Source organism: Budorcas taxicolor, chromosome 11 (assembly GCF_023091745.1).
Source record: "Budorcas taxicolor isolate Tak-1 chromosome 11, Takin1.1, whole genome shotgun sequence".
NCBI lineage: Eukaryota > Metazoa > Chordata > Mammalia > Artiodactyla > Bovidae > Budorcas > Budorcas taxicolor.
This window is the reverse complement of record NC_068920.1, coordinates 22847606-22991784: the sequence shown is the minus strand read 5'-3', so window position 1 is coordinate 22991784 and position 144179 is coordinate 22847606. Positions and strand designations below refer to the sequence as shown.

Below are 144179 nucleotides of genomic sequence, written 5' to 3'. Positions count from 1 at the left end.
CACTGTTTCCCCATCTGTTTCCCATGAAGTGATGAGACCAGATGCCATGATCTTCGTTTTCTGAATGTTGAGCTTTAAGCCAACTTTTTCACTCTCCTCTTTCACTTTCATCAAGAGGATCTTTAGTTCTTCACTTTCTGCCATAAGGGTGGTGTCATCTGCATATCTGAGGTTATTGATATTTCTCCCAGCAATCTTGATTCCAGCTTGTGCTTCTTCCAGCCCAGCATTTCTCATGATGTGCTCTGCATATAAGTTAAATAAGCAGGGTGACAATATACAGCCTTGACGTACTCCTTTTCCTATTTGGAACCAGTCTGTTCCATGTCTGGTTCTAACTGTTGCTTCCTGACCTGCATACAGATTTCTCAAGAGGCAGGTCAGGTGGTCTGGTATTCCCATCTCTTTCAGAATTTTCCACAGTTTATTGTGATCCACATAGTCAAAGGCTTTGGCATAGTCAATAAAGCAGAAATAGATGTTTTTCTGGAACTCTCTTGCTTTTTCGATCATCTAGCAGATGTTGGCAATTTGATCTCTGGTTCCTCTGCCTTTTCTAAAACCAGCTTGAACATCTGGAAGTTCATGGTTCACATATGGAGAATTTTGAGCGTTACTTTGCTAGTGTGTGAGATGAGTGTAATTGTGTGATAGTTTGAGCATTCTTTGGCATTGCCTTTCCTAGGGATTGGAATGAAAACTGACCTTTTCCAGTCCTGTGGCCACTGCTGAGTTTTCCAAATTTGCTGACATTTTGAGTGCAGCACTTTCACAGCATCATCTTTTAGGATTTGAAATAGCTCAACTGGAATCCCATCACCTCCACTAGCTTTGTTCATAGTGATTTTTCCTAAGGCCCCCTCGACTTCACATTCTAGGATGTCTGGCTCTAGGTGAGTGATCACACCATTGTGATTACCTGGATCCTGAAGATCTTTTTTTTTGGTACAGTTCTTCAAGAACTTGTCTATTCTTAGCATCACCAATGGAGAAGGCAATGGCAACCCACTCCAGTGTTCTTGCCTGGAGAATCCCAGGGTCAGAGGAGCCTGTTGGGTGCCATCTATGAGGTCACACAGGGTTGGACACGACTGATGCAACTTAGCAGCCTCACCAAAGCTTGTTGATATCGTTGTGCACGGTGCGGGCGGGGCAGGGAGGAATCTGCAGGGAGGAGTTCTTCTCTGTGAGTCTCCTTCCCTTGGCAGTAGGCATTGGTAGGTTCCTTCTGAGACTATCTGGCTAGTGGAGGACTAAAGAATGTCTTTTCAAGAGTCTAGGAAAGGTTTTCTGCCCACAAAACTGGAGGAAACCTCTCAAGTATTTTGTGAAATGTCGTGTTACATTTAGGTTGTCAGAGATCCAGGAAAGAAGGGCCAAGTGTATGATATCCAACTAGGTATCACCAAGGTATCAATGAGGTCATCTTTTACTACTAGCTGTCTTCCTCTGTCTCATAGTATGCTTTGAATGAGAGGGCAGGAGGTTTAGCTGCAGAAGGCCTCACGGAAAAGGATGATGTTTATGGGAAAGTACTTTAGAAAATGTCCAGGTTTCTCACTACTCTTCTTTGATTTGCCGTCAGCCATTTAGCCCTGGGGCTCCCCACAGCTATCAGATACAGTCTCAGGCAGAAATAGGTGAAAGGTTTTCTTACTGCCTGATGTGAAGGATTCAGTGCTTCTAATGAGGTGGCTACTACACGAAACATTTCTTTGTGTGCATTACCTTGTTTGATTCTCACACCATTCTTGAAGACAGGAAGTGTCCCTATCTTAATTATAAGAAAACAGGCGCAGCACTATGGAGAAGAGTATGGAAGTTTCTGAAAAAACTAAGACTAGAGCTACCATATGATCCAGCAATCTCACTCCTGGGCATATATCAAAAAGATGAGAACTCTAATTTGAAAAGATGCATCCTAGTGTTCATAGCAGCACTATTTATAATAGTCAAGACATGGAGACAACCCGAACTCAAATCAACAGTTGACTGATTTAAGATGTAGATGTGTATATATACACACACACAGTGGAATACTATTCAACCATAAAAGAATGAAATATTGCCATTTGCAGCAACATGGATACACCTAGAGAATATAATACTAAGTGAAATAAGTCAGAGATAAAGCAAACATTATATGATATTACTTAAATGTGGAATCTAAAAAATAATGCAAATGAATCTATATACAAAACAGAAACAGACTCACAGATATAGAAAACAAACTTATGGTTATCAAAGGGGAATATTTGAGGGAGGGATAGATTAGGACTTTGGAATGAACAGACACACACTACTGTATTTAAAATCGATAAGCAGCAAGGATTTATATGTAACACAGGGAATGATGTTCAACATCTTGTAATAACCTGTAATGGAATACAATCTGACAACTATATATATAACTGAATCACTTTGCTGTACCCCTAAAACTAATAAAATATTGTAAATCAACTATACTTCAATTTAAAAAAAAAGAAGAAAACTGTCTCAGAAGTTTAAATGACTTGATAAAAGTCACTTAGTAAATGATAGAGCCAGGATTTGAACCCAGGTCTATTTGATGCCACAGATTACATTCTTTTTAAAACCCCTTCCTTTAGAACCATCTTCAGAGGCTCTCAGCTTCCTTTATGCACTTGGAGGAGTAGGGATGGGGTACACGGAGATGGAGGGTAAGGGTCTAGAAGTAGTTTCAGAGCTGGAGTAATATGTTCCTCCTCTTCAAGTCTGGTTTCTCTGGATCCTATGTCCTCATATCTCCTTGGGGACCTCGTCCACCACTGTGAGGTACCCACTCTCCCTCTCCAATCAGCAGCATCCCTTCCATGTCCAACCTGTGCAAGCCTCTCTTGTCTTTTGAGACGCTCTCCCATGACCCTGCATTTCCTTTCACTATTGCCAATATGGTAACTATTAGTCACATGTGGCGGGTGAGGACTTGAAATATGGCCAGAGTAACTGAGGAACTGTATTTTACATTTTATTTCATTTTAAGTAATTTTCATTTTAACTTAGAAACCTAAAGCAGTGTGAAACACTTTCCCATTAAACACAACTCTACCATTCTGGTAGAGCTGTATTTCACTTCAGCCACTGCATCACATAGCAATGTAGTACACGTGTAAAGTGTGTGTCATCTAGTGTTACTCATAAACACATCACCGATCTTATTGGTCAATACTCAGTGTGAATTCTTTTTCTTTTTATGCATACCAGTGTGACATTGTAAAGCATTTATTTGAATATTTTTGGCAGAGAGCACAAATTAAACTCATACCTATTGAATCATAATTGAGAAATACATTTAAATATGATCATTTTAATTTTTACTATAATATCTCTAAGTCATTTTCTAGTTATCGGTCATAGTTATTTGCAAGTCTTATATCTTCTATTAAACACTGAAACTCTGAAGAGGTAATCTATAAGTGCAGAAACATTTGAAATTTAAAATGAAGGTACACTCCTGATGCAGAGTAGAGATGTAGCGGCTGGTACTACAAATGGGCCCGTGATGAGAAAGATTGAAAAGAGATACAGATTTTGCAAGAAATGGTAATTGCAATTTGCTTCAGCAGAGCAAAATGCAGAAGCTGTTCTGCGAAACAAAAATCCGCTTGTGCTGTTTTCATCATATAACTATGGAACGCCATGTCCTAAAGTGAGTTCCGCAAAACATTAATCGGGAGAGCTGTTCACGAAAGAAAAGCAAGGGGGTCTGTGATCAAAAAAGTTTTGGACATGGTGACTATCTTAGTTCTTTACTGGAGATTCACAGTGTAACTTACCACATTAAAAGCATTGCGACATCTGGCTTAAAAAAGAGAGAGATTTTAAAAACCTGATTTAATCCAGTGTTCCCTAAAGCTATTTTCACTCTAAAGCTTATGTTTTACTTTGATTGCTCTATTCAGATCATGTATTAGAGCATGGCACTACTACTGCCAGAAAACTGACTCTTGTTCTCACACAGTAGATAAACCCTTGGGCAGGAAGTTCTCGGCTAGTGGGTGGGCCCCTTCCACATCATGCAGGCAGAATTCTCTGGCCTGTGATGTGATGTGCACAGAAGAATAAATATAATTCAAACTGATTAAATAAGACTCCAGGAAGGGGACTTCCCTGGTGGTCCCGTGGCTAAGACACTGTGTTCCCAATGCAGGGGACCCCGGTTCCATCCCTGGTCAGGGAACTAGATCCCACATGCTGCGGCTAAGACTCAGTGCAGTCAAATAAATTAAAAAATCCAGGAAGTGTGGTCAGGAGCTTGGAAGGGAGGGGACTGGAAGTTTGGTGACAAACAGGTCTGGATCAGAGGCTTATGGTTGGGCGTATGAAAATGGGTACAAAATGGGAAGATATTTGTACCACTATACCCATCAGAAAGTATGGGTCATGGGAGATGCATCTAGCCAGTTGACATGAGCAAGGCCCCTGTCATTGGCCATTCAGGAACTGGGCAGAGATATAGATTGATTTGGGAAGAAGTGTCATGCTAGCAAATATTGAGTTTTCTAATCCAAAGTATAATCTTGGATGCATGAGGTATAATCTCCATTTTGTTGTTGCTGTTCAGTTGCTAAGTCATCTTGGACTCTTTGTGACCCCATGGACAGCAGCACGCCAGGCTCCCCTGTCCTTCACTATCTCCTGGAGTTTGCTCAGATTCATGTCTGTTGAAGTGGTGATGCTGTCTAACAATCTCATCCTCTACTGCCCTCCTCACCTTTGCTTTAATCTTTCTCAGCATCAGGCTCTTTTCCAATGAGTTGGCTCTTTGCATCAGGTGGCCAAAGTATTGGAGCTTTAGCATCAATCCTTCCAATGAATATTCAGGGTTGATTTCCTTTAAGATCAATTAGTTTGATCTCTTTGCTATCCAAGGGACTCTCAAGAGTCTTCTCCAGCACCACCAATTCCTTTTGTTTTGACCTCCTTTAATTTTTCTCTGTTTTTATGTGTTTTGTGATTTTCAGCATAATGATCTCAATTTTAATTATATATATATTATTTCTCTTCAGTTTTTCCTTGTAGATACCTGAAAAAAATTCTCAGAAAAATAATTGAGCATATCTGTAGCCCACAAAGTATTTTTCCCACAAGTAAAATGCTGTGAGCAGAGCAAAGCCAGAAAGAACTTCACTAGAAAACAAGAATATAACAATATTTTTTAATTTAAGAAATTTATTAATCAAAAGTTTCATACAAAAATTTGAACAAAATTAAAAAAAATTAACTCGGATGGTACCATTATTCACTCATTTATTTTACAAATGTTTCTTTTTTTAAAATTTAGCATTTTTTTTATTGAGGTATAGATAAGGTAAGCAATTCTTAATAGAGGTAGGCAGAGTAATGTATTTTCCTAGCCACTACAGGAAAAAGGATTTGTTTTGAATTTGGCCATGGTTTCTTACTGAGTTCTCACTGGAAGTCTTCCCAACGTCTGACTGCTCAATACCTTTGCAAAACATATAGCAATCTACCGGGTTAGAGACAAATTAGGTAGATAATTCTTCCTGCAAAAAATAACCTCTTGCCTATGTTTTCAGAAGTTACTGGTAGAGAGAGAAAAACATTAAAATAAGGATAGCTAGAGTTGCATTTTCTGATGCCTGTAAAAACCACAACCCAGAGATAAAGAACTGACATTTTATTGTAAAAAGATACAGTGTTGGCTAAAAGGTAGACACAAGTACTTCAGTTAGAAGCAGGGGTTAGAGAGGAAAAAGGGGAACCAGAACTATCACTGTCTCCTGCTGGCTCTGCAGCTCCCGCGTGCTTCATTAGCCATGGGAGAGATGATTCTTTGAATTAAGAAATCATTGAAAATAATTTGCAGAGAGCAAGGATATGTCAAGTGTGAGAAGTTCCTCGTAGAGGAACACTTCAGAACTAAAGATGAGGAGGATGACAGCAGTTTGGGATCTCAGGATCTTATTCTGGCAGCTTGAAAGAGCACCCAATTAGCATCAGTGGTTACGGTAAAAATAAAATGAGGGCATCAGGATACTGTATGGTCTTGGGCCAGGGCATTTTCAGTGGCAAGAAACCTTTATGTACTCAAGGAATTCGGCCAGTCCTGTTTGTTTGTTTTCTTTGGGGAGTGGTCTAACAGCATCACAGGTTTTTTCCTCCCAGTTTTATTGAGAAAAAAAAAAAATTTTTTTTTCTCCTTGTGATATGAACTCTTAGGATTTCCTCTCTTAACGATTTTCTTATGCAGCAAAAGGCTGTGTTAACTGTAGTCTTCATGTTGCACTTTACATCCCTGAAAGTGAAAGTGTTAGTCGCTCTGTCGTGTCCGACTCCTTGGGACACAATGGACTGTAGATTGCCAGCCTCCTCTGCCCATGGAATTCTCCAGGCCAGAATACTGGAGTGGATTGCCTTTTCCTTCTCCAGGGAATCTTCCCGACTCAGGGATCGAACCTGGGGTCTCCTGCATTGCAGGCAGATTCTTTACTTACTGAGTCACCAGGGAAGCCCCTGTTACATCCCTAATACTTGTTTATCTTAAAACTTTGTGCTTTTTGACCACCTTCTTCCAATTCTCTCTCCCATAAATCTGATCTCTTTTTCTACGAGGTGTTGTGGGACGTGACTTCAAGGTCCATCCTGTTGTCATAAATGGTAGAATTTCCTTGTTTTTTTAAATGGCTATATTGTATTCCATTGTGTGTGTGTGTGTCCAAAAAAGGATTAGTAGATAAAGAAGTTGTGGTATATACAATATATATATATATATTTGAGTAAACATTATATATGTATATATACACACACACACACACACACACACACACACACACACACACAGTGGAATACAATACATGGGGGTACATATATCTTTTCAAGTCAGTGTTTTTGTTCTCTTTGGATACATTCCCCAAAGTGGAATTTCTGGTAAGGTAGCTCTACTTTCAGCTTTTTGAGGAACTTCCATACTGTTTTGCATAGTGGCTGCACGAATTTACAATTTCTCCACCAGTGGACAAGGGTTCCCTTTTCTTCACATCCATGCCAGCATTTGTTGTCTCTTGTCTCTTGGGCCATTTAAATAGGTGTGAGGTGATATCTCTTTTTAACTTGCACGCTCCTAAAGACTAGTGATGCTGACATTTGTGTATCTTCTTTGAAGAAATGTCTATTCAGGACCTTCGCCTATTTTTCTGTTGAGTTATTTGGCTTTTGCTATTGAGTTGATGAATTCTTTATACATTTTGGATATTAAGCTCTTATTAGATACATGATTTGCAAACATCCTTCCCTTTCTGTAGATGTTCTTTTCACTATGCTAAATGGTTAGAATATACAATTTTTAGGTATATATATTTTGACCGTAATTATGTGAAATAGTGTTTAGCAAAAAATGATAGACAGAATGCAGAAGGGAGGATGGCAGCAGTGGTGAAGTGTTTCAGTCTTTCTGAATCCACAGCCTGGTGGTCCAGTCGTTTAGACTCCACGCTCCCAATTCAGAGGGCATTAGGTTTGATCCCTGGTGGGGGAGCTAAGATCCCATAATGTGGTGTAGCCCAAAAAACCCCACCCCCAAACAAACGTAAAACAGAACTAAAAACAAACAAAAGACCAGACAGGGAACATAAGAGCTTTCTGAGCCTCACCTGGGTTTTGCCAGGTGCTCCTGAGCTTTCAATATATGATTTAAAAATGACATGACATGGAACAAATAAATCCGTGTTTTGATTTGGTAGTGCTTTACCATGAGAATCTACACAGATATTCCAGGGATGTTGCCACTGTTCTAACTGTTCTGGATTCCTCTTTTGAGTCTCTGGCATATCCTTTGGAGATCTTCAGAAGATAAAAGACCATCGTTTGTGGACAGGCATAATATTTAGAGCAAAAGTTACCTTGATCCCAGAATGGTAAATGAAGTTGGTTATCAAGTAGGTCACATGCACAACTGAGATACAAACAATCAAATGAGACATTTTATGTGATGTGCGCCAAACTGACCTTAGTTTGGGTAAGAGGAGCCCAGATATCAGGCCCATGATTGAGAGGGCCCTGTGTATGTCACAAATGTACTAACAAGTAAAAATCCATGGGGTCTCTATACTCAGGGTCTAGTGCTGGTCCAGTAAAACTCATATCCTTAAGACATCTGCCCTCTATGAACACTGTCGAGGCCCCAGGAGCTGCTTCTTAATATCTGTTGAGATTCTCGAAACATAAGACAAATGTCTGACTATTGCGAAGTGAGACTTGGTTGACACTGCTTTGGAAAGCCTGGTGGTTACAAGCAGTAGACATTAAGATTTAAACACATGTTCTCAGAGAGTTGAAGGCAATGGATTTTTAAAAATATTGAACTACAGTTGACTTACAATGTTGTGTTAATTTCAGGTGTACCACCCTGCAAAACCTAGAGGAGGCTCAGAAAACTCCTGTGTTTCCTGGGTTTTGTTTGTTTTTGGTTCTGTTTTTTGTTTGTTTATTTGTTTTTGGCTACACAGCACAGCATGTGGACTTTTTCTGATTCTTTTCCATTATAGATTATTATAGGATATTGAATATAGTTCCCTATGCTATATAGTGGGTCCTTCTTTGTTATTTATTTTTTGCATAGTAGTAGTGTTTGTATGTTAATCCCAACCTCATAATCTATCCTTTTCCCCCTTTCCCTCTTGGTAACCCTAAGTTTGTTTTCTATGTCTGCAGGTCTATTTCTATTTTGTGTATAAGTTGGTTTGCACAATTTTTTTTTAGACTGCACATATAAGTGATGTCACATGATATTTGTCTGTCTGACTTACTTCATGTAGTATGATAATCCCTAGGTCTACCCATGTTGTTGCAAATGGAGTAATACTCCATTGCTTAAATACCACATCTTCTGTCTTCATTCATTCTTAATTCGTTTGTCCATGAATATCTAGGTTGCTTCCATGTCTTGGCTGTTGTAAATAGTGCTGCTATGAACAGAGGGGTGCATGTGTCTTTTCAATTTATGGTTTTTCTCTCTGTAGCAATAGCCCCTATGACTGCCCACATGTTTCAGCATGAACATTACATATATGTGTTCCTAAAAGGTAACATGTAAATTAGATTTCTTAAGTGATTTAGAGGGCTCACTTCTTGAAATATTGCTGATGATCAATTTAGTATTGTAGAGCAAAGATTTTTAACAAAGCAAGTTATCATTTTTGTAATTTGCATATTTTTGGAAATCCATATTTGGCTAAAGCAGTGATTCAACCCTGAATGCACCTTGGAATAATCTGGAGAAAGTTTAAAAAGTATTAATGGTCTGTCTTACCCCAGGAAATTTTCACCTAATTTGTCTGGAATAGGGCCCAAACATCAGCATTTTGTTAATGTATTTTTTTGGCTTAAAAGTTTTACTTTGAAATAATTTAAATTCACAGGAAATTGGAAGAAATGTACAGGGAGATTCTATGTGCTCTTCATTCCATTCCCCCCAGTGATAACCTTGCATTAAGTATAGTGGAATATCAACTCCAGGAAAACAATATTGGTACAGTCTTGTTTGTGTGCATGGGTGTGTGTTTCTATGCAATTTTAGCACACATGTAGAATTGTGTAACCACCACCACAGTCAACATAGAGAACTGTGCCATCACCACGTTTCCCTCATGCTTTCCCACCTCTCACCCCTGGCAACTTATCTCATCTCCATCCTGACAGTTTAATTTGGTATTTCAAGAGTGCTATGTTGATGGGATCATGGAGCATGTGATGTTTTGGGGTGGACTTTTTTTCACTCAGCATAATTCCCTTGAGATCCTTCTAAGTTGTTGATGTATCAACAGATGGTTGCCTTTTATTGTTGTGTAGTATCCATGGAGGGCTTCCCTGGAGGCTCAGATAGTAAAGAATCTACCTGCAAAGCAGGAGACCCAGGTTCAATCCCTGGATTGGGAAGATCCCCTGGAGAAGAAAGTGGCTACCCACTCCAGTATTCTTGGCTGGAGAATTCCACAGACAGGGCTACAGTCCATGGGATTGCAAAGAGTTGGACATGAGTGAGTGACTAACACTTCATCCGATATGGAATGGGTGTTTCAGCCTATTTTACTGTTCACCCACTGAAGGATGTTTGAGTTGTTTTCAGTTTGGGACTGTTATGAATAAAGCTGCTATAAACAATCATGTAGAGGTTTTTTGTGTGAACTCAAGTTTTTACTTCTCTGAATAAATGACTAAGTGTGGAATTGATGGGTCATATGGTCTGCATATTCAAAGCTATGGTTTTTCCAGTAGTCATGTATGGATGTGAGAGTTGGACCATAAAGATGGCTGAGTCCCAAAGAACTGATGAGTTTGAATTGTGCTGCTGGAGAAGACTCTTGAGAGTCTTGTGGACTACAAGGAGATCGAACCAGTCAATCCTAAAGGAAATCAACCCTGAATATTTATTGGAAGGACTGATGCTGAAGCTCCAATATTTTGGTCACCTGATGCAAAGAGCTGACTCACTAGAAAAGACCCTGATGCCAGGAAAGACTGACGGCAGGAGGAGAAGGGGGTGACAGAGGATGAGAAGTTTTGATAATGTCGCTAACTCAATGGACATGAGTTTGAACAAGCTCCAGGAGATAGTGAAGGACAGGGAAGGCTGGCGTGCTGCAGTCCATGGGGTTGCAAAGATTTGGACATGACTTAGCAACTGAACAACAATGGAACTACATGCTTACTTTTATAAGAAACTGTCAAACTGTTTTCCAGAGTAGCTGTACCATTTTGCATACCTACCACCAGTATATGAGTGGTCCAGTTTCTCTCCATTCTTAGCAGTATTTGATGGTGATATTTTTTTTTTTTAAGTAGCCATTCTTAATAGTGATATTTCATGATTTTGATTTACTGTTCCCCAATTGCTAATGATGTTGAACATCTTTTCATGTGTTCTGTTCACTGTCTGTACATCCTCTTAGGTGAAATGCCCCTTCATGACTTTTGCCCATTTAAAAATTGGCTTGTTGGCTTTTAACCATGAGTCTTGAGTTCTTTATATTTTTCTAGAAACAACTCTTTTGTAGGATATAGGGTTTATATGTATGTTCTCTCACTCTGTAGTGTCTTTTTATTTTCTTAGAAGGGTCTTTCACAAAGCAAAGAAATTTAATTTCAATGAGATCCATTTTTTTTCATTGGATCATGCTCTTGGCCTCAAGCCTAAGATTTCTTCATCTAACCCTTGGTCCTGAAGATTTTCTCTTATGTCTTTTCTAAAAGGCTTTTAGTTTTATAGCTTACATTTAAGTCTGTGACCCATTTTGAGTTAATTTTTGTAGAAGACATGAAGTTTACTCTGAAAGTCATTTTTTGCCTATGCATATCCAATTGTTTCAGCATCATCTCTCGAAAAGGTTATTCTTCCTCACTAGAATCATTCTTCCATCTTTGTCCAAAAGTAAGCTGGGCATATTTATGGGGATCTATCTTCTTTTCTGCTCCATTGATCTATGTATCAATATCTATCTTTCCATTGTACCACACTATGCTAATCACTGTAGTTATGTAAATTTTAATATATGTAGTGATTCTTTCCATTTTATATCTCTTTTTCAAAATGGTCTTAGTTATTCTAAGCCCTTTGCCTTTCCATATCAATTTTAGAACACGTTTGCCTATGTCTTACTGGGAATCACTTCACCTTAATTGTCCTGGAATAGAGCCCTGGCATCAGTAATTTATATTCCCACCCCCAGGGGATTCTGATGTATAGCCAAGGTTGTGAACTTTGGCTTAAAGCTAAACACATCTAAAGAAAAATTGCCCTTAGAGAGCAGATGATTCAAGTCTTGGCTTAAAAGTTTGAAGAGCAGGTGGGATCTTCTGAGAAAGAGACTATGAAGTGAAATTTAAAGAAGTGAAAGGAGGAGAAAGAAATAGAAATTTCTTTACAGCCCTGCAAGTTGTCTCCATTATATGCCCATCTGAATAGGAGGAAGCCTAGGTTTGAAAGAGTAGCTCAACTAATCTTGACAAAGCTCCAGAAATGGAAATGGCTGGTCTCCAGCCACACTATTCTCACTTGGCTTGAACACAAAAAAGACTGTGGCCAAGACCACAGCTGTTAGAGGCAAAATACTCTACAGATAGGTGTGGTACAAGTTAGTAATGTGAAAGCATTTTTCTTCTGTGTGGATGGTGCTACAAAGAAGTGTTGAAACTTTAAAGGATTCAGAGGTCTTTTGAATCCTGCTTGTGCACATGCTCAGTAACTAACTTGTGTCTGACTCTTTGCAACCCCATGGACTGTAGCCCACCAGGCTCCTCTGTCCATGGGATTTCCCAGGCAAGAATACTGGAGTGGATTGCCATTTCCTTCTCCAGGGGATCTTCCCAACCCAGGGATAGAACCTGTGTCTCCTGCACTGCAGTCGGATTCTTGGGCCACATCCAAAAGCTCATCTGGACTGAAATTTTAAAAATGGCAGACATAGTCATACATTTGTTGTCCTTCTTCTTTTCTTTTAACTGAAAGCCTTCTTAGTTGTATCCAGTGAGCATCAATGTTATTACTTTTCTGACAATGTGCCTGTGATTTATAGTTGCTGTTGGTGAATAAATGATGCTATGCTTGAGGGGATCTCCCTCCTTTTAAATACTATTGACAGATAGTCTTCCCCTAACTGCAATTAATACAGATTTCCCCCGTAGTTATAGAAAAGACAGAATGATTGAAGTAAAACCGTTCCAGAGCAAAATACAGTTCTTTTTCTACTTTTAAAATTACCAAGTAGTTGGCACCACAGAAATTTGTATCTGAGGAGAGATACCTAAGGAGGTTGAATGTCTCTTAGCCATCCCATTTGTGTTTCTCAAGGCTGCTTTCTGCAGTGACCACAGTACCAGGAAACAGAAAGCTTTTCTCTCAGTCGTCTTCCTGTTGGCCCAGTTCACTGACCTTCACCTGAGGGTGAGGCGTTTGTCTGCTTTCAGTGATCTCACTAGCAGGGAAGGAGCTGGGTCACCTGCCTCGCTGGCTTTCAACTTCATCTCCTTGGGGAATTTTGTTCAAAAGGAAGATTCCTGGTTCCTTGTCCCCCAGCGTTAGCCATTCTGCTCTGGAAGGTCTGTCATGAAGCCCTCAAGTCAGCACTTTTGACAAATACCTTTGAAGGTGCTGAAACTGGCAGGGTCTGAGTCTGCTTTGGGGTTTGGAGTCGCAGAGGGCTGGTTGTGATAAAGATGCTTTTCAAGCACACCTGGCTCGGGGATGAAGGTGGCGGCCTTCATCATGAAGGTGGCTCCTTCATGGCTGGAGGAGCCCTCTGTGAGAGGCTCTCCTGAGTGCCCACCTGCCTCTCCAGACCCTTTTCTCTGAAGTTGCTTCTGCCCTGAATTGCTCCCTCTCAGCGACCACAATAACAATCCTCTGTTTCAGTTCTCACCACTTCACTGAGAATTTGACTATTTCGGTCCCTGTGGCTCTCCACCTTCTCTAGACTTGCTGTCATCACAATGAATGAAGCAGAGGCATTCTGAGGGGCTGCTTCTAGTGCGAAGGCTCATGAGGTAGCGTCCAGGCTCTGGCCAACTCATGAGACACCTGTCCTTACAGCAGTTTCTCGTGACCCAGCCCCTCCTGCTGCCTCCTGCACTCCGTCCACAGGGCCTCTCCTTCAATCAACCTGCCCTCCCTGGGTCTTCACTGCCATTGTGACTTCACCCCAGCACATGCTGCTGCTTTCTCTGGTTCGGAGACATCACTTTTTCCATGGTGTCCAGCACTCCAAACAGTTCCATGCCCGTGCCTCTTATGTGCAGGAAATTAGAAAGTTATTCTCATGACTAAATGTTAGCAGTAGGTTTCCACAGCCAGAGAATTTGTAAACTGAAGTATAACCACGGTGTCTATAATGGGCTTTGTTACTTCCAAACCCAAATTGAGTGCAACAATTGACATTTCTTCTTTCACCCCAACTCCCCTGGAAGCTCCTTAACTGCAGCGACCATGTCTTATTTGTCCCCCATGTTTTCCATAAGCTTCACTGAGAACTGGAAAGGATGTTGGACAGAAAGAGAGAAGGGAGTATGATGTAAGAAAAGAGAATGGGCTTTGGAATCTGTGTGGGAAGAATCACGATCCCCCAAAGACGTAACCTGTAAAATTGGTAGAGATAATTCTCTTAATTGTATAGATGAAGCAGCTGAAGTTCTAATTGTTCAATACATGCCAAAGGTCACATTTACAAAGAACACAAAGCCGACAAAGGTCCATCTAGTCAAAGCTATGGTTTTTCCAGTAGTCATGTATGGATGTGAGAGTTGGACTATAAAGAAAGCTGAGTGCCAAAGAATTGATGCTTTTGAACTGCGGTGTTGGAGAAGACTCTTGAGAGTCCCCTGGACTGCAAAGAGATCCAACCAGTCCATCCTAAAGGAAATCAGTCCTGAATATTCTTTGAAAGGACTGATGCTGAAGCTGAAGCTCCAATACTTTGGCCACCAGATGTGAAGAACTGACTCATTGGAAAAGACCCTGATGCTGGGAAAGACTGAAGGCAGGAGGAGAAGGGGACAGCAGAGGAGGAGATGTTTGGATGGCATCACTGACTTGATGGACATGAGTTTGAGCAGGCTCTGGGAGCTGGTGATGGACAGGGAAGCCTGGCGTGTTGCAGTCCATGGGGTCGCAAAGAATCAGACAGGACTGAGCAACTGAACTGACTAACTGAAAGATCACATAGCAAGGTAGCATGAAATCTTTTTGAATCTTGATTTTCATTTAATATAATTTCTGTGTCTCCCAGGTGGCACTAGCAGTAAGGAACCTGCCTGCAGGGCAGGAGATGTATGAGACATGGGTTGGGTTCCTGGGTTGGGAAGATCCCCTCGAAGAGGACATGGCAACCCACTCCAGTATTCTTGCCTGGAGAATCCCATGGACAGAGGAGCCTGGTGGGCTACAGTCCACTGGGTTGCAAAGAGTTGGACACAACTGAAGAGTATGTTTTAAATGACTCCTTGGTGACTGAAATTTATTTGCATAATCTCATTCTTCTGAGCTCAGTTGCTTCTGTTGTGTCCAACTCTTTGCATCCCCACAGACTATAGCCAGTCAGGTTCCTCTGACCATGGGATTTTCCAGGTAGGGATACTGGAGTGAGCTGCCATGCCCTCCTCCAGAGGATCTTCCCTACCCAAGAAGTCTCCATTTTACAGATAAGGAAATAGATGGGATAGTAAATTGCTCAAATTCCCAAAGGCAGTAAATAGTAAGTACAGAAGTGGCCTTTATTTTCAGTTCTGTCTGAGTTCAAGGTCCCTGGATTCTTTCCTTACAGCATGCCATATCTCAGAAGGCAAGGCTCAGATAGTTCTGGATTTTGGACTTCCTGTTATTTCTTATAGGTCAATATCATAATTTGCTTGTGTTTGGTTGTCTCCCTCTGACCACTCTTCCCAAATAATCTGACTTAAATAGAGCCTGCGATTGTAACTATTTTTAAAGATACCCACCTCCCCTACCCACTTTGGTGAACATTTGCAATTATGAAATCAGAATTCCTCTCTTGAATACTTCCCAAGAGTCTTTTTCCATTTAGAGGAGTACTTGCTGATTAATTGATGGTAGGCACTCAATGAAGGTTTTTAGAATTTAATTTAAGGATTCCCATGGAGCTTGCATACTTGATAAACCTTACAGCCACAGGAATTTTAATTTTATCATTGCTTACATTTGAGAGGACATTTTTTAATTTTTAATTTTTAGTCATCTTTTTATTGAGGTATACTTGACTTACAATATTATTATATATTCATTTCAGATGTACAGCATAGTGATTCAGTATTTTTATAGATTATACTCCATTAAAAATTATTACAAGATAGTGGCTATAATTCCTTGCCCTGTAAATGGTATCTCTGCTGCTTATCTGTTTTATACATAGTAGTTTGTATAAAACCCATACCCCTAACTTGCCCCACCCCCTTCCCTCTCCCCACTGGTAACCACTAGTTTTTCTTTTATATCTGTGAGTCTCTTTCTGTTTTGCTATATGCAATCATTTGTACGTGAATCTGAGTGAACTGCGGGAGTTGGTGATGGACAGGGAGGCCTGGCGTGCTGCGATTCATGGGGTCGCAAAGAGTCGGACACGACTGAGCGACTGAACTGAACTGAACTGAAATAACATATAGTATTTGTTTTTCTCTGTCTGACTTTTTCCACTGAGCATTAATATTCTCTAGACCCATCTGCTGCTGCTGCTGCTGCTGCTAAGTCGCTTCAGTAGTGTCCGACTCTGTGTGACCCTATAGACGGCAGCCCACCAGACTCCCCCGTCCCCATCTACAATGCTACAAATAGCAGACTCTCACATTTGAGAATACTTTTTAAAGTCCTGTTTCCTGCACTCAACATACATATCATGGAAGGAGGGGATTAGAGTGGAAATAGCTTTAGCAATTATTTCACCACCTTTCCTTTTCCATTTTACAATGAGTACTGCAAGGGGTTAAGTGATTAAACCAAAACAATGCAGCTAGTTAGTGAAGGCACCCACATCAGAATATAGAAATATAGGTTCAGTTTAATAGAGATAAATATATGTGAGCTTTAGAGCTAAAGTGGACATTTGGTTTTTTTGAAAACCTAAAATCCATTTTTCCTTGTTTTGATAACAGAACCCTATTTTTTTTCTTAGAAAATTACTCCTCCTCCACTTTCAGTTAAGAGGTTGTGTTATGCAAATTCAGCCTCCAGTTCCATAGATGCGCATATGATAATGATCTGGCCAATCAGAATGGTACATTCTTTATTTGGTTCAGAGATGGGCACGTGACACATTTAGGGCCAATAAGATTCAATCCTGAGATTCCTGCTGGGAGGACTGCATGCTCTGGTTACTGAGAGGACAGGAAACTAGCCTGGAGCTGCAGGCAGCCATCTTGCCATCCTAGGGGGATGGAACATCATAGAGGAAAACAAAAACCAGAGATACTAGAAGGCCAATCCTGAAAACCTTGAGATCCTGGACCTAGGTGTATCTGAAGTGCAAATACTCTTGGACTTTTCAATTATTTGACTAATTAATTTGATAACCAATAAATCACCACCTTGTTTTTTTAATTGCCTAAGGATGCTTGAAATGACATGTCTATCATTTGCAACTAAAAAAAAAAAAAACTAAAATAATGAAAATATGATCAAAAAGTTAATTGACAAGGATAGGATTGGGGAGGCATGGCCTGACAATTATTTGTGTGAAAGAGGCTCTGGAGAATTTTTTTTAGTTGAAGTATGGTTGGTTCGCAATGTTGGGTTAGTTTTCGGTGTACAGCAAAGTGATTCAGTTTCACATACATATATGTCTATGTTTTTCAGATTCTTTTCCTTTATAGGTTATTATAGACTAATGAGTATAGTTCCTTGTTGGTTATCTAGAGAAATTCTTATTCATATTAATTTGAAATCTGATTTCTTGAAATGTATGACAATAAGTCTGGGTACTATACTGAAAAATGAAAACAAATAATGTAAATTTACTTAAGTATGGCAGAGATTTTTCTTTGTCCGGCTGCACTGGGTTTTCATTTCTATGTGTGTCCTTTCTCGAACTGCAGAGAGTGGGGACTATTCTCCAGTTGTGTGGGCTTCTCATTGCTGTGGCTTCTCTTGTTGCAGAGTACAGGCTCTAGAGTGCTCCTTCAGTACTTGTGGCTCACGGGCTTGAGTGCAGGCTCACTAACTGTGGCGAATGGGCTTAGTTGCACCATGGCATGTGGGGTCTTCCTGAACTAAGGATCAAACCGGTGTCCCTTGCATTGCAAGGTAGATTTTCAACCACTGAACCATTGGGGAAGCCATGGGCAGGGATATTTTTAACTTCTAGAAACAGCTGATAATATTTTCCATCTGTACTGCACTGGTCATCTCTTGCTTGGAAGACTGTTTTCAGTTTTGTGTAATGGTTTTTAAGAGAGACAGGGACAAACAACAGAATCTCAGGAACAGGGTAATTAGAATAGTATGAGATCTTAAAATTACAACATTATTGAAGGAATAGTTTAGCTATGGAAATGAAGGCTTATAAGAGGGGAGGAAAAGAGACTCTTTTCAGTCTTTAACTGCTGTCAAATGGAAGAAAATATTTTTTTTATTTTATTTGGCAGAACTAGGAAGAGTGGTTAAGAGTTTCAGGACAGCAGGTTTTAATGCAATATGATTGAAAATTTTAACCAATATGCTGTTTCCACAGTGTCTGTCATGGGTTACATATGAGCCCCATATGTTTGTTATTTTCTTGGAAGAACCAATTGACACAAAAATGTTTCACTGTTTAAATAGAGTCCCTCCCCTTATCCCAATTAATAACTAAGAGCAGACTGTGTTTGTCTGTACATCAGTATGCTGAATGGTCTGGGACAATGTTGGGTAAAAGCATTATAAATATATATTCAATATATGTATGAGCAAAGTTATTATTTTTTAAAATATATATTCTCACTTCAAAAACAATGTTCTACCTGTCTGAAGTCTTTGTGAATGATTATATATTTGATTTCAGTTAGCAAAACATTAATGTATATGTTTAAGCCACAGTGATTAGTGTAGGATTGGTCTCTGTCTTCTATGAAGGAATTAAATGTAGCCTTACTCAATTTCCATATACTCTATACAACCTATTCCTATGTCCTGTCATGATGTATCATATTGATTACTTCCCTGAATAAAGCACTTCAAGGAGAAGGACTGTGTCTTATCAAATTCCATATGAAAGTCCTGGAGGTTTTAGCCAGCTCAATAGAATAAGAAAAAGAAATAGAAATACAAGGATTAGAGAGAAGGGAATAAACTGTAACTTTGTAAAGAAGATGATATGATTTTCTACTTAGAAAATTTGAATCTATATACAAATAAGTAAAATTCATAAATATTTTAAAGGGTGCTATGTATGTATAAGATGATAAATCAATTTCAAAAGTAAATTGAAACAAACAGAATATGTAATGTATAAAACAAAAGAGAGAACATTTACTAGTGCAAAAGAAAATATAAAGTACCTGAAATAAATCTAATCAAAATGATCGAGGCATTTATATAGATAGTAATAAAAACTTAATCAGAAACTTCAAGGTCTGAGTAAGCAGAGAGAAATACTGTACTCATGGAACAAAAACGCTACATATCATAAAGATTTCAGTTCTCTGCAGACTGAAAATTTCTCTACAACTTGAGAAAGTGACTCAACACAATTCTAATCAAAACCCAATGGGGTTTTTCATGAAACTAACAAACTGGCTCTAAAATTTACATGGAAGAAGGCCCCAGATTGTCCAGATACTCCTGAAGAATAATATGATAGAACATCTCATTCCAGGTTCCAAGACTTTAACACATCGATTGTAATTATGACATTGTGGTATTGGTCCACAGTAGACACACAGAACAGTGGAATGAAATAGTGAGCTTGAAACAGATCAACACAAAAATGATAACTTGATATATGACAGAGCTTGATCAGCAGAAAAAGGGGAACAGGTTGATAAAAGGTTCTGAAACATCTAATAATCCATATGGAAAAAAAATGAAACCTCACATTCTATCTCACATCATATCCAGGAATTAATTCTAGATGAGACAGAGTTAAGTATAAAGTAAAATTTTTTAAAAATCAACCAAGATAACCTTCAGTAATTGAATAGACAAACAATTGTGAGGGTGGCTTCCCTGGTGGCTCAGTGGTAAACTCTTTGAAAAATATTTCTATTCTACTCCCTCCACAAGTTTTTGTCCTAACATGATTGAAAGTCTTCTATTAATTATCCTATCATACTTATTCAAAACAAAATATGCATATAAATGTAATCTTAACATTTATCTCATTTTCTGGTATAAGGCTCTAAGATTAATCCTTCTAAAAAATAATTCTTCTAGATTGAGTTACCTTTGTAATTATTGTGCTCAGTTGCTTCAGTCCTGTTCAACTCTTTGTGATCCATGGAACGTAGCCAGTCAGGCTCCTCTGTCCATGGGATTTTCCTGGCAAGAATACTGGAGTGGGTTGCCATTTCCTTCTCCAGGGGATCTTCCCAACCCAGGGATTGAATCCCCATCTCCTGCATTGCAAGTGGATTCTTTACCACTGAGTCACCAGGGAAGCCCTTCTTAAATATATTTATAAATGTTGATATTGTTAAATATAAAAAGTAAAATTTATTGGAAATAAATCCTTTTTGCTTTTTATTTAAATTTGAAGTATAGCTGATTTTAGAAATAAATAATTTTATAAGAAGAATCATGCTCTTTTTCTATGCTTTTAGTAAAGAGAACAATTTATACTGGTGAGAACTGGTGGGACTAGAAGTTATTTTCTATATTGTTTTTATTGATAGGAGATAGAAAATAATAAACATTTCAAGAGATAAAGTAATAAGAATCACTATAATTACAAACAATTAAGAATATAATTGATAAAATAGGTTTTAATTACCACACTGAGTACTACATACAAAAATGGGAAAAAAAAGTTTTCTTTTTGGATCTTACCCAAAGTTATCCTGAAAATTTTGGCAGTCCCAGGAAACATTCCAGTAACATTGAAAAGAATCACAGTCATTCTGCTTCTTCAGCTGATCAACATGTTTTTATTTCCAGCAAATGACACACCCTAGGAAAGAGTATCGAAAAGAGCTGAAAAGAAATTCTTGTTTTTAAACACATGAAAAAAAGCCTCAAGTTTTCACTGTTGAGTCTTTCTTTTTCTCTCTCTCCCTCCCTTCCCTCCCTCCCTCCTTTCTTTCCTTCTTTCTTTGGGCATCCCATGCACCATGTGGGGTCTTAGTTCCCCAACCAGGAATCAAATCCATGCCCCCACACAGTGGAAGCACAGAGTCTTAACCACTGGATCTGCAGGGAAGCCCTAGTGTTGAGTGTTTCTTACCCATCCTTTCTTTATTTTTCTCTCCCAGGACTCTTCCTCATTCTTGGAAAATGAGCTGGGGAAGAGGTGGAAAATTATCATTGCCACCTTCATTCTCATCACTACCATAGATCTGATGTCAGAACATCTTGACATAGTTAACTCTAAAATTCATGCTCTGCCATTAACAGAAATATGCATAAAATGGGAACCAAGAAAGCCCTGTGGGTTAATGGAGCCTTGCTTAATCCTCAGGAGACCTGGCCCATTTGGAGATGAGAAGGGTTCACACCCGGGACCCTGGTACACTGTGAGATTTGCAGTAGATGCTTTGATCAGGTGGGAGAAGGACTGTTGTGAACTTGAGACTTCTCGGGTAAATTTGGTTTAGCAAGAGTATATATGAAATTTGGGTATCTAGAAATAATTTACGTTAACTGGTAGATGGTTGCTGCTACTGCTGCTAAGTCGCTTCAGTCGTGTCTGACTCTGTGCAACCCCATAGATGGCAGCCCACCAGGCTCCCCCATCCCTGGGATTCTCCAGGCAAGAACACTGGAGTGGGTTGCCATTTCCTTCTCCAGTGCATGAGAGTGAAAAGTGAAAGTGAAGTCGCTCAGTCGTGACTGACTCTTAGCGACCCCATGGACTGTAGCCCACCAGGCTCCTCCATCCATGGGATTTTCCAGGCAAGAGTACTGGAGTGGGGTGCAATTGCCTTCTCCATGGTAGATGGTTAGGTACTCGCAAAAGTCCTTATGTACCTGAGTAGGGGTGGGAAGGTGAGAGGCATGCAAGCCTTGGTTTGGAGAGCACTGCTGATGATGTTTCTATGTTCTATTTCTTATAAGAGTTGTGATAACATGCATTTATCTTTTATTGGTCTCTTTTTAGTTTATATTTGTATAGATATATATTGGGTTGGCCAAAAAGTTCATTTGGTGCTTCCTATAAGATCTTATGCAAAAACCCAAACTTCTTGGCCAACCCAATATATATACATACATATACATAATAATAACAATATATTATTATACTTACCCATATGATGTATCCCTCAATAAATAGAGTTTTAAAAAATCTATAATGTTTGCAGGGCAGTTTTATTTCTCAAACATATACGTGGAAACTGTAGCCGAGGAAGACTGGGTTTGTAGGTGTGACAGTTGAAGGAAAATCTAAAATTTTCAACAACTGGTAGGAGAATCTCTTTCAGGGGAAAAATGTCTTTATAGGGTGTATTTTAAAGAGGGTGGTAAATAAAGATATAGTTCCATTGTTTTACATTAAAAATGAGGGAACTCGGGTAAACTCTCACAGATACAGTCAAATGATCTTTGACATGGATGATAAGACCATTCAGCGGGAAAAGGACAATATAAGACTGTTGACAAGCTGGAAATCCATATGCCAAAAAACTGAAGTTAGACTTTTATCTTATATTGTATTCACAAAGTAACTCAAAGTGAATTAAAACATAAGCAGAAGACCTAAAACTATTATAGAGAACTAGAGGAAAATAGAGGGGGAAAACTTTATGACATCGGATGTGGCAGTGATTTTTTAGACACAACAAAAAAGCGCAAGCAATGAAATTAAAAAGGGAAAAATGGGACTACATCAGGCTTCAAAACTTTCATGAGTCAGAGGAAACAATCAACAGAATGAAAAGACAACGGACTGGATGGGAGAAAATACTTGCAAGTCATATATCTGATAAGAGGGTTAATATCCAGAATAAATGAAGAACTCTTACATCTCAACAATGAAAAAAATCAATAACCTCACCAAAAAATGAGTAAAGGACTTGGGCAGACATCTCTCTAAAGATGATGTAAAATGGCTAACAAGCATATGAAAAGATGCTCAACGTTACTGTCAGAGAAATGTGAGTCCAAACCACAATGAGATTATTTCACACCCATTTGGATGGCTACTATTGAATAAAAACAAAATAGAAGATAAAAAGAGTTGGCAAGAATGGAGAAAAATTGGAAGCCTTGTGCAGTATGGGTGGGCTTGTAAAGTGGCAGAGCTGCTATGGAAAATAGTATGATGGTTTCTCAAAAAATTAAAAATAGAATTGCCATATGATCCATCAACCATGGAGGAGGCAATGGCAACCCATTCCAGTATTCTTGCCTAGTGAATCCCATGGACAGAGGAACCTGGTAGGCTGCACTGCATGGAATTGCAAAGAGTCAGGCACGACTGAGTGACTAACGTACACACACATATATGATCCAGCAATCCCATTTCTGAGTACATATCTAACAGATTGAAAGTGGGGTCTCGAATGCTTTTGTTATGTCTTCACCTTCTAGAGTATAAGCTCCATTAGGGGAGGGATTTTTGTCTGTTTATAGTTGATGTGTATCCCAAGCACCTAGAATGGTGCTTTATTAAGTAATAGTAGTTTATTACAAACAATAAACATGTGCTGAGTCTGACTATGCCAAAGCCTTTGACTGTGTGGATTACAATAAACTGTGGAAAATTCTGAAAGAGATGGGAATACCAGACCACCTGACCTGCCTCTTGAGAAACCTATATGCTGGTCAGGAAGCAACAGTTAGAACTGGACATGGAACAACAGATTGGTTCCAAATAGGAAAAGGAGTACGTCAAGGCTGTATATTGTCACCCTGCTTATTTAACTTCTATGCAGAGTACATCATGAGAAACACTGGGCTGGAAGAAACACAAGCTGGAATCAAGACTGCTGGGAGAAATATCAATAACCTCAGATATGCAGATGACACCACCCTTATGCCAGAAAGTGAAGAGGAGCTAAAAAGCCTCTTGATGAAAGTAAAAGAGGGGAGTGAAAAAGTTGGCTTAAAGCTCAACATTCAGAAAACGAAGATCATGGCATCCGGTCCCATCACTTCATGGGAAATAGATGGGGAAACAATGGAAACAGTGTCAGACTTTATTTTTGGGGGGTCCAAAATCACTGCAGATGGTGACTGCAGCCAGGAAATTAAAAGACGCTTACTCCTTGGAAGAAAAGTTATGACCAACCTAGATAGCATATTCAAAAGCAGAGACATTACTTTGCCAAAAAGGTCCGTCTAGTCAAGGCTATGGTTTTTCCTGTGGTCATGTATGGATGTGAGAGCTGGACTGTGAAGAAGGCTGAGTGCTGAAGAATTGATGCTATTGAACTGTGGTGTTGGAGAAGACTCTTGAGAGTCCCTTGGACTGCAAGGAGATCCAACCAGTCCATTCTGAAGGAGATCAGCCCTGGGTGTTCCTTGGAAGGAATGATGCTAAAGCTGAAACTCCAGTTCTTTGGCCACCTCATGCAAAGAGTTGACTCATTGGAAAAGACTCTGATGCTGGGAGCGATTGGGGGCAGGAGGAGAAGGGGACGACGGAGGATGAGATGGCTGGATGGCATCACGGACTCGATGGACGTGAGTTTGAGTGAACTCTGGGATATGGTGATGGACAGGGAGGCCTGGCGTGCTGTGATTCATGGAGTCGCAGAGTCGAACATGACTGAGCAAATAAACTGAACTGAACTGAACTGAATGTCAACTCAGTCTTCACAAGCAAAAGCACTGTTTCCCCAAGTGAGTCTTGGGAAAGCTAGTTCTGAAGGATGCACTGTGAACACAGAAAATGTCCTATGGTGAGTGGAGCCTGATGTTCCTTTCTTGGAGATCACCGACATGGGCACCTGTGAGTATGTGATGGGGATAGATACTCTGAAGTAATTGACCAGTAGTGATGGAAATTGTTTTGAAGAGAACGGAAGTTGCAGAAATGGCACAATCGGAGTGTAGGGAAGGCTTAGGTAATAGAGACAAATACCTACTTTAGTTCTATAAAGAAGAGACTACACTGTGCAGTCAGCATTTAGGGCTGGCCAGCCTGATGTGCTGACGCTGATGGCCACACAGGCTCTGAACAAGCTGGGTCATGGAGATTTAAGTGAGAAGTCATGAGTACCATTGGCTGCACAGATGGCCAGGAAACCAGCCATCTCATCATTTGAAAGCACTGTTGTGCTTGGTATTATCACGGGGCCCAGGAATCAGGCAGTAGAACGAGGAGTGAAGTGCCTAGTCACTCAGTCGTGTCCAGCTCTTTGCAACCCCGTGGATTGTAGCCCACCAGGCTCCTCTGTTCATAGGATTCTCCAGGCAAGAATACTGCAGTGGGTTGCCCTTTCCTTCTCCAGCTCCTAACTCACAGTAGAACCAAAACAGACGTCAAGGGAGCAACAACTGAACTACGAGAGGAGGTTGAAAAACTAGGAAGTATACACAGTAACTGAAAAAGTTTCTCTCTTTGGGTGAAATTTAGTGCCTGGACAAACTTTGGACAAGTCAGTGGACTCTAAGATGTCATCACTATATTGCAGGAAGGGGTTTTTGATTCATCAGTAAACATTCAGTTATGATCACTAACTCCATTCAAGTAAGCAGGAACACATGCAATCCATTTTAGAAACCTCTTCTTCCCAAAAGACTAGGGTTAAAACTAAAATGTTAGCTTGTAGAGGGTATGCTTCTACGGAGCAATTTTAGCATTTTTTTTTTAAACAATTACTCGGTAACAGTTTAGTTTACATATAATATTTCCTTCAGTCCTTATACCAGTGACAAGAGACGGTAATTCTTATTTTCATGTTGTAGAGCAGGAAGCTGAGACATGATGATAGTTAACCTGCTCAGTCACAAAACCAATAAAAAGCATTTCTGGTTTTCATGTCCAGTTTTGTTTTGCTCTAAAGGCTGGGTTCTTTCGACTTTCATTCCTTGTTCCTTTTCTGTGTTTTAGGCTCCAGTCCTGCCTACTCAGGAATTGTACAAAATCATATTTATTGCTCTGTGTACTTTTAGTTAATGACATTTTGTAGCAGGTTTTATTTCTGCATTTGCTTATCAGTGACTAACTTCTGCTTTGTATTTCTCATAACTGGTTTCTCTCAGAGGCTGGCATATTATTTTGGATTCTTTTGTCTTTACAGCATCTCCCTGATGTAAGTACAGAGATTAGCAGGCTGAGAGGATTTGTGTTGATTTATTTTGAATGACTAAATGATACCACTATTCTCAGAGGAAAATGCTATGTTATGAAATAGTAAGAGAAAAATCTGGCATGTGTTCAGTTATATTAACTTCTTAATTTTCTGAACATGTACAAATATGAAAATAATGTTTAACTGTGATTGCAACTCAGAAAATAAGTTAGGCAGGTAGGTGGCAATAGATGCTCCAAGCCAATGTAGAATGGTGGAGCTAAAAACATGAAGAAGTGAAGCACTGATTGCAAAATATAAATTCCCTACAATTTCGTGTGGATGATGCTTAAGGAAACAGCTTAAAAAGCAAGAGTGGTACCCATCGTGGGTCACTTTAGACCATTCTCCTGATCCGATCTCAAATATTAAGGCATGGAGTTTAATGCCCTTGGCAGGCAACAATTTCTGCTGTTTTCCTGAAGGTGGACTCCTAGTATAATAAAAGATTTCTGTGTGATTAAAAAAGAACAGTGGAATAGCTAAGTTTGAATCCTACTTTTGCAGGTTACTAGGTGGATAAGCTAGCTGCAAGTTACCAGAAACTTCATATTTTCATGAACAAAAATGGAGATGATGATGACATAATAAGAGTGGTAACACCTGCCTTTTCAACCTCCTAGAGTTGGTGGGAGGATCAAAGGGGATGATATAAATGAATGTTCTCTGTGAATACAGAATATACACAAATATGTGGTATTATTAGCATGACAATTTATTTTTATGTGGGTTATGTCATTTTAGATGGTTTAATTAGTTTTTGTGATAATTATTTTTTATGGAATCATAACAGTCTATCTTCTTGGGGGAGTTATACCTTCATAAACTTTGAGGGTGATTTTAATTTTGTTGTTTATGTTTGGCTGGGTCTGTGTTGGCATGAGACTGGTGTTGGATTTTTATCAGTCAATAGCATCAAGCTGCCTTCCTGAAACATGCCAGATTCTTTTTCAGATCTTTTTTGTCTGGCCTTTAATTTTAGACCAGTCATCAGGATAAGTGCTGGGTCTTCTGGATGACTTCACATTCTGAGCATAGCTTCATAAAGGAGATTAAAAACTTGACCTTGATATAAAGCCTCATTTTACTGCAGATAGAAGACAGGTGAGACAAAGTGCCTGTAGCATCACCCCAGCCACCTCATTTTTGAACAGTAAATGCAGTGTTTTGTCCATAGGAATGACAAGCCTGCGGGTATGTGAGTAGGCCTCCTGATAGAGAAATGTTTTAAGAGGCAAACAGCAAATGACTGAGAGCCCAGGCTCTGAAATCAGACAGACATGTTTTATTCAACCTCCCTTAACACAATCAAGACACTTAAGCTCCCCCAACTTCAGTTTTCTCATTTGTAAAATAGAGATTATAATAACTACCACATGGGCTATTGTCACTGGTAAATGAGAGAGCTTTTGTAGAGATATAACTAACATATAATAATTATTATGATGAATGTATGATTCACAGAGGATGGAAACAAAGGGGAAGGAAAAAACAGTGATAAGTCCATGGTGCGTCTTAGAATCATAGCCCATCCTCCAGAACCCAACTGAATTAACTTGTAGTATAACTGGGGCTTCCCCGGTGCCTCAGAAGGTAAAGAATCTGCCTGCAATGCAGGAGACGCGGGTTCAATCCCTGGGTCAGGAAGATCCCTTGGAGAAGGGCATGGCAACCCACTCTAGTATTCTGGCCTGGAGAATCCCACAGACAGAGGAGCCTGGTGAGCTACAGTCCATGGGGTCGCAAAGAGTTGGACACGGCTGAGCGACCACCACCACCAACAGTGTAACTGATACCTTCTCTTGATGCTGCATTTCTTACAAGTTATTTGAGGATTAATTGTACTACAGTTATCAGTGAGTGAGTGAGTGAAGTTGCTCAGTTGTGTCCGACTCTTTGAGACCCCATGGACTGTAGCCTACCAGGCTCCTCAGTCCATGGGATTTTCCAGGCAAGAGTACCGGAGTGGGTTGCCATTTTCTTCTCCAGGGGATCTTCCTGACCCAGGGATCGAACCTGGGTCTCCCACATTGTAGGCAGACGCTTTACCATCTGAGCTACCAGGGAAGCCTTACAGTTATCAGTAGGACAGGATTATTAAGATTTAAGTTCTGTGATGTTTTATTTTCAAGATCTAAGCATAGTTCCTGCCTTTTTAAGGGTAAATTTTAGACTAGAGGATAATCTGTATTTTGTTGAGAAGAAAATCCAGGTAGGGCTAATCTCTGTTTTTAAACCTATGCCAATGTGAGGACTATTTTTTGAAGTCTGAAGAATATAGCTTTGTGGAGAACTATGAGTGGTCTGAGGGTTTTCTTCATAAACACCACCTAAACTGGCCTATGTTTGCTTTCTAGCAGTTCACATTTAAGATATTTTTTTTTTTTGAGGTTTCAAACTCTTTCTGCCCTCAAATACCTCATGTAAGCTGTCACCTTGCTGAAGATAAAAGGAACATTGTTTCAATTCTGGTCAGTTTCTAAAACTGTGTGATATTTAATAAGCCTGTCTAGCCTCATTGGGGCTTCCCAGGTGGCATTAATAGTAAAGAATCCGCCTGCAATGCAGGAGGCTCGGGGTCAATTCCTGGGCTGGGAAGATCCCCTGGAGGAGGGCATGGCAACCCACTCCAGTATTCTTCACCTGGAGAATCCCAAGGACAAAGGAGCCTGGTGGGCTACAGTCTGTAGGGCTGCAAAGAGTTGGACACAACTGAAGCGACTTTAACACGCATATACACAGCCTCACTGATCCTCAAGCATATGCCTGCGTATGTGAGTGTGTCCACTGTGTGAGTAAAGGAGAGTGGTGATGATAGTGGCCTCCTATAAAATCCTCATGAGACCAGGAGTGGTGGTCGGGACATTTTTTTTGCTCCTCAGTAGAGGACAAAAGTTGAGAAACTCTGGCCTGACCATCTAAAATTCTGTGCAGCTTTTTGGTGATGAAACTCTTCCAGAAGGCCAGGGTGAGGCTGAGCCTTGGAGGGAAAGGTGGTAGGAGTGTCTGACAGGCCTTCAGTTGGATTTGAAGCTGAAGGTCACGTTGAGGACAATTAGTTCTGTTCTAGAGGGACTGCCCCCCTGTTTGGTTGGTTTCTCCACCAACTAATCCTTGGCTGGGTTGCTCAGTGTCCGTTCCCAGGTAAACTTCCAATGCAAAGTATTGAGCTTGGTTACCTGGTGAAGCCTGGGGATTGACACCAACTCATTTTTTTTTTCTACCCATTTGATTTCAACACTGCTTTCCTGAAAGTCTTCTTCATCAGCAAGCATTACAGCAGTTCCTGGAAAGAGCAAGACTTTTATGATTCTCAAACTCTCTGTATCAACTGGAAAAGTTTCCCAAGAACCAGTGAAACACTTCTGGGGACAAAGAAGTGAAGGGGCCAGGTAACCCGTTTTTAGAACCGGTGCTGGCAAGAAAGTGATCAGAAAGCACACAGTACCGCAGTAGCATCGTTTCTTACAGGAGTGAAAAGAATTTACAGTCCTCGGGGGGCCGGACATCCGAGGTCAGAAGCGAGCAGTTCTAGTGTCTGAGCTTCTGCGACACGAACCGAGGGTGTAGGAAGCTATGCGTGTCCGCAGGAATGTAAGGAGAGAGAGAGAGAAGGGGGTGAGTGATGGGGCGCTGGCTGGGAGCATCGGGGTGTCCTTGGGTTTCCAGCCCCCGAGCAGATGAACTCTTGGCCGCAGGGAAAGCGCAGGAAACCTTCACCCGAGCGGGAACCGGGAGGGTGGGGGTGCTGAGACTGCGGCGGAACCAAAACAGGGTGTGGCCAGGGTGCTCCCGAGTGCTAGGCGCCCGCCTTGGTGACCCGGGAGGAGGTCGTTTTCGGGTGGCGGGGAGAGAGGACGGGGAGCTCCGGAGAAGGAAGAGCATTGGCTCCTCCCGCCCCACCCCCGCCCGGGGCTGCGCAACGCCGGGCGCAGGGTAAGGCGGCGGCGCCCGTGGCGGCGCTGTCCCCCCCGCGCGGCCGGGGCAGGGCGGGCCGGGTGGCGCCCGGGGGGCCGGGCTCTGGTCCCCACTCAACCCTCCCTCCCTCCGCCTCCCGGGCCGGGCGGCCGGGCCAATGAGCGGCGAGAGGAGGGGAGCGGGAAGCCGAGCGCGCTGGGCCGCGGCCCTCCTACCGCGCCCGTAGCCGCAGCGCCGAACGCCAAGTTTTGCGCCCCGAGACTTTGCGCCGCGTCTCGTCCTCTGGCTTGCAGCTCGGTCCGCGGGAGCCCGGCGGCCGCGCGCTGCCCTCGGGACGGCCGCCCGCGCGCACTCGGGCGGGAGGACGCCGAGCCGGGGGCCGGGGCTGGGGGCGGCTCCTCCCGAAGATGCAGGATGGCTGCGGAGCCGCGGTCCAGCCTGTCCTACCGCACCACGGGCTCCACCTGTCTGCACCCGCTCAGCGAGCTCCTGGGCATCCCGCTGGACCAGGTAACTGCGGGCGGGCGGCCAGGCCGCGGCTGGGGCGTGAGCGCAGGCACCCTCCCCGAGCCGGAGCGGGAGGGAAGCCGGGGGAGGCGAGGAGGGGGATGTTATCTACCTCCGTCCCCGCCCCCATGCAGATTTCCCTGCTTCAGACTGGACAGGTGGAGTTTTGCTTGTTTGAGTTGATGTTTTTCTCCTGTAGGAATGGGGGGCGGGGAGGGAAGGGTATACCCTGCACAGCAGATTCGAATAAACTTTGTTTTGGTCTTGTTTGAACTTTGGGGTTGCCTCCTTTCCTGTAAGCCAGTTCTAAAGCCTTCTGATAAATGAAATCGTGTTCCGTCAGTGCACTGAAGTCTTCATTATTTTTAAGTTAGTTGAGCCTACTTAGAAAGTAAGCCTGAGTGATGTCTAAGCAGTAGCCTACCGTTTGGGGATAAGAGACCGGGGTGTTTCGGGCAGCGAGGCTTGGAAAATCGGGTTGACAGTTATTTTGTGCCCTGTGCGATCTCCATCCGCAAGGGAGGAGGGACACAGGATGCTGTGGTTTTCCGAGGGCCGTGGTTTATTCAGTCAGTCCGTCCTCGAGGGTCCAGGCTCCCTAGCAGGACAGGTTATTGGAAGAAGAGAGAGGCTGCTGCAGGTGTTTGGACTGAAACTGAAAATAGCAACAGACAGTAATTCCAGGTAAGAAATCTTTCTAAGCGTTGAGGCTCTTAACCCATTTTTCTGGTCTCTCTAGATGCTACAGGCTAGATCTGCCCTGTGTTTAGTAGTAAGCCAGTAAATACACAGTTGACCCTTGAATAAGACAAGTTTAAATTGCATGGATTCACTTATGTGTGGATATTTTTCAATAGTAAGTACTACAGCGCGGTACCAGTACTGAAGCTGCTTAAATCTGCAGAGTCTAGGAACGGAGGATACAAGGGGCTGTCTGTAAATTACAGGCAGATGAACACCTATGTGGTTGAAGGGACAGCTGTATGTTATTTAAATGGAATTGGGTAAGGCGTTCTGGAGGAGGGCCCGCATACTCCTGTTTCCTGCTGAGTTTTCATCCAGTTTTCTTCCTCTGCCTGTTCCCTAGTGAACTTTAAAAATTCTTTCCTTCACACAAGAGCATACCTGCTGCACTGTCCACTCCCATTCCTTCAGCAATGAGGAAGTGAGAGCTGGATGTTTGGTTTACTCAGATGCTGTTTTCTGAGCCGCCCTCTACCTGGCCCCCTTTGAGGCTTTGATTCAGAACTCCACCTGATCCGACAGTTGCCTTCTCATCAGCTGTGAAATCCCGAAGGTCAGGAGGGGTTTTTTTCAGCTGCCAGTGCCTGTTCTTGTAGTGAGGATGTAGTGACTGCCAGGGACCTGCAAAGGCAGCAATAATAGCAAATTCTCTAGCCCTGAAATGAAATCTAACTCAGAGCCGAATTTCCTTTCTGGGGAGTTTGTTTCATACTTAACCCCTTACCCTCCATCACAATTTATTTTAATTGCACTTTCCATTTGCAGCAGTACAGCACAATCCAGGGTTTTTTTGTTTTTTGTTTTTTGTATGGAAAGAGATAGATTGTTAATAGATCCTGGAGATTGGTGGCTAAGAAGCACCTAGGATGGATGTTATTAAGTGCCCTGTAACTGCCTCCACCATCATCTTGAGTCTCCTGGATTTCTGGCAAAGGAATCCTGGTTTTAATTTATAAGAAAGAACGAAAGACAGAGAGGGGAGGGATTTGGGGGTACACGGAAGGAAAAATGTGGGCTCTAGACAAGAAAGGCACACCTGTGATCTTAGATCTTAGGGAGCCCTGCTGCCCTTCAGCTGGGTCCAATCACAGTGATTCTTGGTGGAAGACACCCGTAAAGGGCAATACCCCAGCTGGCTTATTTAGGCCGAGGGAGAATCCCAAACCATAAACAATGTGGTTTGAGGCGAAACTGTGGCTTGAGGGTTTGGAAGCTTGATGTGTTTTTTCTCCCTCACACTTTCAAGGGCCTTTTAGATGTTAGACTGACGTGCGGGTAATTCCTGGTCTGCTAGGAAACTTCCTTTGTGACCGTCAGTTGGTATTCTACCAACCTGGAGCCTCAGGGTCCTCACGTGTAATGTGGGAGATGGCAAAAGACCTACCTTTGGGAGTTGAGACATTTTACATAGATGTGAAGTGCCGTACGGTCCTTGTATCAGACAGGGGCCTGGCAGGAAACAATTCAACTCAATGGCTTATAATGAAGAAACTTCTCTGAATTACTTAAGAGTTGTGGGTGGCACTATAGGAGCCAATAAAGGATGTTCAGGTACCAAGACTGGGTGCTGAAGGGGAATAGGGAGAAAGTCCTGTTGCCTGGATGCAGGGGCAAAGCAGAGAACTTGGCCCTTCTGCTCCCCATCCCCTGACCTTTGCATCTCTTGCCGTGGCCCCTGGTGGGTGGCTGGCCTAGAGCGCCTGGGTGAAGTGGTCTGAGGGACTTCTGGGCCACAGAAGGGGGACGAGAAATGTGGAGCCAGCTCTGGAGGACAGACCTAGGCTAAGAGCCCAGCCCTTGATACACATTTGCTCCTGGCCCATTAAAGAGTGCCTTCTTATTGGCCTGCAATTTGCCAAGAATGATAAAACATATCTCAAGTTGCCCAAGTAGTGCCTCATATACCACTTACAGACGACAGTGAATCCTCTCCTTAATGTTTTAGGATTTCACATGTGTGTTTGTAATTTCTGAATTGATTGCGCTTGTGGGAATGTCTTTGGCTTCTAGGTCTCCCTGGGTCAAGTCGTTTATTATTTGCAACACCTGAAATATCTGCTGAGCATTCTGCTATGTGAGTGAAGAGCTCTGTTTTTCATCCAGTTCTTCCATTTATCTGTTCTCTTAGCTCTTCGGGGGAGCCCATGTGCATTGTGACTATACTCAGGAGAAGTCTCTGGTTTTAGTTTCCAGGGGCTTTGACTAGCCTGGACTCCCCTGAAAGAGGTTAAATGCAAAATCATCTTATTTAATTAGAGACTTGGAGCCCAGCAGTTCAGGTCCAGAGTATAGGAAACGGAGGATGTATGGGCCTTCACAGGTGCCTCACAGATGAGTTTGTTGAAAACTGTGTTTCTAGAATGAGTTCCTTTCTGTTGAGCAGATGTGGAGCTTGGGCAGGGAGAGGAGGATAACTGATCTGCTTTTCTGTTTAAATCATCTGTTCATACCCTCTCCACCCTGTTTAGGTTGTGGGCTATGACAAGATCCATCTTTAAACTGTCCCAGCCTTCGAATGGACTAGGACTCAACTAGTCCTAAATGGACTCAGCTGCCAGAATGCTGACATTCCTAATGTGTGTGTCACTTGATCATATCCGAGGAGCTTTGCAAGAGGAGGAATTCCTGGCTTTAAGGACTTTGCACTTTGGCGAACTGAGTGCCAAGACTTTTTTTTTTAACCAACTGAACCCCCCCCCCCCAAATTTGTCTGTATTTGCATAAAGTATCAATTCAGTATTAAATTAGGATTCTTTGTCTGGATTTCAGTTTTTCCCCCTAATGTGGCATCAGCAGAAAAACGGGACAAAGGAAAAATAGACCAGGAGATAAGAATCTAGGAAGTGATTGCCGAGGTTAAAGCAGTCAAGGTTTAGGTCTCTTCCTGTAGGCTTGTATTACAGTTTAAAAGGCTGGATGAGTGAAGACTAGCTCTCAAGGCCTGGCCTTCTCAACTCATGGGCTTCCCAACTACCCCCGCCTCTGGTGGCTCAGATGGTAAAGAATCTGCCTGCAGGGCTGGAGACTCAGGTTCAATCCCTGGGTTGGGAAGATCCCCTGGAGAAGGGAATGACTACCCACTCAGTATTCTTGCCTGGGAAATTCCACGGACGGAGGAGCCTGGTGGGTTACAGTCGCGGGGTCGCAAAGAGTCTGACACTACTGAAGCCTCTGACCAGAAACTTTCTCTACCTGCCTGGAGTTTTCAGTCACCTGGTTGGTTCCCTTGCCTGTCTGTGGAAAGCCCAACCCTCAATTCTTGTCTTATCTAAGCCTTGCCCTTGGTTAAAAGCTTAACTCACATTCCAAAGTCATTATTAAATATTTATTTCATACTTCTAATGCCAAGGACTTGGTCAGATCGTAGAAATATAAGGATTAAAAAAAAAAATCAAGGTTTCTGTCCTAGAAGAGTTTATACACCTATAAAGGAGACAAAAGACCCACATAAATATTAATATACAAGTACTATGTCCTGATGAACTGGTGTAGGTGCTAATAGAAGTATGCTGTTGTTCAGTACTCAGTTGTCTGACTCTTTGTGATCCCATGGACTGCACACGCCAGGCTTCCCTGGCCTTCGCTATCTCCTAGAGTTTGCTCAAACTCATGTCCATTGAGTTGGTGAGATCCAACAATCTCATCGTCTGTTGCCCTTCTCCTCCTGCCCTCAGTCTTTCCAGCATCAGGATCTTTTCCAGTGAGTCAGCTCTTTGCATCAGGTGGCCAAAGTATTGGAGCTTCAGCATCAGTCCTTTCAATGCATATTCAAGGTTGCCTTCCTTTAGGATTGAGGTTTACACATGGTAGCTTAGTGGAATGGAGATGGGAAAGCCACAGGACACCTTGGACTCCTGTAGAATTTACTGTTTACCTTTGACACCATTCGTATTTGACATTTAATAAATGTTACCTTATTTTGTTAGCTGTCCTTCTACATTTGTATGCTGAGTTTCAAACTAAAGTTTTCTTGAGGGTCAGGTTTTATTTCCCTTTGTATTCTAAACAAGTAGTAAGTACTCAACAAATGTTTATCATTAGTAACAGTATGCTGCTGCTGCTGCTAAGTCGCTTCAGTCATGTCCGACTCTGTGCGACCCCATACACGGCAGCCCACCAGGCTCTGCCATCCCTGGGATTCTCCAGGCAAGAACACTGTGTATAGGCCCATGCTAATGGTGTATGTGATCAGATGTTGATATAGATAATCTTGTTTTTCAAGTGGACAGTGGATGGGTCTTTGTGGGGAAAGGGCCCGCCACTGAATATCCCCCCTGTTGGTGCTGCCTCCAGGGTATACCCTCGGGTTTCTGATTTGAACCATCTGCTCTCCACCCTAGGGCTTTCCAGTTGACCCCAGCTCAGGATGCATTTGGCAGGCCAGAAAACGTCAGTCCTGCAAAGAGCCACTTCCATTTATTTCTTTGGCCTCACTGGTTCCTTCAAGGCCAAATCTTCTCTCCCCACTCAATTTCCCTTTCATCGTCCGAGAGTGAAAATCATTGACTCCCAGGAGGAAGCTCGTGCGGTTAGACCACAGATTGCAAATCCTGAGTTTCTGCCGTATTCCAGGAATTCTTGGAACCAAATGAGGCTGGGATGATTCAAACATGAATAAATTGGGCCCTTCCTCAAAAACCCTGGAGAAGGAAATGGCAACCCACTCCAGTATTCTTGCCTGGAGAATCCCATGGATGGAGGAGCTTGGTGGGCTACAGTCCATGGGTCGCAAAGAGTCAGACACGACTGAGCGACTTCACACTCAAAAAATTCACTGGCGATTGGGGCGAGGGACACAGAAGTCAACCGGTGTTGCTTCTGTGCAGTGCCTGGGCCAGCAGCGTCAGCCTTGAAGCTTGTTAGAAATGTCCATTCTCTCTGCTTGGCACCCCATCCGCCACTCTGCAGGGCAGACCCAGCCAGAGGGTGGTCTCATGAGCCCTCCTGGTGGTGCTGGGAGCGAGAACTTTGAGAATCACTGCTGTATACAGATAATTGGGATACAAATGAGTTTAGTGCAGTGGGGGGTCAGGTGAGGTTTGGTTGTCAGAGAGCATCTCACGGGTGGGGCGGAACATGAATTGGGTCTTGGAAGAACGAAGAAGTGTTTGTGTGGCAAGGTGGGTAGAAACAACAGCACGTACAGAAAGTGGGGAAGTGTGAAACTGCGCTTCGTTTGAGGTGCTGAGCCCACTGAAGTGGCCGGTGGGGCTGCGCTTGTGAAGACTGTGGGACCGTAGGTTGGGGAGGGAGGCGGGGGTTACGTCACAGAGAAGCTGGAAGGCTCTAGTGAGGTGTCTGCACTTCATCCTGCGGACCAGGGGGCAGCAAGCTTTTTATATAAAGGACCGGACAGCAAATATTTTCAGCTTTGCAGGCAGTCTTCGTTGCATCCATGTCACTGTGCCTTTGACACTTCAGAGCAGCCCCAGACGGTATGTAAATCATTGGGCCTGGCTGTGTTCTCCTGAAGCTTTATTTACGGACACTGGAATTTGAATTTTGTGTAATTTACATGGGTTGTGGCATTCCCTTCTTTTTTTTTTAAAAAAAAAACACCTTATTTTTGGCCGTGCTGGGTGTTCGTTGCTTCGTGTACGCTTTTCTCTAATTGGGGGCTTCTCACTGGCGTGACTTCTCTTGTGGAGCCGGGCTCGAGGGCATGTGGGCTTCAGTAGTTGCAGCCCACAGGCTCAGTAGTTGTCCTGAGCACAGGTTCAGTAGTTTAATTGCACGGGCATAGTTGTTACGTGGCAGAAGGCAATGGCACCCCACTCCAGTACTCTTGCCTGGACAATCCCATGGACGGAGGAGCCTGGTAGGCTGCAGTCCATGGGGTTGCTGAGGGTCGGACATGACTGCGTGACTTCACTTTCACTTTTCACTTTCATGCATTGGAGAAGGAAATGGCAACCCACTCCAGTGTTCTTGCCTGGAGAATCCCAGGGATGGGGGAGCCTGGTGGGCTGCCGACTATGGGGTCTCACAGAGTCGGACACGACTGAAGCGACTTAGTAGCAGTAGCAGCAGTTGTTCCGTGGGACATGGAATCTTCCTGGACCAGGGAATCAAACCTGTGTCCCCTGCATTGGCAGGTGGATTCTTGTCTGCTGTGCCACAAGGGAAAGTCCAAAATTCTCTTGATTTTTTTTTTTTTCCCCAACCCTTTAAAAAAAGTAAAAACACATAATTAACATGCAGGCCACACAAAAACAGGCAGGGGCTGGATTTGGCCTGAGGGCTGGAGTTTGAGATCCATATCCTAGACTGATTTTCCTCCAATCTGGTGGATGGACCAGCATCAGAATCTACTGTGTGCTTCTGGGATTCGATTCAGGCCTAGTGAGTCCAAATACCTGTCCGAGTGAAGGGGCTGCCCAGGTGATTCTCCTGACAACAGAAGTTTAGAGGCACTGCTCACATCAAAGGGAAAGCGTTGAAGGGTTTACTGTGAAAGGATTTTCATCTTGTGAAGTGGGGTGGGAGGTCATGGCTGAGGGATGAAGGGATGGAAGTGAAGCCGGAGTTTTGAGGATGAGCGGATGTTTTGGGTGGTCTTTATGGGGGAGCAGAGAAGGAGCTGCCTGGGGTCAGTTGAATGGGTTGCTGGGTATAATCAACCCACTGAAAATCAAAAGCGTCAGGATTTGTGCCAGTCTGTGATTTTTCTCTTTCAGCAGCGCCTTCTCGGAGCGAAAGTGAAATAGACAGTTGGAAGGGAAAGTTGTTGAGACGTTAAGAAGTAAGGGTGTTGAGAGATGCTGACAAGTAGTTAGAGGTGGTGACAGTGAGAAGGGAAACATTAGGAGATTGGAGGGACTTTGAAGAGCAGGTGCTGGGGAAGTGAGAGAGCCAGGCGCCAGGGTATTCTAGTTGAAGTTCCCTAGCAAAGCTTCCCTGGGAGAAGGGATGGAAGTTGATTCAGTTTAGCAAGCCCAGGAACCTAGGGGGGTTTGAGGGATTGTCCTCTTAAACACTGAAGCTCCCCAGGTTCCCCGGGGATGTGAGGTGTGGTACCTAAGCTCTCCAGGAATGTGGAGGTTGGTGGATGCTGACAACTAGGAGGGACCAGAGAGGGCATGACCGGCTCTGCTCTCAGGCCCTCGGCCAGCTGCTCTGCAGGGCGCATCCTATCCAGGGTTAGGAGGAGCCAGACTTTGGTCTGGAGGGGAGGTACTTCTTGGCTGGAAGGATGGTGCCTCTCTTGAAGGGTGTTCGGAGCTCTTCTACCCCCTTTATAGAAGGAGGCAGCAGCTGAGCCTGATGAGGGGAGCAGAACACGCCTGCTGTGTTCTTTGGTGCCTGCCACCCCCGTTCCCTCCAACAGCCCTGTGTTAGGGGCCCAGTTCATAATTAGTGCTAATTAAACACTTTAAGAATTGATGCTTTCAAACTGTGGTGCTGGAGAACACTCTTCAGAGTCCCTTGGACAGCAAGGAGATCAAACCAGTCAATCCTAAGAAAAATCAACCCTGAATACTCATTGGATGGACTGATGCTGTAGCTCTAATACTTTGGCCCCCTGATGTGAAGAGCTGACTCACTGGAAAAAACCCTGATTCTGGGAAAGATTGGGCAGGAGGAGAAGGGGATGACAGAGGATGAGATGGTTGGATGGCATCACTGATTCAACGGACATGAACTTGGGCAAACTCTGGGAGATAGCGAGGGACAGGGAAGCCTGGCGTGCTGCAGTCCGTGGGGTCAGGAAGAGTCGGACACGACTTAGTGACTGAACGACAACAGAACACTTCATGAATACAAAATCAGACAAAATGCATTCGAGTGCTTTCTTAAAAAAGTCCATTTTAGAGGTCTTTCTATTCAGGCTAACAAATAAGGGCAGAGATGCTACTTTCACATGATTGGCTGATTTTACACACACTTAGAGCTTTTAGTCCGCAAGTGTATTACTAAATGGCAGGGGATGGTGGAAGAAAAATCGTCCAGAGCAGCACTGCGGGAGTCTGGACAAGCAGTGACTTTTCTTCTCTCTCCTCGCCCATGTGGCGGTAAAATCGGTAAAGCAGACGCTGGGGGCAGACAGCTCTCCCACCAGGCTGAGAGCTGAGGGAGGGAGCTGGGAAGACTCTGGGGTTTCCGGAGCAGAGCAGAGGTCAAAAGTGGGAGGGAGGTCAGTGGTGGGAACATGAATCATGGAAGTGGAGGAAGAAGTCCATAGCTGCAAGTGTGCACGCCCGACAGGAGGCTGGGGATGAGAGGCAGGGTGCTTGGCAGAGCAGGGAAAGTGCCTCCTGGGGGCCCAGGGGCCTGGTAACGCCATGGCCAGCAACTGACCCTGAGCCTTGCAGTCTTTCCTGGAGCTGCTCGCAAAGAGAGTGGAAAGATCCTTTGTGGTTCTGAAGAGACTGCTTTTGGGAGATGGAAGGCACCTTTTAAAATAGCCAGAGGGTCAGTGGCAAAGAATCCGCCTGCAATGCAGGAGACGCAGGTTCGCTCCTTGGGTCAGGAAGATCCCCTGGAGGAGGGCATGGCAACCCACTCCAGTATTCTTGCCTGGGAAATCCATGGACAGAGGAGCCTGGCAGGCTACAGTCCATGTGGTCGCAAAGAGTTGGACATGACTGAATCGACTTAGCATGAGCATAATGAAACGGTGAGATGTATTGAGGGAAAGACTTCATTATAAACCTCAAATTCCATATAATAAAGAGGACAGGGTGGGTGGTGTTGGGCAATGTCCCTCAGTCCAGCCCTGTGTGTGGGAACAATGATGACTCCATCCTAAGGGACTCGGGTGGGTCCAGGTGGTGCTGGCTGGTGTCACAGTCCGGTGGTCTGATTTGACCACAGTTGAAGGGGGGTGAATGCTTTCTGGCATTTCAGGCAGAGGCCTGGTGGGTCCTGGAGCTTCTGCCTGCCTGTCATGGAACAAGATGTGTTTTCTTCTCGACTTGGCCTCAGTTTACCTGTCTGCCCTAAAGACACCAGCAACTCCATATGCTGGATGCTTAAACAGGCTTACAGGTCTTCAGTGGGACTTCCCCAGTGGCTCAATGGAAAAGAATCCACCTGCAATGCAGGAGACGCAGGTTCGATCCCTGGGTCAGGAAGATCCCCTGGAGAAAGAAATGGCACCCCACTCCAGTATTGCCTGGAGAATCCCATGGACAGAGGAGCCTGGCGGGCTACAGTTCGTTCATAGTGTCACAAAGAATCAGACACGACTGAAGCGACTAAGTGACTAAGGTCTTCAGTAACTTGCCTGCAGCCCTAGGGCTGGGCGAGGGCAGAGGCAGGACCAACCTGGGACTCTGCAGGCTTTGCTGTAGTCACTGCCTTGCATCCCAGCATGCTTTCCTGGGTTCTGTATAGACAGCGCAGCAGACAGTGCTTTCCTGTGGCTCAGATCCCCTGTGTCTTTTACACCTTCCAGGTTCTGTTCACACTTTCTGCTCTTGTAGGCAGTAGCCCTCATCCTGATCCTCATTTCCCGTTTCACCCCCTCCTGTCTGCTTTCTCTGACCCTGGCCTTGCTCTCCCCTCTTCCCTTATAGACTCTCCCTCCCCCAGGGCCAAGTGACCCCCTTTTATTTTGTTTCTCCACAGCACTCTGCCCATATCACATGTACCTCTTTTGGGGAGGAAGGATTATGACAGTAATCCAAAGGGTTATGTTTATTGACTTTGTATATGCATATCTAAAGGAAATCAACCCTGAATGTTCATTTGGAGGACTGATGCTAAACTGAAGCTCCAATACTTTGGCCACCTGATGCTAAGAGCCAGTTCACTGGAAAAGACCCTGATGCTGGGAAAAACTGAGGGCAGGAGAAGGAGGAGGCAACAGAGGATGAAATGGTTGGACGGCATCATCAACTCAATGGACATGAGTTTGAGCAAACTCCAGGAGATAATGAAGAACAAAGAAGCCTGGCATGCTGCAGTCCATGGGGTTGCAAAGAGTGGGACGTGATTAAACGACTGAACAACAATATGTGTATCTACTTGTCTGGATATTGGTTCTGTGTGTCTGTTTCTGTCTTTTTTAAATAGAAAATTCATAGTTGATTTACAATATTGTGTTAATTTCAGCTGTACAGCAAAGTGACTCAGTTATATATATTTTTCAGATTCTATTCCATTATAGGTTATTATAAGATACTGAATATAGTTCCCTGTATTGTACAGTACACCCTTATTTCTTACCTATTTTATGTATAGTTGTTTGTATCTGTTAATTGCATCCTCATAATTTTTCCCTCCCCACCCTTTTCCCATTGGTAGCCATAAATGTTTTCTATGTCTGTGAGTCTGTTTCTGTTTTTTTTTGTATATAAATTCATTGGTATTATTAAAAAATACTAATACCAATCTAAAAATCTGAAAAGATTCCACATATAAATGGTATTATATAATACTTGTTTTTGACTTCACTTAGTAGGATATACTCTAGGTCCATCCAGGTGGCTGCAAATGGCAATATTTCATTCATTCTTTATCACATGGTGCCTCTTACCTGTGTCTCAAGATATTTATTGGTCTTTCTGCCCTGCCTCACTCTGAGAGGCTTCTTTCTGTAGTTGCTTATTGAACACCGCCTACCAAATATTGGGGTGGAAGGGGGATACAGAGATGAGCTAGGGCCTGTGCCTTCTAGCAGACAAACCTATAAGCATGTGTAAACTCTTACAATGCAGTATGCTTAATTATTCCAGAAAATATATTCACCCAGGCCTCAGCACCCCTGGGCCTCTTCTGGGAAATTATGTGTGTGGGGAGTGTTCTTCCTGGGAGTTCCTGCTTTAGAAGGAGGAGAGAAAGTGCAGGGATGGGACCCGGGGGACAGGCAGAATATACCAGCAAGAGGAAACTGTTTGAGCAAAGGTACTGAGAAAAGATGAACTTTCTCTGTGGGCAGTGACTAAGGCTGAATTGTGGCCATCTTGGTATGCTTAGGAGTATGAAGTAAAAACTAAATAAACTTGCTTCCATTGTAGTGGAATTTTATTTACATATTTGCGTTGGAATGGATGACTAAGTGATGAGAAACTCAGGGGCCAGTTCTTTTTAATCACTGGGTTAGGCCTACCTGTTTCTTATTTGGACCCTGCATTTCAGATCGAATAGGCCTAATTTCTGATCGAAAGTTAATTAATGGCCCAGTTGCTGCTGGTGAAATGTGAATCTTGGATTGTTTAACATTCTCCATTCCTGTTTTCATTGTGTGAAGTTGATAGATTTATTACCCTAGATAGATCTATAGTAATAGATCTATTACTATATGATATGGTCATATTATGGGCTTCCCTGGTGGTTCAGATGGTATTATCATCATCTTTTGGGGGGTCAGAATGTCTCATGTTTGTGTGGGCAATATGTAGAAATTCCTTTCCCAGTCTGAAGTCACTTATACAAAAAGTACAGTATACCCCAGTACTCTCAAGTATTTTTGAAGCATGGCCTCTGAATTACATTCATAAAGAAAAATTTCATGGACAGATTGTATCAAAGCAGATACAATCTGGAAATATCTTTTTGTGGCAGCAACTTATAAAAAAAATTAAGAATTCAGTCTGTGTAATTTAATTGCAGTATTTGGTTGTGTGCTTTTCAGAAGCTTTCTATTTTAAGTAAGTCAACCCTTTCAGTAAATAAGACAAAGGAAAAACTTGCTGCAGACCTATTAATGACAATTTCTAGTAGTTTTGCCAGAAAAGCAAAAGGATAGAGAGCAATCAATGGGAAAAGTACCTTCACATAGTTTATAGTGGTTAAAAATAGGCTTTATGAAAAGACCACTATCCCTTAGGCCTCAGTTACATGACCATGTGCCACAAAATGAACTCATTAACCCATTTGTAATGGGTTTTTACTTGGCCAAAAAATATGTACTTGGTGAATCATTTACCAACTTCCTTATAATAGAAGGGCTCTGCTTATAACTGTTGTCAGTGGTTAATCTTCTTTGAAGTATGTTTTTGAAAGTCCGCAGCATTAAAGCGTCTCTCAGTGTTGAACTAGGATTTCTGGGGCGTGGGAAAGGGGGTTGGTGCTGAGGGTTTCCCAACCATCCTATTGTTAAAAATATTCCCTACTCCAGCTTATTTACCAAAACAACAACACAAAGCTTGGGTTCTTGTCTCATTTGAAAAAAAAGAGCAGGGTTTTACTGGAAAAGTTTTCTTCAGTTCTAAATTCATATTTCAGACAAGTAATTAAAAAATCCTGTGGTTTGTCCCCCCTCGCTTTTGTCTCATTCCTCATTCTGTGCTTTTTATCTGAAACAGAGTCAGCAAAGGTATATACAACATAAAGTTGCTAAGGCCTAGAGGAAGTTGCTAAATTCAAAAGTCATCTTGTGAAATGTCACGAAGTGGTTTAACTGTGAGTGTCATTGGGTTGAGACGTCTTTCCTCCGAAGACCTCCCCCACCCATCCCCACCCCGGCATTATTTGTTGCTCTGTCTTTCTAAAAATTGAATTTCTCTTATTTTAAATATTTATCTGTTTTAATGAAACATGATTTGTGTTTGATTAGCTCATTTGGGGGCTTTTACTTTGTGTAAATATAGATTTTAAGAAATGAGTTTTCTGACTAGGTAGCTTATGTATTTAGTGTCAAAATCACAAGGCAGAAAAGGGGGGTAGGATGAAAGGTCAGTCCCAGTGGTGTTCCCCCCACACCTTATCCCCCATCCCCCTAGTTTGAAGCTGCTCAGATTCCCTCTCCACTGGCAGCCAGTGGCATCCTTTGAGCGGTAGGGGAGACATCCATGTATATGGAATCTTTCTGTCTTTTTTGATATAAACGAGAGTGTATGGTTCCTCCACTCTTCTCCTTTAAAAAAAAAAAAAAAACAGTGTCTCCTAGGAATTGATTCATATCTGTGTCTACAGAGCTCTTGCAATGCCGACTTCCTTTCTGCCTTTTCTGAGAGTTCTGTTTCTGTGCTTCCAGGAGTGACCTCCTTTAGCCAAGGCTGAAAAACGCTGCTGGGGGTGGGTGATGGAATTGGGATGGGGTCCTCCACTTGGCATGGTCCCCAGGAATATGGAGAGTGTGAGGACTGCCTACAGTGGGACAGGTTGGGGGGTTGAGCACGGAGCTCAGGAGAGGGGGCAGAATGGGGTTTGCCTCCAGTTTCTGCTGGGAGGGAGAGAGATCCACTCTGGACTTAGGCTTGAGGATGTTGAAGATCCTCTGTCCCTTGTGGCCCAGGGATTCAAATGGCTCTGCCTCTCACAGACGTGATGTCTGCAGCCCGTCTCCAGAATTTCTGCTCTCTCCATCTGCCAGAAACAATACTCCTGAAGTCCAGTGCAGCTCTAAAATTCTGTGATTCCAAGATCTTCAACAGTAGAGGGAAGGCTTGGTTTCAGATTGTAAAGGAACTCTTCTTGAGGGTGAAGACCCCCTTTTCTTTTTCCTTTTCAGGGGATGTAGCTCAAAGGATTGCACCTGTATACGTTCCTTTCTTATTTCTCTCAATGAAATGTGCGCATTTCCACACGTGTTGGCTGAAGCGAATAGAACTTCAGGGCTCTGGAATTGCTTTGCTTCCACCTCCTTGTTAGAGCTCGGTCAGAATGCCTTAGAAATGTGTGTGCTTTGCTCTGGAAATAAGAGTAATTTTATTTGAAAAGAGCTACTATTTCTTGTTCACATGTTTGAGGAGAGAAATGTTTATCTTACTAAACAATTATTCGTTCATGAAAATCACCTGATGAAGAGCCTCAGGATTCAGGATGAACCGAAAGTCCTTTTTATCTTTACTGAAAGTGACTTAGATGCATGCAATGATTTTAATAAATCTGACTTTAAAGTAAAAGTGAATCTAAAGCGCAAACACATACTGGTGTAATTGTGTGTGAAAAGAACTTCTATTTCTTGTTTACTAGGGATGTTGAGCTGATTCTCCTCCCTTCTCTATCCCAAAAGAAAATTGCCCATTCATCTCCAAACAGTAAGTGTTAACTTGCCTGCAGATTCAAAAGGAAGCAAATCAGACTGGATTTGAAATTGTATTCAGAGGTCCACTTTCTCTACCCTGTGGAGTGAAGAACAACAAAAAAATTTATGTGTTTTTTTATTTTAATGACTGGGTTCTGGGGGTGGAGTTTACAAAAAGGGTATAATGAAAGGCTGTTTTGTAGTCTCAGCTTTATTGAGTTATCATTTACCTCAGTTTCATAGTGAGCTTGCTGCTGCTGCTGCTGCTGCTAAGTCGCTTCAGTCGTGTCTGACTCTGTGCAACCCCATAGACGGCAGCCCACCAGGCTCCGCCGTCCCTGGGATTCTCCAGCAAGAACACTGGAATGGGTTGCCATTTCCTTCTCCAATGCATGAAAGTGAAAAGTGAAAGAGAAGTCACTCAGTCGTGTCCAACTCTTAGCGACCCCATGGACTGCAGCCTACCAGACTCCTCTGTCCATGGGATTTTCCAGGCAAGAGTACTGGAGTAGGGCTGAGCTTGACCTAGTTGCAAATCTTTTATCTTTCTATAGGGGTATTTAGAGTGTCTTAATAGATACCTTTATCTGATGGCTAGTTTGTTATCTTAATTTAAAAGAAGGCTGAAAGGAGGCTATAAGCTAAAAGTAATCTTTTCATCAGAGTACAAGGTGGGGCCCAGTTTCACTGTCTTGAGCAATAATGAATTATGACTGTACCTTAGCTCTTTGAAACTTTGAGAGACTCTGAAGGACAATAGTAAGCTGTTAAATTGATTTAGAAATTGACCACTTTTTTTTTTGTGAGAACCGGAACACCGTCTGTTGTATGCTTGGCAACCCCCAAGTATTTATTAGAGTTGTATGTATCGAGATTGGTTCTCTATTGCAAAGTTTCTAGAGGATATGGTGCAGTTAGAAAGGAGCAGGAAACACGGTTATAAGGACAACTGAATTGAAGGTTCCTAAACAAGAGAAAGTGAACTTGAGTAGAGTTGACTGAAGGTGGCCAAAGCTGCATACTATGGAATGGTGATCAAGGAGGACCATAAAATGCTGGTTTGGTAACCGTAGGTGGGGTGTGCCACTGATGCATGTCGTTTCCTGAAGGCCTTGAACTTGATGGCCTCAGAGAACTCCTTTGTCATGTCACTTTACAGGTATTCTCTCTTTAGCTTGAATGAAAATACTAAGAGTCTCACCAATATTTCAAGAAGCAACTGGTATACTGTCTAAGGTTTGCTCTTTGCTTCATAATAATAGATCACGTTCTATGGTAATTTAAAAAAAAAATCCCAAATTTATTTTGGAATAATTTTAAATGTACAGAAAATTTGTAATGATAGTACAAAGAGTTTTTGTATATGCCTTCCCCAATTTTCCTCGTTAGGTACCCTTGTCAAAAGTAAAACATCAACACTGATAACTGTTAAATGCATTCCAGACTTTTTGAATTCCACCAGGTTTTCAAATAATGTCCTCTTTCTAATCTGGGATTCTGTACCTTACAATTCACCCATTTCAGGTGTTCAGTTCAATGTTTTTTAGTATCTTCACGAGGCTGTGTGACCATTTTAATAACCAGGATGAGTCTCAGGAGACAGAACAACTAATATATGTTGAGTCCTGGGGCAGACAAAGAGCATTAGGCAAGTCTAAGGAAATCTGAATAAAGAACAGGCTTCAGTTAATACTAATGTATGGATATTGGTTCGTTAACTGTGGCACATGAAACGTTTGTATGTGAGATGCTAATAATAAAGGAAATATGGTTAAGCTATATGAGAAATCTCTGTACTATCTTTGCAATTTTTCTTTAAAGCTGTTCTGAAAAATAATTTTTACTTAAAACATAATGCTATTAAAATTTTTTTTTAATTAAAAAATATTTATTTATTTTCAGCTGTGCCAGGTGTTAATGGGATCTTTAGTTGTAGCGTGTAGACTTCTTAGTTGGGACATGCATGTGGGATCTAGTTTTGTGACCAGGGGTAGAACTCACACCTCCTGCATGAGGATTGTGGAGTCTTACCCACTCAACCACCAGGGAAGTCCCTGCCTTTTTGTTTTTAATCAAGGATCATTACTTGTGCCATGTCTGTGAACACTGGGACCAGTGTGGTTTTAGAGAATTTTCTAGCCAGAAGAATGAAAAGGAAACATACAGTTACCCTGGTATGTGCTTGTTGTTTACATTCACTTCTGCTTTAAAGTCAGATTTATTAAAATCATTGCATGCATCTAAGTCACTTTCAGTAAAGACACAAAGAACTTTGGTTTATCGTGAATCCTCCAGCTCCTCATCAGGTGATTTTCATGAACAAATAATTGTTTAGTAAGACAAGTATTTCTCTTCTTGTAACATAAAACAGCAGAACCCCCCTCCCCAACCCCCCACCTCTACCTCCAAACAAAACTCTCCAGGCATTAGCCATTGCTCATTGGGGGTATTTCCTCATTAAGTTTCGACCTTGGAAATGCTATTCTGCATCTCAGCTGTCCATTCAGCAGGACCATTCTAAGTGTCTATTGCTTAAGCCAAAAGAACTCATGCCAAAAACTCGTCTCAAGGAATTATGGAGGGCAAGCTGTAAAAAGCTGACCACATTTTAGACCCAGGCTGTGTAATTGACATTTGTGTTTCCTTCTGACTTCTGTCCTGTGAACTCACCCTTGCTCAACTGTAGTAGGAACAATGCTGCAGTAGACTTTGAAGAGCTGGGTGTTAGACTTCGGTTCAGTTCAGTCGCTCAGTCGTGTCCGACTCTTTGCGACCCCATGAATCGCAGCACGCCAGGCCTCCCTGTCCATCACCATCTCCCGGAGTTCACTCAGACTCGCATCCATCGAGTCAGTGATGCCATCCAGCCATCTCATCCTCTGTCATCCCCTTCTCCTCCTGCCCCCAATCCCTCCCAGCATCAGAGTCTTTTCCAATGAGTCAACTCTTTGCATGAGGTGGCCAAAGTACTGGAGTCTCAGCTTTAGCATCATTCCTTCCAAAGAAATCCCAGGGCTGATCTCCTTCAGAATGGACTGGTTGGATCTCCTTGCAGTCCAAGGCACTCGCAAGAGTCTTCTCCAACACCACAGTTCAATAGCATCAATTCTTCGGCGCTCAGCCTTCTTCATAGTCCAACTTTCACATCCATACATGACCACAGGAAAAACCGTAGCCTTGACTAGACAGACCTTAGTCGGCAAAGTAACGTCTCTGCTTTTGAATATGCTATCTAGGTTGGTCATAACTTTTCTTCCAAGGAGTAAGCGTCTTTTAATTTCATGGTTGCAATTGCCATCTGCAGTGATTTTGGAGCCCCCCAAAATAAAATCTGACACTGTTTCCACTGTTTCTCCATCTGTTTCCCATGAAGTGATGGGACTGGATGCCATGATCTTCGTTTTCTGAATGTTGAGCTTTAAGCCAACTTTTTCACTCTCCTCTTTCACTTAGAGCCAGTCTTTTGTAGATGTGTAACCTTTTGGGGCTTCCCAGGGGGTGCTAGTGGTAAAGAATCCACCTGCCAACATAAGAGCCGCAGCTTTGATCCCCTGGAGAAGAGAATGGCAAACCACTTAAGTATTCTTGCCTGGAAAATTCCATGGAGAGAGGAGCCTGGCAGCTGCAAAGAGTTGGACTTGACGGAGCACATGACCTTGGCCAACCTATTTAAGCTTCTGAGCCTCATCCCTTATTTGTAAAATGAACTATTACAGGTACATTAGGAGTGGTTTGAATTCCAAATGAGGCAGGTGATCCATGGGGAAGATTTCAGTAAACTGTTAATCAGTGATCTGCATGCTGTTTGCTGTCACTTCCCTGTCACCACTTCCATCACATTTTTGAAGCTCAGAGGGAACAATACATGCTCAGTGCTCATGTCACAGGACTGAGATTGAGGTGGGTGTAGGTGGTGTTTGGAGGGGAAGTTGAGTTTTCGCTTAGTATCTGGTGATGAGTGAGAAAAGACTCAATTTTGAGGATTCTAAGGGATGAAGAAATTTAGTACTTCAAGACAGAAAAGATGGGGCAGAAGAAGGCAGTGAGTAAAGATAAGGATGACAGCTAGGGGGAAGAAAAAAACAAACTTTTTTTTTTTTGACTGTAGTGAAATGGGAAAGAGTGGATCCAAGCTGAAATATAAGTAACTTTAGTATACCCAGGAAGTGAGAAAGAACCTCTCATAGGAACCACTCTTTATCAGATAAACATTACTTCTTATCAACGAAGAGGCGGGGTTAGTTAGTTTGGGTATGTTCACAGCCAGCAGAGTGGCTGTACCTGTGGGATATTAGGAAAAATCAGCTGTCTTCTGAAACAGACACCGAAGCTGAGGTATTTACTTATTTATCAGCCACTTGTATATGTAAAAGACAGGACTTCTGTCTCTTCAAAGAAGAGGATAATACAGCTTAATTCCTCAGGAGGTATGGGCTACATGTATGTTTATTCTGTCATATGGCAAGAATTCTGCTTTCAACTTCTGGTTTCTGTGCTAACCTAGCTATGCATGTGTGCTAGGTTGCTTCAGTCATGTCCGACTCTCTGTGACCCTATGGACTGTAGCCTGCCAGGCTCCTCTGTCCATGGAATTCTTAAGCTTTTTGTAATGATTGCTTCCTACATACTGTGCTAAACACTCCGTATGAATTATCTAAACCACACAACCTCCCTGTGTGGTAAGTGACTTGTTTTAGGGCCTATGGCTGGCCTACAGTAGAGCCAGGATTGGGACTCAGGAACTTTGGGTCCTTATCCACTCTTGTGTTTTATGCCTAAGGGCATCAAATGCAGCCTCAAAGCAGGGCTGATTAGAGAATATTCAAAAGAGTATTTGGTAAGTCTGGGAATGAGTTAGAATACACAGCAAGTTTTGTAGCTGTCCTCTTTGACTTTGGCCACCTGATGTGAAGAACTGACTCATTGGAAAAGACCCTGATGCTGGGAAAGATTGAAGGCAGGAGGAGAAGGGGATGACAGAGGATGAGATGGTTGGATGACATCACCGACGTGATGGACATGAATCTGAGTAAGCTCTGAGAGTTGGTGATGGACAAACAGGCTGGAGTGCTGCAGTCCATGGGGTTGCAAAGAGTTGGACACGACTGAGCGACTCAACTGAACTGAACTCTTTGGCTTGTGGCATGTGGTAAAATGACCCAGGGGATGTGTTATGCTCTCCCGTCTATAGCCGGTGATGCTGTGGAGGGATGGATGGTCACAGCAGTTCCCTCTGTGCTGGTTGAGTCACAAGCCCCTCAGGTGTTTAGTGCTATGTGTTAGCTTTTGAGAGCAACATTGGAAGGGCTTCCCTGGTGGTCCAGTGGTTAAGACTTTGCCTTCCAGTGCAGGGGATGAAGATTTGATCCTTGGTTGGGGAGCCAAGATCCCACGTGCCTTGTGGTCAAAAAAGCAAAACATAAAACCGAAGCAACATTGTAACAAAGGCAATGAAGACTTATAAAAGAGAGACCCTGGAAAACAGGAAGAGCAGAAGGAAGATGAGAGCCCTGGCACCTAGTTCCTGGGAAGAGGATTATTGAAGGAAGAAGAGGTGTTTAACTTAGAGAAGAAAAGCCTTAGATAGGATCCCATAGTAGTGTTCAGATATTTGATGCATGTAATTATGCTGTGTCCTCAGCAGAACTGAACTCAAGGGATGGAAACTTTAGGGAAGTAGGCTTCAATTTGTCACATAGTTTCCTGTTGATGAGATTTGTGTCCATAAAAGAATTGGTCATCATTGAAGTTCATGAGTGCTCTGTCCCTGGCAGTTTTTAAGTGTTCAAGCAGAGGCTGTGTGGTGATGATACTCCTACCATCAGGATCTACTCCCTTCCTTCCTGATAGCCCTCCCTGCTTGCTCTGAGTTCTTTGTTTATCCAGCTGTCAGTCCACAGTGGTTCTAGTTTTAGTATCAGCTGACAAGGCAGTGGTTTAAGGAGCGCCTTCTCTCAATGGACTTTTTAAAGATAGAAGGATCCCTATATGATAAGCAATAGCAGGATAGTTAGATTGAATTCTAGTATACTCAAGCTATGAAATTAGATGCAGGCATTAGAGAAAATGAGGTCAGGTTGAAAGGTAGTCATCATATTCAGTGAAAAGAGCAAGTTGTAGAACAGTATGTGTATTATGATCTCATCTTGGTTAAAAAATAAAAATGCCATCTCTTTCATCTATTCATCTATCTGGTTTTGGAATGATAGTCACCACCGTGTCGCTAGCCATCGCAGTGACCTGCGAACATGTTCATGTCCCTGTCTGGGTGCCAAAGAAGAGGAGCCAGCCATCGGCATGCACATCGTCCCAAAGAAGACATACAGATGGCCAGCAGATACACGACAAGAGGCTCAGCATCACTAATCACCAGGGGAATGCAAATCAAAACCACAGTGAGATACCACCTCACACCTGCCAGAATGGCTATTTCAAAAGGATAACGAGTATTGACAAGGATGTAGAGAAAAGGGAACCCTTAGGTGCTGTTGATGGAAATATAAACTGGTGCAACCGCTGTTTAAAGAATGGAAAAAATAGAACTGTCATGTAATTCAGCAATTTTTCTCCTGGATATTTACTCAGGAAAACAAAAACACTAATTAGAAAAAAGGATATATGTACCTTGATGTTCTTTGAAGCGTTGTTTACAGTAGCCAAGATAGAGAAGCAACCTAAGTGCCTGTCAATAGATGAATGGATAAAGAAGATATAGTATATAAATCCAGTAGAATATTTTTCAGCCATAAAAAGAATGAAATCTTGCCATTTCTGATGACACAGGTGGACCTAGAGGGTGTTATGCTAAGTGAAATAAATCAGAGAAAGACAAATACTATTTGATGTCACTTACATGTGCAATCTAAAACAGAAGACAGAACAGAGTTATAGATACAGAGAACAAACAGGTGGTTGCCAGTGGGGAGAGGGGAAAGTAATAGGTGAGGGAAATGAAGAAATACAAACTTCCGGTTCTAAAATAAGTGAGTATAGGTATAAAATGTACAGAATGGGGAATATAGTCAATAGCTATGTAATACTGATGTATGGTGATGGAACTAGACTCATTGTGATCGTTTTGAAATATATGGAAATATGGAATTATTACGGTGTAAATGAAACTTACATAGTCTTATAGGTCATTTATGCTTCAAAAGCAAGCGAACAGTCTCATAGAAAAAGAGATCAGAATTGTGACCAGAGGTGGGGAGTGGATGAAAGTAGTCAAAGGGTACACACTTGCTGTTGTAAGGTAAATACATACTAGGGATGAAATGTACACCATGGTAAATATAATCAACACTGCTGTATGTTATATATGAAAGTTGTTCGCTGAGTAAATCCTAAGAGTGTAGGATTCATCACGAGGAAAAAGAGGTTTTTTTTTCTGTTTATTTCATTATGTATCTCTAAGAGGTGATGGATATTCACCAAATGTACTGTGATAACTGTTTCATGATGTATGTCAGTCATATCATTATGCTGTACACCTGAAACTTAACACAGTGCTGTGTGTCAATAACATCTCAATAGAACTGGAAGGAGGAAAAAATAAGGACTCAACATATCCCCAGGAGCTTCTTGGGATGCTGGAAGTCCTAAAGAGGAAGAATGCCTTTCTGGGGCAGAAAAATACTCTATGTGTTACCTGTAGGTTTGTCTGAGCATTTACTGCTCTGGGGACTTGTTCTAAATTTTGCTCACTTGGGGATGTTGGGTCTCCCATGGTGATCAGACACCTTGCTATTTCTAAGGCTGAGCATTTGTAGGTGTGGATATCTGTTGTGTTGTTTACTGTTCTTACTCTGCCGTGTATGTTCCCACAAAGATTCCGAAGCCTCTCTGAGCACCCTTGAGTCATTTTCTCTGGGTACTCTTCCAGTTCACAGGGTTGCCTCTTAGGCCCCACACAGGCAGACCTTGGAGATATTGGGGGTTCAATTCCAGACCACTGCAATAAAGCGAGTATTGCATTTTGATTTCCCAGTGCATACAAAAGTTACGTTTACACTATACTGTAGTCTGTTAAATGTGCAATCACATTGTGTCTAAAAAACCAATACACACACCTCAATTAAAGAATACCTTATTGCTAAAAATTGCCAACCGTCATCTGACTACACAGGGTTGCCACAAACCTTCAATTCGTAAAACATCACCTGTGAAGCACAGAGACGTGAAGTGCATTCAAGAGGTATGCCTGTATAGTGTTCCCATTTCACTCTTAAACTCGGTAGAAAACCAGTGTGCCAGGTTTCTTTGTATCTTGACCTGACTTACGGAAATTCTTTTTTTTTCTCCTTATTCTTTCATATTAATTAATCTAGGAGCCTAAGTCTTAGTTTCATGACTCTTTCTTTATTCCTTCTCTCCTTTGCTGAAGATAGAGATTGTTCACCCCTTCTGGCTTTTTAAATTGTTTTAAATTTGTAAAATAAGTTGGAACCGTTTTTGTAGGGGAAGTAGGAAGAAGAAAATGAGCTCTATAGAACCGCAGTAAAATTTGCCCTGGAGAACACTCCCCATAAGTTGTGGGAGAGCCCTTTAGATGCTAGTACTAGATGTATCCATATATTTTGTTTTGGAAATTTCACAATTATCCTAACAGTTATCTTTCCCACTTCCTCATTTTACAGACAGGAAGGGCTAGGTTCCTCGAGATTACAGCAGTAGTCCAAAGACACCCTAGGTAACTCATGGCAGAACTGGCTGTCAGACTCCAAAGTCCACGCTCTTTCCTATGTGACATGTTGACTGTTTTGCTCGTATCTTCAGAATTAGTAAAACATGACCGTGGTGAAAAGACTAGATCCCTGGATTACACGGTTATTGCACACAGAGTTGCCATTGTTGCGCGTAGTCACTCAATTGTGTCTGACTCTTTATGACCCCATGGACTGTAGCCCGCCAGGCTCCTTTGTCCATGGGATTCTCCAGGCAAGAATACTGAAGTGGGTTGCCACTCCCTTCTCCAGGGAATCTTCCTGATCCAGAGGTCGAAGCCAGATCTCCTACATTGCAGACAAATTCTTTATCATCTGAGCTACCAGGGAAGCCCAGAGTTGCTGTTGATCTGTGTTTAAATATTCCAGGAATCTTGAGAATCCTCTCTTAAAGTCCTGGGAAGGACTTTATATTCACATCTGAATGAGCAAGTTGTGATGTTCAAAGATGTCTTAGCGGAATAAACATAGGAAGTTATTTTTATCCTGAAGATGTTTAAGTTTGAAATAAATGTTTCCAACCAACTTGGTAAATAGTTTTATAACCAGATTTACAGGCTGTAGGTTTTGCTTAAAATTGAATGGCTTATGCTCTGCTTTCCATTTGTTGGAGTGTGGAGCTTATTTAATTACCTGGAAAGTAGTTAATCGGGAATTACTCCAGGCACTATGGTTTTTCTCCTGACTTTCTGGTTAGTTTGTTTACTTTTGGAAGTAACTGCTTGCTTTCTCTTGTGGCTTTCTTAAGTCCCCTACTCAGAGTTTAAATTCCTTTACATTGTTCAAGGTGTACTTTGATAGGATATTCTAATTTGTGCTACTTCTTCAAAGATTTCATCAGGGCTCTACTTCAAAGTGATGATGTTTCAGGCTGATCTTATTGGCCCTCCAGATTCAGATCCAGCAAACAACCAGGGAATAACTTGCCCAGTAAACTTGCTTCCAAGAAGCAGGTGCTTATCCATTCCCCACAGGGTCACAGTATTGCTTCTCCTTCTGTTTCTCGTTCTCTTACTCTGGGCTGCAGAAAGGGTGGTAACACTCAGGACACATGGATTTGTAGTTGCTTGGACCTGGAGAATGTAGGCAGCAGGAAGAGGTATGTTCGAAGCATCATTGGAGATGGAAGACTTAGTGGTACAGCCACTATGGAAAACAGTGTGGAGATTCCTCAGAAAACTAAAAGTAGAATTACTGTATGATTGACCAATCCCACTTCTCAGTGTATTTACAAAGGAAATGAGATCACTATTAAAGAAATATCTGAATCTGCATCCTCCTGTTCTGCCCCTCCCCCCACCCTCCTCCACCAAGAAAAAGGAAGTCTTGCCATTTGTCATGAGGGCATTATGCGAAGTGGGATGAGTCAGCCAGATACAGACAAGACAAAAACTATGATCTCACTTATGTGTGGAATCTAGAAGAGCTGGCTCCATGTTGAAATACCCATGATCATATTGAAAAGTCGTGGACTCTTGTTCCCTGGGGCAGTGAGCCTGGTGGGAGGGAGGAGATAGATTACCTACAGATGAAGGCAGAGTGGAAGCTTCCAGCAAACTCCAGGCCTCTCACCTTTCCACCCCACCGTTTTCCGTCCTCTCAATCATTTATGGATGTGACACAGTGCAAAGACAGGGAGTCAGAGCTGGTGTTAACTCCCTGTGTTTTTCAGTTTTTATAAGTGAAAGTGAAAAAGTGAAAGTTGCCCAGTCACGTCCGACTCTTTGAGGCTCCACGGACTATACAGTCCAAGGAATTCTCCAGGCCAGAATACTGGAGTGGGTAGCCTTTCCCTCCTCCAAGGGATCTTCCCAACCCAGGGATCGAACCCAGGTCTCCTGTATTGCAGGCGGATTATTTACCAGCTGAGCTCAGTGTTTATATTGGAGCACTGCATCTGAAAAATAACAATGTTGGGTTAGTTTCAGGTATACAACAAACTGACTCAGTTATTCATGTATCTATTATTTTTCAAATTCCTTTCCCATTTAGGTTATTACAGAATACTGAGTAGAGTTCCTTGTGCTATACAGTAGGTCCTTGTCCTTGTTGGTTATCTATTTTAAATATAGCAGTGTGTACATGTTAATTCCAAACTCCCAGTCTATCCTCCACCCTCTCCATCCCACCTCCTGGTAACTGTAAGTTCATTCTCTAAGTCTGGAGTCTATCTCGGTTTTGTAAAAAAGTTCATTTGTATCATTTTTTTTTTAAAGATTCTGCATATAAGTGATACCATATGATATTTGCCTTTTTTGCTGACTTTGTTTAGTGTGATAATCTCTGGGTCCATCCATGTTGCTGCAGATGGCATTATTTCTTTCTTTTTAATGGCTGAGTAATAGTCCATTGTATGTACGTCCCACATCTTTATCCATTCGTTTGCCGATGTATGTTTAGGCTGCTTCCATATCTTGGCTATTGTAAACAGCACTGCGATGAAATTGGGGTGCATGTATCCTTTCTGAACCATGTTTTCTCAGGATATATGCCCAGGAGTGGGACTGTGGGCTCATATGGTAGCTCCACTTTTAGTTTTTGGAGGAACCTCCATATTCTTTGCTGGTATGTCTGTACCAATTTATATTCCCACCAACAGTATGGAGGTGTTCCCTTTTCTCCACACCCTCTCCAGCATTTCTTGTTTGTAGATTTTTTTTTATGATGGCCATTCTGACTGGTGCAAGTTGATACCTTATTGTAGGTTTGTATTCTAGTATTTCTCTAATAATTAGCAATGTTGAATCATGTGTCTCTTGGCCATCTGTCCTCTCTGCCTTTTAAGACTTTTCATTTGTTGAATGGAAATGATAATGGACCTGCCTCATAGTTTTGTTAAGGGAATGAAATGAAAAAATAGGGAAAATGCTAAGACTATAGAGAGTATAATTTTGATTATAAGCCTAGGTGCTGGGCTTACAGAGATGAGTAAAACTTGTGCCTTGCCTACAGAGAACTCAAACATAGCTAGAATATAGATTCACACACAAATTGCCATTGTGTTAAAATATGAGATACCTACTTGCTGCAGCTCTTTACCTAGTTTTTAATTAGTGACTTTCCATAGCTGTTATGTTTGTGAGTAGATGGCACCCTACTCCAGCACTCTTGCCTGGGAAGTCCCATGGACAGAGGAGCCTGGTGGGCCACAGTCCATGGGGTCGCTGGGAGTCAGACACGACTAAGCGACTTCACTTTCACTTTTCGCTTTCATCCATTGGAGAAGGAAATGGCAACCCACTCCAGTGTTCTTGCCTGGAGAATCCTGGGGACGGGGGAGCCTGGTGGGCTGCCGTCTCTGGGGTCGCACAGAATCAGACACAACTGAGGTGACTTAGCATAGTAGTATAGGGGCTTTCCTGGTGGCTCAGACAGTCAAGAATCTGCCTGCAATATGGGAAGCACAGGTTCGATCCCTGGGTTGAGAAGATCCCCTGGAAAAGGGAATGGCTATCCACTCCAGTACTCTTGCCTGGAGAATTCCTTGGACGGAGGAGCCTGGCAGGCTATAGTCCAAGGGGTCACAGAGTCAGACACGACTGAGTGACTGATCACACACACACAATATAACTGGTAAGCAGAACAGAAATACTGATAATGGGTAGTCATTCTCTTTATCTCCCGCATAGGAGACTTTCTCTGCAAATTCAGAATTGAATCAGAAATAGATGGAGTCCGCTGGTGGACATTGTGGTCACGGTGATTGAGCCAGGCTGACCAGATAGGCCCAGCTGCACCCTTTGTCTGTACCTGGATGGGCTGGTTGTAGTACCTCTTTACCTAGTTGGTGCTCATGTAGTCAACTATTTTGTCCTTTTTCCTTTGTTTAATAAAATCCTGGCAGACTTCTCCTTTCTGTAAACACACTGTCTAGATCATAGTACCATGGATATAGTGAAAGCTGCTCAGTCGTGTCCGACTCTTGGTGACCCCATGGACTATACAGTCTGTGGAATTCTCCAGGTCAGAATACTTGAGCGGGTAGCCTTTTTCCTTCTCTAGGGAATCTTCCCAACCCAGGGATCGAACCCAGGTCTCCCGCATTGCAGGCAGATTTTTTACCAGCTGAGCCACAAGGGAAGCCAAGCCGTGGACTAGATTACAGTTTATTTTAGTTACATTCCAGCCTGGAGGACAGGACCACCTGGCAGGCCCCTTGAGTGAGAGAGTGACAGAGGCGTCCAGAGGACAGGGATTTCTCTCTGGGTGCAGTCGCATCCTTGGCTCTTTGCAGAGGGGTGGGAGATAAGGCCAGGGGCGTTTTCAGTGTCTGGAGAGCTCTGTGTGTCAACTTGTTCTTTTTTATAAATATAGTACCAACTGTTTCCATTGTGTTATCTGAATTTTCCTCCACCAGTGAGGAATTCTCCATAATTTTCCATAATAAATATTGGGGTTTGAGAGTTTCATTTTCGCCCGCTCCAGTGGGTTGTGAATCAGTTGAGACTTGTGCACAGGTGTCAGCTAGAGTGCTTGATAATGTCTTTAATAGTGAGAGAGCTCAAACAGAGCTGGGAACCGTAAATGTGAGAGCTCTTGCAACTTGAACTGAGCTGATTTATCCTGATGATAGATGTGTATGTTGTTAATCCCTTCCTTCAATTCGTGTAGGTGTAACATTGCCGACTAAGGTCCATCTAGTCAAGGCTGTGGTTTTTCCAGTGGTCATGTATGGATGTGAGAGTTGGACTGTAAAGAAGGCTGAGTGCTGAAGAATTGATGCTTTTGAACTGTGGTGTTGGAGAAGACTCTTGAGAGTCCCTTGGACTGCAAGGAGATCCAACCAGTCCATTCTGAAGGAGATCAACCCTGGGATTTCTTTGGGAAGGAATGATGCTAAAGCTGAAACTCCAATACTTTGGCCACCTCATGCGAAGAGTTGACTCATTGGCAAAGACTCTGATGCTGGGAGGGATTGAGGGCAGGAGGAGAAGGGGATAACCAAGGATGAGATGGCTAGATGGCATCACTGACTTGATGGACATGAGTCTGAGTGAACTCCGGGAGTTGGTGATGGACAGGGAGGCCTGGCGTGCTGTGATTCATGGGGTCACAAAGAGTCGGACACGACTGAGCAACTGAACTGAACTGAACTGAACATAGTTTCTCAATGGTCTGAGGCACTGTAAACGTATACACCTGTGCCCTTGAGTCGCGCTCTGTGTTGGAAGCATAGTCTTCACTTTGGACGGCCCCTCCTTCATCACCTGGTCCCCATGGAGATGTGAGCTCTCTCCTCTGGATGCCCGTGGGCTTCCTGTCTCCTGTGTGTGAGGACAAGATGATGCCTTATGCTTAAGCGGCTTCCTGGGTGGCGCTGGTGGTAAAGAATCCACCTGCCAGTGCAGGAGACATAAGAGACATGGATTCGATCCCTAGGTCATGAAGATTTCTCTGGAGAAGGAAATGGCAACCCACGCCAGCATTCTTGCCTGGGAAATTCCATGGGCTGAGGAGCCTGGTGGGTTACAGTCCAGGGGGTCGCAGAGAGTCAGACACGACTGAAGCGACTTAGCAAGCATATCTGCTTTTTGGTCTGTTGTATTGATACTTGCTTTACCCCTTTCTCTAGAAGGTGGGAACCAGGGCTCCTGTCCTTTTTCTACCATGGCACCATCCTGAACTCTGGGACTAGTTATTTAATTGAATACATTTAAGTGATGACTTTTCATCCATTTTAGAGTTCAAGAGAGAAGAAAATAAGATGGAGAGAAAAGGCCAGCAGTTGAAAATAGAATAAAATGGGAGCAGGGATTTCCCTGGTGGGCCAGTGGTTAAGACTCCATGATGCTTCCAATGCAGGGGTTATGGGTTCCATCCCTGGTCAGGGAGCTAGAGTCCCCTGTACCATGCAGTGTGGGCCCCCCACCTAAAGAATAAAGTCAGAGCAGGAAGAAGGAAGACAGAGGGAACCTGATAATAAAGAGGGAACCTGATAATAAACAAAAGAAATGTTTAAAAAAGAAAGAGGTGACACAGGGCTGAAACCTGTGCTTCCTTCTGCACTAAGATGGTCCTGCCCCCTTTGAGTGGCTCTGATCACTCTTGTGTTGTGGGGTGGGGGGGGGGGGGGTACTTAACGAGGAGGGTCACCACAGCAGTGACTAGAGTGTTACCCCTAATTCAAACCTCTCTGCTGCAGCCACCAAAATGGGAAACAGCCTCAACGGGCCAGTCCTTGGGCAGCTGCGAAGTAGACAAGATTAAATTATCTGGTTTCTATTTTCAGCCTGCCATTAACACTGCCTAAAACTGATCATTTCAAGGCAGTCATTTGCTACTATTTCTGTTTTCATTATATGTCTCCTTAGGCTCACGGCTTCTCGGGTGGTGCTAGTGGTATGCAGGAGACATAAGAGATGAGGGTTCGATCCCTGGGTTGGGAAGATTCCCTGAAGGAGGGCACAGCAACTCACTCCAGTATTCTCGCCTGGAGTATCCCATGGCCAGAGGAGCCTGGTGGGCTACAGTCCATGGGGTTGCCAAGACTCAGAAATGACTGAATAGACTTAGCAGGCACAAGCACAGGCTCAGTTTGGGTGACATCAGAGTGGTTTCTGATCATTTCAGTTTCTTTCATTCTTAAATTTTAAGTTCTGTTGAAGTTTTCCTAAACGTCCAGTTGGAAAACACAAGTTTACATAAGCGATGCCATTTATTAAATAGAAGTTTTCATTAAATTCACTTGTCTGTGGATACACTGTAGGTTTTTAAGTTAGAAGATGAACATTAACAAGTAATTGGTGTTTATTGGGTGGTAGAAAGAAGCCTTGGTGTCCTATTTAAAGGCTAGAAATTTAAATAATGTTTAGCATAGCTCAGAGTGGAACTTTGTGGGCAGATTCATCAAGTGCAGATGATTTTTGAGTTTAGTTAGCAAAATATCAGAGCAGCTGATTCTGTTGGGGAGGGGCAGCAGAATGTGGGGTGTAGGAGATCCAGGACCACTGGTGGTTATGGGAACAAGCAAGGGATTAGTTAGCTGCCCATGGGGCCTGAGTGTCCACACTGGGAGGCCCTGGAGAGATGACAGGAAGGGGAGACGGTGGAAAATTGCAGGACATTTTCATGGGGAAAGACAGGAGAATCGGGTAACATAGGAAGATGTCCAGTAGTGAGAGCATGGAGGGATTGGAAGTGATTGGGAAAAGGAATGAGGGGGAAATTAAAGCAGGCTCAGTGATGTTAAACTACATCAGAGTTTTATTGAAAAGAACCTGAGAAGTGTCTACTTTTTTGAGCAGTGCCACAGCTATCCAGATAAGGATCCATTCTTCAAGGAAGAAACAGTCTAGAGTGGAGGTGGCATGAACACAGACGGGATGTGATTGGTGCAATGTGCTGGCATGATGCAACTGCAGAGGCTGCCAAAGGGAGGGAGAGAGATACAGTGCTTGGCTTCCCTGATTTGTTGAAGGAAGCGGTTGGCTTTTTCTTTTTTTAAAAAATCCTACTCTTGGGGCTTCGCTGGCAGTCCAGTGGTTAGGAAGCTGTGCCCCAGTCCCTGGTTGGGGAGCTAGGATCACACATGCTGTGCAGTGTGGCCAAGGAAAAAAAAAAAGTAAAATCGAACTCTTAGCAGAGCCCTGATAGAAACCAGGCACCCACTGTAGATTTGGTGAGCTACACTTTTAAGAAGACTGGCCGTTCAGCTGGGATGACCTTGCTCCACTCATTGTTTCGATGTCAGTACAGTGAATGTATTTCCTGTGCTGTTGGTGTAGTCTTTACATGAAGTGGATCAGTTCATCACCACCTGTCAGATGTCAGTCAGCCTTAGGCTGAGTCACTTTATCCAGCCGAAGCACAGAAAGCATTTATAAGTATTTTCGAGGTAGAAAGGATATTATGGATCATTAATATGATCTCCTGATTTTTCTAGTTGGAAAGCTTAGGACCTCAGGGGCTAATGACTGTCTAACGTTCAGTACATAATCGTTGTTGACTTCAGCCCACGATGAGCCCGTCTCAGATCTAGTCTGTGTCTGGTCCAAGAGTAGGCACTGGGTATCCACACTCTGACACCAGGTGTGCTTGGCAGGGACATCACATTTAGAAGAACAGCAACGACTGCTTTTTAAATATTTCCCGGAATCCTGTGGTCCTTTTCTAACACTGGCGTGTTTTTGTGGCCAAGTATTGCAACCGTGGAATCTTCATAGTGTTAACAGTACGTAACCATGGCAGGCTCAGCTTTTGCTCTGAAGAAAAATGGTGTCATGTGGGGGTGGCCTTAGAAGTCCATTCGTTGAATACATAATAACCACTGTGTGTACATTACCTACACACTGGAGGGACTTTCCTGGTCATTCTGTGATGGTGCCCCTTGCCTGCCGCCTCCTCTTCCCCATGGAATTTACATCCCTGGAAAACCGGTAGCAGGAGGCAGGAACTTCTGCCTTGTACCCTAGAATGGTCCGCCTCAAATGTCAAACAAATAGAAAAATCACAATAGGAGACAGGAAGTTGCATCTCGGCTTGATAGACTTTTGAGGCGAGTAATTTTTTTATGTTCACACCACTGAAAAAATTATAGACTCTATAGCAGCGGTCCCCAACCTTTTTGGCACCAGGGATCAATTTCATGGAAGACGATTTTTCCACAGACTGAGGTAGGGGGCAGGTGGGAATGGTTTCAAGATGGTTCAAGCACTTTACACTTATTGTGCATAGAAAAAGCAAGAGAGTTCCAGAAAAGCATCTACTTCTGCTTCATTGACTATGCTAAAGCCTTTGACTGTGTGGATCACAACAAATTGTGGAAAGTTCTGAAAGAGATGGGAATACCAGACCACCTTACTTGCCTCCTAAGAAATCTGTATGCAGGTCAGGAAGCAACAATTAGAACCAGACATGGAACAACAGACTGGTTCCAAATTGAGAAAGGAGTATGTCAAGGCTGTATATTGTCACCCTGCTTATTAACTTGTATGCAGAGTACACCATGCCAAATGCCAGACTGTATGACGCACATGTGGGAATCAAGATTGCCAGGAGAAATATCAATAACCTCAGATATGCAGATGACACCACCCTTATGGCAGAAAGCGAAAAGGAACTGAAGAGCCTCTTAATGAAGGTGAAAGAAGAGAGTGAAAAAGTTGGCTTAAAACTCTGCATTCAGAAAACTAAGATTGTGGCCTCTGATCCTGTCACTTCACTTCCTGGCAAATAGATGGAGAAACAGTGGAAACAGTGAGAGCTTTTATTTTCTTGGGCTCCAGAATCACTGCAGATAGTGTTTGCAGGCATGAAATTAAAAGATGCTCCTTGGAAGAAAACTATGACCAACTTAGATAGCATATTAAAATGCAAAGACATTACTTTGCTGACAAAGGTCTGTCTCGTCAAAGCTATGGTTTTTTTAATAGTCATGTATGGATATGAGAGTTAGACCATAAAGAAAGCTGAGTGCCAAAGAATTGATGCTTTTGAACTGTAGTGCTGGAGAAGACTCTTGAGAGTCCCTTGGACTGCAAGGAGATCCAACCAGTCCATCCTAAAGGAAATTAGTCCTGAATATTCATTGGAAGGACTGATGCTGAAGCTGAAACTCCAGTACTTTGGCCACCTAATAGGAAGAACTGACTCATTGGAAAAGACCCTGATGCTGGGAAAGATTGAAGGCGGGAGAAGGGGATGACAGAAGATGAGATGCTAGGATGGCATCACTGACTCAATGGACATGAGTTTGAGCAAACTCCTGGCGTTGGTGATGGACAGGGAAGCCTGGCGTGCTGCAGTCCATGGGGTCACAGAGTTGGACAGGATTGAATTGAACTGACTGATACTTAATGTGCACTTTGTTTCTTTTATTACATCAGCTTCACCTCAGATCATCAGGCATTGGATCCAGGAGATTGGGAACCCCTCCTCTAGAGGATGAATGGATTACATGTAAAACCCAAAGGACTTTCCCCTCCACACTGAGAGAAAGTAGCTTTAATGCTCAGCTGTACCTTTAGAATCTTTTAGACAACTGCAGGACTTGAGTCTTGTGACTGACACATGATGCCCGCTAATCTGCCCTGTTGCCAGTGAACCTGCTGCCAGGGACTTAGGAAGCTGGCATCAGAGTAAAGGGAAGGAGGAAAGCCAGGTGGTAGCGGTGGCAACAGATAGGCTGAAGCTTTGGGTGAGGGGAACGAGTGAGAAGATAAGCAGAAAGTTTTAGAGAAAGCTGACATTTTAGGATGATGTCTCAGAAACATTTGCCAAGTTTCACGAGAACTCCCAATGTTGTGCTTTGGTGTATTGTCCATATCAACATATCTTGGATTTTTTAATAGGCTTTCTTGTTATTATAATGTCCCCAAGGCAGTTCTGAACCCTTATGTTTGCTGCTTAATAAGCTCATGGAGCAAGAGAGAAGGTAACTGCCTGATCACAGGCCAACTCACTGGCAAAAGGTGACTAAGCGCCAGCCTATTGTTAATTGTCAAAATACCAACAAGTAGGGTCTTCATTAGTATTTTCATCTGGGTAGTGACTAAGGGCAGGTCATTCTTGATGACAGGCTAGACTGTCAAAATTTTCAGTGTTTCTAAATGTGTGAAAAGTGAAAGTTCGTCGTACAGTCATGTCCGACTCTGTGAAATCGCATGGGCTGTAGCCTGCCAGGCTCCTCTGTCCATGGAATTCTCCAGGCAAGAGTACTGGAATGGATTGCCATTTCCTTCTCCAGGGGACCTTCCCAGATCAGGGATGGAATCCACTTCTGCACTGGCAGGCAAGTTCTTTGCCACTGAACCACCTGGGAGCCCCTCCATCACTGGCTGCTTGGTATTATTTTTATTCTGCATGGGTCCTGTGACTGGAACTCTTTTCAAGTACTCTTGATTTCCTCAAGATACTCTCAAGAAGCAACTCTTTCTTCTTGAGCCCTGAGTCAGCCCCCAGTGTTGCATACAGCAGGGGACCTGGTGGTATGAGTGGCGTCTGGAGGTGACTGGTGAAGCTGTGCAGCACACCCTTTTATAGATTGGTGGCTTGGGTTCCTGGACTCCTGATACTTTTTTTCCCTGTTTCTCTCTCAGATATCTTAATTTTCCTCTTTCAAGCATACTAAACAGCAGGAACCGTATTCTGAGGCTCAGTTTTTAATGTTAAGAACGAGTATGTCCTTACCGCCTGGACGAGGTGGTCCACTGACATCTGTGCACAGTGTGTGTGTGTGCACACGTACTCTGGTGCTGGTGCTCAGTTGTGTCCGGCTCTTTGTGACCCCACGGACTGTAGCCCACCAGGCTCCTCTGTCCATGTGATTTCCCATGCAAGAATACTGGAGTGGGTTGCCATTTCCTGCTCCAGAGGCTCGTCCTAACCCAGGGATCAAACCCAGGTCTCTTAAGTCTGCTGCACTGGCAGGTGGATTCTTCACCACCTGGAAGTGTGTGTGTATGTGTGTATACATCTATAGAAATGATGTATAAGAAATACATATGTGTGTGTATATATATATAAGTATATGTAGACGTGTGTGTGTGTATATGTCTGTATCTTTCTTGGACCACAATGGATCTGGAGGGCACCGTCTGTATTTCAACTTGTATCATCACAGATTTGTTTAGTTAGCATGCTATCATTTCTAAGAGTTCCTTCAAACCTTTTGCTCTTTGTTACATGCAGAAGTCCTGACAGATATTAATCCCATTTTTCATTTGAGTAAGAGAGTGGCCCCAGGTTACTGGGACCAACCAGGTAGCCTGTGGAGCTTGGTCTGCAGGATGGAGAGAGAGCTGCTCCCCACTCCCCCCACTCAGTTCAGTTCAGTCGCTCAGTTGTATCTGACTCTTTGTGACCCCACGGACTGCAGCATGCCAGGCTTCCGTATCCATCACCAACTCCTGGAGCTCGCTCAAACTCATGTCCATTGAGTTGGTGATGCCATCCAACCACCTCATCCTCTGTCATCCCTTTCTCCTCCTGGCCTTCAGTCTTTCCCAGCATCAGGGTCTTTTCCAGTGAATCAGTTCTTTGCATCAGGTGGCTAAAATATTCGAGTTTCAGCTTCAGCATCCTCACTTTCTCCCTACTTGGCCTGGTATATATCAATGTGTAGGACAGGTTCCTTGGGCATTGAGAAGAGGTGGGTGGAATGTGAGAACATCAGGGTAGATTGGCCTTTGCTTTTCAATTCAAGAGAAAAAAGAAATCAAGCAGTCTTCTAATTAGCAAAGCCTGGATTTAATTTTCCTTTTACTCACTTAGCTGTGATCTACTGTAAAGCCAAGAAGAGAAACTAGAGTCACTCTTTGGAACCACCAGTTGTGGGCGCCACTGACTGATACTTTTGCTGCCGTCTTAGTGTTCCTCCTTTCTCTCCTAGATTTTCTCTAGCTTTCTTTTATGGGCCTTTTCTCATTTATTCATCTGTTCTACAGAGATTAAATACTTACTGCATGCCAGGGACTGTGCTAGGTACCAGGGATCCAAAGAGTAATGTCATTAAGTTTCTGCCCACGAAACCCTCACATTCTACTGGGAAAGTAGACTTTATCTAGCATTTGAATTGTTTATTCTGCCAATTCTAGGACCTCATCTGAGTTTTAGAATCGTCTTGTAAGACAGTGGTCCCCAACCTTTTTGGCACCAAGAACCCATTTCCTGGAAGACAAGTTTTCCATGGATGGGGATGGTGGTTTTGAGATGATTCAAGTGCATTACATTTATTGTGCACTTTATTTCTGTTGTATTTCTTACTACATCAGCTATACCTCAAATCATTAGGCATTAGATCCCAGAGGTTGGGGACCCGTATTGTAAGAAGCAGCAGTTAAACCATGTTCTCTTTGTCGTTTATTTATTTCCCTACTGCAACATTTTTGTCTTCCTCCTTTCTCTGTTTTTTAAACCCTCTATTCCTAAATATTTACTGGCAGTGCCTAGTTCTTCATGTAGTACTCAGATTTAAAGATTTGCCCAGTTTCTGGTCTGTCTCTTCCTAAGTCAAACAAAATGTTCTAATCTCCTTTGTGTCCTCCTACTTATGAACAGCCAAATGTATTTTGACTCTATTTCAGGGATTTTCCAAAATGAGTCATTAATCATTTTTGATGAAATGTTTCCACTCAATTGTGGTGTCTTTTAAAAACCAGTTTGAATGAAAGGGGAAATTAACAATAATAATGGGAGACTTTAATACCCCACTCACATCTATGGATAGATCAACTAAACAGAAAATTAACAAGGAAACACAAACTTTAAATGATATAATAGACCAGTTAGATCTAATTGGTATCTATAGGATGTTTCACCCCCAAACAATGAATTTCACCTTTTTCTCAAGTGCACATGGAACCTTCTCCAGGATAGATCACATCCTGTGCCATAAATCTAGCTTTGGTAAATTCAAAAATATTGAAATCATTCCAGGCATCTTTTCTGACCACAATGCAGTAAGATTAGATGTCAATTACAGGAGAAAAACTATTAAAAATCCCAACATATGGAGGCTGAACAACACGCTGCTGAATAACCAACAAATCACAGAAGAAATCAAAAAAGAAATCGAAATATGCATAGAAGTGAATGAAAATGAAAACACAACCACCGAAAACCTATGGGACATTGTAAAAGTAGTACTAAGGGGAAGGTTCATAGCAATACAGGCTTACTTCAAGAAATAAGAAAAAAGTCAAATAAATAACCTAACTCTACACCTACAGCGGCTTGAAGAAATTATGAACCCCAGGGTTAGTAGAAGGAAAGAAATCTTAAAAAGTTAGGGCAGAAATAAATGCAAAAGAAACAAAAGAGACCATAGCAAAAAAAAAAAAAAAAAGCTGGTTCTTTGAGAAGATAAATAAAATTGACAAACCATTAGCCAGACTTATCAAGAAACAAAGGGAGAAAAATCAGATCAACAAAATTAGAAATGAAAATGGAGAGATCACAACAGACAACACAGAAATACAAAGGATCATAAGAGACTATTATCAGCAACTATATGCAAATAAAATGGACAACTTGGAAGAAATGGACAAATTCTTAGAAAAGTACAACTTTGCAAAATTGAACCAGGGAGAAAAAATCTTAACAGACCCATGACAAGCACGGAAATTGAAACTGTAATCAGAAATCTTCCAACAAACAAAAGCCCAGGACCAGATGGCTTCACAGCTGAATTCTACCAAAAATTTAGGGAAGAACTAACACGCACAAAGGTCCATCTAGTGAAGGCTATGGTTTTCCCAGTGGTAATGTATGGATGTGAGAGTTGGACTGTGAAGAAAGCTGAGGGCCAAAGAATTGATGCTTTTGAACTGTGGTGTTGGAGAAGACTCTTGAGAGTCCCTTGGACTGCAAGGAGATCCAACCAGTCCATTCTAAAGGAGATTGGTCCTGGGTGTTCTTTGGAAGGGCTGATGCTAAAGCTGAAACTCCAATACTTTGGCCACCTCATGCGAAGAGTTGACTCGTTGGAAAAGACTGATGCTGGGAGGGATTGGGGGCAGGAGGAAAAGGGGATGACAGAGGATTAGATGGCTGGATGGCATCACCGACTCGAGGACATGAGTTTGAGTGAACTCTGGAAGGTGGTGATGGACAGGGAGGCTGGTGTGCTGCGATTCATGGGGTCACAAAGAGTCAGACATGACTGAGCAACTGAACTGAACACCTATCCTACTCAAACTCTTCCAGAAAATTGCAGAGGAAGGTAAACTTCCAAACTCATTCTATGAGGCCACCATCACCCTAATACCAAAACTTGACAAAGATGCCACAAAAAAAAGAAAACTACAGGCCAATATCACTGATGAACATAGATGCAAAAATCATTAACAAAATTCTAGCAAACAGAATCCAACAACATATTAAAAAGATTATGCATCATGAACAAGTGGGGTTTATCCCAGGGATGCAAGGATTCTCAATATCTGCAAATCAATCAATGTAATAGACCACATTAACAAGTTGAAAAATAAAAACCATATGATTATCTCAATAGATGCAGTGAAAGCCTTTGACAAAATTCAACATCCATTTATGATAAAAACCCTCCAGAAAGCAGGAATAGAAGGAACATACCTCAAAATAATAAAAGCTATATATGACAAACCCACAACAAACATTATCCTCAATGGTGAAAAATTGAAAGCATTTGCCTTAAAGTCAGGAACAAGACAAGGGTTCCCACTCTCACCACTACTGTTCAACATAGTTTTGGAAGTTTTGGCCACAGCAATCAGAGCAGAAAAAGAAATAAAAGGAATCCAGATTGGAAAAGAAGTAAAACTCACTGTTTGCAGATGACATGATCCTCTACATGGAAAACCCTAAAGACTCCACCAGAATATTATTAGAGCTAATCAATGAATATAGTAAAGTTCAGTTCAGTCCAGTTCAGTCGCTCAGTTGTGTTCGACTCTTTGCGACCCCATGAATAGCAGCACGCCAGGCCTCCCTGTCCATCACCAACTCCCGGAGTTCACTCAGACTCATGTCCATTGAGTCAGTGATGCTATCCAGCCATCTCATCCTCTGTCGTCCCCTTCTACTCCTGCCCCCAATCCCTCCCAGCATCAAAGTCTTTTCCAATGAGTCAACTCTTCGCATGAGGTGGCCAAAGTACTGGAGTTTCAGCTTAGCATCATTTCTTCCAAAGAAACCCCAGGGTTGATCTCCTTCAGAATGGATTGGTTGGATCTCCTTGCAGTCCAAGGGACTCTCGAGTCTTCTCCAACACCACAGTTCAAAAGCATCAATTCTTCAGCACTCAGCCTTCCTTCTTCACAGTCCAACTCTCACATCCATACATGACTACTGGAAAAACCATAGCCTTGACTAGACAGTTCTTAGTCAGCAAAGTAATGTCTCTGCTTTTGAATATGCTATCTAGGTTGGTCATAACTTTTCTTCCAAGGACTAAGTGTCTTTTAATTTCATGGCTGCAGTCACCATCTGCAGTGATTTTGGAGCCCCAAAAAATAAAGTCTGACACTGTTTCCACTGTTCCCCCATCTATTTCCCATGAAGTGATGGGACCGGATGCCATGATCTTCATTTTCTGAATGTTGAGCTTTAAGCCAACTTTTTCACTCTCCTCTTTTACTTTCATCAAGAGGCTTTTTAGTTCCTCTTCACTTTCTGCCATAAGGGTGGTGTCATCTGCATATCTGAGGTTATTGATATTTCTCCCAGCAATCTTGATTCCAGCTTGTATTTCTTCCAGTCCAGCGTTTCTCATGATGTACTCTGCATATAAGTTAAATAAGCAGGGTGACAATATACAGCCTTGATGTACTCCTTTTCCTATTTGGAACCAGTCTGTTGTTCCATGTCCAGTTCTAACTGTTGCTTCCTGACCTGCATACAGATTTCTCAAGAGGCAGGTCAGGTGGTCTGGTATTCCCATCTCTTTCAGAATTTTCCAGTTTCTTGTGATCCAAGTCAATAAAGCAAAAATAGATATTTTTCTGGAACTCTTGCTTTTCCCATGATCCAGCGGATGTTGGCAATTTGATCTCTGGTTCCTCTGCCTTTTCTAAAACCAGCTTGAACATCAGGAAGTTCACGATTAATGTATTCCTTAAGCCTGGCTTGGAGAATTTTGAGCATTACTTTACGAGCATGTGAGATGTAGGATATAAAATTACACAGAAATCCCTTGCATCCCTATACACTAACAATGAGAAAAAAGAGAAATTAGGGAAACAATTCCATTCACCGTGGCAAAGAAAAGAATAAAATACTTAGGAATATATCTACCTGAAGAAACAAAAGACCTATATACAGAAAACTATTAAAGACTGGTGAAAGAAATCAAAGAGGACACTAATAGATGAAGAAATACACCATGTTCATGGGTCAGAAGAATCAATATAGTGAAAATGAGTATGCTACTCAAAACAATCTATAGATTCAGTGCAATCCCTGTCAAGCTACCAATGGTATTTTTCAGAGAACTAGAACAAATAATTTCACAATTTGTATGAAAATACAAAAAACCTCGAATAGCCAAAGCAATCTTGAGAAAGAAGAATGGAACTGGAGGAATCAACCTGTCTGACTTCAGTCTCTACTACAAAGCCACAGTCATCAAGACAGTATGGTACTGTCTGGCACAAAGACAGAAATATAGATCAATGGAACAAAATAGAAAGCCCAGAGATAAATCCATGCATCTATAGACACCTTATCTTTGACAAAGGAGGCAAGAATATACAATGGAGAAAAGACAATCTCTTTAACAAGTGGTGCTGGGAAAACTGGTCAACCACTTGTAAAAGAATGAAACTAGAACACTTACTAACACTGCACACAAAAATAAACTCAAAATGGATTAAAGATCTAAACATAAGACCAGAAACTATTAAGCTCCTAGAGGAAAACATAGGCAAAACACTCTGCGACATAAACCACAGCAGGATCCTCTATGAACCACCTCCCAAAATATTCGAAATAAAAGGAAAAATAAACAAATGGGACCTAATTAAAATTAAAAGCTTCTGCACAACAAAGGAGACTATAAGCAAGGTGAAAAGACAGCCTTCAGAATGGGAGAAAATAATAGCAAATGAAGCAATGGACAAAGAATTAATCTCAAAAATATACAAGCAACTCCTGCAGTTCAATTCCAGAAAAATAAAAGACCCAGTCAAAAAGTGGGCCAAAGAACTAAACAGACATTTCTCCAAAGAAGACATACAGATGGCTAACAAACACATGAAGAGATGCTCAACGTCACTCATTATCAGAGAAATGTGAATCAAAACCACAGTGAGGTACCATTTCATGCCAGTCAGAATCGCTGCTATCCAAAAGTCTACAAGCAATAAATGCTGGAGAGGGTGTGGAGAAAAGGGAACCCTCTTACACTGTTGGTGGGAATGCAAACTAGTACAGCCACTATGGAGAACAGTGTGGAGATTCCTTAAAAAACTGGAAATAGAACTGCCATATGACCCAACGATCCCACTGTTGGGCATACACAATGAGGAAACCAGAATCGAAAGAGACACATGTACCCCAATGTTCATCGCAGCACTGTTTATAATAGCCAGGACATGGAAGCAACCTAGATGTCCATCAGCAGATAATGGATAAGAAAGCTGTGGTACATATACACAATGGAATATTACTCCGCCATTAAAAAGAATACATTTGAATCAGTTCTAATGAGGTGGATGAAACTGGAGCCTATTACACAGAGTGAAGTAAGCCAGAAAGAAAAACACCAGTACAGTATACTAACACATATAGAATTTAGAAAGAAGGTAACGATTACCCTGTATGTGAGACAGCAAAAGAGACACAGATGTATAGAACAGTCTTTTGGGCTCTGTGGGAGAGGGCAAGGGTGGGATGATATGGGAGAATGGCATTGAAACATGTGAAATATCGTATGTGAAACGAAGCGCCAGTCCAGGTTTGATGCATCATACAGGATGCTCGGGGCTGGTGCACTGGGATGACCCAGAGGGATGGGATGGGGAGGGAGGTGGGAGGGAGGTTCAGGATGGGGAACACATGTACACTCATGGCGGATTCAAGTCAATGTATGGCAAAACCAATACAATATTGTAAAGTAAAATAAATAATTAAATTTAAAAAAATAAAAAAAACACTAGTTTGAATCTCTATGATTATTTTATGGAATTTAAAGATTCAAATCCTGGATTAGCTTTCAGAAGACATTTTTCTTGTACGGGAACAGAGATCTAGAAAAGACCAGCTTCTACTAGTCAGGCTTCCCTGGTGGCTCAGAGGTTAAAGTGTCTGCCTCCAATCGAACCCAGGTTCGATCCCTGGGTTGGGAAGATCCTCTGGAGAAGGAAATAGCAACCCACTCCAGTATTCTTGCCTGGAGAATCCCCTGGAAGGAGGAGCCTGGTAGGCTACAGTCCACGGGGTCGCAAAGAGTCGGACACGACTGAGTGACTTCACCTTAACCTACTACTCAGAGACCACAAAATTCTAATTTTGTACGACATGGAGAACTTACCTTTTCTTCATAGAGTCCATCTAGGAAACCAAAACATGTTTATACGTTTCTACACTTTTAGCCTTTTTTTCATATGTTTTTGTGCATCCTATCATATTGAAAAGTTTATTAAGTATATGATTATAAATGTGCATCAAGATTTTATACATCTACACACACACGTATTTTTCATTTCTGTGTTTGCAGGACTTCTTACTATAGCTCTCCTGAGAACTTACTTTTCTTGGAACAAGGAAACAAGATATTTGCTAAGATTCGGAAAGGCAAAAGATTCAGAAAGGCAAAAGAGCCAATTTCACCTCCCTTTTGATTTTAAGAGCAAGAGTTGAGAAAGCAAGGCAGCAGATCCTCTGATTCTGCAGGTATAGTGTCAGAAAATTGAGGCATCCCTAGGAATCAATTTTTCATAGCACTTTATAGCACAGCATCTTTATTGCCTTCTTTTTTGTTTTCCTTCAGTTCAAGAATGTAAAAGAATTCCCTGCTGTCAGCAGTGCTCCTGGGGATTGAATTGATGGGGTTAGTTGTGGTTCAGTCACTCAGTCACGTCCAACTCTTAGCAACCCCATGGACTGCATCATGCCAGGCTTCCCAGTCCTTTGCTATCTGCTGGAGTGTGCTCAAACTTATGTCCATTGAATTGGTGATGCCATCCAACCATCTCAACCTCTGTCGTCCCCTTCTCCTGCCTTCAATCTTTCCCAGCATCAGGGCTTTTCCAGTGAGTCACCTCTTCCAATCAGGTGGCCAAAGTATTGGAGTTTCATCTTCAGCATCAGTCTTCCCAATGAATATTCAGAGTTGATTTCCTTTAAGATTGACAGGTTTGATCTTGCTGTCCAAGGGTCTCTCAAGAGTCTTCTCCAGCACCACAGTTCAAAAGTATCAGTTCTTCAGTGCTCAGCCTTCTTTATGGTCCAGCTCTCACATCTGTACAAGACAACCCGAAAAACCATTGCTTTGACTAGATGCAATGGAGCCTTTCTGCTTTGTCAGAAAAGTAATGTTTCTGCTTTTAAATATGCTATCTAGGTTGGTCATAGCTTTTCTTCCAAGGAGCAAGCATCTTTTAATCTCATGGCTGCAGCCACCATCTGCAGTGATTTTGGAACCCAAGAAAATAAAGTCTGTTACTGTTTCCATTGTTTCCCCATCTATTTGCCATCAAGTGATGGGACCGGATGCCATGAACTTCATTTTTGTTTTTTTTGTTTTTTGAGTTTTAAGCCAACTTTTTCACTCTCCTCTTCACTTTCTGCCATAAGGGTGGTGTCATCTGCATATCTGAGGTTTTTGATATTTCTCCTAGCAATCTTAATTCCAGCTTGAGCTTTGTCCAGCCCAGCATTTAGCATCATGTGCTCTGCATATAAGTTAAACAAGCAAGGTGACAACATACAGCTTTAATGTACTCCTTTCCCTATTTGGAACCATTCCATTGTTCCATGTCTGGTTCTAACTGTTGTTTCTTGACCTGCATACAGGTTTCTCAAGAGACAGGTAAGATGGTCTGATATTCCCATCTCTTTAAGAATTTTCCACAGTTTTTTATTGATGGGGTTAACTGTGATGTTTTCTGGTGAAGTTGAAAGGAAGGATTAGATTGGAAAGAGATTATCAGGTTTGTTTTGTATTAATTACATATAAATAGCTGAATAAGAAGTAACATTGGTCATTTTAGAAAGTGACACCTGTAACTCAAAGAATACTTCTGGGAGAGTCACCCATCGCCCCAAAACAGTTCATTCTTGTATATCAGCCTTTTAGCAAACAGTTTCTGAATACCTGGTAGAGGTCTAGAACTGTATTCTTTACAGAATAAAGAGGAAGCATGATCTCCAGATTCCTTTATTACTTGTTTTCTGCTTTCCTTTTCCTTTATCTGTCTTTTCTTACCCCCTTAACATGCTGGCTAACCTCCCTTGCTCCTGAGCCTACCGTTCGTTCATTCATTCATTCTAATACTGAGAACCCAATATATAGCAGGCACCATGGATGCATTGAATATTCATTGGAAGGACTGATGCTGAAGCTAAAGTTGCAATACTTTGGTCACCTGATGTGAAGAGCTGACTCATTGGAAAAGACCCTGATGCTAGGAAAGATTGAAGGCAGGAGGAGAAGGGAACAACAGACGTTGAGATGGTTGGATTGCATCAGTGACTCAGTGAACATAGTTTGAGCACACTCCGGGAGACAGTGAAGGTCAGGGAAGCCTGGCATGCTTCAGTCCGTGGGGTCACAAAGAGTTGGACAAGACTGAGCGACTGAATAACAACAAAATGGATACTTTGATCTAAAGTAAAGACACAACCTTTGCCTTCTTGAACCTGTTTGCCCAGTTAATGAGGTCAACACAGTTCCAGAAGTGCTGTGACTGCAGAAGCTTAGGGTACTGCAGGAAGGTCAAAAGGGAAGCCTTCCTGGAGGAGGTGACTTCTAAGCCATGATTAAAATGTTGGAGGAAGAAGGGAGAAGGAAGTGGGCATGGTCAGAGGCAGTAGATGAGTTCAATGGCTGTTGAAATTGTCCAGGTGAAATGAAGGGTGACCTGAATTAAGGTAGAAGTTGTGAGGGAAGCAGATGGATTTACGACGCTGAGGTAGAATGAATAGAGTCAGGAGGTTGACTCCATTTATGGGATTTAAGTGAGAAGGACAGGTTCTCTGGTTTCTGGCCTAACCGGTTGGGTGGTTGAAGGGCCCACCCTAAGAGAGGAGGCTGAGGTGAAGAGGAAAGTGATAAGCTCTTATGGACCTCATGAAATTTAGGTGTCTATGGTTTATCCAAGTGAGGATTCCAGTAGACACCACGGTGTATGCCTAGGGATTCAGGAAGGACATCTGGGCTGAAGAAAAGAGATCTGGAAGTCGTCTGCTGGTCATCGGAGGCATGGGAGTGCGAGAGATCCTATGCTGTATAACTTGGCTTGGGAAGCAAAGCTGGCCTGGGATGGCCCCCCAGAGGGCACCGTCTCAAGCCGAGTGGCAGGAGAGCAGCTCTCAAAGGTGAAGACCTAGGAATGTCAGGGAGTCAAGCAGAAAGAGCAGAGAATAATGCTCTGCGTCAACGTTGCTGAAAGCTCATGGCAGCTCCTGGGTCCTGCTCACAGGCTTTGGCCGACGAGATGGTTGGTGACTTGATCACAGCAGTTGTTTTAGAGTATTAGAGTGTTAGAGAGTGTTGTCATTTATGGCACGTGAAAGTGAAAGTCGCTCAGTCATGTCTGACCTTTTGCGACCCCATGGACCCATGGAATTCTCCAGGCCAGAATACTGGAGTGGGTAGCCTTTTCCTTCTCCAGGGGATCTTCCCAACCCAGGGATTGAACCCAGGTCTCCCTCATTACAGGCAGATTCTTTACCAGCTGAGCCACCAGGGAAGCCCAAGAATACTGGAGTGGGTAGTCTATCCCTTCTCCAGGGGATCTTCCCAACCCAGGAATCAAACTGGGGTCTCCTGCATTATAGGCGGATTCTTTACCAGCTGAGCCACCAGGGAAGCCCAAGAATACTGGAGTGGGTAGCCTATCCTTCTCCAGGGGATCTTCCAGACCCAGGAATTAAACCGGGGTCTCGTGTATTGCAGGCGGGTTCTTTACTAACTGAGCTATCAGGGAAGGCCCTATGGCATGTAGTGGAGGTTAAGCAATACAGTATGATTTTAGGGGTTCTGTGTAATTAACTTTTTAAAAGAGTTCTTTCTTTTTGGCTGTGATGGGGCTTCCCTGCTGTGCGCAGGCTTTCTCTGGTTGTGGTGAGCAGGGGCTAGTCTTCATTGCAGTGCTCCAGCTTCTCCGTGCAGCGGCTTCTCTTGTTGCAGAGGGCGGGCTATAGGAGCTCAGGCTCAGAAACCATGGTGCACGGGCTTAGTTGCTCTGTGGCATGTGGGATCTTCTCAGATCAGGGATCGAACCCGTGTCCCCTGTACTGGCAGGTGGATTCTTAACCATGGCACCACCAGGGAAGCCCTGTAATTAATTTTTAAAAATACAAACCCCTTCACTAGGTCCCTCCCTGTGACCTATAGGTGGGAGAATTTAATAAGCACCAACGAAAAGCTTACCTACTACTTGCAATTTTTTTTTAACCTGTAGTTGGTTGGAATTTGTTTTCTGCCTTTGAAAACCATTGTCTTGTTTGCTATAGTCTAAGGCATTTTCTTTTCTTTTAAAATAAGGGATGCACCATTCCTTTGACTCTTGCTCCAAACTGGAGTTTCCCTTTGATCATTAACACATATTTTAGAGAAGGTGATTACCTAATAGGAATTGTAAATAGCTTATGACTTGGTGACCAGACGGAATCACAGGTATTCCCTTTTTGATGTTCCCTGGTTGTATAGTGGCCACTAGGGCTTGGGTCTCTCCACTCTGGGGATTGTGATATTTGTGTTATATCCCACCTGTCCCCACAAGAGCTCTATTTTATGAAAGCTAAATGGTGGTATGTTTTATTTTCAACTTGAAGTGAAAATTAATTCTGTTTCGAGACATTTGAGAATTTCATAACTGTGTGAGATAATTGGTCACACCCTAGGAAAATTGCATAAGAAAATATAGCTCTGAGTTCTGCATTTTCATTTCCCCTAAAGATCTCATTCACAGTAATGTCTTAAATAGTAAATAGTTTTATGGGTGATGGGAAAGCGGATCTACCTGTAGAGCGCACTTTCTTTGGCATGGTGGAGGGTTCACAGACCACCACGAAAGAAATTGTTCAAGTCAGGCTTTTTGTTTAGGAGGCAGCAATAGGTTATTGGGGATAGATGTGACCTGGGAGTCTGTTTTTCTCTCTCTCGTTAAATTCACCTTATTTAACCTCTCCATTTTACCCGCTGGGAAACCACTGACGATATTTGTAGTTACTGCCTCCCTAGTGACATGAAGCAACCAAACACAGTGTGTGTATATATGTGTGTGTGTAGTTACTTTTTTTTTTAATAAAATGACACTATAGGATCATAGTATAATTGATTCATGCTCCATGCTGATTTGGTTCATATTTCTTGATTGATTATACTATTTCAAATGTGTAATGTCTAAGAATTTTAAATAATGAGATTTTTAAAAAATGTTAGGATAATGAATGTGGCCTCTTTAAAGCACCATCATCAACTCAGTTGAATCTCATTTGGGTGAAGATGGACTAATTTCATTTTTACATTTAGGACAGGTGCCGAATCTGCCCATGGGTTTCCCTGGTACCTCAGTGGGTAAAGAATCTGCCTGTAGTGCAGGAGACTCAGGTTTGATTCCTGGATCCAGAAGATCTCCTGGAGAAGGAAATGGCAACCCACTCCAGTATTCTTGCCTGGAAAATCCCTTGGATGGAGGAGTCTGGCTTGTTGCAGTACATGTGGTTGCAAAGAGTCGGATACAACTGAACAACTAACACACTTGCTGACTATATAGGAACTTATGCATTTGGTAGACCATCATTGTGCTGAGTCACTTCAATTGTGTCTGACTCTGCGATCCTATCGACCGTAGCCCGCCAGGCTCCTCTGTCCATGGGATTCTCCAGGCAAGAATACAGGAGTGGGTTACCATGCCCTCCTTCAGGGGATTTTCCCAATCCAGGAGGAAGTCAGTGCTGCCCTGGTGGGTCTGCTGGCAGGACTTTGGTTGACTTAGTTCTCTATCAACCTCTACACTCCAGGACGGAGGAGAAAGGAGGAAAAGCCACTTCCAGGCCAACCTGTCTCTTACATCTCCTGCATTGGCAGGTGGGTTCTTTACCACGAGCACCACCTGGAAAGTCCTTAGAGATGTAGGGGTGGTGGTCACCATTTATATGTTTTTTTACTGAAGGATGTGCAGAGAAATTGATCAACTCTAATGAATATATTTGAGCTTTTCTCCTTGTTGCTGTATTGGGTAGACAGCCTGATGGAAAATAAGAGAGGTGCCATTTAGCACACACTCAGTATTTCATGCTGGACAGGCACCATGCTAATCACTTTACCAGTATTAAGTCATTAAATCTATGACTCAATTCATTTTAATATTAAGTATTCTATGAGGGTAGCTATATTATTATCCCCATTTTACAGAAGAATTGGGGGTAGGGCTTAGATAACTAGCCAAAGTTGTACAGCTATGGGGTGAGTTAGGGTAGTAGTCAAGTCTCAGCAGTCTGGCTCCAGAGCCTGTGGTCTCAACTCTTTACACCACTAGCTGTCATTACAGTCCGCTGCACTGTCTACTGATCTGCAGTGTGTTGCATCCACGGACAGAAGCTGAGAATAAGGAGGGCTGGCAGTACTTGGCTATTTTCTATAAGAGACTTGAGCATCCACAGATTGTGGTATCTGTTGGGGTCCTAGAACCAATCCCCACAGATTCTGAGGGACACTGTGTAATTGATAAAATCTGAGTGCTTTAACTCATCTGCGTCATGCTGTTTTTACAGTAATGAAAATGAGTCCTGTGGCTAATAAATTCATTGGCCAAAGGCCAATAATAAATGGAAAGATGCTCAACCAGTAGTCAGGAAAATGCAAATTGAAATAAATATACCACTAGTTCCTTTACCTGATTGGAAAAATCGAACAGATTCATAGCATCCAAGTGTGATGGGCAAGGACACATACTCATATGTAACTGGTGGGAGGGTGGGAGTAAAAAATGGCTTCGAATTTTTATTTAAAATTTTAAATAAACATTTCATTTGATTGAACTCCTAGGAATTTATCTTGTAGACATAAAATCACCAGTACATAAGGATGCATGTACACGGATTTTTTTTTTTTTTTTCCATCATGCTATTTGTAATGACCCTAAACTGGAAACCACTTAGCAGTTGGAAAATGCTGGCATACATTATGCTGCATTCCTAACATTGGAGTTTGGGGAAACTAATCAACAATTCCTCTCCTAGCTAGCATGCATGCATGCTCATGGTCAGTTTTTCAGTTGTGTCTGATTCTTTGCGACTCTGTGCACCGTAGCCTGCCAGGCTCCTCTGTCCACGGGATTCTCCAGGCATGAATACTGGAGTGGGTTGTGTTTGCTCCTCCAGAGGATCTTCCCGACCCAGGGATGCAACCTGAGTCTCTTGCATCTCCTGCATTGCAGGAAGATTTTTTTTTTTTAACCACTGAGCCACCTTGGAAGCCCTCTCCTAGTTTGGAACCAGTTAGGAAAAAAGACCCAAGGGACAGAGGGAGATCAAAATATTGTCTTTATTAGTGATAAAGGTGATTGACTGTGTTTCTTATTTCTTTACTCTTGAATGAGATGGACTTATGCCCCCAACTGCTGGTAGTTATGGAGGAAGGGCAGCAGGGGAGGGAGCACAGAGCAGAGAATGTCCTTGTCTGAATGCAGACTGGCCACCAAAGACGAAAGTCCCTGAGTCTGTCCAGCATGCCCAGTGTCTCCTCACAGATTCACCAACTGGACTAGTCATTTCCTCCCTCCCTGGAGAGGAGGAAGTGCGGAGTCACAGGGGAGAGAAGGTGGACATTCTCCTTTTGTATTTTCCCTCCTAGGGAAGGGAGTGGAGATTATTCTTCCTTATGGAAATCTACAAAGTGGGGAGTGTTCCCCTCTCCTCTAACACAGTGTTTTGGAATATCATGCAGTGTTAAACAGTATAACTTAGCTCAGTTGAGCAGACTTGGGAAGATGTCTGTCATATTTTAAGTGAAAAATTATGCTATAGGTGATTTTTATACCATGATTATATTAAAAGAAGAAACCATGAATATGGGTATATTTTTGTAAATATAGAAAAAAGTATTTAAACACATTGTAGTTGTTAAGAATGGTGTGTGGAAGGTTTTGGTGATGGGGAAACTGAGCTTTTTCCTTGCATTTCTCTGTATTGTTCAGTTGTTCAAATGAGCATTTATTAATTATATAAGAAAATGTCTAGTTGAGAGTTGCTATGAGATACATATGGGCTTCCCTGGTAGCTCAGATGGTAAAGAATCTGCCTGCAGTGCAGGAGACCCTGGTTAGATCCCTGGGTCGGGAAGATCCTCTGGAGAAGGGAATGACAACCCACTCCAATATTCTTGCCTGGAGAATTCCATAGACAGAGGAGCCTGAGTGAGTGACTAATACTTCATACTTCACTTCATGATATATATATACATACACACACATATATATGTATGTATATATACATATTTTCAGATTACTTTTCCATTATAGGTTATTACAGGATATTGAATATTGTTCCCTGTGTTATACAGTAACTACAGGATAGATCTTGAAATTTCTGATTACAAGAAAAAAAAAGTTGTAACTGTGTGTGGTGATGGATATAAACTAGACTTACTCTGTTGATCATTTTACAGTATATGCAAATACTGAATCATTGCATTGTATACCTGTAAGGAGTCTTAGTGGCTTAGCTGATAAAGAGCCCACCTGCCAATGCAGGAGACGCAAGAGATGCAGGTTTGATCCCTGGGTCAGGAAGATCCCCTGCAGACGGAAATGGCAGCCTACTTCAATATTCTTTCCTGGAGAAGCCCATGGACAGAGGAACCTGGTGGGCTGAAGCACATGGGGTCACAAAGAGTCGGACACGGCTGAGCTACTGACACATGTTGTACACCTGAAACTAATATAATGTTATATGTCAATTGTATCTCAATTAAAATATCCTAAAGTCATGAAGTCAAAAGACGCCTACTCCTTGGAAGAAAAGTTATGAGCAACCTAGATAGCATATTCAAAAGCAGAGACATTATTTGCCAACAAAGGTCCGTCTAGTCAAGGCTATGGTTTTTCCTATGGTCATGTATGGATGTGAGAGTTGGACTGTGAAGCAAGCTGAGTGCCAAAGAATTGATGCTTTTGAACTGTGGTGTTGGAGAAGACTCTTTAGAGTCCCTTGGACTGCAAGGAGATCCAACCGATCCATTCTGAAGGAGATCAACCCTGGGATTTCTTTGGAAGGAATGATCCTAAAGCTGAAACTCCAGTACTTTGGCCACCTCATGCAAAGAGTTGACTCATTGGAAAAGACTCTGATGCTGGGAGGGATTGGGGGCAGGAGGAGAAGGGGATGACAGAGGATGAGATGGCTGGATGGCATCACGGACTCGATGGACATGAGTCTGAGTGAACTCCGGGAGTTGGTGATGGACAGGGAGGCCTGGCGTGCTGCGATTCATGGGGTCGCAAAGACTCGGACATGACTGAGCGACTGAACTGAACTGAAAGTCTGCAAATATTGCATTGTGTGTTCAGTGTTGTTGCCTTCAGCAGCTGGTGTCCCCTCTTCCCTGGCAGTTCAGGTGTTTTCACTGAGAACTTATTTCTAGATGGGCCTATCGGATCCCCTGCACCTTGTTTTATTTCCACTCCACACCCAAGTGTGCATATGTGTGCTCAGTCGCTTCATTCGTGTCCGACTGTTTGTGATCCTGTGGACTCTAGCCCAGCGAGCTCCTCTGTCCATGGGATTCTCCAGGCAGGAATACTGGAGTGGGTTGCCATGCCCTCCTCCAGGGCATATTCCTGACCCAGGGATCAAACCTGCATCTCCTGCATCTTTTGTGTTGCAAGTGGATTCTTTTTTTTTATATATAAATTTATTCATTTTAATTGGAGGCTAATTACTTTACAATATTGTAGTGGTTTTGCCATACATTGACATGAATCTGCCACAGGTGTACATGTGTTCCCCATCCTGAACCCCCCTCCCACCTCCCTCCCCATCTCATCCCTCTGGGTCACCTCAGTGCACCAGCCCTGAGCATCCTGTATCATGTGTCAAACCTGGACTGGCAATTCATTTCACATATGATAATATACATGTTTCAATGCCATTCTCCCAAATCATCCCATCCTCGCCCTCTCCCACAGAGTCCAGAAGACTGTTTTATACATCTGTGTTTCTTTTGCTGTCTCGCATACAGGGTTATCATTACCATCTTTCTAAATTCCATATATATGTATTAGCATACTGTGTTGGTGTTTTTCTTTCTGGCTTACTTCACTCTGTATAATAGGCTCCAGTTTCATCCACCTTCTTAGAACTGATTCAAGCCACCAGGGAAGCTCCTAGACCCAAGGCTGGTGGGGAGTTTTGGGAGGGTGCTCTGGACTGGAGTCAGGCCAGTTTGTTGCTTGGTGACTATGAACCCAGCTGACTGATTGGCCGTCTCTGGGCTCCGCTTTTCTTATCTGAAAAATGAGATGTTGGAATTACATGAGAAGATTGAACTAAATGAATCATTCTGGGGACGCTGAGCAGATGGACTCTGAACCCTGTATCCCCAAGTTTAAATCCCTATATTGCCACTTATTAGTTGTGTGATATTTAGGAAAATTTTGTAACCTCTCTGTGACTTACAGCCAGAAGGACTTAGAGCAGTGCTGGAATATATGGGGTTGGTCAAAAGTTCATCTGGCTTTTTTTGTAAGATGTGATGGAAAAACCCGAATGAAGCTTTTGGGCCATCGCAATAGTTATCACTCTAAATACTGATAGTGTTAGTCACTCAGTCGTCTCCAATGCACTGTAGCCCATCAGGCTTCTCTGGAATTCTCCAGGCCAGAATACCAGAGTGGGTTGCTTTTCCCTCCTCCAGGGGATCTTCCTGACCCTGGGATTGAACCCAGGTCTCCCGCATTGCAGGCGGATTTTCTACCCTCTGAGCCACCAGGGAAGACTACTCTAAATACTAGCCATCATTAACTGACTAACAATGAAATTAATTCTAATGGGGAAATGGTATCTCCAGGGAGGTGGGTGCCAGCATGCTTATGGACAAGGTTTTCCAGGATTCCTCAAATAATCCTGAATTCTATCCAGTCTTCCTTGTCTACTTGGCCAGGGCTTATAAGGATGTGGTTTATGGGGTGGGAAGCAAGCTAGAGTGATATCCTTAAAAGATACTACCCACCTATATTAAGGTTTTTCTTTGCCATGGCTAAAGAGGTGGCTTAAGTATTTCCCCCTTTGTATACACTGGAGTCAGTTTCTAAAGAGTTTTCATTGTAAATTATAATAAATACATGGTATGATATTTACAGAATAAGGTCAGCTATGAGTCTTCCTGTACAATTTAAACTCTAAACACGTATATAGGATACTGTTCTGAGAAGGTGTTCAGTTGCTAAATTGTGTCCGACTCTTCTGCAACCCCATGGACTGTATCCTGTCCAGCTCATCTGTTGATGGGATTTCCCGGGGAACTATACTGGAGTGGGTTGCCATTCCTTTCTCCAGAGGATCTTCCTGGATCAGGGATCGAACCTGCATCTCTTACATTGCAGGTGGATTCTTTACTGCTGAGCCACCAGGGAGGGTTATCTCATTCCAGAAGGACTGGATGACTTACTCTGAACTAGTGGAAAGAGGCTTGTTAAGTGAGTATAAAAAGTTGGGGAGCAGGACTTCCCTGGTGGTCCAGTGGTTAAGAAGAGGGTGTGGGTTTAATCCCTGGTTGGGGAGCTGAGATCCCACATGCCTTAGGGCCAAAAAACCAGAACATAAAACAGAAGCAATATTGTAACAAATTCAATAAAAACTTTAAATATAGTCCATATTAATTTTTTTTTTAAAGCTCAGAGAGAAAGTTTGCACAAGTTGAAGAGTTGTTGGAAATGACTGAGCAGCTTAATTAAAGCCTCCCCCTGGACAAGCCTGAGGTCTTGGGAGACAACCACAAGCAATGACTAAGCATCTCGCTTTAACTCCTGGAGCTGCCCTGTAGCTGAGTGTTTTGGGACCATTTACTTTACGTCTTAGTTTCCTCAGTAGTCCTTGAGGGTTGTTGGGAAGATTCAGTGAGATGATAGATGTGAAGCGGTAAAGAATCTCCTTGCTGATGCAGGAGATGAGGGTTCGATCCCTGAATCAGGAAGATTCCCCTGGAGGAGGAAGTGGTAACCTGCTCCATGTTCTTGCCTGGGAAATTCCATGGACAGGGGAGCCTGGCAGGCTCCACGGGGATGCAAAAGAGTCGGAGGCAACTGAGAGACTGAACACAGACATTTAGAAAAGCAGCCAGTATTTGTGTTGCTCAGTACACATACATGCTCAATCAGTGCCGATTGTTATTACTTACACATGTGTGTTTGAAACAAAAGGCTGAGGGATCATGAACTTTCTCAACGAGTGTAAACCCTTTGTGGGCTAATGAGCTTTTGACCTAAGTAGGAGCAGGGAGGCCAGGGCACTGCTGGGAAGCCCTCTCAGTAGCTGTTTGCAGTGGGCTGAGAGGTACCTCCAGGCGAGGAGGGGGCCCCAGCTTGAGCCTCACGGCATCCCTCACAGTTTGGTTTGGGTATTGCCAACTTCCCACCTGCAGGTGCAAGGAAAATGAGGTCTGTTTCATTCCTTGTCTTTGAGTCAAGGGTTTTTTATTGGAAAGTGTTACAGGCCAAATTATGTTCCTGCAAAAACCCAGTTCTGAAGTCCTAACTCCCAGATGGTTGGATGGCATTGCTGACCCAATGGAGGTGGGTTTGAGCAAACTCCGTGAGATGGTGAAGGACAGAGAAGTCTGGCGTGTTGCAGTCTGTGGGGTCGCAGAGATTCAGACACCACTGAGTGACTGAACAACGAACAGCAACCTCCAGTATCTTAGAATGCGACTGTATTTGGAGATGGTTTCTTTCAAGAGTTCACTGAGTTAAATGAGGTCTTTCTTTTGGGTCCTAATCCCATGACAATGTCCTTATAAAAAGGAGGAAATTTGGGAAGACCCTCTGGGAGGGAGATGTCGGCCGTCTGCAGGCCAAGGAGAGAGGCCTCAGAAGAAACCAGCCCTGCTGCCATCTTGAATTCGGGGCTTCCAGAATTGTGAGGCAACAAGTTCTGTTGCGAAACCCTCCAGTCTGTGATACTTTGACATGGCAGCCCTAGCAAACTAGTACCGGTAGCTACTGAATTCTCCCCCGGGTGATAGTATTTCTGGGGAGACTATTTGAAGGTGAAGAAGTGATACAGTATCTTCAGTGGGGACTTAGGCTAGGTTTTAAATTCTGGCTCTGTTTGCTCACTGGCTTTGTGAATTCAGCCTTTGTTTTTTCTTTTCCTCCTGTATAAAGTGAGAGTAAGCTACTTCATAAAGTTGTGAAGCTGAAAGGACTTCATCTGTATAAAGTTTATTACTGTGCCTGACACTTAGTAAGCACTCAAAAAGATAGTGTTGTTACAGTGAGACGGAATGTCACTTAGGAGTTTGGTTATAAATTTGCACATTGATTATCACTTTTAAGTACTATTTGCTTACCTACAAGCTTGGAAAATAGCTTATCACAGATTTGAAGGCATTTCTTGCTGACCTCCCAAGGAACTTGGAATTAAAGTATGACAAGGATGTCTTTGAAAGTGCAAAGTAGCTAAAGAGTATGGTACAGCCACTTTTTGTTTTGTTTTACAGAAAGGAATTGCATTTTTTGTTCCCTTCCCCAGCCACATTCATTTGTAGGAGGCAATGCAAAAGAGCACTGTTTGTGAAAGAGGGACGGCTTGCTTTTAAATAAGGAATTGTTTAATTAGGTTGGTTTCATCTTGGGGCATATAAGGCAGTGCTGCTGAGAAAAACATTCCAGGCCTGAACAGCTGCCTTTGTCTCATTGGTGAGCCGCCGGTAAATCACTGTGGTAGGGAAATAATTTTGGATTGTTAATATTTGCTGTTTGTTAAAAATAGCCAGCTTGCATCTCTTCATTAGGAGGAAGGCAGTGTTTTGTGCTCCTGGCAAAGTTTGGGGGGTTTTTTAGGAACATAAATCCCCAAGAAATGCCTTTCGAGCAGCGCATGAGAGCAGAAAGATCGAAAACTTCCTTTGGAAGATTGCAGCTCATTGTGATTGGGCTTCCCTGTGGCTCAACTGGTAAAGAATCCGCCTGCAATGCAGGAGACCCTGGTTCCATCCATGGGTTGGGAAGATCCCCTGGAGGAAGGCATGCAACCCACTCCAGTATTCTTGCCTGGAGAATCCCCATGGACAGAGGAGCCTGGCGGGCTACAGTCCATGGGGTCGGAAGAGTCTAACACGACTGAGCGACTAAGCACCAAGTGATGGGCCTTTGGTGAAATAAGTCAAACCCATGGGCATGTTTTTTTTTTTTTCTTTTTAATGGGAGGATGATTGCTTTACAATATTGTGTTGGTTTCTGCCATACATGACTCAGCCATAGGTATGTTGAACTCATATGTCTGTTGAACTCCCTCCCACCTCCCAGGGCACATGTTTTATTTCCTTGCCGTGACTTTGAAATCTTGCGAGAGTGGTGGAAATTGAGCTCTTGCTGAATCCGGGTTGTGTTTGATCAAAACAGCTGTGCCGTTCCATTTCCTTCTGCAGAAGGGCCTGGGCAATCCTTTCATTGTGAAGGGCGTGCTGTTGGACATCACGAATGGAAATGCAGCTTGCTTTCCTGCTCTAGAGGGAGGGCATCAGTAGAAAAATAAAAACTTGGCACGCCTTCCTTTTAAATATGAACATGTGAAAGTGTTAGTTGCTCACTTGTGTCCGACTCTTTGCTACCACATGGACTGTGACCCGCCAGGCTCCTCTGTCCATGGGATTTCCCAGGCAAGAATACTGGAGTGGGTTGCCATCCCCTCATCCCCTGATCTTCCTGAGTCAGGGATCAAACCTGGGTCTCCCGCATCGCAGGCAGATTCTTTAGTATCTGAAACCACCAGGAAAGGGTTATTAAAAGTAAAGCTATCTATTTTCATCTTTGCCCATCTACATGGTTAACTCCTGACATTTTGCTGCCTGTAAATAGCACATTTTTCTTTAAGATGAAGCTTTCTTCAAGTTAACTTCTATTTATGCCTAATTCCTCCCTAAACTTGATATATATAGTAAGGGCTAATAAATGCAGCCCTGAGGATAGAGTAAGTAGAATTAAATAAGAATTGTTGTGAGTTTAAGTGCCCTAATTGTGTGTAGTGTGTGTGTATGAGAAATTCCATATGGAAATTGCAATTATAAATTGGAAAAAAATTTACAAAGAATTTGCCAAGATTCCTGCCATCCTGATAAAACAGCCATATTCAATTTGACATGTCTTTGCCTTTTCACATGCTACTATTTTTTAAAATATAGTTGTACATATCTATACAGTTTTATCTTCTGCTTTTTATTAGTTATAGCAAATGTTTTTCATTTTATTATAGGTGCTTTGTAAGGCCCATTTTTAATACTGTTATACTGAACAGGTTTACCATTAATAACTATCTCTCTATTATCCTACATGTAGGTAGATTTTGCTTCATTTTGTCTTGTAAATAATATCTTGACTTTTGTTCGGCATTAAGCTTTTTATCATTCCAATGAATAAATTTCCAGGAGTTGGTCAAAAGTGTTACTTGCAGTAAATACTATCTACCATATTCCCCCTTTTTTTAAAAAATTTTTTTTCACTTTTTTTGGAGGCTAGTTACAATATTTTATTGGTTTTGTCATACATTGACATGACCATATTCCTTTGAAAGGATTATAGTGCCAGATGCATCCTTTTTTTCACATGTTAATCAGTGTCTTTACTAATTGTTGAACTTTTAGTTTGCTTCTTCTTGCCGTTAGAAATAATATTGAGGTGTCTTTTTTGTGTGTATTAAAATTTTGGTGCACATTTCTAATAGATAATTGTGGTTTTAAAATTTACAGTCACGCAGACTGGATAGGAGGGGAGTTTGGGGGAGAATGGATACATGTTTATGATGTATAGTTGAGTCTCTGCTGTTTACCTGAAATTATCAAAACATTGTTAATCATCTATATTCCAATATAAAGCAAAATATTAAAAAAAAATAAGATTTACAGCCACAGACAGATGATACAAAAAAATAGAACTTTAAACATTTTTCCCTACTAAACTTAATTTGGTTTTCAAGCTGAATTGCCAGTTTTAGGCTGTTTAAGGCTGTGAAGGTTTGCCTCCCTCTACACCTGGGAATGAGTTGCAGGCTCTTGTGCTCTTGGCGGGCATCGGGCCCCTGTGCCACTGGGACTTTGCTGGCCTCTACCCCATCTTTGTGTTCCTCTAGAGTGCTTCTCTGGGCTTCCCTGGTGGCTCAGAGGGTAAAGCGTCTGCCTACAATGCGGGAGATCTGGGTTTGATCCCTGGGTCGGGAAGATCCCCTGGAGAAGGAAATGGCAACCCACTCCAGTACTCTTGCCTGGAAAATCCCAGAGTGCTTCTCTATACTGTTGGCCGTCTTCTCCGGGGGCATTCTGAGAAGCCAGGCAACCATCTCTTCTACTGTGATACCTGCATGCCTCCTCTAGGCTTTTCTAGGAATCCCATCCACTTAACGGTCTGAGCATCTTTCCTTTTACCCTTTTGTTCTTGTGTCTAAGTGCTGGTCCTGTGTGGTTTTGTGCTAAGTTGCTTCAGTCGTGTCCAACTCTTTGTGACCCTGTGGACTGTAGCCCACCAGGCTCCTCTGCCCATGGGATTCTTCAGGCAAGAATACTGGAGTTGGTTGCTGTGCCCTCCTCCATGGGATCTTCTTGACCCAGGGATTGAACCCGCAGCTCCTGCATTACAGGCAGATTCTTTACTGCTGAGCTGCTGGGGAAGCCCCAAGTCCTAGCTCAACCCCATGGAATCTCTCCTTCAGTCTGCTGGCCAAACACTTTTATCAGCTTTTGTGCTGAAAAATAGCTCTTATATCATTAAGAGCTTTTCTCCCCTCTGGGATTATGGTAAAACTCCATGCTTTAAATTCTTCAGTTTTGCTCTTCAGCTATGAAGATAAGCTTTCAGAATTAAAAAGGAAAAAGAAAAACTTTCCTAAGTTTCTGGAGACTGTTTTGACTTTCAGATTTATCTCTGCTCTAGGTTTAGAAAACGCTACTCAGGAACTGGAAAACCCAGGGATTGCCTCTCTCATCCTAGGCTGCATGGCCTGTCCCTGGGGAAGAAAGGAATGTGGAGGGCTTGGGCAGCTGCTTGAATGATGGGTGGGAAAGGGAATCAGTCCAGGGGCAACAGTGAGACTGGGGAAGCCAATTCTTAACAACACAGCAGTTTAGTGCTCTGACTTAACTGGGGACTGCGTGTTAAGTTTATCAAACGCACAGTTTGTGTGTCATTGTTGTTGTTCAGTTGCTAAGTTGTGTTCAACTCTTTGTGATACCATGGACTGCAGGGCACCAGGCTTCCCTGTCCTTCACTATCTCCCAGAGTTGGCTCAAACTCATGTCCATTGAGTCGCTAATGCCATCCAACCATCTCCATCCTCTGTTGCCTCCTTCTCCTCCTGTGTTAATTTAGTGGATATAGAATAGTATTAGTAGCAAGTACTTGTCAGTGCCAGGACTGTTTTGAGTGATCTACATTAACTTCTTTAGTCCTCAAAACAACTTGAGAAGGACAACTACTATTTTTTTTTTTTTTGTCCATACCACGTGGCATGAGGGATCTTAGTTCCCTGACCAGGGATTGAACCCTGCATTGGGAGCTTGGAGTTTTAACCACTGGACCAATTGGGAAGTCCCTAGTACTACTGTTATTATCTCCACCACATGCACTCGGAGCCGAGATGAAATGAGCTTTGTAACTCTTCAGCCTGTACGTGGTGAAGCTGGGTGTTGCAGCCCAGTAAGACTGAGTCTCTAAGTTGTGTTTGACTCTTGTGACCCCATGGACTGTAGCCCCCGAGCCCACCAGGCTCCTCTGTCCATAGAATTCTCCAGGCAAGAATACTGGAGTGGGTTGCCATTTCCTACTCCAGGAGATCTTCCCATCCCAAGGAACAAACTCGTGTCTCCATTGGCAGGCGGATTCTTTACCACTGAGCCATTAGGGAAGCCCTGGTTCTATTTCTGGTCAGGGACTGGGAGCTGACAAGTACTTCATTTGATTATTATTGAAGGGAAATCCTTTTCTCTTGTATTTGTGACCCTTTTGGCTTTCTTCTTTCAGGAGTTTGATCTTTTCATAAAAGGTGGTTCTTTTCCTATTTAGGAAGGCATTATCTCTTTACTGTTTTGGTTTGTTCGTATATTAATATGTATTTCCTCGCTAACTTAGCTGTTTCTCTGACGAGGATAAGGAAACCTTCATTTCAACTACTTGCAATCACTCGGGTTTAAAACCTGCATTATCTCAGGTCAGTGACTTGTTTTCCAGAGTTGTGTTATTTTTTAAAAATATTTTTTAATTTATTTGGTGGCAATGGATCTTAGTTGCGATACACGGGGTCTTCATTGCAGGATGTGGGGTTTAGCTCCCTGACCAGGGATCAAACCCAGGCCCCCTGCACTGGGAGCAGAGTGTTAGCCCCTGGACCACCAGGGAAGTCCTGGAGCTGTGTCATTTTAAAACCCTATTTACTATGAAAAAGGTTAAACATAAATCGTGGAGATATCAGTAGAGCAAACTTTTCATGTGCCCAACACACAGCCTCAACAGTTTTAAACTCACGGCCAGCCTCGTTTCATCTATACCAGGGTTCTTCACCTTGGCACTATTGACATTTTAGAGTGGAAAAGTCTTCGGATGGGAGGCTGTCCTGTGCCTTGTAGGATATTTACCAGGATCCCTAGCCTCTACCTACTAGATGCCAGTAGCGCTACCCTCCCTGCTTCCTGGTTATGACAACCGGAAGTGGTCCCTGGGGAGCACACCCTCCCGAGTTGAGGGCCACTGACTTATACTCACTCCCCTCTCCCTCCCTGTAAGATTATTTGGAAGTAGATCCCATAGACTGAATCAAACCCATTTGTGGATTTATTTCTGAAATGTAACATTATATATAAAATACAACGTCCGGTTTTGTTAACCCTTCAGAGAAAGTGAAAGATAGTGAAGTCACTCAGTCATGTCTGACTCTTTGCGACCCCGTGGACTGTAGCCCACCAGGCTCCTCCGTCCATGGGATTCTCCAGGCAAGAATACTGGAGTGGGGTGCCATTTCCTTCTTCGGGGGATCTTCCCGACCCAGGGATTGAACCCAGGTCTCCTGCATTGCAGGCAGATGCTTTAACCTCTGAGCCACCAGGGAAGAAAGGAGCAAAGATCTAATAATGTTCGTATATGAATCGTTGTCAGGTGGCCACTCTTGGCTGCAGAGATGGTCATAATTCCTACCGGCTACCAGTATTGATATGAACTAGGAAACACAAAGAAATGGATATTGTGCTCCAGCCTGTGTATATTTTTAAAACTGTAGTAATGTATATATGATACAGGGTTTCCCATTTGAAGGCATGTAGTACAATTCAGTGGCAGTAAGTAGACTCACTCTGTCATGAAACTATTACCAAATCATCCATCTCCAGAACTCTCTTCATCTTGTAAAACTGAAACTCCATACCCATTCAGTAATAATCCTGTTCTCTCCACCCCTCAGTTCCTGGCAAGCACCATTCTGCTTTCAGTCTTGATAAATTTTATTTTTCTAGGTACCTCATATGAAGTGAAGTGAAAGTCACTCAGTCGTGTCCGACTCTTTGCAACCATGGAGTATACAGTCCATGGTATTCTCCAGGCCAGAATGCTGGAGTGGGTAGCCTTCCCCTTCTCCAGGGGATCTTCCCAACCCAGGGATCAAACCTAGGTCTCCTGCATTGTAGGCGGATTCTTTACCAGCTGAGCTATGAGGGAAGCCTGGTACCTCATATAAGTGGAATCAGATATTTGTCCTTCTGTGTCTGGATTATTTCACTTAGGATAATATCTTCAAGGTTTATCTATGTTGTATCATGTGTCAGAATTTCCCCCATTTTAAGGTTGAACAATCTTCCATTGTGTGTATTTATACCACATTTTGCATATCCATTCATCTGTTGATAGACATTTGGGTTGAACGTTGTGAACAATGCTGCTCTAAACCTGGTGGGCAGACATCTCTTCAGGATCCTGCTTTCAGTGCTTTGGAGTACACGCCCAAAAGTGGAATTGCTGTATTATAATTTTTTGAAGAACCACCGTACTGTTTTCCATAGCAGCTGTACCATTTTTGATTCCCACCAGCAGTGTACAAGGATTCTAATTTCTCTAAATCCTTGCCAATGCTCATTATTTTGTTTTTAAAATAATTACCATCCTAACGGGTGTGAAGTGGTATCTAACCGCGGTTCATGGTGTACCTTTTCGGATTTACCTCTAGCAATTGGAAAGTAATTCTGCTAGAACCTTCCTGCTAGAACCAAGTGCTGCCATTGTGTGTTTTCACTTTGCCTTAGAATAGTTTGCTCTGGAACCTTCCGCTAGCCATCTGAGGATTGGGCTGGAAACTCATTGCTGGGAAGAAGGTGGAGGGGTGGGTCGTGTTTGTGTATAGGGGGAAACTTTTAATCCATAGTGAAGTGTTGCATTTGGGCACCAAGAGTTCAGGGAAAAGATTCTGGTCAGATGTGGAATCAGAGACCATCAGGGCTGGAAGAGGCATGAAAGACCACTTCAAAAGGAATTGAAACCCAGAGCATGTAAGTCTCCACTTCTCGACTTGAGGGTAGTGACAATGCCTTGCTCACTGTCCCCAGGATCCTATGGGTAGAGTCAACCAGTAAATGTTTGTGAAATTAACCCATGAATTACCTAAGGCCACCCAGTTGACCTTTTAGTGGCAGAACTAAGGCATTCAGTTGGTTACACATGCTATTACATTGACTATTATAAAAAATAGCAGATCACCCCCATGGCCAAGTGAGTCGTCGTCTTCTCTTTTTCAATCCCTAGGGTAACAAAGTCAGATGTGATTTTCCCACAGTGAGGCCTGCTCTTCCTTGGAGATAGGTTTAGAGGGGTCTTGAAGACAAGCAGCCCAGCTCAGGAGACTTGAGGTTGGCTGAGTGATAGATGCCAGGCTTTAATCACTCTTAAATCTATTTCACTTCATCCTTGCCCCTGACTCGCACAGTCCAACCTCTGTGTCCTGTGTTTTGTGTTTTTCATTCTGGAAAAGTCCAGCTCGTAATGGGTGCCTCTGTAGGACAGAAGAATCACCTGAACGCTTAGAGAAGTCCTGTCGCCAGGCCATCTACATCAGAATGCTTGAGGATAGGGCCTAGGCAACAGTATTTTTAAATGTTCATAACATTCCTCAGTTTTCATTTATTTCCTGATTGTCCATCTGAATCGCATCCCACCTTAACCGTGAACTTCTCATTTACTTTGCGTGTAAAGGGCACACAGTGTTAATGTCATTTTACAATTACTTGTGGGTTATCTGTTCTGTTGCCAGGTAGACTATAAGCTTCCGCAGGCAGAGATGCCTTCTTTCTCCTCCAGCCCAGGGGCTCTCAAGCTTGAGTGTGCATCACAGTCTCTTGCGGGGGCTCGGGGTGTGTGTGTGTGATACATGCAGATTGCTGGGCCCACCCTGGAAATCTCTAATGGGTCAGGGATGTGACCTGAGAGTGTGTGCTTCTAACAGGTTTGCAGGTGAGGCTGCTGGGCTGGGGCCATACTTCTGAGAACTGCTGTTCTAGCCCCTGAGTGTGAGTGAAAGTCACTCAGTCGTGTCCGACTCTCTGTGACCCCATGGACTATACAGCCTGTGGAATTCTCTGGGCCAGAATGTTGGAGTGGGTAGCCTTTCTGAATCACTCCTCGTGGCCTGGGATGCTCAGTGATTACTGGCCACCCAGAAAGAATGGAGCAGATTCCTCCTTGTTTGCACTTCTGAGTCACTATGCTCCACTGTGGACTGGTCCCTGGGCTGAGAGAATGAAGGAACGCGTGATTGATCACCTACAGGTGATCGTAGCTTTGACTTTCTAGTTTCTAGTTGCTTTACATTCAGAACCTCTCTTAGACAGTTGTTTTCTGTTTGTGTGTGCATGAGGTTTTTTTCTTTAGAGATTTTTTTTTTGATGTGGACCATTTTTTAAAGTCTATATTGAATTTGTTTTAATATTGCTTCTGTTTTATGTTTTGGTTTCTTGGCCCTGAGACATGTGGGATCTTAGCTCTCTGACCAGGGATCAAACCCGCACCCGCTGCATTGGAAGGTGAAATCTTAACCACTGGACTGCTAGGGAAGTCCCTATGTGTGAGTTGTTGGCGGTACATTTAGTCTATAAAGAGATACGACCATATCACACAAGAGAGGATCAAACTTCACCTCCTCTCTGTCTTTCAAGGTAGAGAGGGAGGGTGGGACAGTAGTGGGAACACGTTTTTGGAAAGACTGGTGGAGAACAATCTCCAAATAGAGTGGAAACTCAGCACAGTCAATCATTCAAAATAAAATTCTCTGAAAGTATTTCCTATGAATTATAAGGACTATTCTTATTTTCTTTTATTGTGAAAACAGTTAAGCTGGAATGGAGCTGATGTCGCCTACCTCCAGCCCTACCATGGAGCAAAATAACCCTGATGAATTTCATCAACAGCCACAGTTTTTTTGTAGTGTGAAAAACTGTCAAGGCTGAAGTTGATGATTTATTCAGATACTATATCCTTGATCCCTTCTAAAAGCAAACTGATGCTGAAGTTTTCATTCCGAATACTCTGAAAAGTCTAAAGGACTTTTCTAGGGTTAATTTAATGGTTAAACCTTTCAATATATTTTGTGTTAAGTCCCTTGCTCTTTCCTAAGGGTATCAGTTCAGTTTAGTTTAGTAGCTCAGTTGTGTCTGACTCTTTGCGACCCCATGGACCCCAGGGCCAGGCTTCCTTGTCCATCTCCAAGTCCCAGAATTTACTCAAACTCGTGTCCAATGAGTTGGTGATGCCCTCCAACCATCTCATCCTCTGTCGTCGTCCCCTTCTCCTCCTGCCTTCAGTCTTTCCTAGCATCAGGGTCTTTTCAAATGAGTCAGTTCTTCACATCAGGTGGTCAAAATATTGGAGTTTCAGCATCAGTCCTTCCAATGAATATTCAGGACTGATCTCCTTTAGGATAGACTGGTTTGATCTTCTTGCAGTCCAAGAGATTCTCAAGAGTCTTCTCCAACACCACAGTTCAAAAGCATCAATTCTTCGGCACTCAGCTTTCTTTAGAGTCCAACTCTCACATCCATACATGACTACTGGAAAAATCATCGCTTTGACTAGACGGACCTTTGTTGGCAAAGTAATATCTGCTTTTTAATATTCTGTCTAGGTTGGTCGTAACTTTTCTTCCAAGGAGCAAGTGTCTTTTAGTTTCATGGCTGCAGTCACCATCTACAGTGATTTTGGAACCCCCCAAAATAAAGTATCTCACTGTTTCCACTGTTTCCCCATCTATTTGCCATGAAGTAATTGGACCGGATGCCATGATCTTAGTTTTCTGAATGTTGAGCTTTAAGCCAACTTTTTCACTTTCATCAAGAGGCTTTTTAGTTCTGCTTCACTCTCTGCCATGAGAGTGGTGTCATCTGCATATCTGAGGTTATTGATATTTCTCCCAGCAATCTTGATTCCAGCTTGTGCTTCATCCAGCTCAGCGTTTCTCGTGATGTACTCTGCATACCTAAGGGTATCAGGAAATTATAAATATTTTATAGTTTCTTTTAGGTAAAATATTTTTGAGAGAGAGGTCATTGAGATTTTTCTAAGGAAATATAGTGCCTATTTTACATAACTAGATAGTCTTGATATTGAAAGTTTAATACAGGGCTGTCTCTTTTTCTGAGCATCTTTGGAGTACCCCCTTGGATTTGGGCAATCTCTTATTTGGTGTTAATTTAAAATGAGAAAAATTAGAGTCAGAAAACAGTTGATGAGGGACTTCTCTGGTTCAGACTTCACTCCCTGCAGCAGGTTGCAGGTTTGATCCTTGGTCGGGGAGCTAGGATCCCATATACCTCAGCGCCAAAAAACCAAAACACAAAGCAGAAGCAATATTATAACAAGTTCAATAAAGACTTTAAAAAAATGGTCCATATTTAAAAAAAAAATCTTAAAAAAAGCCTCCCCAAACCAGCTGATGATTGTTTTGGAGAAGCATTTGCTTTCTTAGGTACCAGTGAGGGACAGGGCTTCCCTTCATAGCTCAGTTGGTAAAGAATCCGCCTGCAATGCAGGAGACTCCAGTTCGATTCCTAGGTCAGGAAGATCCTCTGGAGAAGGGATAGGCTACCCACTCCAGTATTCTTGGGCTTCCCTTATGGCTCAGCTGGTAAAGAATCTGCCTGCAATGGGGAAGGGAAAGGCTACGTACTCCAGTATTCTGGCCTGGAGAATTCCATAGCCTGTGTAGTCCATGGGGTTGCAAAGATTTGGACACAGCTGAGCAACTGTTACTTCACTTCACTGTGAGGAAGCCTCAAGGATTTGATTCATCTGCACCTCAAAAAGAATACGTTCTTTATCTTAGGATAATGCTAAGGGCTGGGGGTAGGGAAGACGCTCAGCAAAGTGACCTCACAGTCAACTAAGGCTCTTTCCAATAAAAAGTCTCCAGTTTGTTGGTGGGAAAGCAACTTTGCCTCATCTCAAAGGATTGGAGAAGAAACTTTTGGGTTGGTCACTTCTTCTACCAGATGAGGGTATGGTTATCTTTTAACCTCCTCCAAACGAGTGCTCTACCGAGCAAAACATCCATGTCTGAGAGACATCTTGATGTAGAATCTGCAAGAAGGAGGGAAAGAAAATCCACACACAGGCCAAACAGCAAAGGTTCTGATTCTCACTCTCCCCGTCCAGGTGAATTTTGTGGCCTGCCAGCTCTTCGCTTTGTGTGCAGCTTTCTGGTTCCGCCTCTACCTGAGTCCTGGGAAAACCAGTCCTGATGTCCGGCATGCATTTGCCACCATTTTTGGCGTCTATTTTGTCATCTTTTGTTTTGGCTGGTGAGTATGAACCTCCTACATTCTAAATGTTTATCATTTGAGTGTTCTGTGGAGATATTCTTAGCATTTCCCAGACACTAAGGAAGAAAAATATGACATTTACTCTTATTGTAAAATAATGGGGATATTGCAGGAATCTCCAGAAACTGAAACCAATAAATTGACTCTAATAGAAGTTAATTCAGTGAATTTTTCTTAAAATTAGACTTCTGCTGATCTCACCCAGGGTCATGTAAATGGAATGCTCTAAGGTTAAATTTTCCCAGCAAGGAACTTTTCCTAACTGTTATAGCTATTGGTGTTTTTCTTGCATCACTGCTGGAGATACTGGCATTAATCCTGCACTTAGAGTAGAAGAATAGTTTTAGGGCCAGTCTTCGGGAATGTGTCCTTTAGCAGGGAAAGCCTTTTCTCTACTAGGTAAGCTGGGCAGATCTCCTGGGAGGGATACTTCTTGGGGAAGAAGTTCTAGAAATGAACATTTCTAGAAGTTCAACTTGAGGGAATTTGTTCAGAATAGTAGCTTATGGCTCCTCCTCCTCCAATGAAAATTTGAGAAAGGATGATAAGTATTTTGAATCACCCCCAGGTCGAAGTGTTGGTGTCTGGGTCAGCTCAGTTTTGGTCTTGATACTTTAAAGTTAGAAAGAACTCTCTTCTCTGCAGCTGGAGATCTATGTCCTGACTTCCTAGTGTCATTTCAAGGTATCTTACTTGCATAGAATGAAAATGCTTGATTTATTTTCTCTTAAATAAACATGAGTTGACTGATCACTTGCTTTTTGGTGGGAGTGGAGGTGGAGACAGCCAAGAGGTATGTTAATATGAAATGCATTCGGTGTCCTCCCTTTCTCCCCATGATGTCCTGCAGGTATTCTGTGCATCTATTTGTGCTGGTGTTAATGTGCTATGGAATCATGGTCACTGCAAGCATATCCAATATTCACAGGTAAGACCCTGGGGATGAACAATGCAAGGTGAGCTTTTTCATGATCTTTGAAATCTGTTTCCAGGATGAAGGGATGCCTTCTCCCTTAGCCACATGTGGTATATCCTAAGTTCTCTGGGATATCTGAAGGGAAGGATGGAAAACCTTAAATTCTGGGGGTCTTCGGAGAAAGCTGTTTGAAAAAAAAAAGTGTGATGCGAACTAAGATTCAGGGGAAAGAGAGTTTATCAGAATTAGGCAGCCTTATTTGTCATGGCACCAACCTGGAAAGTGGTCACCTTATGGAATACTACTCAGCCATGAAAAAGAATGAATAATTGCTATACACAATGCCACGGGTGAATCTCAACATCAATGTGCTGGATGAAGGAGATCCCACGAATTCTGTTCTCAAAAAAGCAAACTAAGCTGTAGTGACAGAAATCAGATTGGGGTAACTGGTAGCAAGATGGCTCAGGGAGATGTGAAAGGGATCGTGAGAGGTGTGAATCAGCCTGGGGAGGGGGTGATGGATATGTCTGTTATCTTGAACTTGGCCCTGATTTTCTGAGTGTCAAAACTTTGGATTTAAATATGCCCAAAGAAGTGTTAAGAAAGGAAGAAATATTCTTCCTATGATATTTTGACTTCAAAGTGCAGAAGTAATTTAATTCTACCTTGAAGGCTGCATGCTTGGACAATCCAGGAAAATACCTGGAGTGGCTGTCTTGCACTGTCTCTGATTCCTGTGGTCTTTCTGAAACCTCAGAATTAATTCAGCCTCTCAGTAACACTGGAATGTGAGCTCTGTGAAAACAAAGACTTTTCTCTCCACTATTGTAGCCTCAGAGCCTAGAACAATACCTGGCACAAGTAAAGACTCAGTAAATATTTATGGAATGAATGACTGAATATACTTGAAAATACATTCACGCTTCGATGGCTTCCTTTTTGATAACTTCTGTGGAAAAGCAAATGTCTTATTTCAACCTCGGAAAACTCTTTGATTAATAAGACTATTAGCACAATAGTTTTACTTCTTAAAAGCACTGGAATTTAATTTTTTAGTGTATCATCTTGCAATTACTTCCAATACATTTTTGGTTTGCAAGGGAAAATATTTTTGCCTGCTTTTAACTTGGATAGTCATTGAACTTCATATTCAAATGAACTTGGGAAATTTGAATTCTAATCATCTCTCTCAAGAGTTGACTCATTGGAAAAGACTCTGATGCTGGGAGGGATTGGGGGCAGGAGGAGAAGGGGACGTCAGAGGATAAGATGGCTGGATGGCATCACCGACTCGAGGGACGTGAGTTTGAGTGAACTCTTGGAGCTAGTAATGGACAGGGAGGCCTGGCGTGCTGCAATTCATGGGGTCGCAAAGAGTCGGACATGACTGAGTAACTGAACTGAATTGAATCATCCCTCTGCTAAATGTCTTCCTTAAAGGGATAGAGTCATTCCTTCAGAAGGGAAATAGGAAATCTGTATTTCTACAATTTGTTAAGAATGGATTTGGGAAATGCTTCATGTTATGACAAAATGCTTTCTTTTTCAGTGGGAGGTAAAAATGTGTGGCTTTTCCTCCACTTGACACTGGAAGCAATTAAATGATGAATAAAAATGTCACATCTCTAAAGCAGGTTTCCAGCTACCTTACAAACTATAATTTGTCAGCTCTCCCTGCATCTGTGTGATGCTGGTGAGGTGGGGTCCATTTCTCAGAGGGTCCAGCTGTATTTCCAGGCTTGCTGTGTTAGTCTCCAGCCAGGAGTGGAATCCTCCGGCCTTGGGAGGGAGAGCCCTTCACGGGCAGGCTCCGACTGTTTGCTTCTTCATGATAACATTGTGGTAGCAGAGGGCCGTGTCCTAAGACTGGAAAGAAAAAAATGCCAGAACAAGTTCTTCTCCTCTTTCTGTGCTTGTGTGGTTGCCAGGACTGCCGAAGTCAGGAGTGGTTCACATTTCCCAGTGGAGGGAAGTTGTTTCCTCTTGCTGCTGGCAAAGAACTCCAGGCAGGGGTCAGGAAACCTGGCTGTTTCCAGCGGCATGAGGTTGGAAAAGCCAGGTAGCTTCTTTGTGTGTCGGGCTTCCCGCCTGCGCGGTGTGGGGTTTGTCCTGGTGTTTGTTGTTTAGTGGCTGAGTCTTGTCCGATTCTTTGCGGCCTCATGGACTGTAGCCTGCCAGGCCCCTCTGTCCATGGGATTTCCTAGGCAAGAACACGAGTGGGTTGCCATTTCCTACTCCAGGGGATTTTCCCGATCCAGGGATTGAACCCACATCTCCTGCATTGGCAGGTGGATTCTTTACCACTGAGCCACCAGGGGATGGTTTGAGCTTAAGTTCACTTCAAGATTGCTGGGTTCTTTGTGAATTGTTTTCCTCTGTCTTTCCCTGAGTTATGAGTTGTGTTCTATGCATAGCTGGGAATAGGAGGGCAAGACTGGTACTTGCTGCCATGTGGACCTAACCCACTGCAGAGCTGCCTATTATTCAGGATTTATCTAGAGAGTTCATGGGGTACCGATTCTGTTTCCTTCCCAGGCCCCTCTCTTGGGCAAAAATCATGGGTTTTCACTTACCTTGTATGAACCCACTGGAACAGAATACAGTACCTCCTGGGATGGAAGGCCTCGTGTCGGAACTTGGTGATGCAGTTACCAACTTTTGAGGCCAAGCTCTCTTAAATATATTTCATTATTTTGATATATAAACTCTTATTGAGTGTATCAGTATACAATTACATTTACTATTTCCTATCATTACAGCAAATATATTCTTTCTAGAAGAACTCTATAGGATATAGATTTTTATTTCCTGAGCTGGAAAATGATGAAAGTTCAGAGAGGTGAATGGGTGTACGTGTTCAGCCATTCAGTCGTGTCCGGCTCCTTTGTAGCCCTCCAGACTCCTCTGTCCATGAAATTTCCCAGGCAAGAATACTGGAGTTGGTTGCCATTTCCTACTCCAGGGTATCTTTCCCACCCAGGGATCGAATCCGTATCGCTTGTGTCTCCTGCATTGGCAGGCGGATTCTTTACCACTGGTGCCACCTGGAAAGCCCCGGGTATACAAATGGCTCTGCAGTTCAGTGAGTTTTCACAAAGTGAACACACCCCTGCAACTGCCACGAAGGTCAGTGAGGATTGTGTTACCATCACGCATGTTCCAATCTCTACCACACCCTTCCTTCCTAAGATAACTACTAGCCTGACTTCTCACACCTGCGGATGAGTTTGGCCAGTGCTTGGATTTGAACTCATGTTGGTCTGTGCCCAGAAAACACGCTCTTTCTGCTGCTCCTGGAGTCAGCTTTTTCAGGGAAAATGAATGTATTTCTTTGTTGTTTGGGGACTCAGTACTTGGCCCCACCCTTGGTAGGTGGGTCGTTTTATAATAATTGAATTGAACTTGCTTTTCTCTCTGGGTGAAGGGTCCCAAGAAGGCCTGGTTGTAGCTCCTTTTGATTCGAAAGGATTCTGGAAAAGTCTCTCAAATCTTCTTTGTGCTACTGCCTTGCCCCTTAAGAACTGGCTTGGGAAGGGGAACAGATAATAGAGGGAAAAGGTCTAACTCCATTCTAGTACTTCCGCTCATAAGGGAGTTTTTTCTTAAACATTTGCTTTGTGCACCATCTTCTTGGTCTGGAAAGGGTTATGGTTGAACCCAGGGACGGAAAAATCATTTCTGTGTGGTAAGATGTTTGCTTGCAAATAATGAAGAGAAAGTTGTGGAATGCTTTACTGTATCTGGCTTAGCATCCTGCTTCCCCTTGCTACCAGATGAATGTTTATTATCCCTTCTTAATATTCCTGAGGTTGATCCAGTCTTCATGAGTTATTTTAATGTGAATTTGTGAATTTCAACATCATTTGGTATGAGAATATACATCTTCCCAGTTTTATTACATTTGCTTGAAAATCATCCTTGTGCATTTATGTCTGTTTTTGATGGGCTCCTGAACCATTCAGTTCAGTTCTGTTCAGTCGCTCAGTTGTGTCTGACTCTTCGTGACCCATGGACTACAGCACGCCAGGCTTCCTGTCCATTACCAACTCCTGGAGCTTGCTCAGACTCATGTCCAGCGAGTTGATGATGCCATCCAACCATCTCATCCTCTGTCGTCCCCTTCTCCTCCTGCCTTCAATCTTTCCCAGCATCAGGGTCTTTTTCAATGAGTCAGTTCTCATCAGGTGGCCAAAGTATTGGAGTTTCCTGCTTCAGCATCAGTACTTCCAATGAATATTCAGGACTGATTTCCTTTAGGATGGACTGGTTGGATCTCCTTGCAGTCCGAGGGACTCTCAAGAGTCTTCTCTAACACCACAACCACAGTTTGAAATCATCAATTCTTCAGTGCTTAGCTTTCTTTATGGTCCAACTCTCACATCCATACACAACTACTGGAAAAAACCATAGCTCTGACTAGATGGACCTTTGTTGGCATAGTCATGTCTCTGCTCTAGGTTGGTCATAGCTTTTCTTCCAAGGTGTTTAATGTTCTCAGTTTAGTTCATTTCAACTAACAGTTAAGTGAACCTCTTGATGGCCAAGAGTTTGGGTGCTCGAGGTTACAATGAATTGGAGAAACAGATACATGTAATTTTAATGTTATGATGACATGTTAGCATAGGGCACTGGAGAACACAGGCAGCTGAGCAGTGAATTGTGTTGGGCGTTGGGGTGGGGTGGATGGAGCAAGACTATGCTAGTGACATTAGAGCTCAGCCATGTCAGATAATTTGTGTCCAGATAGATCATAGGAGGGAGCAAAGACTTGCAGGCAGAGGAAGGAGAAAGAAATCTGGCCTGAAAATTCAGGATTTCATTGTGGGAAGGGAGCAGTCTGGTGTGGTTTAGCACATGATGGACATGCAGTGTAGCTGGAGATGATCCAAAAAGGAACTGTTAAGCTAGAGCTTAGCATGTGCAGCACCTGGAATGCTGTATTCAGGAGACTTGATGTGATTAGACAGCAGGGAGTAGGCGTGGGGTGGAGGAGCAAGACTCTTTTTTAAACGGCTTTATTTATTTATCTATGGCTGCGCTGGGTCTTTGTTGCTGTGGCCAGGCTATCTCTTACTGTAGACAGTGAGGGTTACTCTCTAGTTGGGGTGCATGGAGTTCTCATTGCCGCAGCTTCTCTTGTTGTGGAGTACAGGCTCTAGGGCATGTGGGCTTCAGTAGCTGTGGGCTTAGTTGCCCCAGGGAAGGTGGGATCTTCCCGAACCAGAGATTGAACCCTGTGGCTTTTAAGTCAAGAAACATTCATTTATTGTGTGTTCATTCAACACTGGCAACAGTCGCAGCTAGTGGTGAATGAAACACACCTGACCATCCTTACTTTCATGGAGCTTTCCGGCTTGTAAGGGAGACAGTGGTTAATCAGGTGGTCACATACCTGTATATGTACAAGCTGATGAATGTTCTTAATGGCATGCATGCGTGTGTGTGTGTGTACACTGCTGGTTTATACCGTAGGATGATCCTCTGAAGGAGGCCAGGGAGTGAACAGTAGAAGGTGGAAACTGAAGCCTCAGGCATCAGCAGGGAGGATCCTGAGCAGCGCATTGGGACTGCTGACGCCTAAGGAGTAGAGGGAGGAAGATAGGCTGAGCAAGAGCCTTGGAAGAACTGACCAGAGAGCTGGGAAGGAAACAAGGAGAATGGAAGCCAAGGAACAAAGTGTTTCAGGAAGGGAGTGGTTGGCAATAGGATGATTTATATTTTAGGAAGATCACTGTGTAAACAGGATGGTTTGTGAAGAGGAGGATCTGAGTGCAGGACCTTACAGGTCCGCGGTTCCCAGCTCTGGTTGCACGTTGGAGTGACACCTGCCATGTGTATCTCTTATCAATGAAATTAGAATATCCAGGGGTGGGGCCAGTTACTCCCCAGGTGATTCCATCATGCTGCCTGAGTTGAGAAGGACTGCAGTGGTCCAGATGAGGAAAGATGAAGGGCTGAGAGCCGTGGGTGTGCAAGTGAGGAGCAGGGATGTGCTGGGACGGAGGTGGACCAGATAGGACTTTGTGGCTAATCGCATGTGGGAGGTGAAGGAGAGAAAGTCAGCTGAGTGCATGCACATGATCTGATGCTCGGTGTGTTTTTTTGGTTCCAGATACTCCTTTTTTGTAGCAATGGGCTACCTTACAGTCTGCCACATCAGTCGAATCTACATCTTCCACTACGGAATTCTCACTACAGATTTTTCTGGGTGAGTATCTTCATTTGCGTTGGGGTGGTTGGGTGGCTGACTTTGACTCAGTCCCCTGGGGTCTGAGTCATCAGTGACGTAGTTAAGTCATTTGGTAAGACGATGCATGTGAGGTTGAGGGCAGTGATTTGATTGCTCCGTAGGATGGTGAGCTCTGCCGTTGTCGTAAGGTAGGGTCGCCAGCCACATGCCGTGGGCTCTGTCTGGGCTGCCACTTGTTTCTGTAGTTATATTGGAACATGCCCAGGCACTTACTCATGTATTTGTTATCTGCGGCTGCTTTTTGCACTACGGTGGTAGCGCTGAGTAGTTATGACAGAAACCATACGACCTTACAGAAGCCAAAATATTTCCTATCATGCTCTGTACAGAAAAGTCTGCCAACCCCTATTCTAAGGTCCCAAACATAGAGTTGGTGTTTTATCTCTTACAGTTAATAACACAAAATTCTTCCATAGGAGCTGATAAACATTGGGCTGGCCAAAAAGTTCGTTCGGATTTTTCCGTGCGCTGTTACGGAAAAGCCAGATGAGCTTTTTGGCCAATCCAACAGCTGCTCCGTGAGCCCCATTGAGTGCCCCCTGGCTGCTCTGGCCTTCTTCCCAGGTCCCCTCTGCAGCTCCCCCAGGCTGCTGGCAACCAGGAGGGTACTGTCTGGCATAGCAGGGGTCTCCATCCTTCTTGTAAAATTGTGTCTGTCACTGTGGCCTTCACCCGGGGGGCCACCCCCTCTCCTAGTGGGTCGCCTAGTGAAGGTGACGGTGGATCAGAGAAAAATTTGTGCTCTGTTGATGCTCTTTCAGGAACAGCTTTTTGCGAATCTTGAGGAACGGGCACTAAAGGAGAGTTCCTCCTCCTTACACGTCATGTATTCTCCACTTCACTTCCTTAGAGTTTCGCTTCTCTTCTATGCAGGCAGCCTGAGGTCAGGGAGGGCCTGGGTTCTCCTCTCAGGTTGACCTGCCTTTCATGGGCTGAGTTGGTAGAGAGTAATCAATGAAGTAAGGGCTGCAACTTACCACTCATTTGTATGAACTTCCCAGGTTGTGCAACTAAACTCTCCCACTGTGACGAGGCTTCAGGAGGCGAAGTGTTGCTTGGAACACAAAAACTGTTGCGTTGAAACTTCCACAACCCTAGTTTGGTCTCAGACTGGCTTTCTGGGCATAAGTTCCTGTTACCCTCAGTCCTCTGGGTTTTGCCTTTTTCTCTTTGAGTTGCATCCTTTCTTTATTCCTTTCCTCCCAGATTGTGGACCACTATTTTTCAGTTTTCTTGAAACAAATTCACAAACTTCTTTCTGTTTTTTCAGTGATGTGTATGGCTAGCAAAATATGGAAAATATGGGAGCAACAAAGATTAGCAACATAGTCGCAAAGTTATAGCATTAAAAGTAATTTCAAAATGGTCATCATAACTCTCCTTAGAGTTTCATCAACAAACTTCAGTTTTTTTGGTTTAACTCCAGAACTGTGTCCCCTGTTCCCCATACTTAGAAGAGCTTCTGGCACGTCATAGTGAAAGTGAAGTCGTTCAGTCTGACTCTTTGCGACCCCATGGACTGTGGCCTACCAGATTCCTCTGTCCATAGGATTTTCCGGGCAAGAGTACTGGAGTGGGTTGCCGTTTCCTTCTCCAGGAGATCTTCTCGACCCAGGGATTGAACCTGGGTCTCCCGCATTGGAGGCAGATGCTTTACCGTCTGAGCCACCAGGGAAGAACACCTGTCACGTCATAAATGAATGAGTTAAATACTCTAGTATTTGAGAAAGCCTAAAGGGGGTGAGACAGGAGTATAAAAATGAAAATCTTGCATTAAGATTGCTTTGCAAGCATCTTTGCTTCCCCTTCCCTTCTCAATCCGTGTTGGAGAAAACGACTCCGGAGATAGTGGATGGGGATTGTGTAAGAGCAAAGCCATCATCGATCAGATCCACGCTCCAAGGAGTGGCTTGGGTTCTGCCTTGGAAGGTACCTTCATTCATCGTTCAGAAGACCTGACTGAGAACCCCGTAGATGGCAGGCACAGTTATAGGAGACAGGGGTGAGGAAAGACTCAGGAAGGATGCATGCGCAGTTACCCATTTCAGGTTTGCATAGGGAGGTCACATGTGAGCGCGTCACCATGAACTGGTTTGACGAGCGTTCCCCTAATTCGTGTCCACTTGGAGCCTCAGAATATGTTCTTATTTAGAAACAGGACCTTTGCAGGTGTAAGTAGTTAGTGTGAAGGCATGCTAGATTAGGATGGGCCCTAAATTCACATGGCGGGTGTCCTTACAAGACATCCGCGGGAGAGACAGAGATACCCAGGGGGAGAGGCGGCCCCGTGAAGACAGAGGCAGAGATAAGGGTGATGCAGCCGCAAGCTAAGGGACCCCAGGGGTTGCCGTCTGCCCCGAGGAGCTAGGGAGAAGCATGGAACGTTCTCCGTCAGAGCTTTCAGAAAAGCCCAGCTCTGCCAGCACCTTGCTTGTGGCCTTTCTGACCTCCAGGACTATGAGACAGTAAGTTTTTTTTTGTTGGTTTGTTTTAAGGCACCCATTTGTGTTATGGGGGCCCAAGGAGATGAATATCCATTGTTCTGATTTCATATATATATCTGCTGACCGCAGTCCCCGGCTCCTGGTCACACAGGACACAATGCCTCCCTCTCCACATTCCTTCCTGCCCTGGTGACATCTCCTCCAGTGGTTTTGTCCGTAAAACTCTTGAATGGTTGTTACATCATTTTTAGTATAATTGCAATTGTGGAAAGTTACCAAAAGGGAAGGATAGAGGGCACATTATGGGAAGACAGTCACGTGTTTTTGAAACGGGGTGGATTTGGGGTTTGACAGCAGGGGAGGATGGAAGTTCCTGTCCACTCCACTGTCAGCAGTGTAGGCGAAATTGTGCTACATTCCCTTAGTGGCATTTATCCTCTGGCATTTTTTGGGTCTCCTTATGTTAAGAAATCTCTTCTTTATGTATAAAAGTGCAGACTGTTTGAATGAGAAAGGACACTTCTGTTAGGGGAAGGAGACAACGAAAATGTGTCTGCTCTTGTACATCGAAGGTGATTTAGAGCCCTAATTGGCAAGTGACCATACTTTATTCAGTTCTTGGAAGATATGTTTGTTTTTTTTTTTTTTAACTATAGGGCATTCTTAGGCAGCAGTATTATTTTTTTCCCTGTCACCCTAAATGCTCAGTGTCACTGATACAAATCCATCTTCTTGGGTAATGTCGGAAACGTGAATGGAGAGGTGCAAACTAACTGGAAATTGACAAAGTGTTTTATATCACAAATGCTCCGTAGGAGAGATTCTTATGTCTGTTCTCATTGTGTTAGTGGGCCAGTCATGTCCAGCTCTTGGTGACTTCATGGATTGTAGCCCTCCAGGCTCCTCTGTCCATGGAATTTTCCAGGCAAGAATATCGGAGTGGGTTCCCATTCGCTTCTCCAGGGGATCTTCCCAACCCAGAGATCAAATGTGCATCAGATTCTTTACTGTCTGAGCCACCAGGGAAGCCCCAATAGGGAACAATTCTCATTATGAACATACAAGCAACCAGCAGTTCTCTTTCAGAATGGAATTTGTTTAACACTACTGTTTATGTTGGTCTAAGAATCTTAAAAGACGCTTACTCCTTGGAAGGAAAGTTATGACCAACCTAGATAGCGTATTGAAAAGCAGAGACATTACTTTGCCAACAAAGGGCCGTCTAGTCAAGGCTGTGGTTTTTCCAGTGGTCATGTATGGATGAGAGAGTTGGACTGTGAAGAAAGCTGAGTGTCGAAGAATTGATGGTGTTGAACTGTGATGTTGGAGAAGACTCTTGAGAGTCCCTTGGACTGCAAGGAGATCCAACCAGTCCATTCTAAAGGAGATCAGTCCTGGGTGTTCATTGGAGGGACTGATGCTGAAGCTGAAACTTCAATATTTTGGCCACCTCATGTGAAGAGTTGACTCATTGGAAAAGACCCTGATTCTGGGAGGGATTGGGGGCAGGAGAAGGGGATGACAGGGGATGAGATGGCTGGATGGCATCATTGACTCGATGGACGTGAGTTTCACTGAACTCCGGGAGTTGTTGATGGACAGGGAGGCCTGGCGTGCTGCGATTCATGGGGTTGCAAAGAGTTGAACATGACTGAGCGACTGAACTGAACTGAAGAATCTTATTTAGGATTTTGTTGAGGAGTCAAGCAGTGATTTGAAGTTATACTTGGTGTTTTCAGGCAGCAGCCTGATGTGATAGCTGTTCTCTTCTGAGCATGCGTGCAAACCTATGTGCTTAACACTATTGTTTAGGGCAAGAGCGCAGACAGGAGTTGACCAAGATTGGATTATGTTTGAGTTGTTACAGTGATGTGTGCGTGTTGCTCCGTTGTGTCCGACTCTTTGCAACCCCACGGACTGTCCTCTGTCCATGGAATTCTCCAGGCAAAAATACTGGAGTGGATTGCCATTCCCTTCTCCAGCAATGATGTATATGTGTTTCTAATTTGGGGGAGCATATAAACTTGTACTCAGATTATTCTGGGGCTTGAAAATTTATCATTCTGAAAGGAATCAAAGCTAGTGTGAATGGTGAGCGTGACACACAGATTCACGTTTATTAGTGAAGCTAATGTCATTTGTGTCAGTACACACAGGGGCCAGTGCCCTCCATGTTTTCTCTGTGAATGCAGGTTGTTAAAAATATGAGAAGATTTAACTGTTCTCCCTGGGGAAGCTCAACAGTTGCTTGTAATAAAGCTGATACTTGATTCCTTTTAAGTCTGTGATCGTGAACTGATTGTTTTTTGCTCACAGAAGGGTGCAAACCGAGTTTTTTCTTCTGAGGGAAACAGCAAGAAGGAACCTTAATCCTTTTGCAGACAGGGCCAGATTCAGGCAGATAATTGCTCTGTCATCAGGATGGCAATTTGAGTTGCTCATTTTTTTTGAAAACATCATGAAATGAGAACTTTTATACGCTGCTAGTGGGAGTATAAATTGGTACAACTGTTCTGGAAGGCAACTTAGCCACAAATTTTAGCAAGAAATTTTTCAAAGTTTATATCATATTAAATTCCTAGGAACTGAGTTACCGGAAGGAAATCAAATTTATTCATATGTGTGTTCAACTTATGAATAGTTCAACTTGTCAATCATAGTGCAAAATTGGAAACATCCTAAATGGTCCAAAAGAGGTGAACGGTTAAATTATGATACTAAACGGGAATTCCTTGGTTGTCCAGTGGTTCAGACTCCATGCTCTCACTGCTAAGGTCATAGATTCAATCCCTGGTTAGGGAACTAAGATCCCACAAGCCACATGGTGTGGCCAAAAAAAAAATTCTGGTACTAATATGCATCCATTAAAATGATGTCTTCAAAGAGTATCTAATAACACTGGAAATGCTTACAATATAATGGAAAATCAAAACCACACACACAAAAATACATGTATTGAGAGTTCATTTTCATGAATGTGGACATGTATGGGGGAAAAAAGAGTGGAGGGAAATAAATGCTAAGACAGTGATTCTGTCTAGGGTTGGGGAGCGGTCTTTATTGGTGATTTCAATAATTGTTTTTTTTTTAAATTTTATATAATAAGTTCTAAGTGTCATTTAAATATAATACAGTTGAATGCAGACTGCATGCTTATCATGGTGAACTGCAGCTACGCCAGTGGAACAGTAGCCGTTTGTGTTCCTGGTTATCCTGTTGGGCATTCTAGAAATACTGCTCACTCACACCCCTTGGGGCAGGAGAGCTCATTTGCCCTGTTGTTCCATGGGAGATGTAGTTTCCTCTGTTGGTTTATTATAATCCCAGTCACTGAACTGATCAGCCCAGTATGTGCAAATAGGTGGTGTCTGTGTCTTAGATTATATTACTTTTTGATTGAAATGCAACATGGACGGTACTATGGTATTTGAGTTTTATCTTAAGTCAGTAACTCTGACATCTCAGTAAGCTGTGCCGTCTGAGTTTGGCATCTGATTAACCCATCGGCTTAAATAAATTGATGAATGAAAAAGTGTTCAGAATGGACATCCTCTGAGCAGGAGCGTATGGCACTGTTCCTTACACCCACAGGGAAGTAAGAATGTAGGAGGAGTCTTACCCCATTTCCTTTCCTGCACGTTGCCAGTGTGTATTTTATAAGCCCACATGTGAGTTGTTTCTTATTTAAGTTGCTAGAACTTTCTTCAGATATTTCAAACAGAAATGCTATATTATTGAAAGTATAGTCTGGGTGATGAGTAACAATATTTGACCCATAGCTTCTTTCTTTTGCCCCACCCCCCAGAAGGGAGATTATTTTTCATCAAGAATGATAACAATATGATTCTTATATAGACCTAAAGGTACAGATTTCATATGGAATAACTGTTACTCATTTACATTGATCCAGATATTTAGTATTCTGCATTTTATTAGCCTGGGTTCTGTGAGAAGTGGATGCCAAAGTGGGAACAGAAGTATGAGGTTTGTTGGGTGAAATACCTGTGAGGGAAAACATGGAGGCAACTAACCAGGGAGGCTTTTCCATCTGGGAGAGCCATCAGACGGAAATGCACGTCTGACCCCTGAGATGGAGAGGAAAGGAGGGGACTGAGGTCTTGGACTGCAGTGCAGTTCTCGTAATATTTCAGCGAGTTCAGTGATAAGTCTTCGAGCTCGGATCCCCAGCTGAGGAGCACCATACCTGGCCTGGAGGGCCCTACTGGGTACCCAGCTGTGCTCAGTCATTGACTGGACACAGCCTCAGGAGCTGTGGGCTCAGCACCAACAAGGCAATGGAACCAGAGGATGCAGCTGGAGCCAATCAATTACGCATCCCCAGCAGCCAATCAGAGAGCTGCTTTCTCATGCTCATTGTTTCTGGGACTAGATACTAAATGCTTTGCTGAACGTGTGCCTAATTGTGGAATACATTAAATCTAACCCCTGGTAAAGGAAAACAAATGTTACATTTCTTAAAACAGTTTTTTAAAATTTTATATTAGAATATGGTTGATGAGCAATGTTAGTTTCAGGTGTATAGCAAAGTGATTCAATTATAAATATGTAGCATTTTTTCAAATTCTTTTCCCATTTAGGTTATTATAAAATAGAGTTCCCTGTGCTATACAGTAGGTCCTTGTTGGTTATCTATTTTAAATATAGCATTGTGTACATGTCCATCCCAAACTTCCAATCTATCCTCCCCACTACACCTCATTTTTCCCCACTGGTAACCGTATTCATTTTCTAAGTCTGTGACTCTGTTTTGTAAAGAAGTTCATTTGTATCAGTTTTTTAAGATTCTACGTTTAAGTGATATGATATTTGTGTTTCTCTGACTTACTTCACTTAGCATGTCCATGTCCATCCATGTTGCTGCAAATGGCGTCATTTCATTCTTTTTTATGGCTGAGTAATATTCTATTGTATATATATACTGTATGTTCTTTAGCCATCCAACTTCTGTAGAGAGAGATGAGCAAGCTAATTCTGTGACACATTTTCTTTATGGATATATCAATGTTATAAACCCCTTTAAAATGAAGTTTTAAATCAAATGTAGAAACTAAGCTTGCAAAGTGCATGGGTCATCAGAATGTGTGTCTCAGAATACAAAATAATTTGTGCTGGGCTTTGTGTAAAGAAGGCTGGGAGCTTAGGTCCTATTACTGATTCCTCAGACTTACAGTCTTACAGGACAAAAAGGCTTTGGGGAAAAAAAGGTCATCTTTGGCAACTACTTGGAATGTGATGCTTAGAGTGAGTCCCTTTCAAGATAAACAGCTCTCTGCATCTGTTATACATTCTGGGTTAGAAGGCTGGTAGAATATCAAGATGATGAGCTGTGAGGTTATATTGGTCTATAAGGTCAAATTGCTCTTATAGAAAGTTTTGATGTATATTATTTTTAGGACCCAAACCTCTGTGTTCTGGAAGCAGTTTTTTTTTTTTTTTTTCACTATATAAGAGTGTAATCAAAATCAGTGTCAGCTGTGAGCTGTCTTGCTGCCCTAGCGTGACCACCCTGGGGGCCCCCTGTCCACCACTCCCATTTCGCCCCAGTCCCGGAGAGCACGCCGCCCCTCCCTTCCGCAGGCAGACCACTCACTTCCCCTGCTCTTCACCTTTCAGTGTGAGGATTCTTGTTTCAAATGTTGGCAGTGCAGCTTTTGCAAATAAGATATAAAGCTGGGTGTAGGTGTTAAGATTTCAAAGGGCCTTTGTTGACATGCTCTTTAAAACAGTGTATCTTCTTAGTTTATACTGGTAGTTGAAAATATTACATGCTTATTCTTTTAAAGAGATGGAAAATGGAAATGGGAACGAGAGGAATTAAAGAGGAAAATGACCTCAGAGAGAGGTGGCTGGGTACAGTGGACATATCAGCTTTGGCCTAAGGATGCTTTGTGTCCAGTCCCATCCTCCCACACCTGGCATGGCCAGAGCTCAGGGCCCAGAGGCTGTGCTGCACCCTAAGGTTATCTCAAGGATAACCTGATATTATCTCAAGGACATTGATCAGACCTCAGCTTTGTATGTAAATGAGCCCTCAGAACATACGGGTTAGAGATGGCAAATTCAGTAAGAAGCCATGAGGATGGAGATCAGAAAACCAGGCTAAACTTAGAAGGTTTAGAGGAAGGTATGGTAGTTGGGCGGTGAGATTTTATCTTGTCTTATGGGGCAAGAATAGAGCTATTAAAGGTACTGAGCTAGACCAGATGATTGGAAAAACCAAACTGCAGCTTTATTGAGATATAATTCAGGTACCATACAATTAACCCATTTAAAGGACGCAATTCAGCAGGTTTTGGCCATATGCAGAGTGAATTTACAGAGTCTAACCATTTACAGTGGTTAATTTTACATTTTCATCACCCTCTTATCCAAAGCAACCAGCAATCTATTTCATTTCTCTGTGGATTTGCCTATTCTAGGCATTTTATATAAATGGAATCATACAATATGTGGCCATTGGGTCTGGCTTCTTTCACTTAGCATAATGTTTTCAAGGTGTCTCTGTAGTGTAGCATGTAGCAGTGCTTTGTTGCTTTTACTGAATTATTGAATATTCTGTTGGATGGGCACGTGTGTGTGTGAGTGTGTGCTGTGCTCAGCCATGTCCGACTCTTTGTGACCCCATGGACTGTAGCTCACCAGGCTCCTCTGTCCAGGGAATTTTACAGGCAAGAATACTGGAGTGGGTTGCTATTTCCTCCTCCAGGGGATTTTCCCAGCCCAGGGATCAAACCCACATCTCCTGCATTGCAAACAGATTCTTTACTGCTGAGCCTACTGGGGAAGCCCTGGATGGACATATCATGTTTTATTTGCCCATCAGTTGATGAGAAAGAAAAATATGTCTACACACAGACTTGTACATACATGTTCAGAGCAACACTATTCATAACAGCCTGAAAGGAATAATCCAAACACCCATCAGCTGATGAATGGATAAATAAAATGTATTTATATAATATTTGGGTTATTTGGGTTGTTCCTTTGCGGCTGTTATGAATAACGTTGCTTTGAACATGAATGTACAAGTTTATGTGTAGACACATCATGGGTATATACCTAGAAGAGGAATTGCTTGCTCATATGGTAATTCTATGTCTAACCTTTTGAGAAACTTCCAGACTGCTTTTCAAGCAGCTGCACCATTTAATATTCCCACCAGTAATGTATGAGGCTTCCAGTTCTCTGCCTCGTGGCCAAAACCACCTGTCTTTTTGATTCTGGTCATCCTGGTGCTTGCCGAGTCATGTCTCACGGTTTTGATTTGCGTGTCTCTGGTGGCTGATGACAGCGGAACATGTTTTGATGTGCTTCTTCACCGCTTGTGTATCTCTTCTTTAAGATCAATGTCCATTCAGAGCCTTTGGCCATTTAAACTGGTTATTTTTGTCTTTGTATTTTTAATTCGGAAGAGTCCTTTGTGTAGTCTAGTACAGATTCCTTAGCAGATATATGATTTTCACATGTTTGTACATTCTGTGAAATGTCTTTTCACTTTTTTTTGATGGTGTGTGTCCTTTGAAACACAAAAAATTTAAGTTTTAATGACATCCATTTAATCAATTTTCTTTCCCTTTGGTTGCTTGGGCTTTTGGTATTATAGCTAACAGGCTGTTGCCACATTGAAGGTCATGAAGATTTATGCCTGTGTTTTCTTTTAAGAGTTTTGTAGTTTTAGCTCTTACATTTAGGCCTTTGAACCATCTTTAAGTTACTTCCGGTATGCTTTTTATGTGGCTGTCTAGTTATCCCATCACTGTTTGTTGAAAAGACTCTTCTTGCCTCCATTGAACTATCTTGGCACCCTTGTTAACATGGGTGTCACTTCTTAAGCTTTTTTTTTCCCCCTCAAATTAAGATTGTTGCTATTTTAGGTCACTAAATGTTTTATTTACAGGAAGCTACATTTTACAAATGTGTTTCTTTTTCTTTACTACGTGTGCATGGAAGAATTGCCTTTAAATAGAACATACCATGTTAGACCATATTAGGACGAAGAAGTCAAAATATGTACCCATCCAGGTGGAACCAGGGCACTGGATTGGGGGTTTCCCAGACTAGTGCTGCTTACGCTTAAATGTGCATTTTAATTCCATGGAGATCTTGTTAAAATTCAGGTTCTCATTTTATGGTCAGGCATGGAGCATAAGCTTCAGCGTTTCAGACAAGCTCCAGGAGATGCTGGCAATGTTGGTTCTGGAACTTAGCTTCAAATAAAAATGCAAGACAGACTTTTCCGGGTGATCTTGCTGTTCACTTGTTCTACTTATTCAAGGTGATTTGGAAGGGGAAAATTGTTTTGAATCCCATGGTTTTTGTATTTTACTTAATACGCTTCAAGATGAGAAAGTACCAGGGCCAGAGATGGAATAAACATTTTCTCCCGTGGCGAGGTGGCCAGTCTTCATTTTTTTCTATCTTCCTTTTAGGCCTCTGATGATTGTTACTCAGAAGATCACAACCTTGGCATTCCAAGTTCATGACGGTGAGAACAGCAGCGCTCCTTTTGGGTCTAAGAGTGAGCTTGACCTTCAGAGTTCTTCTTTTCCACTGTATACACAGCCTAACGTTTAGACAAGGGCTGGCAGATCTTGTTATATCTTGTAAAAAAAAAAAAAAAATTTTTTTTTTTTTTTTTTGCAACTCAGATGAATCATAGCTTTCTACTTTCCCAGCCGTTACCTACCATTCCATTGCTGAATCTGTAGCCTTTGCTGAAACATTTGCATCAGGAACAGTGGGTTTTTGGTTTAGCTGTATGATGTTTTAAATTTCAGTTAATTTTGCGGTACTCTCTGCCCTTGATTTCCAAATCTTTCAAGAAGAAATGGCATCCTTTTTCCTTTGGGTTCATCTCTGAGAAGCTCAGACGGTAATAAAAGATGAAACAGCATTGGCTAGTTAAATTACCTTTATTTTTGGCTTAGAAAATTATGAGATTGGCCTGAACCTATAAAAAGCTGGCAAGAGGAAGAATCTTCTGGTTGTCTAAAAACTGAACATATTCTTCACTTGGGCCCTTCCTGATAATGGCCAGAACATGTGATTATTTCCAGCGTTACTACTGGGTTCCAGGAAAGGAGGGTGGCATTTCCACGCAAGAGGGAGGTTTCAATACGGGCTTAAGAGAAGCAGGTGCGATTAGTAAGGATGTCTTCTTTGGGTCTGTAGGGCTCTAACAAATGCTTTCCGATTGCTGAAACTTCTTTATGTGTTGACAGATGGGGAAGATTTAGTCCCCACTAGCAAGTCTTCTTGTTTTTACTTAAAGCTTGAGAACTGGTTTGATTTCATTTTGACCCTGTTTATTCCCAGTTCATACTTAGTGATTAGTCATTCTCTAGAGAACCAAGTAATTTTATTCTGAGGATGGAGTCTGTCTACACTGATCAGCTATCCGGGTTTGCTCAGAACCCAGAGGTTTCCCAGGACAGGAGATATTTAGTGCCCCACCTGGCAAAGTCCTGGGCAAAATGGAGTGAGCTGGTCAATATTTTTGTACCTGAAAACCATTTGATCGTGGTTATAGACTCATACTAGCGCCATAAGTCAATAAGCTAAAATCAATTTAACTCCTGAGATTGCTGGGTTGGGTAGCCTATGCCTTCTCCAGCAGATCTCCTGACCCAGGAATCAAACCCGGGTCTCCTGCATTGCAGGCGGATTCTTTATCAACTGAACTATCAGGGAAGCCCTCCTGAGATTGCCAGAGCTGGACTATTTGATGAGATCTTAGAAAAAAGTGAGTGTAATTTTGTTTAATCAACATTGCTTCTTGTTTTCGTTTTTAATACATAGGCTTTTTGCCTAAATTTACTTTTTAAAGCGTTCTCAGTTTACCCTGTTTTTTGTTTTTAGAATATCCCTTACACGCAGCAAAATGTTTGTTTGCCTTTTTTTCTTTCTTGTGTGTGGGAGGAACAAGTAAATTCCAGAAACACTCTGCCTTCTCTTAGGCATGTTTTTGAGTTGTGTTGGTGGTTGTTGACCATAATCTGTCTTAGCTAAATATACAGTTTTAAAGTTGAATTCTTTTGCTTTTAAGATGACAGTTTGGTTTCCTTGACTGTAAGTTAACATACGCATTTTCTAGGAGGCACAAGTGCGATTTGGTTGGGAGTTCTGGCATGGGTGCGTTTTAAAAGAAGAAAAACTCCTGATAATTCTTTGTTGTTTTCCCTGCATTCAGGGTTACATTTCCTGTTTGGTTTTTTTTTCCCCTTTGGAAGAGGAAGGTCCCCTCTTTCTTTCCCATTCCATTCCATTCTCAGCGTGTACCAGGTGTGTGTACCCAGCATAATCTCGGTGGTAGTTAGGCAAGTGCAGGCAGCAAGGCAGGCTCATGTAGCAATGAAAACATATACAGCGTGATAAGGAATATATGCAGTGTAGGTCCCTGTTCATACTGGTGAATTAAATAAGGGTAACCTCCGAATCCTCCCCTCTTCCTAAGAACCTATAAAGACTTTCCTTCTCACTCATGTACTTATTGGTGGCTCTTTGATCCAGGGCACTTAAAAAAAAAAACAAAACAGGAAAACAGAGACTCTTTATGACTGATGAAATAAAAATGAATCATTTCTTTCAAAGGAGTTTTTATCAGCCTCTTTTAGGATGTAGTGATCTACTTCACCCAAAACCTCTTATTTCTAAATGTTTCTTTTCATAGGACTAGGTCGAAGGGCTGAAGATCTTTCCAGCGAGCAACATCGACTTGCTGTAAAGTAAGTCTGACAATATATTCTTGAGCCCTTTGGGCATCAGTATTCAGAGCTCTTCCTTGTTTATATGGATGTAATATTGTTTATGGAATGAAGCTACTGTTGATGGACAATCAGTAGACTGGGTTGTCTGGCTTTTATAAATGGTAAGCTATGATAACCTTGTTCATAGGTCATTTTAAATGGATTTGGGTGTAGTTGTGGGATAGGTTCCCTCGATTAAAGGGTCGGTGGCTTTGTAATTTTCTTAGTTTCCCAGGATTCTCCTTCACTGCGGTTGTAATGTTTATTCCAGAATTATTTTTATTGGGCATGTATCTGGAATTGGGGGGCATCCTCAAGAAACAGTCACTTATCTGTGCCCATCAGTATGATTATGCTGGCATGAAGGAAGATAGGATATAGGGTTGGAGAGACAAAGATGGGCTGGGCAAGAGGAAGAAGGAGAAAGCTAAAGTTTGAAGGTGGATTTTGGCCAATGTTATGTGACGTAGAGAGGGGGTGGGCATCAGAGAGCAAGGGAGGCCGTGTAAAGAGGAGGATAGCACTGATAAGGCTGTAAAATGGCATGTGGGGGAGGGTGGTACAGCCATGGTGGAGAGTTCCTACCAGAGAATTCAGTTCAGTCGCTCAGTCGTGTCTGACTCTTTGTGGCCCCATGGACTGCAGCACACCAGGCTTCCCTGTCCATCACCAACTCCCAGAGCTTGCTCAAACTCATGTCCATCAAGACGGTGATGCCATCCAACCATCTCATCCTCTGTTGTCCCCTTCTCCTCCTGCCTTCAATCTTTCCCAGCATCAGGGTCTTTTCCAATGAGTCAGTTCTTCGCGTCAGGTGGCCAGAGTTTCAGCTTCAGCATCAGTCCTTCCAATGAATACCAGAAAGTAGCAGGAGATAACTGGGATGTATGAGACAGGGTCCCAGCTTCATTCCTTCATTAAAGAATCGGGACTTGAAAGCGATGGAGAAAGAACCACTGCAAGAGTCTCATGAACCAACTTCTTTGCTGAGCATCATAGAGGTGTAAACACTGGAGGACTAACCCTGTGAGGAATCCTTTCCCCACAATTCTGTCATTAGAAGAGCATGCCCTTTGGTACTTATTTTTGCTTTCCAATGTTACGATTTTTAATGAAACTCTACTCAGACAGTAATAGCACCAGCACTTCATTTATTTTTGGTTGCGAGACATATGGGATGCTAGTTTCTGGACCAGGGATCAGACACGCACCCCCTGCATTGGAAGTGCGGAGTCTTAACCACTGGACCACCAAGGGGGCCCTGAGCCTGCCCTTTAAAATGCCATTCACACACTAGACACAACTGGTCTCTGCAGAGTGTTCTCCTGCCACTACCCGTCTGTTGGCCGGGACGTCATGCCTGGAGGCCAAAGCGGACGGGAGACTGCTACGGCAGTAGTTTTGTGTGGCCTCTTCAAGTGGAAACCAGTTCCACCCATCATTTGTTTTGTATTTATTTTGGCAGTTGGGAGGGAGTTTTCCCATCTCACACCATCTCGACCAAGTCACATTAGGCCGGGCTCCCACCCTGCGTGATGTTTATTACCTTCATTTTCTCGGGTGGACAGACGGCTGAAAGAATGTTTGTTCCCCAGCCTCAAGGCTCCCTTTGTCCTGGTCTGGCCCTCCGCGTGTAGAGCTGCGGTTGGCCAGCAGAGGGCGCCATAGAGTGCCGTGCCGTCTCTGAGCCACTCGCCTCCTTAACTTGCTTTCAACTACATTCCTCTCTTAGGTGGGTTTTTTAAGAAACAGAACAAAGAAAGAGCGTGTAGCATTTAACAAGCGACAGAGACAACACCTGTCTTTACAACGGGCATATTTGCAGATATGAAAGAAAAATCGAAGACTGAAGACTCTTCAACTTTTCACTTTATTTTTGCAGAGCAAAACCCTCCTTTTTGGAATATGTGAGCTACCTTCTCAACTTCATGAGTATCATAGCAGGCCCTTGTAACAATTTCAAGGATTATATAGCCTTCATTGAAGGGAGACACACACACATGAAGTTGCTGGAAGTGAACTGGAAGGAAAAAGGCTTCCACAGTCTGCCAGAACCTTCTCCCACTGTAAGTTGTTTTTTAGTGCCAAGTATTTGTCCAGAGGTCTAGGAAGTAGAGCTTTGCTGCCAGGGCTGTCACTTTTAATTGTTCTAATTAAAAAGCCAAACAGTTTACCAGAAAGCTTGGCCCATAACTTTTTCCCCTGTTTAAAATATCAACATTGGTATTTATTTGCAGGAGTTCTCCATGTTGGAGCAACAGGAGTTTATTTCACAGAGAAGCTCATTGGCTAGAAATATTACAGCAATTAATCTACTTGCCAACCAGCCAGTATTTACTGCCTATGATGTACCTACAATTGTGCTAGTTAACATCTTCAAATGTGTCTTTATGAATAGAAATTCGTAGACAGCCAAAGGATACTATGTCATAAATGGTGAAGGGGGAAAGAGTGGGAACCAAAATAAATGTACTTTTTATTGCAGAGCCTTATTATGGCAAGGGAAACCAGCTTTATACTGGCATGCCTTATAGTCAGTAAGTTTCATCTTATTGACTTGTAGAGAGTTGAAAAGGTGTTTTTTTGAAATAATGTTTTAATTTGAAGTGTATTAATCTCAAATTAATCAACATGAGGATAACTCATTGAACTTTGCAAATCTGCTGAATGTATCCAGATCAGATATCCTATATTTAAGGAAAATTTATAATTAATGGAAGGAATGAAGTAACATTAGAAAGGGAGAAATTGAGGATAATTTAAATCCTTTTTAAATGCCACTGTCAGGCAACATTAAGTATTTGAAAATTTGAATGATTGATTAAGCCTTATGTTTTCTGAGTTTTGACACAGTCAGGTCCTCTGCAGTGTATGGTGAATCAGAGACCTTTATGGACGGAATCTAGGAGGGAGGTCACTGGCCGGGCGTCATCTGAGTAACCACAGGTGCTTATACGCAGGGTCTATCACAACAGTTCTGTGTCACATTATTCGGAAAATAATATTATCAGAGAGTTTTCATGTCACCCTCCAAGGAGACTCTTGCATTTTTGTGCACAGAGAACATGAAGCTCTGAAGTTGCATTTTAGCCAAAGACACATGGATGTGAGGGGCTGGCGCACACTAGTGGTGAAAAGTTAGAAAATCATGATGCGCTCTACTGAGAGATGCCGGGAATCTGGCACTGTTCTCAGTCCCTTGTAAACATTCCTGTGCTGAAACCCCAAGCCACCCTGTGAGGCAGACGCTGTTACAAATAAAAGTAGTCTCTTTTATAAAGTTGGGGACTATAATTCTTTGGGTGTTAGCTGACAGCTCCTGGCTGTCAGGGGATCTGGGCAAAATGACTCCATCCAGGGGAATTGAAAACCTCAGTACATCTCAAGCCCAGAGCAGACTGCATGGAGACCATCCGGAAAGGGTTTGTAAGGCTATCTGCCCACGTCCTGGCTCAGACATGGAATCATGTGCCCAGAATCCTTCCTCACTAAGCCTCTGTGCTCCTTGCTGGCCACTCAAACCCATTCGCTTGGCTCTGCTGGCTGTAGGACCAGGCGGCCAGTGGCTTTTTCTTTCTGATGGAAGATTGCCACCCTGTAATGTTACTGATTTTGCATATGTTTGGGGGCTTCCCTAATGACTCAGATGGTAAAGAATCTGTGTGCAACACAGGAGACCCGGGTTCGATCCCTGGGTCACAAAGATCCCCTGGAGAAGGAAATGGCAACCTACTCCAGTATTCTTGCCTAGAGAACCCCATGGACAGAGGAGCCTGGTGGGCTATATGGTCCATGGGCTCACAAAGAGTCAGACCCAGCTGAGCAAGTGGTCTCTCACTTGGGTAATAATACCACCTGACCTTTGATGGTAGAATGTGCTGGTAAGAGTTTTTTTTTTTTTTTTTTTTAAGATCCATCCCTTCCTGGGGTGTCAGAGGCGAATCCTGCATCTAAATACAGCATGTATGCCCATCATCTGAAACTGTGCCCTGAGGAATAATGCCCTTTGCCTCTCCTTCTAGAGACTATTACCACAGCAGCCATGGGGCAGCTTTATTCTTAGCATGCCTTTGCTGAAATTGTTTTCCACGCACCAGTGTCTTCTGAATAGTTACTTCATTCTTCTCCCCCATTTCCAGGGAGCCGTGATGCACAAACTGTGCATGACCTTGGTATCTCTCCTTTTGTTTCTGACGCTGACGAAGACCTTCCCTGTCGCCTCCCTGGTTGACGACTGGTTTGTTCATGAAGCAAACTTTCTGACCCGACTCTGCTACTTATATGTCGTCATGCAAGCCTCCAAGCCCAAGTATTACTTTGCCTGGACGTTAGGTGAGTTTGCTGGAGGGCACTGAGTGCATGAGGAAATAATGCTACTCCTTGGAGGGCTTGGCCAGAGCAATATTTGGATCACTTAATTAAAAAAAAAAAAAAAGTCCAGTGTGTCATGGAAGGCGGTTGAGCCAGAGTGACTCTCTACTTTCCAGAGTAACCCTCCTCTCAATTATCTGTGATAAGGGGAAAAGAAGTCTGGCTGTTGTTTAAACCCAGTGTTATTAACAGATGTCAAACCTCGGAACCTGCTGCCTCTACCCATCAAACTTGGCTATTTAGGGCAATGGAAAGTTAGGAAAAATTCCAGAGTGATCTGGTTTTCTTGTAATTTTTCTGGGTTGTCTGTAATATAGGATACACACTGAATTTTACCTATACATGTGCTCATTTAGGGTGCACTTTTTAAGAAATGGTTGGTTAAGCTTTATGCCTTAGAAAGAAGCTGATTTCAAGTGATTTTTTTTTAAGGTAGAAAGTTCAGCTTAATTGGGTATTATCACACTTTTCTTTTTCCCCTGTGAGGTAACTTTAGTCAATATTAAGCTTTTATATTTTTCCTTTTAAAGAGTTTTACACCGGAAAGTTTAAACCTTTGCTAAGGTGAGCAATAAACCTTCTATTTACATACCAAGAATGGTAAAGTATTTTGATAAGGCATGGTAACCATAAGGAATATCTATTTCGCATTTGGAAGACTTTCAGGAGGGGAAGTTTAACACTTTAGCTGCAAGTGACTTGGGGGCCTGATGTCAGGGAACAGTGACTTGGTTTATGAAATCAAGTAGATTATTAAACTCGGTTCCTAGTAGACCATATTCCATAAGGATGCGGCGCTTAACTGAGTTCTCTCATTTCATACTCTTAAGTTTTTAGCACCCAATTCAAGTTTATAACTACTGATTTATTCATTTATCATTTTTTATTGTGGTAAAATATACATAATGTAGAACTTGCCATTTTATCCCCCTATAGTGTACAACTTAATGGCATTAAGTTCGCTCACAACAATGCAACCATCACCACCATCCATCTCCAGAACTTTCTCCATCACCTGAAACAGAAACGCTGTCCTTTCAACAGAGCAGTGATCCCCCATTCCTCTTTCTTCCCTGCTCCTGGTCCAAATGATTTTTTAAAGGTCACAGTGTTCAGAGGCAAGTGCAGTGCAGTGCAGAGTTTATGCCACACTTGACCAGAGAGAGACTTAAGAGCTTTTCCAAAATTTGCTGTGTGGGAAAGTTTGTTCCCGGTCCCATTCAGTTTAATGCAAGGAGTTTTTCTTGAGTACCAGGCTCTGTGCTATGAGGAACTCAAAGGTAGGACATCTCAGCCCTCATGGTCATTGCGCTCAGTGGGGCCACAGACACGTATACCCACCAGGCAGTACATCCCCAGAGCTGTGCCAGTGACAGGATGAGAGAAGATGACGTGTATGGACTGGTCCTCGGGCGAGGCTCCCAGAGTGTCCTTGTATCTGATTGCCTTTCCTGCAGATGCTTTATTATTGAAGAGTCATTTCCTTAGTAGGTGGGCATTACGCGTCCTCTGGATAGAGCGCTACTCGGAACACTGGGTGTGTTTTTCTACTGAAGTAGACTTTTCCCTTTGCTCCAACCTGGAGAGGGTGTGTGATAGAATCTCACTCCTTTCCTAACTTCTACGTCTTCGCTTTTCCTCCCTTTCTTTCCCCCTTCTCCCTCCCATTCCTGCTCCCATATTCTGTACCCCAGGGTTTATGGGCTGGCTTCTGGACTAAATCGGCTCCTGATTTAAGGAGGAAAGAAAGGCCATTCCGAGGCCTCGTAGGGAAAGTCTAACACGAGGTGGGTTGTACTGGCGGGAATCTGGGCGGGGAGGCGGTTGCAGGACACAGGGGTGTCCAGGCTCACTCTGCCCTTTGTGGAGTGACCCCAGATATTTAGAGCAGAGAAATAACCCTTCCCATGGATTGCTTTCTCTGTGGGCTTACCTCTTTGTCTTTTCTTCCCTACCAGCCTTTCTTCATTGTTTTTGGTAGCTTCAGTAGAAATGCTTCATTAATTTGCATGGCCTCAATTTGAAGTTTGTATTAGTTTAGATCGCATGGGCTGGTCTGAAATTAACCTTTGTATTATTTATAAGATGCAATGAATAGTGTAACAGGGAATATTTAAACTGCTTAACCGAATAATTGTTTTATCCAGCTCCTTCAGACACCATTTACATATAATTGATGTACTAATTATACACAATTATAAATTTAATCCTTAAAGCTGGCCTCTTGATGAATCTCAGCTCGCTCGCGCTGTGTACGTCTAGTTCTAGTTACCATTTCTATTGAAAGAATAGAGCTATTTTCTTTGGACTTAGCATATGAGGCTAGTGGTTTTTCTCCTACTAATTAGTACTAATTAGTGAGACTCAATTATAGCCCAGGGTGTGTTCTAAAGATCACAGATGCCCAAATAGGGGTGTCCAATGAATTTATCTTCCGTTGTACGTTAGAGCCGTGTGCAGTGCAAGGGAAGCCAGTTTTGGACTGGTGAACTTAGAGATTTAACTGCTCTAAGGCAAGAACAGTCTTGGATAAAAGGTGGCAGGGTGCACTGAAGGGAGTAGGGAATTCCGACCGTGTCTAAATGCGGCAGTTCTGAGAGCCACCTCTTCTGGTTCTTACACTTATCTTTTAGATGGCTCCTAGCCAATCAGGCTGGAAGAATCAGAGTCCTAGTGTTCAGAGTCTGGCACTGTTTACCACCTGAGCAATCTTTTCTGTTTTTTTTTTTTTTTTTTTTTTTAATGTGGACCACTTTTATAGTTTTTATTGAGTTTGTTACAGTACCGCATCTGTTTTATCTTTTGGTTTTTTTGACCCGAAGGCATGTGGGATCTTGGCTCCCCACCCAGGAACTCGAACCTGCATTGGAAGGCAAAGTCTTAACCACTGGCCCACCAGGGAAGACCTGCACACCTGGTGGGACTGAGTGATCTAAATGTTCACATCACTAAGCTTTAGACCTCTTACTAGCAAGATGCGGGTGGCAGTAATAATAATGATGGTGGCAGCTAACCATTCTTGACTGTTGACTTGGGCCAGGCCCTGTATTATGCACTCTGCTGCTGCTAAGTCACTTCAGTCATGTCTGACTCTGTGTGACCCCATAGACAGCAGCCCACCAGGCTCCCCCGTCCCTGGGATTCTCCAGGCGAGAACACTGGAGTGGGTTGCCATTTCCTTCTCCAGTGCATGAAAGTGAAAAGTGAAAGTGAAGTCACTCAGTTGTGTCCGACTCTTAGCGACCCCATGGACCGTAGCCTACCAGGCTCCTCCATCCATGGGATTTTCCAGGCAAGAGTACTGGAGTGGGGTGCCATTGCCTTCTCCGATTATGCACTCTACATATATTCAATTTGGTTTAATCCTTTCAGCATCCCTTTAAAATAGGTACTGTTATGACATCCACTCATGAGAACAGGTTCCTAGAAGTTAGACAGCTCTCCCAAGGCCATGAATTGACCCCACTCCCAAGTGGAGAAAGGAACCCAGGAGATCACCATTCCACGCCAATGGTAGTGTTAACCACCATCTTCACACCATTGTGAACAGTAAATGAGAAATGTCTGTGGAATGCTTTACAGAATCCTGGGGAAATATTTAAGGACCAAAAAAAAAAAAAATTGTTATTCTTCTGTGTGTTTTAGATCTGAGGCTGGAGATGGGACAGGGCATGCCTGGATTGCTGTGCTGGTCCCAGCACCATCAGCCCGGCCCTCAAGAGTGTGTCCCCTCCTGGTTTTGTTTGATTCTGTCCTTCGCCATCTGTGCCCACACAGTGTAAATTCCTGGTCTCTAGCTGCTGCACCCTGGCTGTGTCCTCCTCCTTTTCCACTGAGTTTCCCTCCAGTCGGCATGGGAGGAAGAGATCTCAGGACTCATTTCTTTCCTCCCTGCTCTGAAAGAAACCAGATCATTTTACAGTAAAGCTAAGCGTAAGATAAGCAGTTTTAAGGCATCACCGGTGCCAAAAGGAAAGCAGGCAAACTTTGAGGGGGTGGTTTTTCTTCCCACTGGCCCTTCAGAAGTCTAGCGTGAGCTGGACCTCAACTCCCCTAGAAACGGAATGAACAGAGCTATGGGAAGGGTTTCTCTGAGATCTCCCCCAGATCTCAGGCTCTACAACTTCATTAGTTTGATTTTTTTATGTTAATAGCAGCTTTACTCATAACTATCAAAAGTTGGAAGCAAGCATCAAGTAAGTACATTAGCTGCTTGTTTTTTAATTTTTCCTCTGTAGATTGCTTTATTAAGTTAGGTTCGCTTCTTTGTTTGCAAAGATTTAGGGGTTTTGGTGAGCGGATGTTTGTTTTTAATTAGGAAAAGATGAATTCTATGGCATGTCATCTCTGTATCTGTTAATATGACCATATTTTTCCTTTTAATCTGTTAAAAAGCTCATTTGATTATTTTTAAGGAAATATTCTAACAGTGAACTTGAAAGAAAATAATCTTGGCCATCGTAATACAAGTGTGTTGATTTCATCGGGTCTCTCTTTGAGTGTAAAAAATATCATTAAGGAACTGATTAGAAATGAAATACAGCAGGGGGATGGTTTCACAGAGTTCAGTGAAGTGAAATAAAGGTGGACACAGGAGCTTTTAGACTGACTTTGTCAATAGGGTGAATTTGGTCATTGTGTCCACGTGTGGGCTCTTTGGTGGGCTTCCCAGGTGGCACTAGTGGTAAAGAACCCACCTACCAATGCAGGAGATATAAGAGATGTGGGTTTGATCCCTGGGTCGGGAAGATCCCCTAGAGGAGGGGCAGTGGCAGCCCACTCCAGTATTCTTGCCTGGAGAATCCCACGGACAGGGGAGCCTGGTGAGCTACAGTCCAGGGGGTCACAGAGAGTCATACACCGACTGAAGCGACTTAGCGTGTATGCATGTGGCCTCTATGGCAGCTGCCTCCAAATTCACAGCTCTGGTACTGTTCTTTTTCGTAAGTTCTAAATGGTTCTAACTGTATCTTGGCCGTCCCAACCGATAGCCCTACTGACACGTCATGCTTAACATGTCCAGAAAGAGCTTCAGTTTCTCCTTCAGAGCTGCTTCTCTTGCAGATGCGATGCTATCAACCTGTGCCCTGCCATCGTTAATGACAGCTCTTGGATGGAGGTCCTTCTGTCTTCTGAGCTTATATGTAAATATTTCCACCTTTTTTCCTTTCCCCCCTTATATCTAGTTGGTCTCTAAATCTTCCTATTTCTCTGTTTTGTTTCTTCATCTCTCTTTTTCTCATTCTGCACGTTCTGTGAGCATCTTCCTTCTTAGTTAGCAGGTGCTCACAAAACGCTAGTGAATGAATAAAAATGAATAAAAGTTGACGTCACCCAAGCGCCAAAACTCTGATTCTTAGTGGTACCAGGAGATCCTGTAAATATATTTTGGTTTCTTTCTCAAGGAAACTGCAGCCATCTCTCTTCCTCTTAAAGCTAGACAGACATTTAGTTATCTTTGAAAGCAGCAATGTGACTTCTGTCCCACATCCTAATGTGTTGTTTTAAAAACCATAGCTGATGCAGTGAACAACGCAGCTGGCTTTGGGTTCAGCGGAGTGGATAAGAATGGAAATTTCTCTTGGGATCTGCTTTCTAACCTAAACATCTGGAAAATAGAGGTGAGTGTATCATGCTTGTGAATGACGCTGCCGTTGTGAATAAAGCAAGTGGTGTGCTGTGAGTGTGGTATACATGGGAGGTCCTCGTTAGTGTCCAAAAAAAAAAAAGCCACTGTCAGGGAATGCTGGCTCCAGCAGTCTCTGAAACATTCTGTATCTCAGAACTTTTTTTCTTATATATATATATATATATATTTTAAGATACCTACTTTCTTGGCAGTATTAATGGTTCTAGTAGTAATAATGATACACAGAAAGCCTGCCAAAGAGCCAGGAAAATCTTTTGGTTGTTTACACTCCTGTTGTACCAACTAGAAAGTGGAGACGTCATTTTCTCTTGGTGACATTCTCCTTTCTGCAAAGATACAGACTAGCAGTTGTATTGCCAGTGTTTTCTGTGGTTCCTTTCGGAACGATGCATCTGCTTTTAAGAACTGCAACAGTACACAGCTTTTGGGCCTCTAGAATTAGAGGGGTGTTTTCTCTTTCGCTGGCTTTGTTCTTGGACCACAGTTCCCGGTATTATCATTTCCATCTCTAGAGGTGATCTCTGTGGGGCCACCTCCTTCTTGATCTCCTCCGCGTTGTCATCCATCAGAGCTGCAAGGAACGCCGAGCCTCTGGCCCTTTTCCTCCTTGCAGCCGGAGGGCACGATTCTCAATGTACAGAAGTGCTGCTTCTTCAGCCAGGAGACTCATGGTTGCTGTTGGCTATGCCACTGGAGAGTCAAGGCAGAAAGAGGAGGTCCGTGTAGGGCAGGAAGCCTGGGAGGTGGAGACTGACCCCCTGCTGCCCACATTTGGTGGGTTTCCCCACCCACAGGGAGGCCCAGGGGACAGCCTCCACCTTCTTGACACTTGGGGCTTCTCTTCATTTGAATGGACACGATCCAGCCTCCAGAACAAGCCCTCTCTTTTGTTTTTCTATCTAGATGATGTCAGAGAGCAATGTGTTATGACTTTCCTCCCTTTTCCCACTGAAATTCTTCTCATCCTCAAAACTGTCAGATCTCGGCTGGCTACTTTGGCATGCTGAGGGTAAATGGGCCTTCAGACTGGGTCCCCTGGACCTCCGGCTGCCCACCAACCCCTCCACTGTGCCCCGAAGACAGAGACCTCTCACTGTGGGCATGTGTTCTGGGTGATGCTGAGTCGTATTTATTATGAAAGAACACCAGGAGGAGAAAGTTTGTATTTCCAGTGAAGCTGATATACAGCCAGGAGCTAAGGAGAACCTCCAAGGAAGTCTGATTTAATTTAGGCACTCTTGGATCTGTGAGGATAGCATTTTTTTTAGCCATGGAAGATGGCTAAATGGATAAATAAAACTCTTTAGGACAGTGGTCCCCAACCTTTTTGGCACCAGGGACCAGTTTTGTAGAAGATGATTTTTTCCCAGACCAGGGGTGGGGAATGGTTTTAGGGTGATTCAAGCTCGTTACATCTATTGTGCACTTCATATCTATTGTTATTACATCAGCTCCACCTCAGATCATCCGGCATTAGATCCTGGAGGTTGGAGACCCCTGCCTTAGGGTGTTGAAACTAAAAGTTCATAGTACAGAAATCTGTCTGTCCATCATTGATGCATTCTCCCTCTTCCTCCACTCCTTCCAAACATATTACATTAGGCCAACGTGTGGCCTAAGATTTTCTTATGGTTGAAACAAAACAGGGACATCTACATTTTCCAAGTTCATTAGGAATTCTAGTTCTTAAATGTTTGCTACGTGCTTTCTACAACCAGCCTTTATTAATTTTATTTTTTTTATTAGAAAACCCAGTTGATGACTTATTTTGGAATCTTTCTGCATGGTTGATCTACCTGCATCATGCTGGCGGGGTGATATTTTGTTTTCTTCTCTGTATTGTGACTCCTTCATGCGTGAAATCTCCTTACTATTCTAGATACAATTGGAAGCATTTGAACCTGTGTAGCTACCTGCAGAGTAACTGTACCAGACTGACCTAGTTTATAGCTGGCCCCAGAGTGAAACGATGGCAATTGAATTCAAGGTGTCTCCGGAAGGGTTCTAAAGTCACAGGATGAAGCTTTTCCTGTGGCAAATCCCATTTTAGAGGGTTTAGTTTTAAAATTCAGATGACTTGGGTTTGGTGTTTAACCAGAATGGAAGGAAAACCCACAAAACATTCTTTCGGTCATCCTATAATTTGAAAATAGATTTTGAGAGAAATTGCGAGCCAAGTTTTAGTTGCAAAGGAAATCTTGTGAAGCCCATAAAGTCTGACTGTGTACAGTGGAGCAGCTGAGCTGCCCCTGAGTCAGTCATCACCGTGGAAATAGTACATCTAGTCTACCACCAGGGAAATTCTGGGGAGGACTTTCCGTTTCTGGGGATATTTAAAGCTAATGATAGGTGTTATTTTCTCCTTTCTAGACTGCCACAAGTTTCAAAATGTACGTAGAAAACTGGAATATTCAGACAGCTACTTGGCTAAAGCGGTAAGGAAAACAAAAACGACCTTGTTACTCATGGCGCTGGGATATGTTTAGATGGGCAGCATTAGATGAACAGCCGTAGTCTGCTGGGTCATGTCAGCTGGCACTTTGGTTTGGTATTAACATCTATGCTGTGTCAATGAAAAAGCAGGAATAATTTGAGAAGGTCACAATGTAGTATATTTATTTCACTGTACCAAATACTTGCTAATGCCATTCCTGTGTACCAGTAATTCTCATAGCAATCCCATGAAGTGTTGGTACTTATTATCTCCATTTTACAAATGAGGAAAGTAAGGCACAGAGGGTGTGTAACTTGCCCAACGTCACACAGCTAAGGAGTAATAAATATGAGTCCAGTGCAGCTCCAGAGCCAGGCTCTTAACCTCTGTGATGTGCTACTGCTTATCTAGAGGACAGCCTGTTGCTCAGGTGTCAACGAGGGTCAATGTCAACATCACGTCACGGAAGACTGCTGTTTAGCGTTGAAAACTTTATGGCACCCCCCACATGTTGATGCTTTTTAACTTTGTATTTTTGGTATTTCTCTGTCCTTTTGTTTTTCTACACATTCCAAAATTAGAAATATTACTTCTTATGGAACGAATGACTTGCTATCCTCGAAGCAGCAGACTCTAGCTCATGAATATTCCTATTACATGAGTGCAGAGAGAGTATAAAAATATTAAATTGTCAGTTCTACTGTTTTTGATAAGTAGCATTTTTCATCTTGTTAAAACACTGGGGTCAAAGAAGAGACAAAGTATAACAGTTCTACCTAAGTACACTCATGCAATTAATCTGAACATGCACATTTTGAAAATTTGCCCTTAAATTATTGCTATTAATTTTGTGAATCAGTTTAGCATAAACCTCTATTTCTGTGTATTGAATGACCCCAATGTATTGAGAATCCTATAGTCTCCACTAGGAGCTTGTTCTACATAAATATTTTTTATGTGAACATATATATTAAAAATGAAATATTTTTAAAAAATCATTTTAGAAAATGGAATATTTCATTCATTCAAGAAGGTACAGAGAGGTAAGAAACAAACACCCATACAAAGTACCTCTCATTTCAAGAAGAAATATTTCACATGGAATTCCACCCTTGTTTCTTTCCTCAAATGCATTCCCTTTCTTCCCATAAAGAGACAGCTGTGATCCTTAGTTTGGTTTTAACTTGGTTACTTTTGACTGTTGGGATTATTTTCATCTGGGCTGTCTCATTTAGGAAGCCATGTAGTTGCTCCCCAGGGTACCACTGTCCATCTGTAGACTGGATTTGGGAGGAAGTCCCCTGTCACTTCGTTTTAATAAACAACCAAGAAGCCAGAGATCTCCAGGGTATTGACGGGCAGTTCCTGGAGTCTCATAACGCCCTCACTCTTTAAGGCAAATCCATGGATTGGAATCCAGTGGACACTGAGAACTGAAGAGGCCCGGTAACTGGTGTGTTGATTTTGTGCTGGAGTCATGCCCAGGAGAGATGAGAAGGCTGCAGTGGTTTTGTTTTTGCCTTTTTTAAGGTGGCATTGGGGCCAGTGTGGAAAGTAAATGAATTCCGCTAAATGAGGACCCTTATCTGGCTCTAAATGTTTTAGAGCCAAGGGCACTTTTCCAATCTGGAAGATCCCCTAGGGAAGGAAATGGCAACACACTCCAGTATTCTTTCCTGGGAAATCCCATGGATAAAGGAGCTTGGCGGGCTATAGTCCTTGGGAGTTACCAGAGAGTCGGACAGGACTCTCAGTGTTTAAGAAAACTAGAGTTCAAGGCTGCTTGGGCTACGCTGTAAGTCCCTGATGAGGGTTAGGCAGGCGTGCCCTCAATGGATCATCAAGTGATTTCTGCATGATTGGATCCAAAAAGATGCAGGTGTCGGTAAAAATCCCTGACATGTTTGACCTGTGGCTCGTTGTACCTTCCTGTCTTCAGTGTGTGCTACGAGCGGGTTCCCTGGTACCCCACTGTGCTGACCTTCATCCTGTCTGCCTTATGGCACGGTGTCTACCCTGGGTACTACTTCACCTTCTTAACTGGAATCCTTGTCACTCTAGCAGCCAGAACGGTAAGCTTCCTTTGGTTATTCCTTAGTAATCAGATGCCTGTATGTGTGTTGTCTTTTAGGGCCCAGCAGGTTGGGGACCATGGTGGGAGTGATGTTTTGAGAAATCAACAGAAGTCTTCCCATTAGAGAAATATTTCAGTATATAGGAACTTATGGTCATAAAATGGTTAACTATTTCATTTTCATATTACTTATAGGGAGTGTTTACAAAGCAAAAGGACTTTTAGGAACAATGTTTAGTACCTTAAGAGATGAAAATATTTTTAATCATTAAAGGCTACTAATTACAGGTGACTATTGTTATTCATCCATGGAGATTCCATAAAACTTCATTTTGCTTATACTATACATAATGTCTCTTTTCATAATCCTACACCTAAAAATAATTTGATCTTTGAGCAATTGTAAAAATTGCAGCCACAGGAACTGTTCTCTTCAAGATTTCTCTAACCTCTCATGTTTGATCCAATTAAATTGAGTTTGTGTAAAGTCCTTCGTGAATTTTATTAATTTAGTTCTCTAGGTTTTAGGAGTAGGCTTCAGTTTGTCCTAGACTGTTCCTGTGATTTGCTGGCTGCAGAGCAAGAATAATGACAGAATTAAAAAAAAAAAAAAGTCCTCAAAAATGAGGTGAACATGTACCAAAGTAATTACAAGCCAGTGTATTCTAACTTTGAATTTTATTTCATTTCAGTACTTGAGTGAACAAAATTCTTCACCCATGGGGTTTTTATTAGGTTGGCCAAAAAGTTCATTTGTGTGTCTCCTTAAGCACTTGTAGAAAAATTTGTATGCAACTTTTTAGCTGACCCAATATTTTGTTTATATAAATGTTTGTTGTGTGAACGAGAAGGATAATTGATTATTCTGATTAGCACAGTTTAAAGTTTCATAGCAACCCAGTTCAGTATTGTTGCCTGGGAAATCCCAAGGACAGAGGAGCCTGGCTCGGCTACAGTCCATGGGGGTCACAGAAGAGTTGGAAATGACTTAGTGACTTAAACAGGAACAATAACAGTATATATTGTACATACTTGTGCAGTGAAAGCAAGCATTTTCTTTTTTCCCATTCATATACCAACTTGGGTCATAAAACTAAAAAATAGATGGAAAGACAAAGGCTAGAATTTTGTTAATACATTCAGAGTATTATTTCTTAAAATGTCTTTCATTCAGTTGATCTTAATTGGTATAAAAACATTGATTTATTAGGTTGGGCCAAAAATTTGTTCGAGGTTTTCTGTAACATCTTTTGGAAAAGCCCAAATGAACTTTTGGGCCAACCCAGTATATAAAGCCTGATGGGTGACCTTGGAATGTTTTCCACAAAGAGTCGGATAAGAGATGGAGAGAGGGTTGATAGAACAGTGGTTCCATTCCTCTCCCACCGCCCCCACCCCCCGAAGGGAGAATGAACGCAAACAGTCATGAAGTGCCTCAGGCCCAGGAAGTTACGTAATAAAATCTCTTACGTGCTTCTCAGTACTGCCCATGGATGGCCCTCCAGCCTCCGTCTAGAGGACCTTAGAGCCAAGAAGAGTCCTTACTCTGCTAGGCAGCCCTGGTATGGCTTTCCTGCTTTGGGGCTGACCTGCCTTTAAACCAGCCATTGTTTCAACTCTGTCTTTGGTTCTGGCATCTGGAAATCGGGTGTCTTTCTGGAACCAACTCTGTGTCCAAAGACCTACAAATCTTTTGACACCCACCATTTTTCATCTCAGAGAGTTCTGTTTCCTTGTCTCTAAAATGGGCATAATGATGCTTACATGATAGGCTCGTGGGGAGAGTCAGAGATGATACCCATAAAAAATTTGCACAGGCTTGGCATACTGTAAGCACTCAATAAATGGTAGCTCTCATTATTACACTATTATATTTCACCATTATTCAAAGGAAATAAGACACAGTGCAGAGACTTTTCTACAAGGATATACATCACAGAATTGTTTACAGAGTTTCCCATAATTAAAATTGTGTCAGATTAATATTTACTGACATAGAAAAAAGTTCATGCTATGTTGCTAAGTGAAAAAACAGGCTAACCATCTAGTGATGCCATTGGAAATGTAAATATGAATATGTATGAATAGAAGAGAGACTTGAAAGGGTTTTTCAACAATGCTTTTCTGGGAGATGTTAAAAAAAAATCTGACTCTGCTTAGTTGTTCTTTAAACATTTTTCTACAATGAATGGATGTGTACTTTTTAAAAATAACTATAATGGTATTTTTGGTTGAAAATAGAACTCAGATGGTTGGTAGTTTTTATCTCCTGTGTTCCTGAAGTATACTACATGCATGCATGGAATAAAAGTTTTTATTTTTTGCACCCCGCCCCCCACCCCCCCCACGACTTCCTTGGCAAGCAGGTGAGGAAAAACTACAGACATTACTTCCTTTCTTCAAAAGCCCTCAAGGTTGTTTATGACATAGTCACCTGGGCTGTCACTCAGCTGGCCGTCTCTTACACAGTGGCCCCCTTCGTTATGTTGGCCGTGGAACCCACCATCAGCTTATACAAGTAAGTGTCGCTTGTTCACGATTGCTCTGTAGAAAACTTGTCTGGTAACCTCTGTGTTTGACTTAGGAGCTGGTGAGCTGAATCAGCCAGTACTGACAGTTTCTATGTGCGGTTTCGATGGAAAAATGCCTAGAGAAAGCTTTAGGAGGACGTGTCTGTCCTGGAGATGCCAACAGACAAACAGTAATGCAGGTGGGGCAGAGTGGCCCTCGAGCCATTCCTGATGTAAGTAAGGGATGCTTATCCGAAGGCATTTGTTTGGATTACAAGCTCAGAGGGTGAGTTCACTGCCCTTACCTGTTTCTCCTGGGGTTAGGCTCTTTTGGAGGCTGTGGGGCACCCCAGGAGGGACAGAAGCAGGCAGCGACTGGATTCACCCCACGGACGAGGCCTTTAGGGAAAGAATGTCAGGTCCTTGTATTCAGACACCAGCCTTCCTGCTGAACTGCAAACCTCTTCTTGATTACTTGTATTGTTTCACTCCCTGTTGAATTAGCCATATTTTTCTACTCTCAGAGAAATGGTTATGTGACCTCTGGCAAGTTATTAACCTCTTCTACCTGTGTTTTCTCAACTGTAAAATGAAGGTAAGAATAGAATTCATCACCTTTGTCAGGACTGAATGAGGCAGACGTGCAAGGGCTCAGCCCAGTGTCTGAGGTTGTAGTCTGTACTTGATAAATAGTGACTTGCGTCGTTTACTGATCTGCAGGGACTTTTGTAGGTTAAGTTTGGGCCATAGCTACAGTCAGAAAAGTGGCTTGGAAACAGACATGCAAACGTGCCTTATGGTACATCAGAGACTGGACACACTGGTTAGGACTGACCAAAGATACCCTCACTGCTCAGTACCGGCATCAGGGTTTCCAGGTTGAAGTCTGTTTCTGTAATTCCAGTTAGGTCGTAGGAGTTATGTCCAGATGGAAGTTGAACTGGTTTATATAAAGATTTTTCTAGACAAGGGATGCAGGAATAGTGGGAAAAGAATTATAATCTTCGGCCAAAAAACCCTCAGTTCAGCTGCTACAGAGGTAGGAGCCATGAGCCGTCCCATCTGCACTAGGCTCCCTTTTCCCAGAGGCACCCACCCCCGAAGCCTGCACCACCTTGGTTTTCCCTCCGATGCCCTCTCCCTCCGAGCAGCCCCACTTGCTCACTGTTCTATTTTTCTTCCCCTTATCTAGTGCTTCCCTGGTGGGTGTCCACCTGCAGTGTGGGAGACCTGGGTTTGATCCCTGGGTTGGGAAGATCCCCTGGAGAAGGCAATGGCAACCCACTCCAGTACTCTTGCCTGGAGAATCCCATGGATGGAGGAGCCTGGTGGGCTACAGTCCATGGGGTTGCAAAGAGTTGGACATGACCAAGCGACTTCTTTCACTTTATCTAAGTGCCCTCCAGCCAGCATTTGCCGTTTATTATCTGGTACATTTTAACACTCTCTGAAGCAGCCTTTAAGCCCAGTCCAGCTATTCTGCTGGGCTGTCCAAGTTTTGGGCTTGGGTGCTAATTGTCTTTGTTAGTGCTCAGGTTACAAAAAGTCTCATAGGTTTTGAGGTGTCTGCTTCTAACTGGTAATCCTGGGTCCTTTTCCCCCATTTCTTTGGAGAGAAGAAAGAGGAGAGAGCTGCTAGTGAGGAGATGACCTTTTATAGAGAAGTGGAACGTGAAATAAACAAGGAATTATGTTAAACAGTTTTTTCTTTTTTTAAACAGGCGTTGAGACACATTGATTTGCATTCTTAAGTCAGATGGCTAGGGCTGAGGGTTCCCCCAGTGTTTGGAAAATCTAAGTCACTATGCAGATAAAGAAACAGAAACTGGGGAGAGGCGAAACATACCCACCCCAGCCCTGGTATTTTAAGCACATGATGTTGCTAGATGCAATATTTTTTTCCAGGAATATGTGTGTCATATTATAGCAGAAGTGCCTGTATTCAACTCAATATCATTTAATCAATCCCTGGGTCGGAAAGATGCTCTGGAGAAGGGCATGGCAACTCACTTCAGTATTTTTGCCTGGAGAACCCCATGGACCAAAGAGCCTGGCAGGTTGCAGTCCATAGGGTTGCACAGACACAACTGAACCGACTTAGCACAGCACGGCATGCTAGGCACTGCTCTAGACGCTGGGACTGGGAGGGTGAACGAAAAACAGAGCTCATTCCTACTTCCGTGGAGGAGATAGCTTGAAAGAAGTGATAGGAAATAACTGACAGATTTATAAATACCCACCAAGATCAGACCCTTGAGTGAATGGTCCAAAGATTTTGTACCATGTCACATGTACAAGGTGCATGTAACAAGAATCTGACTCTTGAGAGAAAGCATCGAGCTTTCTTTCCTGGAGGCTACACCATGGGAGCATGAAGCAGGTATAGTGTGTGTGGGGGTACTGAGGGGGCGGCTGGAGCACTGTGGGTTGTGCTGCAAACCCTGGGAGCAGCACAGAGAAGCTCCATTGTAACAGGAAGAAGCCCTGAGAAACATGAGTGTGGGAAGAGTGTAGAACCAATCCGAGGTAGAGCAGTGAGCCGAGGAGAGAATGGCAGGTATCACTACCCCTGTTGTTATTTATGGCCATGGAGGCTCAGAGAGGGTGAGTAATTTAACAGATGTCACACAGCAAAACCCAAGTTTCACTTGCAAAGTTTTTGTTCTTTTTTTTTTTTTTAAACAGCAAGAGGAGGAGTGCAGTCACTAAAAGTTTCTGTAGGAGAAAATACTTTTGGAAGAATGTTATCACTTGGGAGTCACACACAAGTGGTGATTTGTTTGTGATCACATGCATTTAACCAACTAAGCATGCCAAATTCTATATGTAGGCAGGAGCTTTAGGGAAAGAAATCATTCAGTCCAGATCACTCTCAGGAGATTTCCATTTCTTTTTAAAAACAACCTACTTTACTTAAAACGCACACAAACCTTTGTTTAGAGTGAAATGGACATTTCTGTCACTTTTGTCAGTTTCAAGTAATTCAGCCTAAGTGGTATTTTGTTCTCCTCTTTGCTGATGTATATCATTTAAATTCCCTACCTAGGTCAGCTCTGTCCAGTAGAAGTTTCTACAGTGACTGAAATGCCATCCAGTAGGTTGGCCACCAGCACATGTGGCCACCGAGCTTTTGAAATGTGTGTAGTGTGACTGAGAAACAGTTTTCAACTTAAAATTCAAATTAATTAAAATTAGATTAACAGCTGCATAGCTGTTGCCAATGGCTATTATAGATGGCCTCTCAAAAGTGTTTTCAGAATCTTTTTAAAACCATTCTTTTTCAGAAACTCGTAGGAGAGACTCTCTGAATCTGGCCAGATCTGTTCCTCTCTAGGGGATAATCTCAGGAAGTGGAGATGACTGGCAGTCGTATGCAGATCCGTTTCTCAGGATACCCTTCCTTGATTGACATTTAAGTGTCAGACGGGCTTTGTTTTCTGTCTCGTCACTTTTCAATCTGTAGTGACTAAAAATCCTGCTTTAGTCTAATTTTTTCCCTTGTAATTTAAGTGAGCCCCAAGTGAACATTTGACTGTATTATGAAAGAACTTGTGTTTCCACAAACATGGCCGAGTAGAAGGATTTGCGCTCACATCCCCTCAGGAAATCACCACTAAGTGCTGAACAGCCATCGACCGAACAGACTGGAATCTACCCCAAATGATATATTCAAAGAAGCCACACGAGACGGTAGGAGGGGTGCTTTCACAGCACAGCCAAGGCCTATGTCCACCAGGTGGGCAGCCCATAGGCTGGAAAATAATTACATCACAGAGGTTCCCTCACAAGATCGAGTGCTGAGCCCACATCACGCTCCCCAGCGTGAAGGTCCAGCCCTGCGAGGAGGGACCCCAGAGCATTTGGCCTTGAAGGTCAGTGGGGACTGAGTACAGGACTGGAGCTCCATGGGACTGGGGGAGACAGAGTCCACTCTGGGAGGGCACAGACAAGGTTTTGTGCACACTGGGAGCCAGCCCAGAGTAGTAAACTCCACAGGAGCTGGGACTGGACCTCCTGTGGGTCCTAGAGGCTCTCCTGTGGCGACAGGGGTTGGCTGTGGCTCACGGGGCCAGGGGAAGGGTAAGGACAGTGGCAGCAGAAGCCCCCAGAGAATGCTGACCTCTCCCAGAGGTCGACATTTTGGCTTCAAGACCTGGCTCTAACCGACGACCTACAGCTCCAGTGCTGGAATGCCTCAGACAGAACAATCAGCAGGCTACGAACACCGCCCCACCCATCAGCAGCCAGACTGAGGTCACCTTGTCCTTATGTTAGTCTCTCAGTTGTCCGACTCTTTGCAAGTCCACTGACTGTAGCCCGCCAAGGTTATAGGCTCCTCTGTCCATGGGATTCTCCAGGCAAGAATACTGGAGTGGGTTGCCATTCCCTTCTCCAGGGGATCTTCACAACCCAGGGATGGAACCCCAGTCTCCTGAACTGCAGGCAGATTCTTTACCGTCTGAGCCACCAGGAAAGTCTCAGCCACACAGCTACCTCTAAACACACCCCTTGACACAATCCTAACCAATGCCAGACCACTTTACCTGCCTCCTGAGAAACCTGTATGCAGGTCAAGAAGCAACAGTTAGAACCAAACATGGAACAATGGACTGGTTCCCAACTGAAAAGGAGCATGTCAAGACTGTATACTGTCCCCCTGCTGATTTAACTTCTATGCAGAGCACATCATGTGAAATACCAGGCTGGATGAAGCACAAGCTGGAAGCAAGATTGCTGGGAGAATATCAATAACCTCAGATATGCAGATGACACCACCCTTATGGCAGAAAGTGAAGAGGAGCTAAAAAGCCTCTTGATGAAAGTGAAAGAGGAGAGTGAAAAAGCTGGCTTAAAACTCAACATTCAAAAAAACGAAGATCATGGCATCTGGTCCCATTACTTCATGGAAAATAGATGGGGAAACAATGGAAACAGTGACAGACTTTATTTCTTTGGCTCCAAAATCACTGCAGATGGTGACTGCAGCCATGAAATTAGAAGATACTTGCTCTTTGGAAGAAAAGCTATGACTAACCTAGACAGCATATTAAAAAGCAGAGACATCACTTTGCCAACAAAGGTCCATGTAGTCAAAGCTATGGTTTTTCCAGTGGTCATGTATGGATGTGAGAGTTGGACTATAAAGAAAACTGAGCACTGAAGAACTGATGCTTTTGAACTGTGGTGTTGGAGAAGACTCTTGAGAGTCCCTTGGACTGCAAGTCCATCCTAGAGGAAATCAGTCCTGAATATTCACTGGAAGGACTGATGTTGAAGCTGAAGCTCCAATACTTTGGCCACCTGATGCGAAGAACGGACTCATTGGGAAAGACCCTGATGCTGGGAAAGATTGAAGGCAGGAAGAGAAGGGGACGGAGGATGCCATCCAATGATGAGTTGAATGGTATCACTGACTCGATGGACATGAGTTTGAGCAAGCCCTGGGAGTTGGTGATGGACACGGAAGCCTGGCGTGCTGCAGTCTGTGGGGTCGCAAAGAGTCGAACATAACTGAACTGACAAGATCCTGACCCCCTGAATAACAAGACCCAGCTCTACCCACAAGGAAACCTGCACAAACCTCAGGACCAACATCAGCCACTAGAGGGCAGACATGAGAAGAGAAGCTGTGATCCTCAGGCCTAAAGCAAAGGAAAGAAAGATGACAGACAAAATTCAAAGTTAGTAGAAGGAAAGAAAGAAAGATCAGAGCAGAAATAGAGATGAATAACGGAAAAAAACTGAAAGCTTTTTCTTTAAGAATGTAAACAGGATTGATTAATGTTAGCCAGACTCATTAAGAATAAAAGGGAGAGAACTCAAATCAATAAAATCAGGAATGAAAAAGAAGAAGTTAAACTGACACCACAGAAATATAAAGGATCTTAAAAGACTACTATAAACAACTATATGCGCATAAAATGGACAACAAGTACTGAAATTGAAACAGTGACTACAAATCTTCCAACAAATAAAAGTTCAGGACCAGATGACTTCACAGGCAAATTCTGTCATACATTTAGAGAGGAGTTAACAATTCTTCCCAAAAAATTGCAGAGGAAGGAACCCTAATGTGTGTTGCAGCACTGTTTACAATAGCCAAGATATGGAAGCAACATAAACATCCATCAGCAGATGAATGGGTAAAGAAGATGTGGTCCACGTAGATATACATAAACAGTGGCTCCCCTGGACGAGGGCATGGCAACCCACCCCAGTGTTCGTGCCTGGAGAATCCCCATGGACAGAGGAGCCTGGTGGGCTACAGTCCATGGGGCTGCAAAGAGTCAGACATGACGAGCGACTAAGCACGTTACTCAGCCATAAAAAGAATGGAATAATGCCATTTGCAGCAACATGGATGGACCTGGAGATCATCACACTAAGTGAAATACGCCAGACCAAGGCAAATACCATATCACCCACATGTGGAATCTGATTTTTTAAAAATGATACAAATGAACTTATTATGAAGTCAAAACAGCCTTACAGATATTGAAAACAAACTTATGGTTACCAAAGGGGAAATGTGGGGGTATGGAGGATAAATCAGGGGCTTGGGGTTAACACATATTACTATATATAAGATAGGTAACCAACAAGGACCTACTGTATGGCACAAGGAAGTCTACTCAATATTCTGTGATAATCTATATGAGGACAGAATAAGAATGAATATATGTATAACTGAATCACTTTTTCACACATTTGAAACTAACACATTGTAAATCAACTATAATCCAATAAAAGAACAAAAAAAGAATGAAGTTGTCTTAGTTCAGGCTTCTATGACTAAATACTATAGACTAGGTGACTTAAAACAATAAACTTTTTTTTTCCTTTGCAGTGGTGGAAGTTGGGAAGGTCAAGATCAAGGTGCCAGTAGATGTGGTTTCCAATGAGAGCTCTTTCTGGCTTGCAGAAGTCTGCCTTCTCGCTATGTCCTCACATAGCAGAGACCGATGGAGACAGGGACAGCGAAAAGATGGGTTGAGGGACAGTGAGAAGGACACAGAGACAGCTCACACTCTGATTTCCCGTTATTTTCTAATGAACACACTAATACCGTCATGGGGAACCCACCCTCATGGCCTCTTCTAAACCACATCACCTCCCTAAGGCTACTTCTTCCAATACCATCACATTGGAAGTCAGGGTTTCAACATATGTATTCAAGGAGGACAGAAATATTTAGTCTAGAGCAGACCCCTTCTCTGAAATCATTTTCAAAAGCAAAATCTCCTAAGTTGTCTTTAACTAGATAACGCTTAGTAAATTCAGTGTATAAGAATGTGAGAATTTGTGTAGGAGTTTTTGTAGATCGCTGTGCCCTATTCATCTGTATATCTGGACATCTAGTTTAGTGCTAGAACACTATATAAATGTTAACTGAGTTCTTCCATAATAAAAAAGATGAAGGGTTCTTTAACACTGGAGTGAAGTATGGAATGTCAGAATAGGTTACTAAACCTTCCTGGGAGGTTGAAAAGGAAATTTTAACCCCTTGACTTTTGGAATATTCTATTGTAATCTAACATAACTGCTCCAGGGTAGATTTGACCACATGTAAATGATTCAGGCAAAAGGCAAAAACAAAGTCTGTTTTCGGAGAGCAGACCCTGAAAGCTAGAATTGTCTCTGCCTCGGATGTGCCTATGAGAATCCCAGCTTATACTTGCAGAGCCTGTGTTTCCTTGTTGAACTGTTTTTCACTCTCAGTAATGTCCTGGTTTAAATAGTAAGTCAGATGACCACTCACCTGTGGCTGTTCACCCATCTGCTGGCTAAATTGCTACTGTTCTGTCTGTACTGGTCTTTTCCATTCCCAAAAGAAGGGGTGGAGTCTTTGTCTTTTTATAGATCCCAGGTTAATCCTTCCTACATTCTAGGTGGGCTTCCCAGATAGATCAGGGGTAAAGAATCCCCTGTGATGTAGGAGATGCGGGTTTGATCCCTGGGTCGGGAAGATCCCCTGGAGGAGGAAATGGCAACCCACTCCAGTGTTCTTGCCTGAAAAATTCCATGGACAGAGGAGCCTGGTGGGCTACAGTCCATGGGGTCACAAAGATGCCTGAGCAGCGGAGCACACTCACGGTACATACTTACTGAAAGAAGAGAAGATATGCTTGCTTCTGCTGGAGCTCTCGACTATTCTGTTGACCCGACCTTATGATCACAGAAGCTGGGGAATGAGATGTAAATCAGTTGTGGGTCTCCTGCCCCTTAACAGTATTTTCTTCTCCTCTTCAAAGAGCGTTGGAGAAACTGAAAGTTCAGTTTTTCCAAACGGATATACAGCAATCATATAAAAGCTGTTATTAATTACTTCACTCACTGATGTGTACAGATTTACTGAACATCCACACTGTGCCCAGTACCACACTTAGGCTGTAAGTCCACAGACCTCAAAAATAAAACGTGTTCTAGTTTGGATGAAAATCATTGAGTCATGGGGTAGGCTTTGAAATCTGGACTCTTTGGGCTCATACTGTATACAAGAACCCCTGACACTTAGTGGAGCACACTGGCTAAAGTGTCAGTTGCTTTTGTATTAGGGGAACATAGGGTAGGGCTTGAATTTGCATTCCATGCATCCTTATACTTTTAATATGGTGAGTTTCTAGCTGTGGGGTTAATGCTCTTGATATGCTTATAACATCAGTGGGATATTACCACGTGTCTGTCTGCAGACGGGCTAGTTGGTTTGCTCTGCCCAGCTCTGAGGTTTTGGTCCATCCTTGGCCTGCTCAGCCACTGTAGGGAGTTATCTGTGGAGTAGATCAAGGCAAGCCTGAGGGTGGTTAGGTCTGCAGTGCCAAAGGATGATGTAATTGCTTCATGTGACATTTCCCTTGTATATCCTCATTTGAAATACAGTGTGTATGTTTCTTCCTAGGTCTATGTACTTTTACTTACACATCATCAGTCTCCTGATCATTCTTTTCCTACCAATCAAACCACAAGCTCATAATCAAAGGCGGCCTCAGACTCTGAACTCTGTTAATAAGAAAAAAATGGATTGATACCTCCACCAAAAAAAAAATCTGAACACTTAAGACTGCAAATCATTGGACAGACAAGATAAAGACTCCAGAGTTCTCCAGTGACTTAGAGGCGATGTTTACATGCATTTTTTTCTTGTTTTTAAGTGCAGGGAGTATTTTTATAAAGCCTTTTTGTACCATTAAATCAGCCATGCCCAGTTGATTTAATATTTTATAGGACATTTGGGTGGCATGGAGGTATGTGGAGAAAGTGCCAGAACTTGCAGAGACAGTGCGTTCTGGGCATCTGGGTCTTTGTTTTTCTGGCATGATCTCCAGCCCCTGAAATCTGAATATTGGGAACCTGAGTGTCTGCTCCCGAAGTGAGACGGGGAAGCTGAGATGACTTGTCTTGAATACAGAATACAC

At 42.9% G+C, this 144179-nt stretch overlaps 1 protein-coding gene across 1 annotated transcript; it reads left to right on the top strand.

Moving 5' to 3' along the window:
• The first annotated feature begins 30218 nt into the window (after positions 1 to 30218).
• MBOAT1 (membrane bound O-acyltransferase domain containing 1) lies at positions 30219 to 143789 on the top strand. Its single transcript, XM_052649257.1, has 13 exons — positions 30219 to 30333; positions 97182 to 97327; positions 98199 to 98276; positions 104380 to 104475; positions 115412 to 115467; positions 117652 to 117706; positions 119610 to 119793; positions 121867 to 122059; positions 127616 to 127719; positions 130119 to 130183; positions 132122 to 132254; positions 134623 to 134774; positions 143663 to 143789. Exons 1-13 carry the CDS (start codon positions 30238 to 30240, stop codon positions 143787 to 143789), a joined length of 1485 nt encoding a protein of 494 aa, XP_052505217.1. The 5' UTR covers positions 30219 to 30237.
• The last annotated feature ends 390 nt before the right edge of the window (positions 143790 to 144179 follow it).

Bases quoted from the DNA above. Each gene is read 5' to 3' on its own strand.
- MBOAT1 (XM_052649257.1), top strand. From the start codon at position 30,238: ATGGCTGCGGAGCCGCGGTCCAGCCTGTCCTACCGCACCACGGGCTCC. The intron at 117,707-119,609 runs GTAAGTCTGACA...TTATTTTTGCAG, and splicing joins CAACATCGACTTGCTGTAAA to AGCAAAACCCTCCTTTTTGG. The intron at 122,060-127,615 runs GTGAGTTTGCTG...TAAAAACCATAG, and splicing joins TTACTTTGCCTGGACGTTAG to CTGATGCAGTGAACAACGCA.